The following is a 104,630-nucleotide window of genomic DNA, read 5'->3' as shown; positions in this document are numbered from 1 at the left end:
TCAACGGCACTAAAAGAATCGTTAATGGAACCATTAATGAAATGGAATCGTTTAGCGAAATTGGAACCAGAACCAAAATATAGAAGCAGAAAATGTTTGCCAAAAAATCTGTTCACTCTCTTTTTAGTTTCACTGCTAGGAGAAACAGTTGAGATGTTAAAGCTGTTTCTGTGATTTTCCTCCAAAAGGAATCTTAACTTACAGACTTTGTTGAGGTCGCATTTCCACCCTACGAAGTTTGATTGTGGTTTACACATTTTGTGCACAGATGAGGTCTGTTCTCCTGGATGGGACGGGTTGGTTTGCTGGCCTCAAGGTTCTCCAGGAACTGTCAGCAAAGTGCCATGTCCCAGCTACGTGTACGACTTCAACCACAACGGTACTTGCGAAAACTTCTTTGAACAATTTTCCCAGTTTCTTTACAACAATGTCTAATCAAATTGTTCTGTTTCTTCATTTTCACAGGATTTGCATACCGTCATTGTGACTTGAATGGATCGTGGGTATCGGTGGAGAACAGAACTTGGGTCAATTATTCAGACTGTCTCCGGTTCTTGGCTCCAGGCATTGAAAAGGGCAAAGTAAGTACAATTAAACAGGCTGGAAGCGTTTGAGGAGTCTTATTGACAAGTTTCGAAATCATTCAAGAGTTACTTTTTGATAACAATGCTCCAATGAGATGTAGCTGGGTTGGTGTCTTCAAACGCAAAGCTGTAAAGCTGCTTATATAGTTTCATATGCCACTGGTTTATCAAGTGAAAAGTCTTTGGAAATGTTTAGGATGTAGAGTTGCATTCGTTGAGATGACTCAAATGTTGTTGTGTTTCCAGAGGGACTTTTTCGAGCGGTTGCACATCATGTACACAGTCGGCTATGCGGTGTCCTTCAGCTCGCTACTGGTGGCCATTTTCATCATTGGATACTTTCGGTAATTGAACATTGGTCCCAGAAGACTTTGGTCCCATACAGCAAGTAAAAGAAACACTAATAACTCCATGTATTCATTAGGAAGTTGCACAGGAAGCAAACGTATTATACTTGTTCCATACAAGTGGCTGCTGTTGAGGGACTCATGCACGACAATTCAGACCAGGTCTTCATCTTTAAAGACCCACAGATGTTAAATTAGCTGAAGAGTTCCCCACTGAGTTTCTGCTACAACTGAACAACTTGTACTTTGCTTTTTCTAATTAAAAGGCTTTACTGAAGGATGTTACTGGGTCCACATTCATGCATAATTATTAAAATATATTTTTCAATAAACGTAGCAAAATTAAAACCACAGAAAACATTTTAATTACTTAAAATAAAATAAACATTAACTGAAAAAAAAAAAAAAAAAAAGAATTTTTTGTTTAGATAGTAGTAAATTAACTAAAGCTAAAAATGTAATCTTAATAAAGAGGAATAAAAAATTACTAAAACACCCAATTTTGGTGAAAATCAAACAAACCGTCTAGGACGAGTTTGAAAAAGTAGGTCTATGAACAATTAAAAATAGCGAAAAAACTAAACCTTATGATTTTTTTAATTTTGGTCCATTCGACTCGGCATGAGCCAAGGAATCAGAGGAAAATTTTCCTTCTGTGCCTTACGGTTCAAAAGTTCTTAGCATAAACATGAATGAAAATTGTGGTGGCGCTAGAGAGTTTGAGTTAGAGGCCCCAAACTTGCTACGGTTAATGCTGGGACTGTCCTGTCAGTGTGCCAAATTTCACAACGTTCCCACAAGTGGTTCTATGGGCTGCCATAGACTCGAGAGCGGAAGAAACGGAAGAAGAAGAAGAATAATGCCAATAGATACATTTGATAGCTTTCAGTCACGTGACCGGCTCGAAGACCTGGAGGGCAAAACATCAATAGAACTGCAGCACAAGCCTATACATTTTTCATCTGTTTCACAGCAGCAAATATTTAGATCACCTCTCAAAAGAATAAAACAAAGGTATGTGAACAAAATGCAAGTTTTGGTAATTTGCAATCCATATTAAGCACCCGCGGCAATATTTCAATCATTAAACAGTGCGACAAATGTTGTAAAAACACTTAAAGTGCCTTAATATATTTAAATCAGTAATATTAAGAGATCCAATTCAGTAATCAGTATATTAATGATGCATAATTTACATGATGAGGTCGGAATATGAATGCAATCCGCTTAATGGTTCAGTGTTTTCCTTATAATGGTTTTCAATGGGAAACCATTTAACGTGAAACTTTGCACATTGCGTTTATATTCTGGGTTCATATGCTTGCCTGTACAATATATATATAATCAATAAGGTGTTTACTGAATTTCACCTTTTAATATCTGCATTTTACTACATTACTACTTAATACAAACTGTTTAAAAATAACTGGTGGTCAGTGGAGCAGAGCTTCATTTTGCCCTCCAGGTGGGCATTCCTATGAGTGAGTGACATCATGTGAAAACTATCAATAGGTGCCTATGCATCTTCGGTGCTTGGCTCCTAACTATAAATGAAAAATAATGTAAAAATAAGAATACAAACAAAATCTAAAAATCTAATTGAAAACACACACCACACAAAAAAAACTATAATAGTAAACCAAAGATACAAAAATAACACTAATATTCCATTACACTTCACCTCCCTTTCACTTCACTTTTCACTAATATGAAGGTCAACTTGAAACTGTCTTGAAAATGTTACCATATATATATATTTTTTTTTTTTACTTTTCAGATGTCATTTTCGCATTATTTTATTGCTTAAAACCTTTTTTAGCCCCAGACTTTCAATCTTAAATATAAAAAAACAATCATAACAGTATTAATTATTAAACTGATTATATAAACAGAGTGAAATAAACATATATTTAATTTTTTTTTTTAAATTATTCATATCAGTATTTTAAAAAAAGAAAAGAAAAATTCTGGCAGATATGACACTTATTCATGCTGGTTTGAAGGGAAAACCTACAAAACTGAAAAGATTTCCGTGCGATTATCTGAAATTTTCTCTCTTTTGTCTTCCAGGCGTCTCCACTGCACTAGAAACTACATCCACATGCACCTCTTTGTGTCTTTCATGCTGCGCGCGGTCAGCATCTTCGTGAAAGACAGAGTGGTGTACGCTAACGGTGTGCTACAGGAGTATGACACCATGCTAATGGACAACATCAGCACCGTCTCCATTTCCCCGCTTGACAAGACTCAGTATGTGAGTGCAGTTAATGAGCTAGATTGTTGAATCTGGCCAGGTTTAATGAATTTTTTTTTTTTTTTTTTCAGTTGAACTAGTTTTGGCTAAAATTACTTTAACTTTAGTTAAATTAAGTTAACTCTTCTCTGCATTGAAATGGTTTGAGTGTTTTACAGGCTTTAACAATAAATCGCACTGTTTAAAATGCATTAGAGATTTCTGCAGGCTTGAAGTACTCCTGGAATGTTCTATATGAGCTTGAAGCCATAATTATGAAGTGATGTGCATTCAAGTGATTTCAATTAAAGATGCATTTCTTACTATTCACTTTGAGATAAAGGTTGGAGGCTTTCAGTACTAATACAGCAAAATGAAGAGTGCAGCAAATGTGAATTTAATACTGCATCAGTGTATTTTACAATTACCTGTTAAGCCACTAGAAATTATGGGAAATTTAGTTTTTTTTTCACCTCATAAATGCAGCTAAATGAGCACTATTTTCTGATGAACTTTGATATTTGTTTTTCATCAATAGTACACAAAAAAGCAAATTATTTGTCCAAATAATTTTAAACTTTTTTTTTTTCAAATGAACGTAAAAAAAAATCTAAAATGTGTCATTTTTCATCATGTTTTCAGCAACAGCATGTTTAAATTAAAAGTTTACTAATCTTCACAATGCGTCTTTTTTGCGCCTTTGTTATTAATGATGAAATTAAAAAAATGTTTTTTGTTATCGAGGTTAACATTTAAAGTGGGGCCATATTTACCGCTATTCTGCGAATTTTCATTGACGAAATCCAGTCATTTCAATAGGAATCCACAAGTTCTTGAATTTCACGTTAGGGCAAAAGATTTCCTAGCACAAATTTTACATCGGGTTTAAGTTGGTCAAGTGAATTCAGCATGTTGAGTAACATAATTTTCTTCATATATTGCTACATTATAAATTACATAATCACTAACATTTTTTTGCTGAAATTTTGCTAATGTTCAAATTAGCTAAAATCAAAAAACGGCGGTCACAACTCAATATACAGTGGTATGAAAACGTTTTTGCCCCAACCTGTTTTTTTAATTTTTTGCATATTTGGAACACTTGAATGATTCAGATAATCAAACAAATTAATATTACTCAAAGATAACCTGAGTAAATACAAAATGCAGTTTTGAAATAATGATTTCATTTATTAAAGGAAAAAAGCTGTCCAAACCTGCCTGGTACTATGTGGAAAAAGCAATTGCCCCTAAATCTAATAACTGGTTGTGCCACCCTTGGCAGCAAAAACTGCTATCAAGCATTTGTAATAACTGGCAGTGAGTCTTTCACATCGCTGTGGAGGAATTTTGGCCCACTCTTCTTTGCAGAATTGTTTTAATTGAGCCACGTTGGAGGGTTTTCGAGCATGAGTGGACTGTTTAAGGTCATGCCACAGCATCTCAATCGGATTTAAGTCTGGACTTTATCTTGGCCACTCCAAAACCTTCATTTTGTTTTTCTTGAGCCATTCAGAGGAGGACTTGCTGGTGTGTTTGGGATCATTGTCCTGCTCCAGAACCCAAGTGCGCCTGAGTTTGAGGTCACAAACTGATGGATGGACACTCTCCTTCAGGATTTTCTGGTAGAGTGCAGAATTCATGGTTCCATCAATTATTGCAAGTCATCCAGTCGTCCCTAGACCATCACACTACCACCACCATGTCTGACTGCTGGTATGATGTTCTTTTTATGGAATACTGTGTTGGTTTTACGCCAGATGAAACGGGACACACAAGTTCAACTCTTGTTGCATCAGACCACAGAATATTTGCCCTGAAGTCTTGGGGATAATCAAGATATTTTTTGGCAAATGTGAGATGAGCCTTTGTGTTCTTCTTGGTCAGCAGTGGCTTTTGCCTCGGAACTGTCCCATGGATGCAGTTTTTGCCCAGTGTCTTTCTTATTGTTGAGTCATGAACACTGACCTTAATTGAAGCAAGTGAGGCCTGCAGTTCTTAAGATGTTGTTCTGGGTTCTTTTATGACCTCCTGAATGAGTCATCGTTGTGCTCTTGGAGTAATTTTGGTAGGCCGGCCACTCAAGAGAAGGTTCACCACTGTTCCAAGTTTTCTCCATTTGTGGATAATGGCTCTGACCGTGGTTCTCTGAAGTCCCAGAGCCTTAGAAATGGCTTTATAACCCTTTCCAGACTGATACATGTCAACTATTTTGTTTCTCATCTGTCTTGAATTTCTTTAGATCGCGGCATGATGTGTTGCTCTTTAAGCATGCTTCACTTTGTCAGACAGCTTCTATTTAAGTGATTTCTTGATTCAACAGCTCTGGCAGTAATCAGGTTTGAGTGTGGCTTGTGAAATTTAACTCCACTAAATAACGTGGTTAATCACAGTTCTTTCATGATTTAACAGGAGGGGGCAATTCATTATTAACGTAGGGCCAGGTAGGTTTGGACAGCTTCTTCCCCTTAATAAATGAAAATATAATTTAAAAACTGCATTATGTATTTACTTGCATTATCTTTGTGTAATATTCAGATTTATTTGATGATCTGAATCTTGTAAGTGTGACAAATGTGCAAAAAACAAAACAAAAAAAAACAAAAAAAAAACGGAAGGGGACAAAAACCTTTTCTCCTGTACTATGAAAGCCCATATCCACCACTGAACAAAAAATAAAATAGGTAATTGTGAATTTTTACACTATAAATTACAAAATGTTAATATTACCTGAAAACAATTCTGCAAACTTATTGCCTCAGAAAAATTTAGTTTGCTTAATATATTCAGGTTTACTCAGAAGCCAATTTATGGCTTACACCTCACAATTCTGACCTTTTTTAAGAATTGTAAGATATAAACTCGCAATCGCAAGTTATAAAGTCAGACTTGTGAGATATAAAGAAAATTTTAAAAAAATTCTGAATTGGACATTATAGCTCTTGTGGTGGCATTCATGCACATTCATCTTGTAAATACATTCATTCCAACTATAAGGTTGCATAATAATAAACGGTTGTGCTGTGATTGGCGGAATGCTCACGGTTTGAGGATTCTAATTGGTTGAAGCCAGTATTGTTTGTACTTTCAGGTTGGCTGCAAGATCACAGTCCTGTTCTTCATTTATTTCCTGGCAACCAACTACTACTGGATCTTAGTGGAGGGCCTGTACCTTCACAGTCTCATTTTCATGGCGTTCTTCTCAGACTCCAAATATCTTTGGGGTTTCACTCTCATAGGGTGGGGTAAGTGCACATGTTAAGATCAATCAGCGCTTGGTTTTGGTTTTAAACATTGTTTATTTTACCCTGCCCAGATGTAACCTAGCCAATTTTCCAGCTTGTTATGATAATTCTCATCTGAGGCTTGTGTTACGTCTGCCTTCAAGAATCTTAGTCGAAACGTTTTGGTGTCCTGGAGTCGGCAACACTTACTTAAAACCTTATTTATTTATACTTTATGTTTGATGCATAATATTCACCAGGAAAGCCAAACAGACACCTTTGATGTGTTTGGAAACTTTTTGTTGTAATGTTGTTTGAGCAGCGGTCCACTTTGGGCATATTTTCGAAAGGTAACAAGCATATGAGTTGTTTTAATTTTTCCCCGTCGATACATGAGTAACACGCCGTGACCGCTACAAAGCCTATATTTTTCCTAATGAAATTATAGTAACCTGTTGAACCCAATATGGCAAACATTCACGAATTTGGAACAGTTTGGTTCTCTCCATAATGGAGACGCCCAACTGCAATTACCTATGGTAGCTTTATATTATTATTCATTTTTTTTTGTTCTTTGTTTGTTTATAGCTTAAGCTATAATTATAATACTGCAATTTTTCTTATCCATTAGTATGATCTGATTTGTAATTATTCCATTGTTTGATAAATTGTTCAATTTAAAGGATTTTTGGTTAAGTGAAGGGACGAACTAAAAAATACTGGTTGCCTTAAAACATTATTAGGGCTCAGCCGTTATTATTATGAATGTAATAGAATGAATGGCTGTTTACAAACCTTATTATATTACTATATAGTTTTTTTCCTGTGTCACAAAAACTTACTTTATGTTTGAAAAAATATAGATAATAGCCTAAATAAATACAATAAACATGCAGCGTCAACGAAAAATAGGTGGATTTTAATCGGTTAATATTATAATTACGTAGGAACAGACTATTAGGGCATCCAGGAGTTTTTTTATTTATTTTTTTTTCATTGCATTTGAAATGACTGTTTTGGCAGCACATTCCCGCTCAACCAGCCCCGCGCGTTGAACCGCTGGCTTTGGACGTTTAAAAAATTTTGTATATTAAGAAAATAATGGGAAAAAAATAGGGACGGATCCAAATATTTGAACTATAAGTGTTTGGCTTCACCTATTTATGTAAGCTACCAATTTATTCTGTGATAAAAAAACAAAAAAAAAAAAAAAAAACAAAAACATACTTGTCAATAAAAGTGAACATCGGCCCTGAGTAAATTTGACCATTATAGAATTGTGACTTTAAAGGTTAGGATTATGAGGTGAAAACTACCAAATGTTATGGGCTTTAACAGACTATTAAAGCTATAGAAACGTTAGCACCAGTGGTGCTCAACCTTTTTTTCCGTCTCGCGGGCCAGCACGGCATATCATTTACATATTACGTCATCAATCCAACCAACCTGATTTATAACATTTCAAAATATTATGATATTTAATCGATTACATTATCGTCCTCCCCATAAATAAAAACAAACCTGTGTCTGTATGGGGAGCTCTGACCAATTTGTGAAAATTCGGCCTCGAAAGGAGTAACAGCACAATGAATTGCGATTGTAAGTGACTTGACGCGCGGAATTGACAGAAAATGTGCATTCACAAATGATAAGCTATGTTGTTCCAAATATGGAAAGCACTTTCGAATTTAAGATAGGAGGTTCTCCAGCGGTTTTGCCACTTTCTGCAATTAAGGTGATTGCTGCGTAGTAGGGGTGGTTTCCAACATGCTTGTTTGTATGTGTCATTTGCTGCTTTTTCCACACTTCTTTTTACTCCCTAAAACAAATGTCATTCTTTGAAAAACAACATACTTTTACATATAACTTGGGCTATAGCTTATATTTCTTTAGTAATTTTTAAATGAATGTAAAAACTAAATGAAATTGTAAAACTGAAAATTATTTTGTTAATTGTGTTCAGGCTATTCGTGGCGGGCCGCCTGCGGCGCGCGGCCGCTCGAGAAACAGCTGCGTTAGATAAAAAGCATTTTTTAAACTGGCACTTAAAACATTTATTTCACCCATCTAGCTAATGTGAATACACAATGTTGTTGCATAAATTGAATGAACAGAGTTTGCTTCAGTTTGTACTCAATAAGCCGTTAGAGTCAGACAGCTTCCGCTGAGCTCTCTATGTCGGTGTAGTAACTCTTATGTAATAACAGTATTAAACTACAAGAAGGACATCTTCATAAAGGTAGACTATGGTTTTCTTTAAATGTTGCTAGTGATCAGTATGTGTGGTCCTCACTTGGAATTCGTTTGATCAGGATTTCCGTCATTTTGACCGCTGGGCGCAGTTGAAGAATGTAGCACTGTCAAAGCGGTTGCAGGCTGGGGAGCACTTAAGTTGTATACTTATAAAGCCTTCACCGCATAGCCTTCACAAATAAAATAACCTAATAAAAATAATGAAACGACATCCTGACCAGTTTGCCGCTCTATGATGTTAATAAGAGATAAATAGCTTTTTTTATAAAACTTTTTCTCTACATTATTATAATTATTATTACAGCAGTTAACTTACAGCCCAAAACACATCTCCTAGGAAGACAGTATGAGAAGGGTGGGCTCATGTGTCAGTTAAGTTAGCTTGTGGGGGTCAAAGATTTGTTCACATCCTGGCATCAGTGTAATCAACTCGCGTTGCAGAACAGGCTTTAGATGGACTTGGTGCAAACTCGTATAACGAAAGGTTTAAAAAAAACTTCAAAGTTTCTAATGCTATTGAATATAGTATCAATATGATAACTTCAGCAGGAGTATGCCTTAACTCATTGTATAACCTAAATAAATGAAATCGCAAACAATAATGAGAGCAGTCTGTGTCGACTGCAGGATTTCAACAGTTTATATGCGTTTTTCCATTGGGATACACTGCGTTTAAGACATGACAAAACAACTTTCAGTCAGACATTACACATTATTGGGGTCGTTATGTATTTTCAAATTTTAAGTTAATATCAATTTTAGGATCAATTTTCGTTTGTGTTTTGAGGGCAACTCCGTGTAAAGGCATCTCTCCATTACAGACCGTTTTCGCACAAGACGACTTAATATGCAATAGGTAATCATAGTTTGTTATGCATAACTAGAGGAGCATTTAATAGGTCTTTACTCAATGTAGCACAGGCAAATAGCCTAATAAAAATAAAAAAAAGGAGACATAAAGCGCCTGCACCAGAATCACTTGCCGACTGCAAGATGGAAAATTGCACAGTGCTGCTCTCTTGAGGAACACACGTGCGTTTAAAGACAGACATACAACCTTCACAATTACACTATTTTTTTTTGAGTGATTTTACTTAAAAGACATTTCAAGCTTTCTGAAGCAACAAATATCTGCAGAGATGTGAGACCCATCCCTTTAAAATAATTCAGTTGATTATAATGAAAAACATTCAGTTTTCTAGCAGGAACAAATCCACGGTAAAAGGCTGCATGCGCATTACAGAATTTTCGAACACTTGAATGTGAGGACGTTTATATTAATCCGTCCATTCTTTAGAATTCAATGATTTGCTAAAGCTCAGTGGCCTAAATTTGGGGAGACACGTTTACTATTTCATGCATTCTACAGAAATATATCTTTCCCACGCGCGTTAAGAGACATACAACAGTTAACGAATAACAAAAATGCTTTCGTTCGAATTGATTTCAGTGCTATAAATTAAATATAGGCCTAATATATGAGAGAACCACAATATTGACGTTAATGCATATCAGGAAAAAATTCAAAGTATCCTATTTGCACTAATAAATAGCTCCACTTTTAATGCTCTGGAGCATGAATCGTAAACCATTTCTTTTGGGGTCAAATAAGAATAATGCTGTGCACTTCAGCTCACTCGCGCCGACGCAAATCCTTGTGGCATTAAATGCAGGCTGCAATTTTTTTTTTTTTTTTAATTTATTAATAGCTCTTGTTCATTTTTTAAACATCATTTGCCAATCGTCCATTAGAATTTCAAAGATTTCGCTAAATCGTGCAGGTTTCTTTATTAGTTTCTTGTTTTCATCAGGGCCTAAATTAATGGAACGAAATTTTATACAGTGCCTCACGTTTTACTAAAGCAGAATAATAATTTATAAAACAAGCAAACAATTCTACAGACAAATAATTTGCCCCAAGAAGTTGGTCTGTCAAAATAAAAGGCAGTAAGGATTTTAAAAATATTTAAAATATAGGCAATATATGAGAAATACTATGTCGCCATAAAATAGGACCAACAATGTGATGCAAAGTAAACCACAACAATTAATGAAAAACCATGGTCAAATGCTCAAATATGGTGTGGGTCAAAAAGAGAAAATATAAGCACAGGGCTCAGGCACAGGGACATTTTCCGGCTTGAATTCGTTCTAAGAAAAACACTCATAAGAAAACTAAACCATTATTTTTAAATAACCAGAACAAAGTAACCACTGGACGTAATATGTGCTTTTGGGTTAGGATTACGCGCCATCAGGTCAAAAAGTTTGCACTTTATGGAAGAAGTACGTTTGGATGTTAATTATGCCACTTTGGTAATTAAGACACAAAAAATGTTGGTGCAACACCACTGATAACGTTACCTTATATTACTAATGAGAAGATACATATCAAAAAACACATAAATAGTATAATAATAATACTCAGTATTTAGGGAGACACATCATCTAAATGTACATGCATAATTATGTTGGGTCATGTGTTATAGTAAGTACATGTTACGTGTACTTAAAATCAAGTGTTACCAAAACTATACATATACATACATTACATACTGTATATATATGTACATATATGTAAAACTTTATATAGGCTCTATATAAGTATATTATGTCTTGAACATTATGAACATTTTATATAAATTATAAAAAATATATTTTATATTTAAAAAAAATCAAATCATATGTGTGTAATCATATTAATTTTTTTAGAATATGGCAGGTAAAATGTAATAATTATACAAAACTCATGAAATTTTATTACATAAAAAGTATAATAATAATCTATATTTTTCATTTTATGTCATTTTTCATTTTATATTTCTATATTTAAAAATATAAATATGGTCATAATATGTTTTTTTTTTTCTTTGGACAATAGCAGGTGAGGGGATTGTTTGGAAACGTTCGGTGTTGTTAGTGTCAGCACAGAAACTATAGACTTTACATTTAATTTATGGTCTGGAGGGTCAAGGAGACTTTCAGGAGGCTTTTGACTTGTCGGATCTCATCGGTTCAAAATAAAACAAACAGAAAATTGTGTTGTTCCGGTGAATTTTTGGCAAGTGTCGTACATGCTTTTGTGCTTGTATGCTCCATTACAGTTGATATATCTTGTCATTTTCTAATTTGTGCGACCGCAGGTGTTCCTGCTCTCTTTGTATCAACATGGGCTGTCGTCAGGGCAATGCTGGCGGATGTAAGGTGAGTTTCCCGTACGTGATCCAGATTCTCAGTAAGTTAAAAAAAAGAGTCACACAGTTATACACACAGAGAGATGCACAAGCTGTGCTGTATATAAAATGTAATAGAATATTTCTGTCTTCCGCCCTGAGGTGTTGGGAGTTGAGCGCTGGCGATATTAAATGGATTTACCAAGTTCCTATACTGACAGCAATTGGGGTGAGTTGGCTGGCACTTTACCAACAAACAGAAACTATTTGTTAGACACACTGAGTGTTATTGTATTACTGTATACCAATTTCTGGAATTTAGCATTTTTATGTTTTAATTTTTCATTTTAGTTTAAGTTTGACTAATTTTGTTATCTATTTTTTTATATTTCTATTTAGCATTAATTTATTTTTGGTTTTAGTCATTTTAGTACATCAGCTTTTGTTTTTCATCTAATATTTAAATTTTACTTTTTAATAGTTTTATTTAAAGGAGTGGTTGATTGTGATTTCACGTTTTAAACTTTAGTTAGTGTATAATATTGCTGTTTGAGCATAAACAATATCTGCAAAGTTACGACGCTGAAAGGTCAATGCAAACGTAGATATTGTCTTAAAATTATGGCATTAAGGCAGTTTAAAGGGATCATATGATGTTGCTAAAAAGAACATTATTTTGGTGTATTTGGTTTAATGCAATGTGTTTATGTTAAGGTTCAAAAACACATTATTTTCCACATACTGTACATTAATGCAAATCTTCCCACATCGTGATGTAGAGATGTGGGGGCGTGTTAGAACGAGCGGTTTTAGGGGTGTGTGGTTGACTCTTAACTTTTATAAAGAATATCTCTTTGGATTTGAGACTTTAGTCTTTGCAACTTTACAGATCTTCTTTATGCACCAACAGCTTGTAACACTCCAAAGAGAAAGGAAAAATTTAAATCGCATCATATGACCCCTTTAATGCCTACAAAAACAGCTCGTAGGGACTACAACAAGCTACTTCCTGGGTTAGTGACATCACAAACCCTGAAATTTACATAAACCCCGCCCCTGGGAACATGCAACAAAGGGGGGCATGTTGCACTGCTTTAGAGAAGAGGAAGAGTTGTTGCCATGCCATCAAAACTAGGGGTGCACGAAAAATCTATTCATATATGAATTGTAATTCTGTCTCTACATCTCTCTCTCTCTCTCTCTCTCTCTCTCACCTGATTCAGAACATTAGCTCGTCAACTCCATCAATTAACTGTTTTCCAATTATACACTTTATGTGTATAGACAGATATTTTTCACATAGCTACAAGAAACGTTGCCACGGTTGCCATAGCAAGCAATGTTTGCACTTCTTACTGTTATAAAATAAACAATTACTTTACAAAAATTCTACATTGCAAGCATGCATTCTGCTGTATTACAGCTTTAATCAGGATAAAACCGTATATTAAAAGCTAACATAAGCAGTGGCATTTACAAATAACAGCGTATCTAAAAGTATGAGACAACAACAAACAAAAAACATACCATTAAGAGCCGTGTGCTTGTAAAGCTTTTGCGCGATCATGTTCTGTGTTATTGTTTGTGTGTAATTCTGTTTAATATTGTTATGTGGTTTTGATTAGGCCATTGTTTACAATACAACAGGAGCACACACCACTGAGGTGAGGGTGTGACGTTTCTGAAAGCGCACTTGAGGCGGTTTAGCGAATCACAGCACACTGTTCCAGCTAACCAATCTGAGCCCATTGCGTATTTTGAGGGAGGGGCTTATTAAACATTTTATTTAATTCATGTGAAATATGCTTATCAATAATCAGCTATTTTCCTGTTTCTTACTATGAAGCTGGTTTGAAACCAACTGTATTGTATTAAGTGCTATAGAAATAAAGTTGACTTGACTTGACTTGGCTAGTCTGAAACAACACATTATGACAGGACCTTAAAAAATATTTTACTGTCATAAAATGAGCAGATTTAAACCATTTAAAAAGATTTAATTGATGGATACAGTCAAAAAGGTAAAGACTGCTGCAATGGGACAAGCCAAAACAAGTTGGTGGGCCAGAAACATTTGAGAAGTTTAAAACAAACTACTAATTATATGTTGGATAATAGTCTATCAATTCTTATTGAAAACATGGGATTGGTGCCTCATGGGCCACCAAATTGAACCATATTGGTGTAAAGTGCCAAGAAAGCAGTTGTTAGGAGACACAGCTGTCTTCCCATTAACCCCGAATTTAACCCTGTGCTCCGAATGAGATACGCACTGAAAGAGCTCGTCAAAGGCCCGTAATCGGGCATGTCAAAAGGTTGATTTAGATAGTGGCATGCTGTCGTTTGTTGACATGCTGCGACTGAATGTGATTGACCAGTTAGCGGTTACATGCATATATTTATCTGCTGGATGGGCAGATGGAGACATTATGCTGTTAATTATTGGCTTTGCCGAGCATAAGCACTTTCCACAGTAATGGAGCTCCCATTTCAAGAACGTCTGGACAGTTGCGCACCGGCTGAGCTGTAATTATGTGACAAAATGCAAATGTATTTTTGTCCTTGCTGCCTGTCAGCAAAACATATAAATTAGGACTTAACACACATGGATGAATTCACGCACAAGTGCTCATGACTAACAATTTCTATGGTGTATTGATTACGACGTCTAAATAGAGTAAAGCGCAATATAAAAAACTGTCTAAACCTGTTGAAACTTTTACAGTTCAGATGCGACAGAAGCTCATCAGGCATTGATGGAATAATTTCCAAGCGGAAAAATATAAGCAGAATGAAATTAGCATTTTTAAAATGAGTTAAACTAGGGAACTTTTTGCACTTTTTCTCACTCGCACTAGTTCATTAAAATAATCCAAAACGAGAATTTTGTAATTTCTGCTACATCTCAGTTAATGTCTAGAGCGGAAAATACATTTTAAACAATTTTGGAATAAAATTGCTTAATTGTCCTGCAAATGGTAACACACACAATTAAATATTTTCACACTTTTTTTTTTTTGGCAAATTTGACAAAATAACAGCCTTTCTGGAAAATGACACAACAATAAAAATGTTCTTTGCATAAGTAATATTTACCTGTTTGTTTTCTTTATCTACTTTTATCTTAATAATAACTGTCATAATTATTCATTGATAATTATTTCATTATTTTCAGACTGTCATAGTTTTTAAAATGTAATATGCAAAGATATTTTTATATAGTGTCTTCATTGTTTAATACATACAGTTTTTATTATGGATATATAAAAAATATATTTTACAAAAAAGATAGATATAGAAAGTGTTTGATCCTTTAGTCAAATTAATTATGAAACAACACAATTATAAATGAATCATAGTTATTTAAAATGTTATATGCAATAATATTTTTTATATTGGAGATTAAGTTGTCCAACAGGAAATTTATGTCTTAATGTTATTATTATTGTTTAATAAATACTATTTTTGATGATGATATATACTTTATCGAATGTGTTTGACACTTTAGTCAAATTACTCATGAAACAACATAATTTTAAATGAATCCCCTGTTTCCTTCTTTCTTGCAGCTAAATTTTATTCTGTTTGTGAATATCGTACGAGTTCTGGCCACAAAAATCAGAGAAACGAATGCAGGGCGATACGATACACGTAAACAGTACAGGTGAGTGCATGAAATTATTGTTACGCTGGTACATGACCTCATATGAGAATCTATACTCCACGATATTGGACTTGAGGTACTTTTTCTCAAGTGACAAATTAAACGCAAATTCAACAGTACCTGATTCCCAGAACCCCAAAGTACAGGTGTTACTATATAATATATGAAATAGCAACTGGATTCTGTTTGCCTGTGTTCTTGTGGTTGTTTTCGGCAAGGTGGAGTGTTTGGACATCATTGGTGAGATATCCAGGAGAGGACTGTAATTTTCCAGAGGGTGTTTGAAAGGCTTTCTCACATGAGGGAGAGAAATAGAGAGAGTCACAGAGAGAGAGAGTGTGTGTTCATTAACAGCATGTCTGCCTTTAAGTAAAAGTCACAGTATCACTCTGACTAATAGTCTGCGAGTGGAACCAACTGTAAGGTCAGTCTGTATACTCACTTATCAAAGCTGCCGTTGATCAAATCAAGCGAATCTCTCTTGTTTTTGTTAATAATGTTCTGGCTTGCCTCTGAAGTACAGTTTTAGTGTCTGTGGCTCCTTAATGATTCCCAAAACTATTTTATATGTTCTGAAGTGGTGCATATGCATAAAAACTCACCGACACCACACTACGGTCTTCTGGGTCATTGCTAGCTGGACGCTCGGATGTTCTGGGTGGTTACTAGGGTATCTGGTTGTTTGCCAGGATGTTCTGGGTGGATTGCTTGATTCTCAACAAGCCTTATAAATAGGAATGCACTGATAACTGTCTGGCCAATAAATGGTATCAACTGATAAAAGCAATTATTTCTTTCTGTTATATTGTGCTAATTTTGTTCTGTTCTGGCTTGTTTCCGTTATGCTGTGGAGATTTCGCTGTGTGGCAGCTTGTTTCCATTGTGTTGTGCTAATTTTGTTGTGTTGTGGCTTGTTTACGTTGCTTTGTGGTAATTTTGTTGTGTTGTGGCTTGTTTAAACGTTGCTTTGTGGTAATTTTGTTGTGTTGTGGCTAGTTTAAAAGTTGCTTTGTGGTAATTTTGTCAACCCACTGCAAATAGAAAAAACACCTGCAAATTAAGGAAACAACTTCATCAATTTTGACAACACACACTCTGCAAATGCTCACAACACAACCAAATAAAGAAACATGCTGCGAATAGAAAAAACACCGCAAATTAAGAAAACAACTTCATCCATTTTGACAACACATGCACTGCAAATGCTCACAACACAACCAAATAAAGAAACGTACTAAATAATGTTACACTGCAAAAAAGTATTTGTTAGTTTGACTCAAAAAGTAAGTTAACTGGTTGCCTTAAAATTTTGAGTTCATTGAAACTATAAAATTATTACAACGTGATTTTGTTCTAAGAATTTTGTTCTAAGAATTTAATTTTACTTAATATTACTTAAGTAAAATACTTTACTTAATTTAACATAACGTTATTTTGTATTGTATCAATTTAAGAAAAGGGATTAAATTAACTTACAAATGTAAGTTCATTCAACTTAATTAAACATTATAATATTAAATTAATTGAACTTAAATTTGTTTTATTGTATAGAATGTTATAGTCACTTACACCTTGCAAATTTTCATTTTAGGGTGAACTATCCCTTTAACACTATTTTAGTTTTATTTTAGTATTGTGAATGTACTGTGTATCATGACATACATTAAGTGCTGTGTCCTATATTGAAAACTTACGTGTTACAACCGCAGATAACCAAGATGTTTCTTCTATTACCAGGGCCACATCACTTCAGATTGATGGTGCTCAGTTTGGTCACCCACAACTGTAATACCAAGTCATGTCTTTGATAAATTCCTCTTGAGAACCTGTGTGCTTTGATGAAAACAAAGGGAAGCATTAAAATATGCCTTACAATATTAACAGTCACAGACTCCAATAAATGTGCACTTATAAAGTAAATAAATTTACTTACAATTTGTCCAAGCTCTACAATGTAACAGTCATTTCCATTATGTCTGCATAGCACTTTGATGGATACAACTGCAACAGGACTTGCTGAGGTCCATCCACAAGAATTCTGTGCTGAGCTTTAGTCAGTCCAGAATATCATAAACATGGAAAATACATAAACATTTTAAAACAACACTATAAATAAAAATAAATAAATCTTGACAGAGAAAGCCAAATGTCATTGCAAGGTTACATTTCAATTACCAAAACCATATTTTACAATCCAGAAAAGGCTTTTAAATTACATAACACAGGAAATTAGAACAAAACAACAAAAAAAGCTAATTTTACAAATTTGTGACAATCCTTATCGCAGGGCTGTTTATACAAGATATACGCCATTATTGCTATTCAAACCTTTAATTTTATAACTGATCGTATATTCACGCAGCGTTGCAAAGGGTTCCGGTAAGGCACTTCAGTAACTGAAAGAATAGTTTGTACGTTAACTTACCGGTTTGTACCGTCAGAATCTTATGTGAACCAAGGTTATGTCAGTCAAATCAAATGCACGCTCTCCAAACTAATTTGGGAGGCAGGTGCTCATTCGTTTCCCTTACAACATGCAGAAAAAAGACAGTTCGAGCAGTAATCTTGTTTTGTCCCTAATTTTAATCATTCATAAGTTCAAAGGTTTTTTTTATTTTTTATTCCCGTCATTCTAAATCCATACAGTTGTTCGTTGTGTTCCATCTCGCACTGTGTTTGAACGGTCTCTAATGCAGCACTGGGCTCAAATAAACATCCCAAACTGTATGTTCTCCAGATAAATTCAGCTCAGTACAGCATGGGAGAATATTTTGTATAATATTTATAAGGAAAATACTGTGGAACCGCGTGTATTTTGAGGCTTAAGAGTGCCGCGAAACTAACACTGGCATACATTTAACTAGAAAATACAATGCTTTGAACCATACTTGTACTCTTCTTAGACAACATACGTAATTGTACATGTTAAATCAATAAATACCAATATTTACTTACCAAATGTGTTGGTTTGAGAACATTTTCAAGCTCTGTGGAGGAGCTAGTTTTGTCAACTTGCGAACTAGTTGAGAGTGAAAATTAAAATATTAATTTAAAATTTAAAGTTGATATTTGTATTGTAAGCATTTGCAGCTCCTGCTGTCAAACTGATGAAGATGTTTTCTTGATTTGCTGGTGCTTTTTCTATTTGCAAGTGTTTTCTGAAGTTGCAGCGCATTGAGCTCTCTTGGCCACCATATGTTTCCATTGTGTTGTACTAATTTTGTTGTTTCCGTTGTATTGTGCTAATTTTGTTGTGTTGCAGCTTGTTTCCGTTGTGTTGTGGAGATTTCGCTGTGTTGCGGCTTGTTTCCGTTGTGTTGTGCTTATTTTGTTCCGTCGCAGCTTGTCTCTGTTGTGTCGTTGAGATTTTGTTGTGTTGTGCACTACTGGGCCACCATAATTATATCCTGTCAATTACAAGAGGACAAAAAAGTGCCTCAATATAAGGCTGTCAAAAATAATGGGATAATGCGTTAACAATCTAATTATTTAAAAAAGTAGCATTAACGCAGGATATATTTAACCCTACGAATCACGCATAGTTCAAGCCAGGGTTGCCAGATCTATAGTTTTCCTTCACTTAACTTATTCAATTAATTGTAGCATGACTCCCATCCAAGAATCACAAAGAGCTTTGTTGTTTGTTACTTCTGATAAGACACTTTGATGCTCTTAAATGTGATGTGACAGATCGCTGTAAAGTGGTACACAATTGAGTTTTGAGTTTGATTATTATCTGAAAAAAATATAATAATAATAGCAGTTGAATTAAATAGTTTGGGCTCTGTTGTTAATTTTAACCTCTAATATGAATGTACCAAATTAAGCATTAGTTGAAAGAGATTTTTTCTTTAAGGAAACAAAATTATCGGCATCAGCACTGGCATCAGAAGATGTCACTATGAATAATCGGCTATCGGCCAAATTTAGTATTGGTGCATCCCTATATAGAAATATGATTTGAGGTACCATGTTTATAAGAGCGACAAGTTACTTATTCCTTTATATAGATGTGGATTTTATAAACTATAACTAAAAAAATTTGACAATTTCCTACACTGACTATTTGTTTGGAAATTCAGGATGAAGACTAGAGCGATACAATTTTTTGACAGTGTAACGTTTTAGTTTCCAGTTAATTTTGTTAATAAACATTCGTAGAAGAAGTTAATGGAGTACAAATGGGATAGACTGATGTGCGGTTTAGTTTGTTATAAAGTGAAATATAGATTAGTAGATATGTATTATATTTTAATCAAGTGTGAAAGCATTAGAGCCGCTGCTGAGAGTGTTTTAAACCTACAGGGGTTTGATAACCTCCAGTGAAATTGAATCCAGGCAATGAACACCATTAAAGATGTTATGGATGAACGGATACAGTCGCATTTTACTTTTAATGAGAGTCGGACTTATGCTCTGAACTTGAAGTAATTAAGCAATTTCCATGTGATGTGAGCTTAGCGCAGGGCTCCTCTGCTTCTGTGGTGCTTTATCTGAGGATGTGAAAACAGCAAAGGCCGCCGACTCAAAACTCAGCTCATCTTTTCTTATTTTCTGGCCTGTAATGTAAGAATCAGTCTTTAGAGAGACGATGACTCTCACTCTCAGTGTCTCGCTCTCATTTCATTTTCAGTCTCAGAGCCGAATCGGAGGCTTTTTATGGCTTTTCTCACTGTCAAGTCCAAAACCACAGTAGTGTTGTGATATTTTTGGAACTACCTTGGTGTACCATGTATTTCAAAGTTCCATAGTAATACCATCAATTTACCATGGTACCAAAACCCTACTGTTTTTTAAGGTTGAAAATAATAATAGGAAAATGTGTTTTGGTTTTGGAGCCCACTGCATTGTGTTTGTGGGTGGTTGCTAGGGTGTTTGGGTGTTCTGAGTGGTTGATATGATGTTTTGGCAGGTTTTTAAGGTGTTCTGGTGGGTTAAGGTGTTGTTGTGGGTTTTTTGTTTTTCTGTTTTGGTTTTTTTTTTTTTTTTGTGGTTCGTTTTGTGTTTTTGTTGTTTTTTTTTGTGTTGTTAGTTGTTTTTGTTTTTTGGTGATTTTTAGTGTGTTCTGCCTGGTTGATAGGGTGTTCTGAGTGGTTGCAATGTTTTTTGGTGTTTTTTAGGGTTCTGAGTGGTTACTATGGTGTTTTTTTAGGGTGTTCTGGGTAGTTTATATGGTGTTCTGTTTTTTATTTTTTCTTAGGGTGTTCTGAGTGGTTACTGTGGTGTTTTGGGTGTTCTGAGTGGTTACTATGGTATTTTGGGTGTTTTGAGTTGTTACTATATGGCATTTTGGTAGTTTCTAGGGAGTTCTAGGTAGTTTATATGGGGTTCTGGTGGTGATCTGAGTGGTTACTATGGTGTTTTTTTAGGGTGTTCTGGGTAGTTTATATTTGTCTGGTGTTCTTTTTGTTATGGTGTTCTGAGTGGTTACTGTTTTTCTTAGGGTGTTCTGAGGTCATAAATCAGGTTTGGTGGTCTTTTTCCAGCTGATTTTTTCCGGAAGTGCCCCCCGCGTGCACAAGACTACAGTGTATAATTCGCTATCATGTCATTTTGTGTGGAAGTTTTCGAAATCTGTGCAGGACACGGGCAGCCTTTCAGCACTGGAAGTGCAGAGCTATATGTCTGAGGCACAGATAGCATGAAGGAACAGCCGCTGGTGCACTGGCGCACAAATAAGAGCCCCATTCCGGCTCACTGAAGTTGCGCGAGCGTTACTGTACCTGTCCGTGCCCTGCACAAGCGTGTGAAGGGATGTTTCAGCTCAACTTCTCACGTGTTGGATGGAAAACGAAACGGATTAAACTGTGACAAAACTGAAATGCTTTTTTTTTTTTTGTAAAGTAGAACGTGCCTACACGTTTGAAAAGACAGAAGTAACGTCAGTCACTTCACTTCAGTTCTGTATAGAATGATTATTTTTATTTTACCTTAAAATTACATTGACTTAATTTGATTTAAAAATCACCTGCTGTAGCACAATGAAAAAAAGTGTTTCATTCATCCAATCAAAAAATTTAGGGTAATGATTCACATCTATATATGTTTTTTTTTTTGAGCCAATAGTTATTTATTTTATATAGATGTGATCATTACCCTATTTTTTTTTTTTATTGGATGAATGAACACCGTTGCATCTTTTGTTTTATTCGCACCAACATTATTCGATTTAACATTTTGTAATAATGTATTTATAGCATACTTTTATTGTAGTCTCATGGTAAAGACCTTTTCTTTTAATTTAAAACCACATTTTAAAAAACTAAAAATACTGAATGCTGATTAGAAAAAATCTTACTGAATATGTTTTGATTGTGTTTGTTTGGACTGTAGAACTATGCAGTTGTTGCCTTTAATTTCACATGGTTACAGTTAATTTTTAATTTAAGGCCTGTTTCTGGATGTAGGTTCAACCCAATTCAAAAACAAAAGCTAAATGCTTATGTCTGTAACATCTATGTTTGTATTGAATGTAGGCTACTTACCGTGCAGTTACTGCTGTTAATTTCAGATGGTTTTGGTTATTGTTTTCAATAGCCAAAAGGCCAGGTTGGGCCTATTAAATACCAAATAAACATCTTGCACACTTTCCTTCTTTCTTGTTTGTTGCTTAAAAGATAAAAAAAATCGCCAGTTTGCTTGTAAAATCGGCCTGTTTGCTTGTAAAAAATTGGTATCGGAATCGGCCAAGAAAAATTATGATCGTGCATCCCTAGTTACTGTGGTTGGGATTTGTTGTTTTTTTGGTTTTTTTGGTGTTTTTGGTTTTTTTTGAGTTGTTACTATATGGCGTTTTGGTAGTTTTAGGTAGTTTATATGGGGTTCTGGTGGTGATCTGAGTGGTTACTATGGTGTTTTGGTGTTTTTTTGGTGTTCTGAGTGGTTACTATGGTATTTTGGTGGTTTTTAGGGTGTTCCAAGTGGTTGATTTGGTGTTTTCAGTGGTTTTAAGGGTGTTTTTTGTGGTTGATATGGTGTTCTGGTGGTTGTGTTGTTGTTGTGTTTCTGTTGGTATTTGTTTTTTTTTTTTGTGTTCTGAGTTGTTGTTGTTTTGTTTTGGTGGTTTTTTAGGGGGTTTTTGTCTGGTAGTTTTATATGGTGTCCTGGTGGTTTTGTGGTGTTTTCTGGGTAGTTTTTTTATAGTGTCCCTGGTGGTTTTGGTGTTTTCTGGGTAGTGTTTATATGGTGTCCTGGTGGTTTTGGTGTGTTCTGGGTAGTTTATATAGTGTTCTGGTGGTTTTAGGGTGTTCTGGTGGTTATTAGGGTGTTTGTTCTGAGGGGTTTATATGGTGTCTGTGTTGTGTTAAGGGTGTTTTTTAGGGTGTTCTGGTGGTTTTTATGGTGTTCTGATTGGTTACTTTGGTGTTTTGCGTGGTTTCTAGAGTGATCTGAGAGATTGCTATAGTGTTCTGAGTGGTCACTATGGTGTTCTAAATGGTTTTTCTTGGTGTTTGGGCGGGGGGGGGGGGGGTCAGTTTGAAATCATTGGTGATTGTTTGATTCTCAATAAACCTTTCAATTTGAGGTTTCATGTATATTATTTCTTTATATTGATGTGAATTGAATCATTGTGGATTTAATCAAGTGTGATAAAGTATTCAAATATTTCTAAACAGAAAATGTGTCTGTGTGTGTACAGGAAGCTGGCTAAGTCCACTTTGGTTCTGGTTCTGGTTTTCGGCGTGCACTACATCATGTTTGTGGGAATGCCGCACACGTTCACAGGTCTGGGCTGGGAGCTGCGCATGTACTGTGAACTGTTCTTCAACTCATTCCAGGTGACTTCCTGACTAATCAGCTACTGTTTCACCTCTCAATACTCACTAATGTGATGTGATAACGCTGAGTATAATGATGTGTCCCTATGCATTCCGGTAATTTGCTCTTTTGGCATGATAAATAACTGCACTTTCATATTTCGGAAGCATTTTACAGCTTATCTGTAGACGGTGGGAAACAAATAACAGCGCGCAGGGAATGAATTAAGGGAGATAACAGAAAACAATTCACAAAATAATTGAATAGATAAACTAAACTGAAATTAAAAGTTAGTGCTGAGGTCCATCAGAAGCCTTTTTCTTTGTTTTTCTTTCCTGTGATATGTTAAAATACATTTAAAATCAGATTTTCTTCTTTGATTTTTGTCTTTACTGTGAAATAAAAGTTCAAATAAAATGAAAAAGTCTTCCTTGTGAAATAAAAGGTAAATTAAATTAAATTAAATTAAAATAAATTTTAAAAATGGTGCTGATGTGTATCTATCTATCTTTCCTGTAAATTAAATTTAAATTACAAAAAATTAAAAGTTGAATGCATCTCAGACGCAGATCAGATTTTTTTTTGCTTCTCTGTCTTTCCTGTAAAATTAAAGTAATATAAATTAATTTAAATTAATTAAATAGTTGGTGGTGAGGTACAGCTAAAGAAAAGTTATTAATGAGATTCATCCATCCAAGTTTTTTTTTCTCAGTTTTTCTGTATTTTTTTTTTTATTAGTTTTTATGATATTTAATGTTAATTATTATATAAGTATATTTATATTCATACTTATATAAGTATAAATATTGCTAATATTACTATAATACTGTCCATTATTTTAATTTGTGTCCAAATTAAAATTCATTTAAAATTAATTTTTATAAAGTTAATTTTAAAATGTCGGATAGTCATAGGCTGCAGCCTAATTCATAAAAAAAAAAAAAAAAGAAAAGAAAAAAAGAATTAAATTTACACATAGGCTCTTACTGCATGTTATGGTTATTAAACATTCATTATGAAAACCATTAAAACTACACAATTTCCTTAAGTTGTATTAAGGGCTTTTTCAATCTACAGGCCAATGAAAGTTTTTGAATGAAAAATACTGACCTTGGCCATTTGTCCTCTGTTCAAGGCTACATGTTCATGAGACTCTGTTCGTGTCACAATTTACTCTGACTCACACCACAAAAAACAAAAAACAAAAAAAAAAAAAAGCCTTGAACAAAATAAGTTGTAAGAAATCAAGATTAATAGGCTAAAACTGTGACATGAAAAACTAGATATCATACAAAATGTAGGATATTCACTTGGAATGTTTAGATTACATTAAGGATGTGTGCATTTTGCCATAAAAAAAAAAAAAGATTGAAAATGTGGCTTATTGTTGAGAGTTATAGGCTAGGCCTAGTTCTAACACATATTTTGGCACTATAGTGACATTATGAAAGGCTTGAAACTTACATTTAATAATAATTCACTGATGTATTTCAGCAGGTCAAAAATACTTATTTGTTATCTGGCCTTTTTTAACACATTTATTCCCGTATAAAGAGCCCATGACATGCTGAAAATGATGTCCATAAATTAAGAAATATATCACTTTTTATCTTTCCTTTGTATTAATTTAAACCTGTTTAAGTAATAATTAAACCATTTTTAAAATAATAATAATACCGATAATAATATGGTTTCGTATACAGAGTTTGGGCATGTGGGAAAATGTAAAAAATAAAAAATAAAAGAATAAGACAAGACAATACAACTTAAGAATTTTGTCATTTAATTAGAAAACAACCCGATTCACAACATTCATTTCCAAACGCAGAAATCAGGTAGAGCCCTGCACGGGCCTCAAACCTAGGCCCTATAGCAGCCCTTGGCCGACAGCTTACTTATCAGAATGATTTCTGAAGGATCATGTGACACTGAAGACTGGAGTAATGATGCTGAAAATTCAGCTTTGATCGCAGGAATAAATTAGATTTTAATGTATATCAAAATAGAAAAACGTTATTTTACATCACAATAATATTTCACAATATTACTTTTTTTCTGTATTTTTGATCAAATAAATGCAGCCTTGATGAGCAGAAGAAACTCCTGTGAAAAACTTTAAAAAATCATTCTCGTCCCAAACTTTTAATTGGTAGTGTATATCACTGCCAAAACTTTTGGCCATGATTATATTTCCTCTTTTGTTTGCTGTTTTTTTTTTTAAATAAATATTTTAATAATAAATTAAACTGTCAAACCAGAAATGAGTTTTTAATGAGAAACCATTTTTTTTTTTTAAGTATAAGAAAGAGCAAAATTAATAATAAATAATTAATAAAGTTTGGCAAGAAACTTTCTCTTACTCATGATATTATGTGTGTTGTTGAGGTTTTCTGTACACTTGCCTTTCTCACCAGTGTTTATTGCTCTCTTTCAGGGATTTTTTGTGTCCATTATTTACTGCTTCTGCAATGGAGAGGTAAGTGTGGGTGGAACAACATTAATATTTCAAATGCTGCCACCTCAGCAAAGTTTGTATTCAAAGTGATTATTCATTTTCTCTCAACCTTTCAAAGGTTTTGTAGAAAGTCAGCGCACAACATTAATTTTGCTCATTATTGTTCTATCTCAGGTCCAGACAGAAATCCGGAAGACCTGGCTCCGCTGGACGCTTGCATTTGACTGGAAAGGTCCCTTCGTTTTGGCTAACTACCGCTATGGGACGGTCCTGAACAGCAGCGGTGCCAGCGTCCAATCCCAGCTGACCTCAGTGACCCGCAGTTCTGCTCTCCTCACCAGCAGGGTGTACCGCTGTGCCTCTCGGCCCAGCATCGGCTCGCTTGCGCATGGCTCGCAAATACACACCACCTTGCCTGGATACGTCTTCAACAACTCGGACATCGAAAGCCTACCACCTTCCATTCCAGAAGAAATCGAAGAGGAGGCCAAACACATCGACGACATCACGCTCAAAGGCGTCAACCACATCGCCGTGCGACAGGAAGCCCTCAGCATCTGTTTCGAAGAAAGCGGACAGAGCTCATCCCACACGGATTCAGATGATGTCAGATGTCGTCCTTATGACATCACCACTACAGAAATCTCCAAATGCACTGATAAAATGTCACTGAAGGATTCTTTATCAGTTAGGTACAACAGTTTGGATCAAGAGGACGAGGAAGTACTTTAAAACGCAGACTTCGTTTAATGCGAATTGCCTTTTGCAACCAATTTTACTTCTTTAAAGCAACGTATTTACGATTAAAACAGGATTTTAATGAAAAAAAAAACGATTTTATTCTTTGGGAATTGATTTGATAATAGATATTGGGCGTTATATATTGGAATGGTACGTAATTTGCTAAAATAGTGCCTAAATAGATATCTGGCTATTTGTTAGCATTATCCAAAAACAAAATAAAGGTGAAAGCGGCTTTTAAGGAATGCCGCCTCAGAAGTAGCATAAGTTTTAATTAAAGAATACTAAGGTAAAAATTAATGTTGATGTGTGTTGATTGAATTGATTAACTAGAAGATGTATTAAATGTATTGTTGGGATAAAAATGAAAATTCTGTCACTAATTACTCACCCTCGTGTTGTTCCAAACTCGTTAGACCTTCACTCATCTTCAGAACACAAATTAAGATACGTTTGATGAAATCCAAGGGCTCTCTGACCCTCCCATAGACAGCAAGGTAACCACCACATTCAAGGCACAGAAAAGTACCAAGATGGTGGAAAAAGTAGTCCATGTGACATCAGTGGTTCAACTGTAATGTTACAAAGCTACAAAAATACTTTTTTGTGCAAAGAAAACAAAAAATAACGACTTTATTCCACATTTTCGTCTCCACTGTGTCACTAGTGGACACACATTCAGGACAGTACCATGACACAAGCGTGTGGCGGCGCTGGTGCTGACCCAGATCCGGCGTGATACGATGTGCCTTACCTTGTTGATGGTTAAGGCTAGAAGGGATATGTATGGCGCTACTGGGCCCAAGTGTTAAGGCTGTACTCACCTTTCAGGCCATCCAAGATGTAGATTTTTTTTTTCTTCATCAGATTTGGAGAAACGTAGCATTACATCAATTGCTCATCAGTGGATCCTCTGCAGTGAATGGGTGCCGTCAGAATGAGAGTCCTAACAGCTGATAAAAACATCACAATAATCCACAAGTAATCCACACCCAGTCCATCAATTAATGTCTTGAGAAGCTTCATGTTTGTAAAAAACAAAAAACATCAAGACGTTTTTAAATTCAAAAATACAAGTAACATTGATCCACATTGATTTTTCCAGTGAAACTATTCCCTTAAGAAAGTAAATGGAGTCCATTTTGATTTTCATGTTGACTTAAAATAAAAGTATCACAAATAGTCAAAGATGCCATACGTGTCGTAGAATGCATGAAAAAAAATTGGGTTAGGATCAATTGGTTTCACTCATTCTAAGCCTTACGAGAAAGATTTGTGTTGACATTTGCGTTATTTTTTGCTAGAAATTAGTGCCATCGCACTGCCGTATATGACTGTTTACATCGTTAAGTTTGGTGAATTATCTGTGTACATATATCCTTCACCAAGTGTCAAGCTGTGGGGTTATTTCTGTGATCCAATGATGTTGTTCAGTGAAACCAAACAGCGGGACTCATTCATGAAACACAAGCGAAATGATTTTCTGTGTAAATATTTCGTAAAACATGTTCTTATGTAAATTTTCTTCATTCTGTTAGTTTATGTAAGTGTGGTTTTACAAAGCATTTAAACAGATTTGTTCTGCTTGTGTTTTTTGTCTATAAAATTGTTTGATGTAAATTTTCTTCATTCTGTTAGTTTATGTAAGTGTGGTTCTTGAGTTTCATGAATGCGACCCAATGTTCAGAGTGGTGCTTCGCGGTTTAGGTATTTGATTACACCTTTCGCAAGAAAAAAAATCAGTTGGCCATTGCTTGGCATGAATGTTTTGATTGTACAAATTTTACATCAAGCTATTTTTGTACTGTAATTTATGAGTAAATGTTTTTCTTAAATTGTTTTAAATGTATTGTGCATTGATGTTTCATTCAAAAGTGTAATAAACGCACTTAAACATATGTTGAATTAATTTTTATTTCAATTTATTTCTTTAATGTATATCAACCAATTATAAATGTTGCATTGCCAACTAGATATAGATATAAACCTAAACAGAGGCTTCATACAGAATGTTACATCTTCAAACTTAAAACTTCTTGAAACTTAAATCTAGCAATATGTTATATGTAAAAATGTTAAGCTGTTCATATGTTAATATCGTATGTATCGTATGTACAAAATCAACTGATATGTCAAACACAAACAGTAAAATATGCTACAACATGAATACATTTGAATAAGTATGAACACTAATGAAGTCACGCTAAAAAATTAGTTGACAGTGCACCGTTAAAGTAAAAGTCCCAGTGAATACGGCAGCTGTGTTTGAAGATCACAACAGGTTACACACACACACACATTTGTGAAATATAATGTAATTTAAATTTGAGCCATAAATGCTTTATCTGGAATATAAGCCTTAATAGACTGAAGTGTTTACCGTTGGTTTCCCCTGGACGCTCTTAATGTGTCTTGCTTCCGAGTTGAAATCGATTGCAGAGCCATTTGTGGCCCTGTAGGAGTCAGGTTATGTGTTCATACACTTACATAACCTTTCCCAGCAGGACTCCTGTTCAATCACACAGGAATATTAATTATAGGAAAAATAGCTCAAAATACAAATCCACATATGTGAAATATGCATCTATAAAAAGATGTGATAGATATTAACACATTTATTTATTAGGCAGACCAGAAAGGGCAAAGGATGTCTCTTTAATTATTTTTTTTAGTAATATCTTCTTACATTTTAAATGGATAGCCAGTTGAGACTTTTTCATAAGTTTCTTGCTTCTTGAGATTTTCCTAAAAATCTCATGTCGTCATAATGAGGTCTCAATAATTCCACAGAAGTCTGAGATTTTAATATGAAGTCAACATTTTTCAACAAGTCAGATTAGCCTATATATTGTCCTTTTGGAGATCATGTATGCATTTGAATTTCATTTAGATCAGCCAAAGGCAGCCTTTCTTGCCTAAACTGCAAAAATCAGTCCACATCCATCCAATTTTCCCTATTATAAAGCTGAATAGATGTCTTCAGACTCGTGCCAATATTGATTTGCCTTGTGTGAAAGCAACTGATGCTTTGCCCTTTTGAACATGCACACAAAGTCTTTTCATGGAAAGGAAATGGAAAATAATTAACTCTAATGATGGCCATTGTGTAAGAGCAGGTGACAAATGTCGCTTTCTCTCAAATTACGCTTGTACCTTTTTATGTCCCAGCCATCGTTAATGTTGCGAATTTCTGACGCCATTAGCAAATGCATCAGTGCAAAGTGTCCCACCTCCCCCTTCGTCTTTTAATCTTCCTTTTCCTGCACTTCCTGTGCTTATTAGCCACTACGACAAGCTTAGCGAGTGAAACCCATGTTAATGGTCTTCACGTGTACCAACCTTTCAAAACACTTCCCTTCAGCGAGGTCTCCCGGGTTAAAAAAAAAAAAAACCTCAATGTCAGATTTATTTTAGAAACCCTCTGATTGCTTGTTCTTGTGTAAGTCTTGTGTAAAAGTGACGTCAGCAAAGTTTTTTCCACACAATCTGTCAAAAGAACCTCTCTCTTTTATTTTTGGGGGGATATTTCAGGCAGACGATGGCAGAAATCACATTTTCCCCAGATCACCAGTGCAAAAAATGATGTTTTCAGTCATAGTATTCTATTGTCTTGTCTAGCATGTAATTAACGGTTTGAGGTAGAATTTGTACAGCTAAAGGAATTACCGACAAGCCATGGTTTCATATCTCATCATGGAATCCATTCAAGCGTTAACTTGCCGATGATGGCTTCATTACCGGCACTGCCGCACTTCCACCGTTCAATGTGTTTTATCTCATCTGAAGAGTTTCCTTTCTGCAGGTGTTTTTTAATCTGCGGTTTGATTTGTGGGTGCATCATTTCCCCTTGGAATATGTTGCTATTTCTTCTCAGTTATGATTCATTTAAGTATCAGCTTTGCCTCAGTGGTCAAGTATGCATGACTTTAGACAAAAATATACAGAAGTTCTAAGTGAATATGTCAATTTTTTTTTTGCCAGCAGGCGGCACAGTCATTCTTCTTCTCATGTATCTTTATATTAAAGGAATAGTTCACACAAAAATGAAAATTACCTCATGATTTAAATTCCGTTCTCTCCTAGGTGTATACTACTTTCTTCTTTCTGTCCTGGCTTTTCCAAGCTTTATAATGGTAGTGAATGGGTGTTGAGATTTTGAAGGCCAAAGAAATTGCATCCATTCGACATAAAAGTGCTCCACACAGCTACAAGTGGTTAATAAAGGCTGTCTGAAGTGCAGCATTTGTGTAAGAAAAATACCCATATTTAAAACTTTATAAACTGTAATCCCTAGCTTGTAGTGTTCATGAGAGAGTGGCGTTTCAGCAGATGACATAGGACTTAGGCGTAGTGTAAACTCCGGAGAGAAGTGACAAAATCGCAGAGGAGAGAGCAAAACAAAACATTGATCGTGAATTAGAATTACAAAACGAGGATTTGTAAAGAAATATTTTGGAGGATTTCGATATAAGCCAAGTGGAGACTTGTTTTCCTTTGCTGTAAACAAAACTTGGTTCTCGCGAGACTAGCATATTCTCACCGAAGCTTACGCTACGCTCTACGTCGTCCGCTTGAACGCCAGTCTCTCCGACAGTTAGCGGAAGCTAGAGATTACAGTTTATAAAGTTTTAAATATGGATATTTTTCTTACTCAAACACATTATTAATCCCCTGGAGTACTTTTTATGTATGTTATTTTGCTTCAAAATCTTGGCCACCATTCACTGCCATTATAAATCTTGGACGTCTGAAAGAAGAAAGTCATACACACCTAAAGATGGCTTGATGGTGAATAAATGGGATAATTTTCAGTTTTGGGTGAAATATCCCTTTAAGGAGACCTACGTTTCTAAAATCATACAAAATTGTACAAAAAGGTGTGAAAAACGGTTTACGTCAAAATCCAATATGGCGGAATATTTAGCCTACCTGGTGTAAAACAAAATGGTTTTAAAATACAGTTACACAGTCACAAAATGAATGTTAATCGTATATCCCAGTAATATTGTTGAATATTTCTGACTTCGCTTGCAGACTTTAGTAACTTGACGACTCTTAGAAAAGTTTTAACTTAGCTGAGATTCTGAAATCTGGGGATTCGTTTCACTAGGAAATTCTGAAGCACAAGCATTAAAGCTCTTAATTTGCTCTCCAGCTGCGACATCAGAGCTCATTTGTGATTTCTCTTTCTTCCAGGCTGTGAGAACCAGCTCCAAATTAGGAAATACTAACCGTCCTTATGAGCTTTCCTTTATTTTTGGTCGCCCACACTCACGGACAGTTACGTGCAAAACAACAAAAAAACCTACTATATAAAAAAACACTTCAGATAATGAGATTGCACTTGTACACGTGCATATATAACGAGTTCTCCATTTTAAAACCTTGAACACGGGGTTTCCAAGTGCTCAGTGCTCTTTCAGCAAGAGCCACGCAGAGAGAGACTGATGAATGCAATTAGATGAAGCTTTGCACGCTTAGTTTCCCTTGTTGCTGTGTTGTGATCTGGGACATCAGAGATTCTGATCTGCATCGGGGTGGTGTTGTGATGGATGGATGGATGGGATGTATGGGATTTGGAAAAGAATGTGAGGATAATTAACAGTAATGAGCTGAACAGACCCGGCGGCATGAAATTCAACATAAGTCTTCAGGGAGCGTCTCCGTTGTTTTCTGTTCTGTGATCGTGATGTTCTCTGGCCAGTGGGGACCTGTGTTAAACAAATGCAGATTCAATTAATGTAAAGGGCTGGTTGGACCCGATTTACCAGTAGCCCCTCACTGCAGTACACAAGATCCAGGGGGCGAGGTTACATCCACATCCAGCGGGTGGAGATGGGTGGGTTTAGGGACTTATAAGTTGGGAGGAGTTGGATCCAACCTCGCCCCCTGGATCTTGTGTTCTGCAGTGAGGACCATCTTTGGTTTACTGACAAATGACTCTTTTGCACAGGTTCTTTTTCATGAATCAAAAATATACAGTGCAGTCTGATTCACAACAAATGACTCGTCAGTCCTTTGAATCAACTTTATTGACTTGTTCAAAAAGACTCACAACCCAAAGCCTGATGGATCTTTCACTGGATCTGAGTGGTTTTTATCAATATTTTCAGTGATGGAATACTTTTATCAATAGATTAAACAAATACTTTATTTATAAATGTATTTATCTCACATATAAGTTTTATCATATTTTCTATGCAGTTTTATACTTAATTTTCATATTTATATTTATTTCATACTTATGTATTATCATTTAGAATTACTTGAGATAGAATTTACAGAGCATTGATTGTTAATTATTACACATTCTCTGACTGTGTTCCGCAGAATTCAGTCCATTCTTTAAAAAATAAAAGTTCTTTTTTGGCATTGATAGTTCATGAGGAACCTTTAACATCCATAAAACCTTGAAAATAAAAATGTTCACTGAAAGGTTCTTTGGTGGGGGGTTGGGAAATGGTCCTAAAAGGGTTCTTCTATGGCATCACTGTGAAAACACAGTTTTGGAGCCTTTATTTTCTAAGAGTGTGCAGGTTTGGAACAACACAAGGTGATTAAATGATGATAGAATTTCCATCTTTGGGTAAACTATTCATTTAATTTCTCATTGTATGTACCTGTATGTGTGTTTCCATCACAATGGCCTGCTGTCTGTCTTATTACAGTTTTCTCACTCCAAATGACCTTGTCTCTTCAGCCTGAAACCCTCATTAACACCATTCACACTTGTTTATCCCCCACAATGCAATTTTAGGGAACAAGATTTGGTTCGCTATTCTCCCAAGCGTCCCTCTCATTCAGGTATGATAAAAGATTGTGTAGCGTACTAGCACGTATTCAGATAGACAATACTCAATCACACCCTATTGACGTTCTCCCATGATACTCCATTTGTTATGCTGCAATGCATTGTGAGCGATTGATTTTCTCAGTCTTGTCTTTACTGGAGGAATAATTGAAATGAGAGTCGGTCTGTGTTAGAAACAACACTTGGCTAAAGAGGTGCTATCCAAGAAGAAGCTGAGAAACAAAGAAGACAGCAAACGTTTCAGAACAGAGAAAAACGAGATGAATAAAAACTACCCATAAGCCCTCAGAGTCTCTTCTAACTGGAAACAGACTGACAGCAGAAGACATCATTACTAAAGAACCTTACAAAAGAAGCTCATATTCTTTGCAGTCACAGTTCAATTCCCTTTGAACAGTGAGTGGAAATTCAAGAGGAAATAAATCGTACTGCACATTTCTTTTTTTTTTTTTTGTTCTCCTTGAAGGTTTATTTGTCAGAAAAGACCAACTGAATGAATTCTTTTAACTCTGGTCTGACAGAAAGCATCATTATCAGAAGAAAAACCTGGAAGAAGCAAAAACCTCACTGTATAGTTACGCTTTACAGTTAGAGATCAATTCTTTCAGTGCAAAAGTTGAAGAAATGCTCTGGGTTCAGGTAGACCAGAATCAGGTGCGTTTACTTGAGACTGATACTTTTCAACTAAAAATATAAAGCTTTTACACATTTTAGCTGTTCATTTATGGAACAACAGCATTTTGGGGGCCTGAAAACTTTTGAAACTGATATCTAAGTGCAAATCTTTGAAAACGATACCGTTATCATCTTGTGTAAACTACAAAAGTGCAAATTTCTGTGACCCATACTCAGAATTCGTGCCCTGCATTTAACCCATCCAAAGTGCACACACACAGCAGTGAACACACACACACCGTGAACACACACCTGGAGCAGTGGGTATAATTTATGCTGCGGTGCCCGGGGTGGGGTGCCCAGGGTGCGGTGCCTTGCTCAAGGGCACCTCAGTCGTGGTATTGCCGGCCCGAGACTCGAACCCACATCCTTAGGGTTAGGAGTCAAACTCTCTAACCATTAGGCCACGACTTAATTGAAAATGAAAAAATCTAGAATATAATGAAATTTTAAAAGTTTCAAAAAGTCTAGAAGTAGTGCGTTCAATGGGTTGTAGGTTTAACAACATACAGATTGTTCAGCTGATGAAACATTTTTCTGAAAAAAATTATGTTGACAAAAACTCAATAAAAACAAAATCTTTTTAACAGCGCTGATTTACAAAAATATAGAGCAGTTAATGCCTAATATAACATGTAGAATATTTAATACATGAAACAGTGTGTATTTTACTGTCTGTTTGCCATGTTACCTCATTCTGTGGAAATTTATAGAAAATAGTACAGAGCAGCATGCATGGTTTATGTTTGAATTGTATTTTACCACAGAACGCAATGTGGATTCGTCTCTCGTAATTCAAATGGCGTAGTGTTCAACTTTTACTGCACTCAGAATACTCATTTAACTTTCCCTTAAAGGAACTTTACAGAAACATTTTTATATTCCCATGATGGTTTGAGGATCTGAAAAGTCCAGAGATTTAGCCTTGCGATTTTGTTTTATAATGCAAATGTGAAACGTAGATTTTGGGGACAAATCCCTTGGGTTGGTTCAAGTTTAATAGTTTATTTTGGATGTCTGAAAGCTGTTTCAGTTGATGGAACCCTTTGAAGATTAAACGTCAAAATCTGTCCATCAGTAATGAAAAGAATGAGGAATAGGCTACATGCAGAGAAATGATATTAAAAGCAAAATATATACTGAAGTGATAGTGCAGAGAGCCGAATACAAATCTCTTTTTGTTGTAGGCCTAGGAGCCTTGACCTTGAATTGCTTTCTTTTGTCACAGTGACTGTGTGACTGGCACAATAACAAGAGCCAAATCACTAGCTTTCCAGGCTCAAATCCATTCAGAAAGTGCTGCAAACCTTTTATCATCATGAATATAATGGTTTATGATCAATTAAGAACACTTAAGCCATTTCTTCTGTTTACTAATTGCATTTGGGTGTGGGATTGTTGGGTCTGCCTGTGAATGAGGTTAATACTATTATAATAATTAAATTAGTATGTGTAGAAATTATTACGTGTTCCTAAAAATAAGGATGTTTGTGGATAAAAGGGCTGTTTGAAGTGACTTGAAGTGTACACTTAGTGTTTTCTAGTAAATAGCGCCATCGTGTGGTTGAAATGGTATAACATAAACAAAGACTGGATGGAATAAAATACAAAAAAATCTTATGGAAACGTTAAGAGTAATATGGTAAAGTAGTGTGCTATTTATAGCAAAGCCAAATTTTCTAGTAGGCCTATTAAGTATTATAAAGCTATGTGTAAACACTTTCTAAGAAAAATCCAAAACCAAGATAACTGCAATATGGGAAAATTCACCTTTATAATTGCTAAATCATTATGTTGATTCTAATAAAAGGGACCGCATTACACTGTGCATTTCTCACATATATCACTTCCTGTTTGTTGCTGCCATATGCCTCTAGTTTGAGCTCCGTCACGTTATTTCTTTATCGTCTATTTTTTATTATTGAAATCTAATTTATATACCATAATTTTCGTTTCTATAACATATAATATATATACTCTATTGTATTCTACAACAAAAACAATCAGAGCGCCTTGTTATCACTAGTTTTATTTTGATTTCCCAGTCCGCTAGTAGCTTATAGCCCATTAGCATCGCCAGCGTGGTTGTCGCTAAACCCGCGTGCATTGCTTATACTCTATTCACACACATTACAATTGCTTTACTCACTGTTACTTGCTTTAATGGCGGATGTATGTCTACCTTTGAGTGCAGGTGACGACACATTCGAGCTGCATTCGGTGGGTCCTGCAGCAGAGGCAGGCCCAGCTGAGAGAGCGGAGAGCCGCGCTGGAAACCTCCCAGGCTGACTCTCACAAGTCCAGGGTAAGTATGCATTGTGCTACTAACAGTCCCACCACCTCTACAACGTGTGTTTCTCTGCACAGTCCCGGTGCACCCAGGACGCGATCTGCCCAGATGTCCTTCACTCCGGCGTCGGGACACCATGGACCCTGGGTGCATCCGCAGTGGAGGACGCGAGCCAGGCCCCGGACGACGACCTCTCCCCTCCGGTCTTCGAGATCTCCACACGGAACCGCTTCTCTCCCCTCCGCGAGACGGAACGCGACGCTGTGATCATTGGAGACTCCATCATCCGGCACATCCATGCTATGTTAGCCGAAGGTAAAGTGCACACTCACTGTTTCCCTGGTGCTCGTGTTCTCGATGTTTCTGCGCAAATACCCACGATCCTGAAGGCCGACGAGAGCCCTGGAGCGGTCGTGCTTCACGCTGGGGTTAACGACACCACGCTGCCACAGACGGAGACACTGAAGAGTGACTTCAGGAGCCTGATCGAGACGGTGCACAGCACATCACCCGTGGCGACAATCATCGTGTCAGGACCGCTTCCCACGTATCGACGAGGACACGAAAGGTTCAGTAGACTTTTTGCTCTAAATGAATGGTTATTGTCATGGTGTAAAGAACAGAAACTGCTCTTTGTTAATTATTGGAATCTTTTCTGGGAGCGTCCTAGGCTTTTTGCGCTGATGGCCTGCACCCCAGCAGAGTCGGAGCGGATCTCCTCTTGGACAACATCTCCAGGACTCTACGCTCCATATGACTAGTAAGCCAATTCTCAAATAACTGATATAATGGCTTTTGTTCTACCCGCTTAAATGTTAGAAGTACTTGCGCTGTCCAATCTATTAAGACTGTTTCTGTTCCCAAAATAGTGAGGTCAAAATATTAATTTAATGTAGGATCTAGAAAAAATCTTATTGTGATTAAACCAGAAAAACATAAAATAAATGAACAAAAACAATTTCTAAAGTTTGGGCTCATAAACATTAGATCACTCACACCCAGAGCAGTTATTGTAAATGAAATGATCACAGATATTAGTTCTGATGTACTCTGCTTGACTGAAACCTGGCTAAATCCAAATGATTATATTGGTCTAAATGAGTCTACTCCATCAAACTACTGTTATAAACATGAGCCCCGTCAGACTGGTCGTGGGGAAGGTGTTGCAACAATATATACAGTAGTGATATTCTCAATGTTACCTAGAAAACAGGATACAGGTTTAAATCATTCGAAATACTTCTGCTTAATGTTACACTGTCAGATATGCAAAAGAAATCTATCGTATCTCTTGCTCTGGCTACTGTGTATAGACCACCAGGGCCATATACAGAATTCCTAAAAGAATTTGGAGATTTCCTCTCAGACCTGTTGGTTAACGCTGATAAAGCGCTAATTTTCGGAGATTTTAACATTCACGTTGATAATACAAATGATGCATTAGGGCTTGCGTTTACTGACTTATTAAACCAGGCCTACTCATCGTTTTAATCATACGCTAAATTTAATTATATCGCATGGAATCGATCTTACTGAAATAGATATCATACCTCAAAGTGATGATGTTATTGAACATTTCCTTGTATCGTGCATTCTGCGTATTGATGATAATAACACCAAATATGAGTTCAGGCCAGGACAGCACACAAAAAAGTTTATTTATTTTACGAATTCCATTCAAAAAGTGAAACTTGTATAATATTCATTCATTACACACAGACTGATATTTAAAATGTTTATTTCTTTTCATTTTGATGATTATAACTGACAACTAAGGAAAATCCCAAATTCAGTATAATTAGAATATTGTGAAAAGGTTCAATACTGAAGACACCACAATCATGAGGAAGACTGCTGACTTGACAGTTGTCCAAAAGACGACCATTGACACCTTGCACAAGGAGGGCAAGACACAAAAGGTCATTGCAAAAGAGGCTGGCTGTTCACAGAGCTCTGTGTCCAAGCACATTAATAGAGAGGCGAAGGGAAGGAAAATATCTGGTAGAAAAAAGCGTACAAGCAATAGGTATAACCGCACCCTGGAGAGGATTGTGAAACAAAACCCATTCAAAAATGTGGGGGAGATTCACAAAGAGTGGACTGCAGCTGGAGTCAGTGCTTCAAGAACCACTACGCATAGACGTATGCAAGACATGGGTTTCAGCTGTCGCATTCCTTGTGTCAAGCCACTCCTGAACAACAGACACCGTCAGAAGCGTCTTTGTCTGGACTGCTGCTGAGTGGTCCAAAGTTATGTTCTCTGATGAAAGGAAATTTTGCATTTCCTTTGGAAATCAGGGTCCCAGAGTCTGGAGGAAGAGAGGAGAGGCACACAATCCACATTGCTTGAGGGTCCAGTGTAAAGTTTCCACAGTCAGTGATGGTTTGCGGTGCCATGTCATCTGCTGGTGTCGGTCCACTGTGTTTTCTGAGGTCCAAGGTCAACGCAGCCGTATACCAGGAAGTTTTAGAGCACTTCATGCTTCCTGCTGCTGACCAACTTAGATGAATTCATGACCTCTAGACTGGTCTATTGTAATGCACTGCTAGGTGGTTGTCCTGCATCCTCAATAAACAAGCTACATATAGTCCAAAATGCAGCGGCTAGACTCCTTACCAGGTCAAGAAAATATGATCATATTACCCCAATTTTACAGTCTCTGCACTGGCGACCTATTAAGTTCCATATCAGTTACAAAATATTATTACTTACTTATAAGGCCCTTAATGGTTTAGCTCCTGCGTACCTAACTAGTCTTCTACCACGCTACAATCCATCACGCTCCCTAAGGTCACAAAATGCTGGACTTTTGATAGTACCAAGGATAGCAAAGTCCACTAAAGGAGGTAGAGCTTTTTCGCATTTGGCTCCCAAACTCTGGAATAGCCTTCCTGATAATGTTCGGGGTTCAGACACACTTTCTCTGTTTAAATCTGATTAAAAACACAGCTCTTTGGCCAAGCATTCAAATAATGCATCTCATAATTTTGGACTGCAGTTATATCTGATCAAATGCGCACTATTATTCTTTAGCTTGGGTTAAACTAATTAATTATACTTGGTTGGAACAGCAGCTACGCTAATTATGTCTCTATTTGTTTCTCTGTTTTGCGTAACTAGGATTTACTCAAGCTCCAGTCTGGATCCAGAACACCTGAGAAGAGATGATGCCAACTCCTCAGAGGACCTTAGATGATGCTAACCCAGAGACAACATACAGAACTACCACATTTTGCTATAAGTTTGATTGCATAATTGCTGTTAATATAGTGTTAATCGTCTGTTTGTTTAAGTCTTTTTATTGATTTTTCTGAACACATTTCTGCCGTATGCACATAAACTGACAGTCACCACTGATAAGCTACTCCTAAATATTGTAGAAACTTAATTTTCTGTAAAGTTGCTTTGCAATGATTTGTATCGTAAAAAGCGATATACAAATAAACTTGAATTGAATTTAATTCAAATAAAAATAACGAGTGCACAATTGATTTATTTGATTTTTATTATAATATGTTTATATTCTATTTTACAAATTCTTACAATATTCCTGATGCAAAAATCCTTTCTTTTTTAGAGTCATTTTTGGCCTTAATTGGTCTTAATGATCTTCAAACAAACATAATCACAGAATACATGTTATTTTTTATAATAAATTACTTCAAAAAACAATAGCAAAAACAAAAAAGTCAGTATAACTGAACCACAGAATTTGCAGCAAGTTTCAAACAAAACTAAAAATGTAATGAGAACAACCATTTTTTTGAAACAAAACAGATTCCAAGTTAAAATAACACAGAAAAACAAGAGCAGTATACAATCACAAAACACCTAAACGGGCTTCTAGGATGATGTCCTTTAATATGCTAACACTAAAGGACTTGAAACATCAAAAGCAAAATTGGCATATAGAATAACATATGATACATTCAAAACATCAATGAGAACTTTGAAACGAGCGAAAACACATTCAAAGTAAAGTGACGATGCATTCAAGACAAGCAGAAAAAAAACATAAGATCATCGCTTGATCTAATGACTAAAATGTAACAATGTAATGTTTCTGTGCAATTACTGATTGACTCAGTTTATGGCAACGTAACTGAGATCAGGCATCGAATGAACAAAACTTTCATCGTAATAGTCTTGATCTACAATCCTGATTAATAGCATTATATATTGTCATCAGTGTGTTGATGTAAGAATAGCAACTTTATTTTTTTTAAAGTTTTATAGATACAATCAACACATCACACATTGGAGGCGTGGTTTAACATTGGGATAAACAAATCCAGGTTACCATAGTTACCCATGCATTTCTAAGTGGAAAATAAAAGACTATTCACCAAATTTTTAAGTCAAGTGTGAAGGCCACCATTTTTAACTTGAGAGATTTATAGATATAGATATTCTGAGTTAACTCAGATATAAACTCAGAATTGTGAGATATAAACTTAGAATTGAGAAATATAAACTCAGAATTACAAGATTTAAACTTGTGAGACATAAACTCAAAATTGCGAGACACAAACTCAGAATTATGAGATATAAACTCAGAATTGTGAGATATAAACTTAGAATAGTGAGACATAAACTCAGAATTGTGAGAATTAAAATATAGAATTCAGAATTGTGAGATTTGAATTTTGAGTAGTGAGACTTAGAATTGTGATTGTGAGTCAAAATTGCGAGACTTAAACTCAGAATTGCAAGACAAACTCAGAATTGCAAGAGATATAAACTCAAAATTGCGAGAAATAAACTCAGAATTGCAAGAGTTATAAACTCAGAATTGAGAAATATAAACTTAGAATTGCGAGAAATAAACTCAGAATTGCGAGACATAAACTCAGAATACAAAAGATAGAATTTCGGGATTGCATGAAATAATAATTGAAATTGCGAGACAAACTCAGAATTGCAAGAGATATAAACTTAGAATTGCGAAACATAAACTCAGAATTGCGAGACATAAATTCAGAATTGCAAGACAAACTCAAAATTGCGAGACAAACTCAGAATTGTGAGACATAAACTCAGAATGGCAAGAGATATAAACTTAGAATTGCGAAACATAAACTCAGAATTGTGAGACATAAAATAACTCAACATAAATTGCGAGATATAAAACTCAGAATTGCAAGAGATAAACATAAACTCAGAATTGCTAGACAACCTCAATTAAACTTAGAATTGCGATATACTAGAATTGTTGGAGGTGTTATATTATTATTGCAAGACAAACTCAAAATTGCGAGACATAAACTCAGAACTCAGAATTGTCAGAATTGCGAGACAGAATTGCAACAACAACTCAAAACAAACTCAAAATTGCGAGACATAAACTCAGAATTGCGAGACATAAACTCAGAATTGCGAAACGAAACTCAGAATTGTGAGACCTAAAAAACTCAGAATTGCGAGACATAAATTGCGTACAAGAATTGACAATAAACTCAGACGTAAACTAACTCAGAATTGCAAGACAAACTCAAAATTGCGAGACAAACTCAGAATTGCGACACATAAACTCAGAATTGCGAGACATAAACTCAGAATTGCAAGACATGAACTCGAGACGAGCACATAATTCAGAATTGCAAGACTCAAAATTGCGAGACATAAACTCAGAATTGCGTGACACTCAAACTCAGAATTGCGAGACATAAACTAAGAATTGCGAGACATAAATTTAGAGAATATTAACTTAGAATTCAGATTGCGACATATAACTAGATTGCGAAGTCAGAATTGCGAGACAAACTCAAAATTGCGAGACTTAAACTAAGAATTGCAAGAGATATAAACTCAGAATTTAGAAATATTAACTTAGAATTGCAAGACATAAACTCAGAATTGCGAGACATAAGAGATGAATTGCGAGACATAAACTCAGAATTGCGAGACATAAACTCAGAATTGCGAGACATGAACTCAGAATTCCGAGACATAAACTCAGAATTGCAAGACAAACTCAAAATTGTGAGACAAACTCAAAATTGCGAGACATACTCAGAATTGCAAGAGATATAAACTTAGAATTGCGAGACATAAACTCAGAATTGTGAGACATAAAATCAAAATTGCTAGATATAAACTCAGAATTGCGAGATATAAACTCAGAATTGCAAGCTCAAATTGCGAGATAAACTAAATTGCTCAGAGTAACATAAACTCAGAATTGCGAGACAAACTCAGAATTGCAAGACAAACTCAAAATTGCGAGACATAAACTCAGAATTGCGAGACATAAACTCAGAATTGCGTGACATAAACTCAGAATTGCAAGACAAACTCAAAATTGCGAGACAAATTCAGAATTGCGAGACAAACTCAGAATTGTGGGACATAAATCAGAATTGTGGGACAAACTCAGAATTGCGAGACAAACTCAGAATTGCGAGACATAAACTCAGAATTGCGAGACGAGATAAACTCAAAATTGCGAGATTGCGAGAAAACTCAAAAAGATTGCGAGACACTCAGAAAACTCAGAATTGCAAGACAAACTCAAAATTGCGAGACATAAATTCAGAATTGCAAGACAAACTCAGAATTGCGAGACTTAAACTTAGAATTGGGATTGATAGAGTTATAATTTCAGGATTTATAAATTTTGAATTTAGAAATATTAACTTAGAATTGCAAGACATAAACTCAGAATTGCGAGACATAAACTCAGAATTGCGAGACATAAACTCAGAATTGCAAGACAAACTCAAAATTGCGAGACAAACTCAGAATTGCAAGAGATATAAACTTAGAATTGCAAGAGATATAACTCAGAATTGCAAGAGATATAAACTTAGAATTGCGAAACATAAACTCAGAATTGTGAGACATAAAATCAAAATTGCTAGATATAAACTCAGAATTGCGAGACATAAACTCAGAATTGCGAGACATAAAATCAAAATTGCTAGATATAAACTCAGAATTGCGAGATATAAACTCAGAATTGCGAGACATAAAATCAAAATTGCTAAATATAAACTCAGAATTGCGAGATATAAACTCAGAATTGCGAGACATAAACACAGAATTGCGAGACATAAAATCAAAATTGCTAAATATAAACTCAGAATTGCGAGATATAAACTCAGAATTGCGAGACATAAAATCAAAATTGCTAGATATAAACTCAGAATTGCGAGATATAAACTCAGAATTGCGAGACATAAACACAGAATTGCGAGACATGCGAGACATAAACACAGAATTGCGAGACATAAAATTGCGAGATATAAACTCAGAATTGCGAGACATAAACACAGAATTGCGAGACATAAAATCAAAATTGCTAAATATAAACTCAGAATTGCGAGATATAAACTCAGAATTGCGAGAGAGAATGACAAACTCAGAATTGCGAGACATAAACTCAGACACAAACTCAAAATTGCGAGACATAAACTCAGAATTGCGTGACATAAACTCAGAATTGCGAGACATAAACTCAGAATTTCGAGACATAAACTCAGAATTGCGAGACTGCGAGACCATAAACTCAGAATTGCGAGACATAAACACAGAATTGCGAGACATAAAATCAAAATTGCTAAATATAAACTCAGAATTGCGAGACATAAACTCAGAATTGCAAGACATAAACTCAGAATTGCAAGACAAACTCAGAATTGCAAGAGATATAAACTTAGAATTGTGAGACATAAACTCAGAATTGTGAGACAAACTCAAAATTGCGAGACTTAAACTCAGAATTGCAAGACATATAAACTCTAGATTGGTAGAATTTTAATTGATAAACTCAGAATTGTGAGACATAAAATCAAAATTGCTAGATATAAACTCAGAATTGCAAGACAAACTCAAAATTGCAAGAGATATAAACTCAGAATTGCGAGACATAAACTCAGAATTGCGAGACATAAACTCAGAATTGAGAAATATAAACTTAGAATTGCGAGAAATAAACTCAGAATTGCGAGACATAAACTCAGAATTACGAGATATGAACTCAGAATTGCGAGATATAAACTCAGAATTGCGAGATAATAGAACTCATATAATTGAGAGATATAAACTCATAATTGAGAGATATAAACTCAGAATTGCGAGATATAAACTCAAAATTGCGAGACATAAACTCAGAATTGCAAGAGATATAAACTCAGAATTGAGAAATATAAACTCAGAATTGCGAGATATAAACTCACAATTGCGAGATATAAACTCACAATTGCGAGATATAAACTCACAATTGCGAGATATAAACTCAGAATTGAGATATAAACTCAGAATTGAGATATAAACTCAGAAGAGATATTGAATTGTGAAATATAAACTCAGAATTGTGAGATATAAACTCAGAATTATGAGATATAAACTCAGAATTGAGATATAAACTCAAAATTGTGAGATATAACTCAGAATTATGAGATATAAACTCAGAGTTGTGAGATATAAACTCAGAATTGTGAGATATAAATTCAGAATTGGGATTTTTAGATTCAGAATTGCGAGATATAAACTCAAAATTGCGAGACATAAACTCAGAATTGAGAGATATAAACTCAGAATTACAAGATTTAAACTTATGAGACAAACTAAGAATTGCCAGAAATAAATTGTGAGATATAAACTTAGAATTGAAAAATCTAAAATAGGAATTGCGATATATAAACTTAGAATTGAGATACGTTTACTTGCAGGACGTAAACTCAGAATTGCGAGACGTAAATGCAAAGTTAATGAATGATGAATGTTTATTGGTTAACAGTATGTTACATTACCATATGTAGTAAAACTGTATATTTAACAAGCACTTTTTTGGTAAACAGTTGTTGAAGCAAAAATTTATAAAACATTATATGTAAAAACTTTTATATACTTTGTGCTATTAATTACGTGTTTTACATGTTTAGCGTTATTTTTGTGTCGTTTGTAACCTTAATGCCTTTTTTCTATTGTTAATTTTCTTCATAAAAGCAATTGCTTAACTATGGTAACCAGTATTTCCCCCGCCTCCTGAGCGTATGCCAGATGTGCAACTTGAATCCCATCTGTTCCCTTGTTTTTTCAAAGCCATTATGCTGTATTAACAATCACTTAACAATATAGAATTCAGCACAATAAATATAGAAACACAATACAAAACAAGGCCTCAGAAAGTGTGTCTCTGAATTGTTCTCTGAGAGATAACGTGAGTGAACAGCGCTAGAATCCTGTCATTTCATCAGGTATCACCTGCTAAGAAAATCCCATGTAAAATAGCTAATATTCCACATTTTGGGGAATTTCGCCATTATTTATGGAATATTCAAGCTGTGTTTATTAGTTCCTGGATATTATCAAAGCTGTGTGAGTGTGTGTTTTAACAGTCCGAGTCATGGAGTCATCATCGCGGCATTGACGCAGCATTGAGATAGAGGGTGTGCGGTCACAGTAAGACGCAGTGCAGCCTCTGCGAACCCGAAGGTCTGTCCGCCCGCCATTTGGCTTTCCTCTTCTTCTTCAGGCCCCGTTCTGGGATCTGCTGACTGTAAACCGAGATGAACTTCAAAGCTATTGAGACGAATGGGAATGCTAACACATAGTAGCTAGCGGAACCGTTAAAATTGGACTCACCGTATCACTCTGACGAGCTCGTGAAACGCTTTGTCTACATTCATGGGCGGATCCTTTGCACTTGTTTCAATATACGTGATCTGTGATGAACACATAAAGATTCAGCAATTAGTAAATGTAGATGTTATTTAAAAATATATATTATTCATATTACTACTATAAATAATAATTAGTATTATTTATTTTATTAAAATAAAGAAAAATTAGTAAATACCTGATTAGAAAAATAAATGAAAAATTGAGTATGAGATCAAAATTGATTCTATTTCTTCACAATGGGTAAATCAATAATAATAATAATAATAATAATAATAATTACAACAACAACAATGTAAAATTATAAAATAAAAAGTCTACATGAAATCAAATTGGATTATTTTTTAATGAACATTGCTGGTCTTATTATGAACTGTTTATTGTTTGTATTATTGTAAAAAATATTTGCTATTTTTTTAAAAACATTAAATAAAAGTTTAAATAACAAATGGATAATAATAATAATAATAATAATAATATAAAAATGCTAAAATAAAATGTAATAATAATAACATATAAAACATTAACAATGTATGTAAAACAGTAACAAATCAATTGATCAATAATAACAATAATAATAATAAAGCAATAAAAACAATGATGTAATAATATATACAAAAACATAATAATCTAGAAAATGAAAACGGCAACATTAAATCAAAACTGACATAATAACATTGCTGGTCTTACTGTAAACTATTTATTGGTTTGCATTTTTGTAAAAAATATTTAATTTTTCAAAATATTAAATAAAAGTTTAGATAGCAAATGGATCAATAACAACAACAACAATAATACAAAATTAAAAATATAATAATAATGATAATGATAATGATAATAATAATAAAAATGATAATGTAAAAACAAAAATGAAAAAGCCAATTGACAAAAACATTGCTGGTCTTATTGTAAACTACTTATTGGTTTGCACTATTGTAAAAACTTTTTTTAAAATAATAAACAAAAGAGTACATAACAACAACAACAATAACAATAATAATAATAATAATAATAATAATAATATTATTAAACATTAAAATAATAATTAAAAACATAAAAATAACCAGTCTGAAAAAATTAACAAAAAAAGTCTAGAAGAAATCAAAATGTACTCTTTTTTGATAAACACTGCTAGACTTATTGTGACTTATTCATTAGTTTGCATTATTATGAAAAAAATAAGGAAAAATGTTAAAAATTATTAAATAAATGGATTGATCTATAATAATTATATATTTAAAGTTAAAATAAAAATTTATAATTATTCATAATAAATATAATAAACCTAATAACAATCTAAAAATATAATATAAACATAATTTTACAACAATTTAAAAGTATTTAGAAAAACGAATGGAAAAGTCAACATGAAATAAAAATGTCATATTCTTTCACAGGTTAAATGTGTTAAATGACTTACGCTGTGTTTGGAAGCCATCTCTCGTCCCTGCTCACTGGTGATCTTGCGTAAATGCACCAGATCGACTTTATTAGCCACCAGAACCATGGGAAACGACTCCCTGCAACACACACACAATAAAAACACTCAATAAATCACACTGAAAACTCAAACGTGTGTTTATGCATGTTCATACCGGTCCTTCACTCTCAGAATCAGCTGGTGGAAGCGATCCACGTGTTCAAAGCTGGCTTTATCAGTGACTGAAAACACGATGAGAAAGCCGTCTCCTGTCCTCATGTACTGTTCTCTCATCGCACTGAACTCCTCCTGCCCCGCCGTGTCCAGAACTACACACACACAGCACCACAATATACTATTTACTGGTTTACATTACAGTAAAAAAAATTCTAATTTAAAAAAATATATATTAATAAAAGATTAAATACTGGATAAAATAAGCACAAACACAAATATACACAGCAAACCCTGAAAGTTTTTTATTTACTTAATTTATTTACTTAAATTTCTATTTACTTATTTTATTGGCTATTTTATTTTTAAACAAAAACTTTCACTCTTTGTTATGTTGATAATATTTGAAAGAAGTAAAGTATTTTACATTAATATATAATAAATATATATATAAGGGGGGAACGATATTATCGGACAGATATCGGAATTGGCTGATAATGACTTTAAATGTAAATATCGGTATTGGCCGGATATGTAAAATTTTGCCGATATGTCTTGCCTATAAGAGGAATACGTTTAACTCACATGTGCTCAGGGTGTGCTTGCGATTAGATCACTTCAGCAGTGTGGCTCATTCGTAAAGCAAAGTTTTGCCTTAATGGTGATTAGATTCACTATAATGGTGATTTAGATCGCATTTAAACTTAGAATGCAGTACAGAATGACTTGTTTGGTATCTGATAGAGTAAACAGTAAAGGCAGCCTCCCCCGGGTCCTAATGTCCTTCGGTACTTCTAAAAAAATGAAAGTAAAACACACAAATAACAATTACACCGTGTTTCTGATTAAATAAAGCAGTAATTGATGTCATAAAATCATGAGTATGTTTTGATTTAAAGGTCAGAAGCTATAGTTTACATGAATAAAAAATAATCACAAACATGACACTTGTAAATTAAATAATTCTATATATACTGATTTATTCATTAATGTGTAATATGTTATATTTTTTAAACAAATTATGATCTCTAAAAGATTTTTAGAATTTTTACAACTCTTTTGTTTTAGACCATCTACAAAAGTTAAATCTTAAAATGTTAAGGTTATTACTGCATCTTTCTGAAAAAAAAAAATGCAGCGATTGATATATAGTTTATTTATAGTTTTTTTCAAAGCTTCAATGTACTGTCATTATAAAAGAACTTCATTATTGTTTATTTAATTTTAACAAATAAGTTCTTGTTAAAAACTAACCAAAATTAAAAATAATTTGCTTATAATTTCCACACAGGAGACTTGGTGTTTTTTCCAAACAAAAGGAAATATATCGGTATCTGCATCGGCTATCAGCTAAGATGAGTTGAAAAATATCGGCATATCAGATATCGGCGAAAAAAATCCAATATTGTGCATCGGCAAATTCATAAATTCAAAATGTATATTTTAATATATTATATTAAAAGTTAAAAGTAAAACAAATGTGTAAATATGCATTAAATTTAATTAAGTTTATTTATTTAGGATCTCTATGTATTGCACATTATAGTATATTAAAATATTTTTATTTTATTTTAATATATTATACTAAAAGTTAAAAGTAAAATATTTTACAAATTTATAAATATATTAAATTAAGCTTTAAAAATAATTTCTTAATTTATGACTTTTTGTATTGTACATTGAACTATTTATTCATAATATAATCAGAGTTGTTATTTTTAACTAAAACAAAAATTAATTGACATAAAATGCAAAAATGTTTATAAAATATAAATAAAAACCTCAAAATCTAAAAAATAAGGAATGTTGCCTTATCAACTAACTGAAATAAATCACTGAACTGATAAAAATGACAAAAGCGCATAACAAACTAAAATAAAAACTATAAATATATAAATTTAAAAAAAAAATTCAAAATATTAATAAATACTATAATAGTATATAAATAATAATATCACTAATAGTATAAAAATAATATCAAAATAACACATAATATGCTTGTGGTATATAATACAATATTTGAGATATTTTTGTCTTTCATTTATTTTTCCTTGCACTTTTTATGGCTTTAATATTTGTCTTAAAAATGTCTTAAATATTTAGTTGTGTTTATTTATTTAATTGCTACTAATGTTTGTGCTCACAGAAATCTTTATTGTCAGAAATGACGACTATATGATTCTCTGTTGCGTATTTAAATAGAGTGAAGGCCCTCACCGTCCAGAATGGCCCACTGTCCGTCGATCTCGGTGTGTTTGAGGTACGAGTCCTCGATGGTGGGGTCGTAGTCCGGGACGAAGATCTTCTGGAAGAACTGTATGGTGAGCGCGCTCTTCCCCACACCGCCGTCTCCCACCACCACCAGCTTATACGTGGGCAGGTTGTCCCCGGGAACCACGCTGGTCGCCATGGAGACAGCTACACCTGCAATACAGAGGAAATGCTGCGTGATGAGAGACGCTGCTGTCAATTTGATAGAAACACGTACAAATGCACAGTGTGTGTGTGTTTGTGCTGAAACAGAGAATTAAACAAACATGTTACAGTTAATCAGCGGAAAGGATTCCATTTGAAAAAGTACATTTGAGCTTTATGGAGATTCTTTGTTATCAGAACACACAATGTTAATTTTTTATTTAAAAAATTATTATCATTAATAATAATTCTTATATAAATTATGGTTATTATGATTATTATTATTATTGTTGTTATTAAAATATTGAGTTTAAAGATAAAAAATAATATTTATTATTTTTACTATTACTATAATTGTTGTTGTTGTTAAAATATTATTTACAATAACTATTTTTTGGTTTGAAAAAATAAAAAAAAAAATAATAATAAAATGATGTATTAGTAATGATGATGATAATAACAAAATAAATATTAAAGTAATAAACAATGATGTAAAAGAAACATAATAATAATGTAAAAATATGAATATATAAACCTCAACATAATATTGAATTATATATTATATTATTTTATATTAGTAGTAGTATATAAATTTAAATTGTTATGATTATTGTTATTATTAAAATATTAATATTAAAAATAATTTATTGGCTTGCATTTTTGTAAAATCAATTGCTCAACAATGATAACAAAATAAATATTCAAATAATAAAAAATGATGTAAAAGAAAAAGAAAAAGAATGTAAAACTATACAACATCAAAATATATTACAAAATAATATTAAATTATATATTATTATTAATAGTAGTAGTAGTATTAACAGTAATAATAATTATTATTAGTAGTAGTAATAGTAATATTAGTAGTAGTATATGAATAAGGATTGTTATGATAATTATTGCTATTATTACAATATTAACATTAAAAATAACTATTTGTTGGCTTGCATTTTTGTACAAATCAAAATTAATAACAAATGGATGGATCAATAATGATAACAATAATGATGATGGTAATTAATACTAAAACAATAAAATGTATGTAAAATAAAAAATAAGAATAATGTATTAGTAATGCAAAAATGTAAACGCATATTGTAAAATAATATTAAATCATATATTATTTTTATATAATATATATTATTTTATATATAATACATTTTTAAGTAACAATAATAATTGTTAATAATAGCAATAATTGTTATTGTTTTCAAAATGAATTATGATTGCTGTGGTCACTGTTATTATTAAAATATGATTAATAATGACTTTTTATTGGTTCGCGTTTAAAAAAAAATGAATGGATCAATCAACGATTACCATGATAATAAAAGTAATAATAATAATAATAATTACTATAAATGACTTTTACTTTTATGTAAAATAAAAACTAAGAATAATGTAACAATAAGGTAAAAATATAAATAAATATATAAAAAATAATGTCAAATAATACAATGATATTATATAAACAATATTACAATTTATATGTTTAATAAATAATAATATAGGGTTGGAAAAACAATATTAACCAATAATATCTTTACATGTTTTCATTTTCCCAATACAATCCAATCCCGTTAAATATAATCATATTATTTCCTTCTGAGTATTCTGGTTCATACAGAATAATATCACAGGAAAACACTGAGTCAGTGAGTTGAACCCAAAAACAGAAAAAGTATGATTCATGAACGAATCATTAATGTTTTGTACACTGATTCACTGAAAAAAAAAAAAAAAAATTCAGACACAAAAGAACCAGAACATTCTTCAAAACATCTCTGTTTGTGTTTCGCAAAAGAAACAAAGTGAGTTTAGAACAACACGAGGGTGAATAAAAGCTGACAGAACTTTCATTTTTGACTGAGCTGCTCCTTTAAGAAGAAAAAAAAAACAGACTTTTAGTGTCTGAAATGTCACAAACGGACTCTACATTGGCATAAAGAAGCAGTGTGTAAAGCGAGGCTTGTCCCAGACATCCAACTAGAACATCACACACAGCAAATACGGTCTAGACCAGACACTTGGATTGCCACGCTGTGATTCTGCAGTGTGATCTCAGCTCCAAACTGCCAACAACAAGAAACACGCCGACAGATTGAGCTAAAACTGGATGAATAAAATTACGTCAAACACTTCCAAAATACAGAGCCCGACAAACACGAGCTCTTCTGTTAGGATTCAACACCCTGAAGTGCTGGATGTCAGATTGTCAGTATTACACATCTCCTTCCTGTCAGCCACAATACAGGGAGGTTCATGATTTCCTTTCTGAAATCATCAGGAATATGTCTCCACTTCTTAAGCATTGCAAAAACACCTGGATCTAAATCAGACCATTTATGATTCATTTTATAGGAAATTCTAGATAATATGTACAGTTAAAGTACGTGATTTCTTACATGACTTGCTGAATTTGAGATTACTGGAGAATGTTTACAAGAAAAATACAATTTCACGTTAAAATTTTAATTTAATTCAATGTGTTACTTGCCATTTCTTGGTAATTTCTGGTTTAAAAGTGTTTCTACACCAGTTTTTTTTACGGTATACTGCAGTCTAAACGTGCGACAAATTGTCTACTTGTGTTGCGAAAAATAGTGGATGAACGATACTATTGCCGATATAAATATTACATCTATGTCTGGAAACAGGATGTACATTGCAAGTTTTAAATAAAACTACTTAAACATTTTGTTTATTTCATTGTATTACTTGTCGTTTCTTTGCAATTGTTTGTGAAATTTATTAGCAGTTATTAGAGTAAAAATTATTTCTACACCAATTTTGTTTTTCAGTGTCTATTTCAGTATAAAAACGTACAAAAAAACACAACTATTCGTGTTGCAAATAAATATTAAAATTTTATGTCAGCAGTTAAGAAGTATATAAAATTGCTCAATTATATTTTTTACAAATATACAGTACTGTGCAAAAGTCTTCCCAAAGAATGGTGTTCTGCCAGTTATTTCTATCTTTTGCTGTAGTGTGTCAGTAGAAAATATCGGTTTACATTTCCAAACATTAATTTTGCCATTAATTTTAATAATAAACTAGTGAGATTTTTGACTGCACAGATAACAGCCGGTGCTCCACACAGAGATCTGATCTCGCCATCATCGAATCTGTCTGTGATTACATGAAGAAACAGATGAAACTGAGACAAACTAAATCCAGAAGAACTGTGGTCGTATCTCCAAGACGCTTGAAGAAACCTTCCTGCAAGCTACCTTAAAAACAATGTGCAAGTGCACCAGGACAAAAGCTGTTTTAAATGCAAAGGTTGGTCACACCAAATATTGATTTGATTCAGTTAATAGAAGTTAATTGACAAATAAAATCCATTTATGACAATATTTTTTTAAAGCATCCTTACTTTACATTATAAGTGCCTAAAACTTCTCACAGTACTATAGCTTTGGAGGCAGGTTTCTTAAAATGACTTGAAGACGTTGCTACAGTTCTTCTGGATTTAGTTTGTCTCAGTTTCATCTGTTTCTTCATGTAATCACAGACAGATTCGATGATAGCGAGATCAGATCTCCATGAGAAACACCGACTATTATCTGTGCATTCAAAAATCTCACTAGATTATTAATGAATGTTTGGAAATGTAAACCGATATTTTCTACTGACACACTACAGTATAAGATATAAATAACTGTCTCAAAACACTTTTTTGGGGTGAAAATACTAATGTGCCTAAGACTTTTGCACAGTACTGTATAATTAAATATTCAATTCAAAGATAAACATAAAATTAATTTACTTAATTGTATATAGTTTGTTGAACATTTTTATTAAACTTAAAAATATTAATAGTAAATCATTTTCACAACAATTGCTCACTAAGATTAGCTGAAAAACAAACCGTGAGCATTTGAATATTTGAGTAAATTTTCACAATAGCTGTTCACGTATATTAACTGAAAATAAAATATGAGCATTAATTCAATCATTTTTACATAGGCTTTACATAGGATATTTTTTTCAATAATTAATTATTTACTTAAAAGATAAACTTGTGTGATTTACTTGTGTGCATGTATATGTATAGATACAGATAGATTTTTATTGATTTTAAAAATATTTGAATAAATAATTTTCACAACAATTGCACACTTAAAACTGAATGAAAACAAAACATAAGTATTTGAATATCGCATAATGGACGCTAAGCGTAAAACGGGCAGTTATCGCTAAATTTGATTAATTAAAATAAATCGGTCGATTAATCGGCTTTCTACTAGTAAAAACAACCATGACACATACTGTAGCTACTTTCCATCAAACAACAGTACAGTTTCTTTTCTACTATAATTTGAATGTATATAGGCTATTTGCTTATGATATGCAAAAATAGCTATATTATCAAGGCTTCAGCAGGCGCATATCAATACACCCACCTTGATCATTCTGTACGAGCTGCCTAAAGCATTACTCATTAAGCTTTATCTGGCGCGTGCATATCTATGTTCTGCATTACATGGAGATGCATTGCAAAGAACGCATCTTCCTGGCAAAAAGGAAACAGTGTCTTTTGCATTTTGAGATTTGAGTGATTTGGGTGTGCTTGATACTGCAATTCACCAAAAAGATCACTTATGTTCATGCATAATGCATAAACGCACGATTCAACTGGCTAAACATGCATATCTCCATAAAAACAACCAGTTATCATAATAAACGCACGTTTAATATATAGAAAGCGCAATAATTTTATTCCTTTGTGCTGTGGAGAGATGTAATCAGCATGCATTTAACTGTCATACAAGATTTAATGATATGCATTCAAAACTACCTTATCACAAGACGACAGCATATGCCAGTAGCCCGTTCCGTTTCCACAGATGTTGCTGCCGACATTACCGAGTAAATACAGACGCGGAAACGTTTGTCTATTTGTTATACAACTTGATGCAGTGTCTTTTTATCGGGCCGCGCTAAGAGCCGTTTTCAGTTCCTCACACCTCGAGAGCGTTCACTGTTAGTTTACACTGATTTACAGCGCTGGCAGGGGGAAACCGGCCAGCTCTGAGACAAAATGCTCACTTATTTTAAATACTTGGCGATATATATATGTGAAGTTGATTATTTTAAAGTAAGGTATTCAGTAAAAATGAATAAATAGAATTTTAGTAAGAAATATTACGAATAAATGTGGGAAACAGATAGTTGGACACCCCTCTTCCTCTCGGGTTTGGTAGGTTCCACTGTCAGAGCTCAGTTTGGAAATACTCGCACGAGTCAGACAGTCCATATGTGCTACTGTTAATATTACTTTATACATTTGTTTTAATCACTTTATTAGACAGATAAATGAAAACTGTAGCAATAATTCCGACTAAATAATTAAACAACTATATAAAGTTGGTAGGCCTCTTTAAATAAGGCAATGGAACCGATTTAAAAAAGGCTACATTGTACTTTATTGGACAAACGGTAGCAAATTATATAATATTTAGTACACATAAAATGCACATTAACTACCCGTCAGATGTCACTAAAAGAAGTTGCCTGACGCCTTTCTCTTAAGGTAAAATAAATAAATAAATAAGAAAGTAGGGAGCGGCCCGCGCTTTTTAGTCAGTCAGAAACGCTCTGTCAATCATTTTAAACGTTCAGGTTTGTTGATATGATTTTTTGATGATGAGGAACTTTAGATGGACGGTACAGTACCAGCTGAGGTATGCTAACGTACATGATCAAAAAAAACTATGGTTTATGTGAGAAACGATAACAGTTATAATACTATATTTTGAGGATTCAACAACAAATTTCAAATCTGGCATGAGCTTTAAATGCATCCATTTCAAACTGTCGAGCTGATGGTGGGGTTCGACTTAAAATTAATATGCATATTTCACAGCCCACGCTCCTTCAGCCAAAGATAAAGAAAAAAAAATGGTTTCCGGCTCATTTGTACACAAATGACTACAGGAGAATATGCTGGAAACAGATCTGTGGCGGTGATGTATTCTAGAACCGCTCTGTGACTTCATAACGGTTGCCTAGTAACAGACAGGCTTTCTCTCGAACCCCATCCAACGTTCGGATCGTCATCTGGAGGCGCTTCCCGCGCTCAGTGGAGCCGTGTGAGCTTCTGGATTCGCGCAGTCTAGAGCTGCTGGCGTCTGTAAAGTGTTAATGTGATGTGACTGTGGCAGTCTAGCAGAGGTGCAGATCCAGGTCACACCTTGGAAATGAGACATATATAGATCCTCTCCAGTAGATGGAGCTACAAACGCTTGGGCCAGAGGCTGGCGGTGTTAATAATGCAGTGATTAGGTTGTAAAATATGTGGGATATCTATGATATTCCATCACACACTTTAAACAATTATTAACAAATAAAATTACGAATTTAACCTGTTTTAAAGTAAATTTACACAAATGACTTCCAATAATTAATCAATCATTCAATCAAACAATCAATCAATGATTTACAAATGACTTCCAATAATTAATCAATCATTCAATCTCTATCTATCTATCTATCTATCTATATCTGTTTCATCTGTCTGTCTGTCTGTCTGTGTGTGTATTTTATGTCTGTATTGTTAATATTCATTATTATGTAGTGTGAAATAGTGTCTATCTATCTATCTATCTATCTATCTATCTATCTATTTATCTATCTGTCTATCTGTCTGTCTGTCTGTCTGTCTATCTATCTAATGTAAAAAAGTAAATATGCAATATAAAATAGTGTGAAATAATATCTATCTATCTGTCTATCTATCTATCTATCTATCTATCTATCTATCTATCTATCTATCTATCTATCTATCTATGTGTCTATGTGTCTGTCTGTCTGTCTGTCTATAAAATAGTGTGAAATAATATCTATCTATCTATCTATCTATCTATCTATCTATCTATCTATCTATCTATCTATCTATCTATCTATCTATGTCTGAGTGAGAACTGAACCTATGTATCTGTGCATTTGAGGCCACGCCCCCGCGTTTCGGGCACGCCCCCACGGCAGACCTATGAGAATGTAGGCGGGGCGTGAGCGGTTGCGCCATGTTAACGCTGCACGTTGCAACCGCAGCAGCCAGTAGCAGCAATACAGAGACATATGCGGGATTACAGCGCTAAACCCGGCCAGCAGCCACAGAGAAGATCGCAATTGCGTCTGATGCTTTTCTTTAATGCACCGCACCCAAGAAGAAGTCAGGACTGCGTTCCCGTTTCGGAATTATTATTTTATTACTGTGCCAGAGGCCCCTTGAATTGAATGTAATGTAAACGTTACAGCAATGTGGTTATTTTCCTGCAGATGAGCTGCCGTTTTGTCCTCTCCCCCTCCTATTCTCCTTTCATCATAATTCAAAATCATCTTCAATTCACTGGACTCTCCTAGACCTGTATATGAAGGTAAACATGCATTATGGTTGTATTTCTGTATTGGTGTCACCATTTATGCATGCCCTGTCTTCCTTTTTTATCCCATTGTATAGCAACCAAACCAACCAATGCAAGCTTCCAGATCCCTGAAATGATGCACAGGCAGAGGCATAAAGCGTGCATTCACCTTGCACCCTGATTTTAGGTACAGGTTTGCTTCGGATGCCATGCAAATGCCTTTATGTAACTTCCAGGGTTTAATTTCTGCTGCATGTCAAGATAATCCATCCATATGATGGCCAAAATGCATGCAGTGTCTGTGATTTGTGCAGCCGGGCAACATGGATTGCATGCATAGTGTGTTTCGTTCTGTTCTGATACCTGGCAACCCTCTCAATGGCCTCTTTTCAAGATCCTTCAGCTGTCATGTGAGATATATTTGAGCTTTTGTGTTTATTTAAGGTTTATGTCACATCTGTACATCTCAGCTGCTCCCCATTGTGTCTTCTTTTCTCTGCCAGATCATTACATAACCTCAGCTCTCATCCTTTGCATGCAAATAATCTGCTTACATACAGTTGGATCCACAGAGGACCTTATATTGGGGCAATGTATTACCATAAGGTTTGTTCTAATTGTTTTCTGGGCACTACGCATCTCCCCTGGTTGAGTCGGTGACATCATCTCCTGTTCTGTACCCCTGGTGTGTGAGTGTGTGTGTAAGTGCGCATTCTTCAACAGACTGTAATGCCAGATCTGGATGTGTGGTGTTCTTCTGATGATGCACAAAGCCCTTTTTCATGAGAAAATTGATGTGTCGTGCAACCGTGTGTTCAGTTGAATGGTTTTTATTGCAGTAGGGTTGGATGTGTCTATAAAGCTGGCATTGGTTCAGGTGGAATAGGTAACTTGGATGGATGATGTGTCGAATGAATGAATGAATGAATGACAGCCTGTTGGGCTGTTAGCATCTTTGTCTTCTCATCTTCTAGCTCAGTGGTTCTCTACTGGCTTTGCTTCAGGAATGTGATCTTGCGTTTGTATGATTACAAGAAAAAATTCAAGTATGCATACAATTATAAAAAAAATACTTGTTGTTTTATAGATAAGCATGCCATTTTTCTTGTAAAATGTGATTTGTGATGTCCAACAGTGTCTTGTAAGGTACAATTTTGGCCTGCCACTTGATGTTCAATGCTCGTCAGATATTTACAAGCAAAGTTTTAAGTGTGCATAAAATTGTAAAAAAATAAATAAATAAATACTTGTAATTAAAAAAATGTACACAGTTTTACTTGTAAAATGTTACTTGTAAGGTCCAACAGTACCTTCTAAGGTACTATTTTGGGCTGGCACCTGATGCAACATCCGCATTGGATATTTACAAGCATAATTTTAAATATGAATGCAATTGTAACAAAAAATAATAGTAAAAATTTTAAGAATGCATGCAATTTTACTTGTAAAATTTTACTAATCAGGTCCAAAAGTATCTTGTAAGGTCTGTTTTAGACCGCCACTTGACATTCAATGCAAGATTTTCTTTGGATGTTTAAAAGCAACAGTTTCAGTATGCATAAAATGTAAAATAAAAATTACTTGTAAGAGTTTAAGAACGCATGTAATTTTACTTGTAAAATGTTATTCGTAAGGCCCAGCGGTATCTTGTAAAGAACTATTTTGGGCTGCCAACTGACATTATTTGTAAGATCTGTGTTTGACATTTACAAGCATGCATGCAATGCATGCAAGTACACATGCATTTGTAAAAAAAACAAAAAAAAATGACTTGTAATTTTTTAAAGAATACATGCAGTTTTATTTGTAAAGTTCAACAGTGCCTTCAAAGGTGCTGGTTTGAACTGCCACTCGATGTTCAATGCAAGAGCCCCATTAGAATGTTTACAAGCTACATTTTACATATACATGCAACTGTAAAAAAAAATTACTTTTTTTACTTTTTTACATTTTTAAGAATGTATGCAATTTTATTTGTAAAATTTTACTTGTGAGGTCCAACAGTGCCTTTAAAAGGTGCTGTTTTGGGCTCCTTGATGTCTAATGCAAGATATGTGTCTTAAAGCAAAACTGGTTGAGAACCACTGAACGTACTTGTAAAATTTTACTCCTAAAGTCCATTTGTAAAATGTCATTAAAATTGAGCATTGAAATGTGTTGAAAATATAGTGAACTGCATATGTCCAATAAATCACAACATTTAACTGAATTAAGTATTGACAAATTTGTAAGTGCATAAATGACAACAGAAGTGATTTACCAGACTTACATGTGGAACAAATAGTGGGATAAATCTTGTTTTAGTATTGGCCAAATTACCAAGTAAATTAGCGGGAAAATGTCATAAAGTTTGATTGAACACATGCAGTTGACATGAATAACAGAATATTTTGGAATTTATTTGTTATAGTACATATTTATAGTATAATATATACTGTACAGTATATATACTGACTTTCAGCATTTGTATTTTTGATTGATGTTCACAGAACTTAATCAGAACACTAGTTGAAAACCTCTGTAGCTCATTATGCATTATATGATATGATGGCTTCATCTTAGAGAGAAGGATGGAAATATTGGTTTAGGGGGCTGACCATGAGAGTGTTTTTGGGGTGGGGGATAAACTCATTTTGTAACCCCACTGTCTGAGATCTTCTGAGGTGTTGGTGGTCTGAACCCCACTCAGCGGAAAATTGTAAGTGCTTCAGTGTTTGTGGTATTCAATGACATCCGGGGAAACTTCTACTGAAGAGAAATGTTCCACCACACACATTCTCTCACACACACACATCACATCACAGTTTAGCAAGTTATACAAAGAGATTATCCTTTCTGCATTGACACGCAGGACAAATAAGGCTGTGCTGATGTAAGTATCAGATGGTTATGGTTATTTTTAGGAATGTGTTTTTGTGATCTTACGATTGAAAATCTTTGATTTTTTTTTAACTTCAGATCTTTTCATTCTTCATTGTCACGATAACAGTGACCGTAGTTGAAGAGATCCTAAACAGTGATGCTTTTGTCTCAAAAGACTTGCTTTGTAAAGGTACGCTGGTGTAAATTTAGTCAAACTGATGTCAAAAGTTTAAGTGTGCTGAAACGCATTTGTTATTGATGACACGTTTCCATGTAGATTGTGTCGTAGATTAATGGTTGTAATCAGTTGGGTGGGGGAGTTTGACTAAGCGAATGTGACTGTCCAGAAAGGTTGCGTGTTTGTTCCTACAGGGCATGAACTCTGACCCCCTGTTGTTTACCCAGCTGCCTTTAAGTGTTATGGGAGCTTGTTTCGTACAGCATGAACATGTGTAAAGAAACTTAGGTGTGTCCATTTTTAGAAACCACTAAAAAAATGTAAAAATAAACCATGCCGGCAACTGTGAATGATAAATGATGTGAATGCCATTTCAAAGGGGAAGAGAAAGCTTGGCGAATCCTAAAGAAAAAGACTTGTTTTATCTTATTTGTTTGTAAAAACCATAAAAGGATAGTTCACCCCCAAAAAAGACAATCATTTACTCACCCTCATGTCGTTCCAAACCTGTATGACTTTGATCTTCTTTGATCTTCACAAAAGAAGATATTTTGAAAAATGTTCTGGTGTTTTGTTTTCTGTCTTTACAATGGGGTCCAATGTTTTAAAAAAAAATCTTGTTTTTTGTTCCAGGTTTAAACAAGGGTGAGTACCCTAAGTACAACTAGTGAATGTTAAACCGCGGTAACACTTGATTTTGAGCATGCGAAATTCGTTCGGATGGTGCTGCGAAAAGGGGCGGGAGCAGGATATGACATCACCCATCAAAATATACTCACTAGTCATAATTATTTTCTATTTAAGTGATTACAATCAGTCACAATCAAATCTCATGTTATAAAAAAATCACATAAAATTACACATTTCACTGTTAAAACGTACCATCCGCTCCTGTTTTCCTTGCCACCACAAACCAAGCCGCTTCTCTTTTTATGTGATTTTTGTAATCTTTTAAAGTTGTGTTGTATAAAACAGGATGATGCGACGCTGCTAAAATTAGAGATCCATCCATTTCTGTACTGAGAGGTCACTTTGTGACATTTTGATCTTCTATTGGTTTGACACATTCACGTGACGCGAATTCACGGGTCAGAGTTCAGCAAACTTTGCTACGCAGCGAAATATCTTCGCATAGGCTTGTGTTTCCGGTCTGATGCGTATGAATGGAAGTCAATGGAACGAAAAGTCTAGTGTGACCGTGGCTTTAGTCACCCTCTTCCCTGACCTTAGCACTAGTAAACGTGCTGAGAATGTGTTAAGCCAGTTTTCCCGGAAAGAGACTTTGTATACAACATCACATAAGCTCATAACCTGCTCCCCGTCAGCTGTGGACAAACATGGTCCTTTCCTCCCAGATTGTGGTTACAACACACAGAAAAGCAATGGGAATGAACAAGTCTATCAAATAACAAGAAACAAAGACTCTAGATTGGGTGGTGTTGAGTCTGAGACCCTACAGTGAGTTAAAACTCTAGAACAAACTCCTTAACGTAAGAGTTTTTTGATCTAGGTCTAGGAGACTCGCTGTAAGCTCTTTGATTCTACACTACCCAATCTAGAGTTTTTGGCTCTAGATATTCTGCCCTAAAGAGTCCAGAGTGGGCTGTCTAAAGCTAATTATTCTACAATGGGGGGTCTAAAGTCTGAGATCTTATAGTGGGCCATCCAATACACTACTTTGGTTTTTCTCTTGACTCTAGAGTGAACTGCATAAAGCAAAAGAGTTTCCATTATCTTATGTAAATTTAAGTGTCCATTTTTAGTTCAGTTTAGTTCAGTTTTTTTGTTTTTGTCTTTTGACCATAATATCCCTTAGATTTAGTTGATATTTTGACATGTAAACTTTATTAATTTTAGTCAGTTTTTAGTGATGCTCCAAAATTGATTTTGTTTTAACAAAACTCAGAAATCTAGATTTATGTTTTCATTCCGGCTGAAAACCAAAACTGAAAACCAAATTTGGGTTATCCGGTAACTGAACTTTTTATGTTCTTGATCTAGGTTTGGTACACAAAATAGATGCTGACAATTTGGGTTATCCGGTAACTGAACTTTTTATGTTCTTGATTAATATAATATAATATAATACAATATATAATAATAATATAATATAAATATTGTATTTATTTATCTGTCTATCTATATCTATCTATCTATCTATCTATCTATCTATCTATTTGTATTTATTTATCTTTTAGGTTTATGTTGGATCAAATAAGTAAAAAAATAAATAATAAAAATTTAGTTGTGATGTGAAGGAAGTTTAAAATTAAACCAAACATTTAAAATTAATTTAGACATAAACCATTTAATAGCAATATTGTTCATTTTTATGCTCTTTTACGTCATTAATTCATTATTTATTCAATGTTTTGAGTGCATTGTTACAAAAAGTGCACATTCATAACATGACTTGCATATTCTGACTAGCATGTAACTTAGCTTAAGTCCATTTGTGCGTTTGCAATATTATGTGCAGAAGAAAATTGTAATATTGCATTTGTTGTGTATTTATCTGATTAACTATATGTGTATAAAATGTGTTTGGAGTTAATAAACCCAGCTTCAGTTTACAACTGTTCATTATTAGCGTAAATATGGCAAGCATTGATAATATTTTGTGGTATTTTCTTGTCTTTTATACTTTTTTCTTGTCTTTTATTTGTTGACAGCGTTTATTATCATCTTAAAGTGCATTTTTGTTATATCACTGATGATATCAATATCAGTCAGAAATTAAATTAGGTGTGGGAGATTGTGGTTGTAAAATGCTACGTCTCTTTTTGCTAGAAGTTCAAAGGAAGATTCACAGCGTTCTGCTTTGCAGAAATTCTTCCGTCTTCGTGTCTGATTGAAATTGCTCGATCTTTTCTAATATAAATAGGTTTTCAACAAGGTATCTTTTGAAGGACTCTTCAGTAGACAGATTGTCTTGAGGAATCTGGCCGAACATGACCTTGTTTGCTTTGAGAAGAGCGTTTAGTATCACTAAAACCTTGAATGAAAGAGTTCAATATTAGAGGATGAATGTCAGCAGTTTTAGAAGCTGAATTAGGTTAGTTCACAGAGAGAGAGAGAGAAAAAAAGAAAAAGTTAATATATTAAGCAGTTTCCTTTCGTGAGTTGTGAATCCGAATTATCTTGACACCAACCCTGAACTCTATTTCCTTTACGAGTTTCTTCAATTGAAAGACTATTTTCTAAGTGCCTTGATTTGATTTTTGCTTTCCTGTCTCTACTAGTAGAACCTGAAAGCTAAAATCTGTAAAACATTTTCCCTGCTCGCTTTATAGCTGGTTAAAGGAACTTTTAGGTGGACTGGAGATGAATGTTTGTGAATGATGTTTGCCGTAGGATCACATGGGCTAGTGTGTACTTAATAACGTTTACCGTGGTCAGGTGAGCCGTGTTGGTGACCTTTAGCCTCTGTGTGTTTCTTAGACGGAGTGGGGACCGTAATGACCGCACGCTTCCGGTTGCCTGCTGGCAGATCTTACGATTGTGGGAGCGGGTTTGTGTAGTCCTTAGAGAGACAGCACGCGCAGGTGGTGTGTAACGTTTTACTGCTGGACAACACAGTACAGCCCTTCAGAGCCAACGTGAGTACACACTCCTTCATTCATGTATGTGTAATGTTTGTGAAGGAATAGTTCATCCAAAAATGATAAGTTTGTTTATACAACAGTTGCTCAGCATTGCAGTGAATGGGTGCCGTCAGAAAGAATGAGAGCCCAAACATCTGATAAAAACACCACCCTAGTCCATCGAAAAGCTGCCTGTTTGTAAGAAACAAATCAATCATCATCAACAATTTTAACATCAAATCATTGTTTCTGGCAAAAATATGAGTCCTCTCTATCCATAATATCGCTTTGGATTACTTGTGGATTATTGTGATGTTTTTATCAGCTGTTTGGACTCTCATTCTGACAGCACCCATTCACTGCAGAGGATCTATTAGTGAGCAAGTGATGTTATGCTACATTTCTCCAAATCTGTTCAGATGAAGAAACAAACTCAGCTACATCTTGGATGGGCTGAAGATTAATACATTTTTTATTTTTGGTGAGCTGTTTCTTTAATTAAGATAATCCACCCTCAGCACTAGTTATTTTCCTAAAGAAAATTTCTAAATTGTGTATTTTTGTTTAGTATTAAACTCCAATGCTGCTTGCGCTACATTCTTGGAAATCATGATCATGAGTAAGTGTGTTTTTTCTTTTGTAAGTGATCAGAGCTTAGATTTTCATCTTGTGGATAACAAAACAGGCAAAAAATCCTGTAAACTTACACTGAAGGTCACAGGGTGGATTTTTTTGGACTTCGGCCAATAACAAACCATCTGTCCATCTAACAACCACTCAGAAGTCTTCCAACAAGATGCTGAAAACCAATCAGAATGCCTTAGCGGCTGCATAGCAACGCCCTGGCAACCACTCAGAACACTCTGGGATCTTGGCAGCAGGCCAACACCACTCACAGTCACTTCAGAAAGTGCAAACAATTGCTTTAATTCAACAGAACTTCAGTTGTTGTTTTTATTTTGTGCTTTTGGCAGAAAACCAAGCTCTAAATTCAGTCGCAATTCAAAGTAATTTGATTTTGTAAGTCTTGAGTGAATAAAGATTCTAATATCTCAACAGTATTCTTCTGTTTTAAGGATCTCTTTGGATGTTGAGAAGAGCTAAAGTTTCTTTCTCTGGAGTCCTACAGAAACTTTTTTTAAGGGTTCAGAAGGACTTTAAGGAATGCTTTAAAATTCTTGAAAACCTTTGGAAATAGATCTAAATGGTTTAAATGTTCTTCATAAACCTCTTGAAGAACTTATAGTAAAAGAACTTATGAAGAAAATTTTTAAATCTTTGACAACTTAAAATAATTTTACACAAAATCTAAATGGTGCACATTAAATGGTTTAAATGTTCTTCATAAAACGCTAGCAGCAATCATAAATCGCAAAAGTCAAATAATTTTACACAAAATCTAAATGGTGCACATTTTCTCCCTCAGACAAGTAGTTTAATATTATGCTGAATTTCTCAGCTGCTCTTTTCCAACTAACCAAAATGTTGGCTGTCAAGCTCCAAAAATGTCCAAAGAGCAACAAGTTGTCTGTAAAATTTGTGAACTACATTTTAAAGAGATCATGTGACGTTGCAAAAAAGAACCTTATTTTGTGTATTTGGTGTAATGCAATGTTTACGCGTTTTAAGGTTCAAAAACACATAGTTTTCCACAGACTGTACATTAGTGTTGCTCCACTCTGCCCCGCCTTTCTGAAACGTGTCTATTTTTACAAAGCTCATCGTTCTGAAAAGCGAGGTGTGCTCTGATTGGTCAGCTATCCAGTGCGTTGTGATTGGCTGAATACCTCAAGTGTGTGACAGAAATGTTACGCCCCTCAACATATTTGGAAACACTCAGTGTCTCAGATGACATGGTGACGGCGGTAACAATACTACAGAGAGAATAAAAGTTTCTTTGCGTAAACATTTGGGCGGTGTTATGCAAATCTTCCAACACAGTGACGTAGATTTATGGTGGAGTGTTTTATTGAGGCATTAGGAAGACGTGGACGAGTCTTAACTTTTATTAAGAATATCTCTATGGGTTTGAGACTTTAGACTTTGCAACTTTATGGATCTTGCATATGAATGAACAGCTTGTATCACTCCAAAGACAAAGGAAAACTTGAATTCGCATCATATTGTGAGAGCTTTATGTTGTTTGAAACAGTTTAAGTTTTTAGATGTTTTTGATATTTAAGTTGTTTTTCATACTGAACATTCAGCAAATTAACTTAATTTGTGTTCCACAGAAGAAAGCAAATCTTACAGATTTCGAATGACTGGTGAAAATTAGTGGTTAAACGGATCGTAGTTGATCTGTGATCTGTACGGACCAAGCCCCACAGCTCGAATTAGTGGTTAAACGGATCGTAGTTGATCTGTGATCTGTACGAGAGTATACGTTTATCATTTGTTCGTATTTACACAAGCAAAACAAATTTTAACCAATTCCAGAAAGAATAGGTGAAAAGGAAACTCGATTCGTTACATGACGCTCTTCTCTACGTGTACAGCCGCACACACATGAAGCACGCACACACATTTCAGACAGCGCGAACACCAAACTAAATTCTCTTCTGAATCCTCTGAAGACACATACACATAAAATTATGATAAAATACCCATCTCGACAATCATGCAGGTAAACGCAGTCAGTTCTATCTCAATTTAATGAAAACAGCTGAGAACGAAATCGGATGTGATGTGTATCATTATATCGGATCCGTGCATCAGGTCTTAAAGGGACAGCGGCCTATAAATACTGCAGCTGTCAATAATGATCATCAAACAGCAAAACAGCTGTGATAAAAATATATATTTAATTTATACAGTGAACACTCTTCAGTGTTATTTTCCCTAATTATTACATTTCTGTATTTGAATGCTACCCAACCTTATTTTATTCGTAACACATTCTGTTATACATAACATATATGTATTTATCTATACTTGTAATTTGTGTATTTGTTCTTATTTTTACTGGCTGTTCTAGTCTCTTTAATCATGTTTAAACTTTCTTAGTTAATCTAGTAGTATTTGCTGTGGTATCTAAGAAGTACTTCGCCTTAAGTAATAAATGGAAAGCAAGTTAAATTGAAATATTTTTATTTTCTTGCTGATCCGAAAAATGATCCGATCCATGGGTCAAAACCCGTAATGTGATCCGAACCGTGAGATTTGTGATCCGTCGAACCACTAGTAAAAATGCTGACAAGACTTTTATTTCTGACTGAACTGTTCTTTCTAAAACAGTGAGCACACGTGTTATATTTGGGTGGATAATGATCTTCCGGAGGTTGCGAGTTCAATCCTAGGTTGAGGTGACCCAGAAACCGCAAAGTAACTGATGTCTGACTTTTGCTGTATCAGCGTTTCACTCCTCAGTTGCAGCGCTGCCGTTAAGTGTGCAATAAATTGGTTTGGATGAAAAATGTCTGCTAAATGGCAGGTCGGTAAGAATCACCACAGGAGACCAGCCGTCTGTGAGGTACAATAGAGGCTGACTGGAGTGATAGGATGTGGCGGCTGGGGTTGGTTTTACGCATGCAGCTCACAGTGGCTGTTTCGGGCAGATGCTTCACATTCCTGTGTTGGACAGAAGCGTGTCCTGAGGCCATGGCTGTCATGATCATGTATTCTACACAGATCGTCTGGGTTGAATGGTTAAGCTAGCTTGGAAACGTTTGTCTATTAAAACGGCCTCAAATTCAGAGGTTTTTATATAAGTTTTTATTTGATAATACAGTAAGTTAGATTTACAGTATTTCGCACACAAAAACATTCAAAAATTGTGGAAATACTATATCTCTGTCTGAATTCTATTAAAAAACAAGTTATTGGTACTTAAACAAATGGTGTTGTCATGACTGAAAAAAATGTAAAGCATTGAAGTCATTAATGTCATCAAAAAAGATTTTAATTAATGACTTGCATAATTTTCGAGCAAAAGTGTATTTTCTTTTCTTTTGGTTTTATTTGTTCTGGTTTGGTTTTTGTTTGGTTTTTGTTTTGCTTTGGGTTTTGTTTGGTTTGTTCTGATTTGTTTTTGTTTTAGTTATGGTTTTTTTGTTTTGGTTTTGTTTTTTTTTTGTTTTTTTTTTGTTTTTTTGTTTTTTTTTTTTTTGTTTTTTTTTTTTTTGTTTTTTTTTTTTTGTGTTTTTTGTTTGTTTTTTTTTGTTTTTTTTTGTTTTTTGGTTTTGTTTTTCGATTTGGTTTTGTTCTGATTTGTTTTTGTTATGGTTAATCTTTGTTTGTTCAGATTTAGTTTTTATGGTGGTTTAGTTTGTTCTGGTTTAGTTTTTTTTTTTAGTTTTTTTTTTTTTTTTTTTTTAGTTTAAGTTTGATTTGTTTGATTTGTTTTATTCTTTTTTTCTGGTTTGGGTTTTGTATTGGTTTATTTTGGTTTGATTTGTTCTGGTTTGTTTTGGTTTTTGCTTTGGTTTGTTCTGGTTTTTATTTTAGGTTTAGTTTCTGTTTTTTTGTTTTGTGCTTTTCCTTAGCTTAAGCTTTGTATTTTGTCTTTTGAGTTTTTTTTATGTTTTAACATGTTTTCTCGTGTTTTTATTTTGTGTGCTTTCTTTTGTTTTTAACAGTCCAGAACTGATATCAAAACGTTCTGTCTCTTGTAGAAGCAAGATCAGGGGCGGATCTTGTTGGACGTAGTGTATAAACACTTGGAGCTAACAGAGCGAGACTATTTTGGTCTTCAACTAGCAGACGACTCTTCTGACAGCCAGGTAGATGCTCACCTGGCACTCAGTTGTCGCCGTCGGCAACAGATCACCCATAAACCCTTGTTCATTAAAGCAGCACAACATGTCAATCTGAAAAATGTGTATTTTCTGCATAACAGCAATAAGAAAGATGCAAAAATATTATCCCATGAACCTTGTTTATTATTTATAGTGAGCAGTTTGGCAGTTATTTTGGTTTCTACACACACAGTGTCAGTACAAACAGGAAAGATAATTCTAAGGTCACATATTGAAATGCTGATTTCTGTTTCTGCTCATAGTAAAACGAGGTGAATGTTTAATTCATTGCATTCGATGGTGTTCGGTTTTGATTCGACGAGCAGATTTGGTGACTTCCACATTGCTGAGCTGATATTTTTAGCAGTTTGTGTGTTCATCCTGAAAATGTTGAGTAAAAAGTGTCCTCAATTTTGGTTATGATCATGTGTTTCAGAGGTGGCTGGACCCAAACAAACTTATTAGAAAACAGCTCAAAAGTAGGTCATGTTTTAAAAAAATTTTAAATTTGAAGGTGTTTTTATTTATTTTTTTTACGTGTCAGAATAAAATGTTCTGATTGTAATTATTTTTCATTTTTAGGGCCATCTCCACATAATCTGAGGTTTAGAGTGAAGTTTTTTGTATGTGACCCTAGTAAACTACAAGAAGAGTACACAAGGTATAGTTTTATATGATGTGCTGGATCGATCACTTACAAATTGTAGTCTGTTACTGATTACAAATTACATAATAAAAATTATAGTCACTAATGTAATGTAGATTACTCATTTTAGGTCATGTATTCTGACTGCTTTTGGTTTACTTCTAGTACTTTTGACCTAACTTGTTTATACCTTTAAATAACAAATAAGCTAAGAGAGAAAAATGAACCGACATGAGAGAACATGCAAATGTATTGTTAAATTACTGAAATACTAATTAACTTTAAATGTGAGTAAATATTTAAGGTCAGAGGGGTTTGACTAGCAAAAAAGTTTGGGAATCCCTGTGTCACATAAACAATTATTTATCAATTTGAAAAGAGCAATGACATTGTCAAAGTCTTCAAGGTTGTAAATATTTTGTTTGTTTATTCTATTTTTTATAATTTACAGCCATTGTGGGAATGCTTTAAAATCATATAATCCATAAAAAGTAACTGTAATCTAATAATGAGTATTTAAAAACATAATATAATTACAAGTACTACGTTTTTGGACTCTGATTATGTAATTCAGATTACATGTAATCAGTTACCACCAAGCTTTGCACATATGACAAGTAAAATTCTAAGTATATTATATCATATGATTACATAACTTGTATCTGTGTAAATAGTAAATAATTACACATTTTCTGTCTGGATGCTTATTACGGATCTAACAATAATTTTGTTTGTGCTATTTATTTGTTGCAGGTATTTGTACTTTTTGCAACTGAAGCAGGATATTCTGAGTGGCAGGTAAGCTTATACTATTTATTTATTAAAACTATTTATTTTTCCTCCAAAAGCAAATCTCGTATAACACTTGACTTTCTGTTTCTCTGCTAGACTTCCTTGCCCACAAAATACTGCAGTTCTACTGGCTTCTTACGCTGTTCAGGGTAAGTATTACAGCTTATTTATGCACTAACAATTAGTGGTCCTATGGGTTTTTCAATGCCAGTGTCTATAAAGCATGGTATTAGCAAATAAACATGAGGAATCTTAAGCGTTTTTATTTTAAATGTTAATGCTGTAATGCATTATCCTAAGTACGTACTTGCCATCCGTGATGGTTTACACATCAGTTTGAATGAAGCAGATTGTGAGGAACTGATTTTAAACTCTCTGACCTGTGCCTTTGTTTGGATGGTGATATAACCATCCACACAGGATGAACAAAAGCTCTACACTTTGCCAAATAGTCCATGATCTGCCTTTTGTCTCTTTCCTGTCCCTGTCTGACCCATTTCCAGTAAAAAGGCTGAAAAATGTGTCCAGTTCAGATTTATTACATAATTAACAGTCTGTTGTGGTAACCGGTCATGTTACACTCACCACAGCTCGTGTGTTTTACTAGTAGCTTCACATTTGATTATTATGGAATGGCAAATATTTTTGGGAAAAAGTTTCCTGTTTTTGTTAGATGGCAAATATTTTATTATTCTGTTTTTGCTATTGTATCATTTTGTATTCATTCTTGGCTTTAAATTTTGTATTTTTATTTTGCGTTATTGTTTTGTTGTGCATACTCATTTCTGCCTAGTTTTCATTTTGATTACCTATTTAGTGCTGAATTAAAAATTACTAAAATAATACAAATAATTTAATAACACTGTTAAATTTAATTTCTAAATGAATATCTGTCGTATTCTTTAGTTCTTCAAGTTTTAGTGTGTATACATTATAATTTAAAAAATTATAAATGTACTTACTGTACAATTTTTTTGTAGAAAATTGTACAAAATTATTTAAGTTTTAGTGTGTATACATTATAATTTAAAAAATTATATGTTAAGATAATGTTTACTTGCAACATTTTTTTGATTCTAATTTGTTTTCAGTGTTTTTATTGTTTTTAAATGAATGCTTTATAATATTGAGATTAAACATTAAAAATAAAAAGTCAAGTCGATTTATCTCTACATCGTAATTTGAAGCGTTTAACAATTTTGTGCAGTTTTCTCAAAAGAAAAAACTAAAAGCTGCAAGTACATTTATTTAATTTTTTGAGAAAATTGTGTAAAATTGTTTAATGCTTTAAATTATAATGTTAAGATAAATGAACTTGTGATAAAAAATTTTAGTGTGTGTTTTTTTTTTTTTTTTTTTAATAGAGATAAAACACTAAATTAAGTTGAATGTCAATTTATTTCAATATTATGGTTTGAAGCATTAAACAATTTTGTGCAAATTCTCTCAGATGAAAAAGAATAAAGTTGCAGGAACATTTAAGATTTTTTTTCCCCAGAAAATTAAGAAAAAAAAAATAACTTGTGTAATACTTCAAATTATGATGTTAAGATAAATGAACATGCGACTTTATTTTTAGTATTTTTTTAAGTTTTGTAATTTTTTTTTTACAAAATTGTAAAACATAATTAATGTTATATTAATATATTAATTATTAGTATTTATTGTTAATTTTATTAGGTTTATGCAGCAACATTAAATATTTTGATATATAAATTATCAACTTGTCAGTATCATCAAAATTTTTATATTGTGGGGAAAAAAGCTTGGAAATAACTATTTTAAGAAAGTTAGCGGTTTTCAGTTTGATTTCTGTTGAGTTTCCAGTAGACCGAATGAGTCAGTCTGCTCACTTAGATCATGAGGAAACTGGAAGTCTGACTCTTTGAAAGGTGAAGGACACATTGTGCCCCATGTCTCACACTGACGTACATGCACACATGGTTTCTTGGCCTGTTTTGTTCTCAGCTGAGCTGGGGGACTACAGTCACTCCGAACATTTGCCTGGGTACCTCTCCGAGTATAGCTTCATTCCCAACCCACCGCAGGACTTTGAGAAAGAGGTCGCCAAACTTCACCAAGAGCACAAGTAAGAGACGGCAGACATGTCCATGAAATCCTCCAGTGTGTTAAAGATTCTTGTATTTAACTGAGTGTCAACGGAGACTGAGGAACAAAGGGTCACAGCTGAGCACACACACACACACACATACACACACACACACACACATGGACAGATTTGTGGAACAAGGCGGTTCATTGTTTGTGGATCTGTGAGATTGAGTCTCTCTCTCTTATGCAGTGGACTCACACCAGCTCAGTCCGAGTTTAACTACTTGAATGCTGCACGGACGCTGGAGCTGTATGGCGTGGAATTGCACTATGCTCGGGTGAGTGTCTGGCCCGTCTTACCCTGCTGTCTTCCCCTCCTGTTTCATATATACTAGTCAACATTTGAAGTGGATCAAAACCTTTAATCAGAGTTGTCATAAAACCTAAAACCAAAATGCTTTCTTGTCTTAGGACAACTTTGATGAACTTTTGTGATCCACTTCAAATGTTGACTACTGTATATTTCTTAGGATAACTTTGGTGTTGTTTTTTTCTGTTTTCGCTTAAAACTAGGGATGCACCCCTGTTTTCTTTCATGTTTTGCTTTATTTAGATTTTTCATGTGATATTTGTTTTGTTTGTCATTTTTCAGTGTTTTTTAATGTTGATTTTTGTTGTTGTTTTTTTGTGTGTGTTTTTAGTGTTTTACTTGTTTTTGTTTGGTTTGTTTTTAATGTTTTGTTTTTTGTTTTGTTTGGTTTTTAGTGTTTTGATGCTTTGATTTTGTTTGTTTTTAGTGTTTGTTTTGTTTTTTATATTGTTTTTTTGTGATATAGGGTAAATAAATCAGTGTAGTTCTTCTTCAGCAATTAAAGAAAGACACTTAAGCAAAACATGGTCTGGTCAAAGTGAATGAATAATTTTTGGTTCCAAATTTTAATACATTTTACTGGTAGTCCACTGTATGAAGAATTATTGGGTATAATGTGTCACAGTTCACTTTATTTTGCTATCCTCACTTAAATAAAAGCACTATAGTGTCCTGCACCCACTAGTAAAAACAATATCAAAAATTATATCTGGTGTCTGAATAATTTTTGGTTTGACTGTATATCAAAATGCTACTGTCTAGTTATTTTTTTCTAGCTGGAAAAAAGCTTAAATTTTTAAATTGCTAGTAAGTTTTAGAATTAATTAAAAAGAAATTGGAAAAAATAAATGGGAAAGTTTGAAGTAGAAAGCAGTAGTAGTAATTTCGTACATCGCTAGTGTGTTGTTCTAGATATTTTGTTCAGTCAATTTACTGTTTTGTCATCTGTTGTTTCTTTTAACTGTTCAATCCATCTAGCGTTATTGGTCGATATTGAAATGGTCACCAGTTTTTGATGTTGCCATGGAAACTGCATCCTTATGGTTTCCAACTCTTGATGATTTCAGGACCACTGTAACACAGAGATTTACGTCGGAGTTTTGTCTGCCGGCATCTCCGTCTATAAGGACAGGGTACGAGTCAACCACTTTCCATGGTGAGTGTCATTTTAGCTGTGAATTTCTCCTTAGATGTGATCTAAATAAACAACTGAAAGCTTGTGGATACAAATTTGATTAATCTTTTATGTCCCCTTCCCTCTCTCTTTTTTTTGTGTGTTTCAGGTTGAAAATTGTAAAAATATCTTTTAAATCTAAACAGTTTTTTATACAACTAAGAAAAGAACTGGTATGTACAAAATTATGCATTTGTTTAGATTTGTGTTTCATTTAATCTCACTTTACTTGATTATTGTGTCGAATTATGTTCATTATTACCTGCTGTTTACTAGAACTGAAGACTACAATTCAATTAATATTTAACTTTTTTAATTTGAAATAATTTCTCTTGCTGTAGTATCAAAATAAAAAAAAAAAAGCAAAATTGTCATTGGTACGAACAACTGAAACTGTTACATGCTAAAATGGATCATTTGCTAAAATCTACTTTGAGCTCTACTTTGAGTTTTCTTCCGTCTGATCTCAGTTTTTTTTTGTCCCCATAATGTGTTTCTCAGACTGATTACAGAGAGTCTTTATTGGGTTTCAACATGATGAACTACAGAGCTTGTAAGAACTTATGGAAGGCCTGCGTGGAGCATCACACGTTCTTCAGACTGGAGCGGCCCGTTCCTCCAGAGAGAAACCTCTTCCTGCAGTACTTCACCCTCGGATCCAAGTTTCGCTACTGGTGAGAACGTTAGAAGAGTTTAAACTCGTGTGTTGTTTTTTTGGTGTGTAGTGGATATATGAGCAGGCCATGGCATTTTGAACCTCCCGTTTATGGACTGGATGTTCCACCTGATCATTTCATGCAAGAAAACCAATAACAAATTATTTTCTTAATCCTTTCTCCTTGTTTTGTGACTTGCATGTATGGGAACTTGCAAATCAGCTCATTTGAACTGAATAAATTCAGTGGGCTGGTTCAAAACACTGGTTTAGCAATTCATTATCAGTCATTAATGTTTCTCTTTTTTTTAATCATAAATGTTGAAATTTTGGGCATTGAAAAAATAAAAGTATGCTCAATGTTGGTTTATTTTGTTAACTTGGTACATACATATAGATAATTTAACCCTTGTGTTGTCTTCTGGTCATTTAAATTTGCTTCTTTCCGGAAATGTTAGTTATCACATAAGACTAAAACTAGCTTTACTTGCACAGAGTATAACAACTGTTAGTTGCGGCGCTGTGTTGGGCATTCGAGGGCCGTGCCCCCCCTAGCGGGGTCATTGAGCCCCTCCTACAGGCCCATGGCGTGGCCCAAAAAAAATAGCCCGTTTATCCTTTTCGTTTATTTTAATATTACGATGCTCAAACTGTAACTTAAATTAATTCAAATCAAAAAGAATGGGGAAAATGCATAATTTTGGTTGTGCATGGCACGTTAATAGGCTTCGTCATGGTGAATGCTTATTGGTCGCGCGTAAACTTGTTACATTGATTTGCAGCATGCGCGCCAAAATCCATTTCCCAGTTGAAGAACAGTTTGTCCGTCTAGATTATAGAAAATGTTAGCAGACTAATTTTAAAAATTTCTACAAAAAAAAAAAAAGATTTTTAGACGCTCCGCAGCCTCGTCAATCAGTTAGACTTAGATATCGGCCCCGACCACTCACCAGTACCCAGGTCTATGAGAGCCGAGCTGGCGCTTTTTCTGCCAATGCTAGCCTCCGGACAACCGCCAAAAGATTTAATACGCAAGACATTTGTGTGATGATTGTCCAATTCGTTTTCTGAAGAAAAAAGCCTTAGTTTTTCAGAAACATCATACGAAAAAACTTTTGTCTAATGGGGACATTTTTTTTGCCGGTTTTTCAAAGCTTCAAACGGATTCAGGTTTATTTTTGTCGTTCTGTAATTTGTTAATTATTTAAGTATAAAAAATGTAATTGTATTCTTGTAGGCCTATTTTATATTTTTATTTAGCCTATATTTTATTATTATTTTCTTTCCTGTTCTGTTGTTTAGGCTATCTGTTCTGGGCCGGGGTTTCCCGATAACTGATTGTAGCCTAGCCTATCTTAGCTCTTAAGATCGCTCTCTACGTGCAAGGTTATTAAACATTAGCCGCAAAAATTCCTCGCGCAGCGTTTCCCAAAAATGTAGGCTACTAAAACTCGAACGCGAGAATAGGCTACTACGTGCTACTTGAGTCGCTGTCCATATTTCGCAAAGTGCTGACTAGGCTATACTAACCTTATATGGCATCGGAAAACGTTTTTTTAACTAACAATCGTCACTTGGTTATAGTTAGTAATCACAGCCAGGAAAAAATAAAAATAAAAAATTATATAATGACATTTCTTGTAATAATAAAAAACTCCCATATCCACGGGAAGAAGGAGGTGGGAACGGTGGCGAACATTTATAATAAAACTTTTAATAACCAAATCAAGAAAAACAGCGCGACAGCCCCTCACGGGCGACCGGCCCTCGCACAAACAAAAAACCAAACACAAAATAAAGCCCAGGAGGCCTGGTCCTTCTCTCCGTCCTCACTGTAGTCCGCACTCCTCTTTTGTATCATCCCAATCGCCTCCGTGGGAAATAGAGGTACCGGTGAGGGAGAAGGTTTCGCTTCCATTTCCAAATCACTCCACCGGCTTGCTCCGTTCCACGGCTCTCAGGACCCGCCCCACTAGTACACTTCTATATAGATAGATTCTTGGAGCTAACATGCTAGGTAGAATGTCATTTATATATAGATCATTGGAGCTAAGGACTCCTTGTGCCGTATCCGGTCGGCAAAACACGCAAATTTACAAGCCCTGGTCTTCTGTGCCGCCTTTAGATAAAAACCCAAGTCTAAATCGATTCAGTGGTCATTCTATATATGATCTTTCAGATTTAGGTCTGGATTTCCCATTACTTATTTGGGATGTTGCCAATGCGTCTAAATAACTAGTATCAAGATGAACATTGCCCCCGGCCGCCGATGATCCAATGCCCTCCATGACCTGCTCTGACGCCGACTCTGATAAAAACTAGCTTTACTTGCACAGAGTATAACAACCTACCAAAAAGTTTCATAAAAACTAGCTTTGGGGGTTTGTTACAGTTTTTGTTTTACTTGTTGTGTTATGACCAGCATAAATGAAATTGTTTAAAAAATTGTTTTGTTATTTTTCTTGTTGTTTGTTGGGGTTGTTTTGTTCCCACTCAAAACTGATTGATCATAGTCCTCACTGATCTGAGCTCATGGACTTCAGTTTTTGAGTGAACATCGCTGAAGTTATACACACATTATGCTTTTTTTTCACTCAAAAACATGCATAAGCATGGGGTTGATCTTAGAATTGGTTAAAGTTTGGAATTGGTGGAGATATTTGTTTATATTTTTGATTTGTATATTTTTTTTAGGTAAAGGATTTTATTTGGTAGTGGATTTTGTGTGGTATTTTAGTTAGTGTTGTTTGTTAGTTTAGGTAAAGGATTTTCGGTGCAAGTCAAGTAAGTAAAGTATGTTAAGTAAAGTTGCTTAGTAGTACAATATGTTAAGTAAAATGAGTATGTTAAGTAAAGTTAGTATTTTTAGTAAGTAAGTTGGTTAGTAGTATGATAAGTTAAGTAAGTAAAGTATGTTAAGTAAAGTTATGTTTTTAGTAAGTAAAGTTAGTAGTTTTTAGTAAGTAAAATTATGTTTAGTAAAGTAGTATTTTTAGTAAGTAAGTTGGTTATTAAGATGATAAGATTAAGTAAGTCAAAGAGTATGTTTAGTAAGTTAGAATGTTTAGTAGTAAAGTTTAGGTAGTATATAGTTAAGTAGTAAAAATGAGTATGTTTAAGTTAAGTTAGTTTTATTTTTAGTAAGTAAAGTTGGTTAGTAGTATGATATGTTAAGTAAGTAAAATGAGTATGTTTAAGTAAAGTTAGTATTTTAGTAAGTAACAGTTTGGGGTTTGGTTTGTAGTAGTATGATATGGTAAGTAAGTAAAATGAGTATGTTAAGTAAAAAGTTAGTATTTTTAGTATGTTAAGTAAAGTTGCTTAGTAGTACAATATGTTAAGTAAAATGAGTATGTTTAGTATTTTTGTTAGTTTTTTATAGTATGTTAAGTTATGTTTTGTTAAGTTAGTTTTGTATTTTTTCTAAAGTTAGTATTAACACATTTCTTGAAACTATGCCTCATATTCTCAAAACAATAAACACAAATCCATAACGTCTCACCCAATTACCCAAACAACCTATTTTCAGGCCAAAATGAAGCTCTACACTCAAAACCATTAACTCTCGCTGAAAAAACAAACTTTGCCCTCAGACATCACACACAAGCCCTCAAAAACACACACCACAAATAGTCTTACACACTGGTGAGATAAATTCAAAACAATAATACAAAAACCAAAAACAAAAACCAGCAATAAGTTGTTGCTTGTGGTTCTCGCCCTCAAGGAACATTTCACATGATGAACACATTTTCTATTCCTTAATGTACTGTACAGTACAATACAATACACCAAACAACAACAAAAAAATATTCTGCCCCAGCATCACATCTTTGGTCTGGGACAGACATCACAGGCTATACTGGCCCTACCCAGGCAGCGGGGATAAAATCCTCTTGCATGACTGATCCACCCCTGTCACATATCAACTGTAATGTCTATTCAGGCTTCTTCCATTCCATTGTTTCTGTGTCCTACACAAATAGAAGTACTGATTTTACAAAAGTACTTTTTACAAAATGGAAGCAGACAGAAACTCTGTCTGTATGTAAGGCAGTTTGATGCATGTGTTGTAACAGAGTACAGCTCTCAAAAGTTACATAGAGTACACTGAGGTACACCTACATGTTTTCCTCCCTGAATGTTCTTATGATCAAGGCGACGGTGAAGCAGCTTAAGTTTGGCTGAACTCATTGCCCAGCCTCCCTCCTAGTCATACCATGGACAAGGACATGGTCAACTAGTGGCACAAATTTCATCTGAGACTCCTTGTCTCCTTGCCTGTCATCCTTGTCCTCCTCCTCTTTCTCTTCCTTCACCTCTTCCTCCACTCCTTACTGCTCTTGCTCATCCTCTTCCTTCTCTACCTCCTCTCTGGTGTCCTCTACCTTTTCAATCACGTCTCTCTGGATCCATTGTTCCAAAACTGAATGAACTGAATGGGGCTCTTTTATCCATCTATTGAAGGTTCTGATCGGTGTGTGATAAATTTTGACTCTTAGTGTTTCCACGTGGGTATCTGTGTGCTAATTGAGCTCAAGTTATGCTGACTTGAGTGAAGAATATTGAATGCTAGTGCTTTCTAAATGACCACATGGTGTAAGCACTGAAACATGTAGGGATTTGTGTGTAGAGTTTTGCAGTAAGAGTGCACCAAATCTGACTCATGTGTTAAAGCAGGGAAAAGTGTTTATAGTTCAGCAAAATGGGTGTGCTTTCTGAAAAATGGCCTTATGGTCTTGAAATCTTAGCTCAAAAGCCTGCTTATAGTATTTTAGCAATCAAGAAAAACTGTAAGTAATTTTGCTTGTATAGAATGTTTGGAAGCTGCAAATGCATACATATCAAAATATCATACTGAATTTAGTCAAAAAGCTGAAAATTGTACATTTCAGCTATTTCACCTGCCACTATCATCAATTTATTGGTTGGGATTCTCTTGGGATTCTTGCACAGATGGAGTTTTGAGAGCTGACAGTGACACTATGTTCTGGATTTTTTTGCAGTGGGAGGACAGAGGCGCAGTCTGTACAGTACGGAAAGGAAAGAGGCAACAAGAACAGAGTTTTTGCAAGGTAACACATTTTTTAATAACCAATGAGCGGGGGAACTCTGTGCAAGCAATATGCGTTATGTAACAATTTGGAAGTAAAAAGTTATCCGGTAGTAATACTTAACCATTGTGTTTATTTGTTCACAGCAGTGCTATTTTAGTATCTTTGAGAATTTTTATTAGTATTTTTAATTCGTTTTTATTTTGCGTTTAAAATTAAATTAGTTTCATTTACTTTTTTTTAATGTCTACACAGTTTTCAATATGTAAGATTTTACTTTTTAGTATTTCGTTTTTTAGTATATCAAGTTAAAATAAATTTAAAAGTAGAAATGTTTCCTGGACAACTGGATGATTTTTATATTTGTTTTTTTATGAGTTTTTTATATTTTATTTTGTTTCTGTTAATGGTTTGTTTGAACAAAAGTATACAGGTGCTGGTCATATAATTAGAATATATTATATATAAGTTTATTTATTTAACTTTTTTTTTTAGAATGGTTTAATTTTTTTTTTATATTCATTCATTACACACAGACTGATATATTTCAAATGTTTATTTCTTTTAATTTTGATGATTATAACTGACAACTAGGGAAAATCCCAAATTCAGTATCTCAGAAAATTTTAATATTGTGAAGGTTCAATATTGAAGACACCTGGTGCCACACTCTAATCAGTTAATTAACTCAAAACACCTTCAAAGGCCTTTAAATAGTCTCTCAGTCTAGTTCTGTAGGCTACACAATCATGGGGAAGACTGCTGACTTGACAGTTGTCCAAAAGACGACTATTGACACCTTGCACAAGGAGGGCAAGACATAAAAGGTCATTGCAAAAGAGGCTGGCTGTTCACAGAGCTCTGTTTCCAAGCACATTAATAGAGAGGCGAAGGGAAGGAAAAGATGTGGTAGAAAAAAGTGTACAAGCAATAGGGATAACCGCACCCTGGATGGTGAAACAAAACCCATTCAAAAATGTGGGGGAGATTCACAAACAGTGGACTGCAGCTGGAGTCAGTGCTTCAAGAACCACTACGCACAGACGTATGCAAGACATGGGTTTCAGCTGTCGCATTCCTTGTGTCAAGCCACTCTTGAACAACAGACAACGTCAGAAGCGTCTCGCCTGGGCTAAAGACACTGGACTGTACTGCTTCTGAGTGGTCCAAAGTTATGTTCTCTGATGAAAGTAAATTTTGCATTTCCTTTGGAAATCAGGGTCCCAGAGTCTGGAGGAAGAGAGGAGAGGCACACAATCCACGTTGCTTGAGGTCCGGTGTAAAGTTTCCACAGTCAGTGATGGTTTGCGGTGCCATGTCATCTGCTGGTGTTGGTCCACTGTGTTTCTGAAGTCCAAGGTCAACACAGCCATATACCAGGAAGTTTTAGAGCACTTCATGCTTCCTGCTGCTAACCAACTTTATGGAGATCCAGATTTTATTTTCCAACAGGACTTGGGACCTGCACACGGTGCCAAAGCTACCAGTACCTGGTTTAAGGACCATGGTATCCCTGTTCTTAATTGGCCAGCAAACTCGCCTGACCTTAACCCCATAGAAAATCTATGGGGTATTGGGAAGAGTAAGATGCGATATGCCAGACCAACAATGCAGAAGAGCTGAAGGCCACTATCAGAGCAACCTGGGCTCTCATAACATCCTGAGCAGTGCCACAGACTGATCGACTCCATGCCACGCCGCATTGCTGCAGTAATTCAGAAAAAAGAAGCCCCAACTAAGTATTGAGTGCTGTACATTCTCATACTTTTCATTTTCATACTTTTCAGTTGGCCAAGATTTCTAAAAATCCTTTCTTTGTATTGGTCTTAAGTAATATTCAAATTTTCTGAGATACTGAATTTGGGGATTTTCCTTAGTTGTCAGTTATAAACATCAAAATTAAAAGAAATAATGAACAGTCGTAATGAATGAATATAATATACAAGTTTCACTTTTTGAATGGAATTAGTGAAATAAATCAACTTTTTGATGATATTCTAATTATATGACCAGCACCTGTATTTCTATGATTTTGGTTCTGATTAACTATAATAACCCTGGTTCACCACACTATAGACAGTGACGTGGATATTTTTCATGGTTATATCTGCTGTATTTAGCAGAATGTGCCGATGTATATGTGTATGTGTTTGGGTGTGTTGCATTATGGAAAGGCTCCCACCTATCTCAATCCCTGTGGTGTTAGGTGTCAGTATGTGTGTGTGTGTGTGTGTCATTGTGTGGTCATATGTTCTCAGAACGACACCCAAACACAGGAAGTGTAAGCAGGGCTGTGTAGCGCACGGCTGTGAAGGGTGTGCATATGTCGTGCACATGTTTGTGAAAACACACTCAGACGTTTGCTTCGAAGATGCTGAGGCTGAAAGTTAAACTACGGTTTATGGTTCATCATACTTCTAGGAGGTACTTCTTTTTGACTACGCCGACCTTTTCTCTGTGAAGGGTGCGATAATTGTGTAAAGTTTAACACGTTGCTTTTGAGGCTTATTTCAAAGTAGATGTTTGTGGTTTTTAAGGGCAACATGTGTACGAACATCGCAACCGGAAAGAGTAAACTAGTGTTAGTGTATTGCTTGCTACTTTTTTCTGATATTTTCATTGGAAAAATATGTTACTTTTTACATTTTACGTGTTTAACATTTGTACTTTTTCATGGTGGTTTATGTAAATTCTAAAAAATATCACCGAATGAGTTGAAATGGAAATGTTTTTCATAGTATTTCTAAAATGTACGAAATCCAGTAAGTTGTTTCATTACTTTTTATTTATGTTTCAGGGCACTTTGTAAGAAAATGTTCAGTATTTTTGGACATAGCATGTGTACAAACGTAGCAGGAAAACATGTTGGTTTGTTTCACGATATAAATCAAAAATCATTGAATAATGTGCCGTGTTGGTTTATGTAAATGTTAAAAAATATATAAAAAATTCAGTTACAATTGATGTTTTTCTAAATATTTGTATGAAATTCATTAAGATTATTTTATTTACTTTTGAGGAATATTTCAGGACAGTTTATTCAAAATTTTCAGAAGTAGCGACCATCATAATTTTTTTTTTTTTTTAAACTAGTGTTTGTGTAGTGCAACTACAATAATCTAGTATGGTTTTTTAATGAGTGGCTTAGTGTAACAGACAAGAGCAATTTCTTTATGAACTAGTGGGATGCTTTTTTACGAACCCGTGTTTAAAAAACTGTTTGATATTTATGGTTTTTAAGAGAATACAGTACGTAACAATGTTTGTAAGCTAGTATTGGTGTAATGCTAACTATATTTGATGTGTTTTTTGAGGGGAGGTGGGGGGGCATTGTAATGTGTAAAGTGTTTCATGTAAATGCTAAGAAATATTGCAGAATGAGTTGAAATGCTAGTATTTACAGTGTACGAAATCCAGTAAGGTGTCTTTCTTTATCTTTATGAAATGTTTCAGGGCACCCTGTTAGAAGATGTTCAAGGTTTTTAGACATAGTAGCAGAAAAGCTTGTTAGTTTGTTGTTTTGACGATCTAAAAAAAAAAAAAAAAAAAACATTGTGTAAAATGTTGGTTAAGGTAAATTCTAAAAAAATATATATATAAAAATAACGGAGACTGGGTTAAAATTGGTACCTTTTTCCTAAATATTTGTATGAAATTCATTAAGATTCCTTTCTTCAATTTTCAGGAATGTTTCTTGGCAATTTATTAAAAGTTTTTAGAAGTACAGTAGCAACAGCAAACAGCCTAAATGGAAAGATATGTTGTGCAACAACAATAATCTAGTGAGTAAAGAGTAGCTTAGCGTAACAGAAAAGAGAATAACATTCAGATATGAAAAAAACAGGTTTGATATTTTATTTATAGTTGTTAGACACAGCATGTGTATGAACATCGTAACAGGAAAGAGTGTTTGTTTGTAAACTAGTGTTGTTGTAATGCTAACTTTGTTTTCGTTGTTTTCCTATAAAATATCGCAAAATTGAGGAAAATCAAGTTTGAAATTGAAATGTTTGTTACAAGGCACTTTGCTATAAAACGTTTAAGGTTTTCAGTAGTAATAAACGTAACAGCAAATGCATTGTTTGTTTGTAAACTAGTGTTTGCTCATCACAGACTTGCTTTTGAAATGTGTAAAATGAACCTTGTGAAAGAGTGATGGTTTGTAAACTATATGTAAAGGTCACTTTCTCCGACATTTTTGCTGTCAAATAAATTGTAATAAAGTTTATGAAGATTACCAATTGTAATTCTAATTGTTACGTAACGTCAAATGTGCAATGTTGGTTTAAGTAAATGCCACAGCAGTATTGATTAAAATTTTTTACAAATGCGAAAATTGGTATCAAATTTTACATTAGAAATTAGGGGTGCACGATAAATATCGGCCGATAATTAATGCGCATCTCGTCTGTAAAGCCGTTTCTCTAATCAGCGGTAAATTCCATCAGGTGCATGATTTTACATAGAGCAGCTGTTACTACACGCACCTGATGGAATTTACCACTGATTAGAGAAACTGCTTTACTGACGAGATGCGCATTAATTATCGGCCGATATTTATCATGCACCCCTATTAGAAATTGAATTGTACATTGTTTCTTGTGGTTCTGTTTGATGGATCTGTTGTGAATCGAATGTGTTTCCAGGTCGCCAAGCAAGCCTCTGGTCAGGAGACTGATGAGTGGTTTGGACTGGGAGACCGTGAGCAGGAATTCCCTCTCGGACGACCGGCTGGAGACTCAGAGTCTGCCGAACCGCTCTCCACCAGACTCGCCCGATCAGTGAGTTTACACACACTCACAAATTAACCCACATAAAGCAAGTTCATCCAGTCTGTGGGTTAACGCGCCATTTATGTTTTTAATTTCTTTCTTTGCTCAGCAGTAACTCAGTGTTCGCCACAGACGGGGCGCGGGTCAGGCCTTCCTCCATTGGCCACCTAGTTGATCACGTGATCGATGACTCGCCATGCCAGACATTCACCAATCACAAGTCTGCATCCTCCACACAGGCCAACAGCATCAGCCTGGACTCGACACCGTGAGTTTCGAACTTTCTGTCAATATACGTGAAACTGTGCTCATTATCACAAACTTTTATTCTATTCAATAACTCGGGAGAGAAACAATCAAAATTCAGTATGCGAATATGACAATGTAGCATTTTTTAATACTGAACATTCTTACAGTAAAATTTGTAACTTTTAAACCATTTAGATTGTCAATTATTTTTTATCTTTTTTTTAAATGATAATTTTAAATTGATTAATTAAAGCTAATTTTATCTCCAGTATTTCTTGTACAGTGTGGCAAATTGATTGTTGTAAAACAAAAAAAAGTACATTTACACTATAAATTTCGTCTAAAAAGGTTCAAAATATATATGTATACATTTATAGATTTTATTGCTTTGTATTTGTAGCCCTAACATTTTGTTAATCATTTGTAAAAAAAAAAAAAAAAAAAAAAAAAAAAAGAAAAGCTGTTTAATTTAGTTTAATTCACAAGTTTATAAATTGTGTTTAAGAATGTGTTTCTTGTACAATGTGAAAATTTTTTTGTTGTTGTAAATCAAAAAAAATTAAATATGATGTATTTATATTTTGTGCATTTTGTGTTTAAAATGTTTATTATATTGTAGGTGTAAAAACAGTCAATATTTACATTAATTTTCAGTGGTTTAGTAGTTCCAGCCCTAACTTTTTAATTATTTGTTTCAGCCTATTGTGAAATTAAGCCACATGAATGTACCCCCAGTGCAGCTACTAAGCAAAATGTTATGATGCTGAAACATCCACATGGTATTTATGTTTGCCTGTGTGTTTCCTGTAAAAAATTCTACTTGGTATAATCCTGTCATGTGCAGTTGGATAATTTTATTATTTGTATTCTAGATTCTGATCTACCCAGTGATGCGTTTTCAGCACACAAGGGCTGGACTGACACTTTGAGTCATCAAAGTTTCCGCTGTGAAACGTCGTTCTTATTTTAGCACCACACAGTAGATGCGCACACTCACTGGCAACCTGAGGTTTAATATTGTGAGACCACACACCTCTGACGAAATGACACGTTCGTGGTTCAACACTCTTTTCACACACATTTCAGTTTGAGAAACGGCGAGCATTTGAACTAGGGGAAATTGCTTTCAGCTTTGTGGTGGGCACAGTTCAGTGTGTTACGGTGGCACAACTGATTGAATTTATGCTGATAAACCCAGCACCATTTTCCATTGGAATAATCTGCGACCACGCATTTCCTTTCTCAGATCATGCCATCTCATTTCTCAATCTCAGAATTTCCAGATCTAGGCTGTCCAGTTCACTTTCGATTCATCATGTGCATCGATTGCTCTTTGATGTGGAGTTCTCATGTTCTACATAAAGATTAGAGTTTTAAAGAGTCTTGCTTCTTATCTCTTTTTTGACCTGATTATGAAAAGAAATGGCTGTGCTTGTAAGGTGAAATGTGGTGGTAGACGACTCATAGTTCAGTTCAAAATTCAGTAGATGTAAGCATGAATAGCTTGAACAAAATTCAGTATGCAAATAATTGGAAGAAAGTAAGGTCCAATTAAAATTCATTATTCAAATATGACAATGATATCAGTGCTAGATTTTGTTTAGTTTTGTTAAGTGTACACTGTACATTTTGTGTGCAATGCATTTAAAATGTAAATGCTACAATGTAAGAGTAATAGTTTTCGTAGTAATTTTTATTGTTTTGTTTTTTTTGTAGTCCTTCACATAAAGTGTTTATTTTTGTTATTTAATTTATTTTTTTTTTAATTTTTTTTTTTTAGTTTGTGATTTTATGTGGTTTAGTTTGCACAAACTATCATATTAGTAAGTTAATAGTTTAGTGAATGAATGTTTCAGTGAATCAATAGTGACATTTATTGACAGTTTGCATTATTTAATTTTATGTATTTGCAATATCTAGATATTGGAGCCCTGTAGTATAGTTAATCATTTGTATAAGCATGTTTGGGCAAATTGTCGCTTTAAAATTAATTTGTATGTTTATAGTTTATGCATAAGATTGTTTCAGTTTCAGTAGTGACACTTATGTTTGCACACACGTTTGTGTAACCATTACATTTAATCTATAGTAATATTTATTGGTGATTTTTCTGTTACTTTTTATTTATTTAATCACCTAGTTGTTGCAGTCCTGTAGTTTAGTTAATCATTCATAAAACATGTTTGCACAAACTACCGCATTTAATTTAATGTGTAAGTTTATAGTAACAAATAAGACTGTTACAATTAATCCACAGTAAAATTTATTGGCAGTTTGCATTATTATTATTATTTATTTATTTGCAATACAATATAGTTATTGACATCCTGTAGTTTGGTTAATTATTCTTGAAAACGCTTGCACAAACTGTCGCATTAATTCGTAAATTTATAGTTTGTGTTAGAATGTTTCAGTTTATCATTAGTGACATTTATTGTCAATTTTCAGTATTATTATTCATTTATTTGATCACCTAGTTATTGCAGTCGTGTAGTTTAGTTCATCATTCGCAAAAACATGTTTGCGCAAACTATCACATTTAAATTAATGTGTAAATTTATAGTTTGTGTAAGATTTTACAGTGAAACTATAATAGTAAAATTTAATGCCAGTTTTTATTTATTTGATCACCTAATAAATTATTGCAGTCATGTAGTTTAGTTAATCGTAAATGTTTACACAAACTATTGCATTTAAATTAATGAGTAAATTTGTAGTTTACGCATAATTATTTTTTTTTTATTTACAAATAGACAATAGTAAAATTTATTGGCAGTTTTTATTATTATGATTTTTTTGTTCACATAATTTTTGCAGTCCTATAGTTTAGTTAATAATTCATAAAACCATTCTTACGTATTGATTTGCTTATGTTTTATTAGGCTCATTGTTTGTGGGAAAAAAAAAAGTTGAAGATATAAATGCTACAGTATAAGACCCAGCTAACTGATTAATTACAGACTATTTTCATTATTAGATTTTAGGGATGTAACGATTAACCACGAGCCGGTTGAAAATCGATTCCAATATGTCACGATTCAAATTGTTAGAGATGCTAAACAAATCGCGATTCAATTAGGGGTAGGAGTTTATATCATGTATGTCTGAGAGAAACTAGTCTCGCACTGCCAGACCTTCAGCCGTCAGTCTGGAATCCATGGCAGCTTTCATTGAGGCTGAGACTATAGGGGAACTTACTGTCTTTAGAAAAGTTTAGATGGTATTTTTTCATCTTGCCTCTGTATAATGCATATTAAAGTTCATAAGTGCAGTGCTGCTTTGTTTACAGCGGAAACCAAGGAAACGCTTTAAGCGCCACCTGCTGGCAGAGAGTGAATATGCATCCTGTTCAGCTCGTCTGCTGTTTCTGTTTCATGCAGATATTTTTTTTGAATAGTTTCACAAAACTGAAGTCAAACCATTCTGTTTTTGCTTCAAATTTCGAAATTATACTATCTAATTTAGATTAAAAACTGCTTGTTGCATGTATGTATTAATTTTGTTTGTTTAATGTTTAAAGCCTTATTTGTTTATATGAAGAGATTTCTTTTATTTGTGTTACTTATTTCATTTGGGGCTTGTTTAAACATTTCAATTAAGTTTTGTTATTTACATTTACATTATATTTAAATATTGTTATTTAGCAGACGCTTTTATCCAAAGCGACTTACAAATGAGGACAATAGAAGCAATCAAAACCAACAAAAGAGCAATAATATGCTAGTGCTATATTAGAATATTATTATAGTGTTATATTTCAATATCACAAAGAAATGTGCAGCATTTTTTCCTAGCAATAATAAAAGGACACATTAAATTTATATTTTTTTATTATTATAGTGGTATATTTAAATTTAGAAAATTTTTGTATAGTATAATGAGTTGATTTAATCGTGACATCCCTATTAGATTTCATTAATTTAATCTATTAGTTGTCTAACTTGAAAAAAAAAAATACAGTATATCTTTAAAAACAATGTTTGAGTGTTGAGTAAGTCTAAATTTGTATGTTAAGCAGATCAGGCAAACTGTACACTAACCTTCATTCATTTCAACTGTTTAATGCAAACAATTTTACGCTATTCAGCATTTTCGACTCGGCACATTCAACTGTTACAACCCACAGTTAAACAACACAAAAGACGAATCGGATATCTCTCCCTTCAGCCTGACAGTCCAAACAATCTTGGTCTTCATTCTAACAGCATATTTTTTTTTTGCCTCGTTTGTTTTTATTATGTAAATGTCCTGGAGGCCGGGGCCTTGAGCGCTGTCTGTAGACTGCAGAGCAGAGGGGCTTTCATGCTTGAAATCTGAGCATTCATAATGAGACCCTGTGTGTGTGTGTGTCCGCAGACATGGCTTCTCTCTGAGCAACAGTCCCGGGTCTTAATACTCTTCGCCTGCTATGCAAATACGCCAAGCTTTGATGAATTGTTGGAAATCTTTGATAAATACCCAGCAGATATACAGCACTGCTCATGCCTCCTGCTACATACAGAACATAAATCATCGTTGTTGCCTAGGCTACACCATTTTATAAAAAGTCTGAAAATGGGGGAATCAGGGGCAATCAGATCATCTTACACATGATCCTTGGATGGTTTACAGTTCAGTTTATGCCTTACAGACAAGGTTCCCACAGTTATGGGAAAAAAAAGTTAGATCAGGGAATTTAAATAAAAAATTAAAAAATATTTTTTTATATAGTTTAAAAACTTAATTTTTAGGCTTGGAAAAAATTGTCTAGTTACACTTGTCTCTAAAATATTCAATCTGCTAGAAATTGCTGTTTATAAGGGCAAAAATCCTAGTCTAGAAATCATGCACAACTGGAAAAGTTATGAAAATTTCATAAGTGAAAAGATATGTGAGAGGTCAGAGTTTGTCATATCTATAATTTTGCCATAAAAAAATAAAATTAAGGAAATAAATTAAAAAATAATAATTATAATAATAATAATAATCAGAAGAATTTCTCTTATTTATCAGCCAGTATTGGATATTTAATTTTGGATGTTTGTTTATTCGTATATAGTGCTAAAAATTGTAAAACAAAACAAAAGTGTGAATATACAGTATGCATTTTAAGCACAAAAAAAGCTTATAATAAAAATGTTACAGTATAAGAGTAAAAAATTACTTGCTATTGACGTTAACTTTTATTTTTGTTTTACTGTTCAATTCATTCCAGATTTTATTGCTTAGTTTTTGCTGCACTAGGATTTATTTTTTTAATTAATTCGTAAAAACTTGTTTGGAGAAACTATTACAATAAATTTAATGCTTAAGTTTATAGCTTAGGAAGTTTAAGTTTTATCACATAGTTATTAAATTTAATGGATAGTACCAGATTTAACATTTTGAGAGCATTTTCTTATAGTAGAGAACTCAGCTTATTAATTGTAACTATTCAACTTTCATGTCAAATTGAGTAGTTATCAATAATTCATACTGTACATTAATAATATTGTAATACCTAACACTAATCTATTGATTTAAGTTTTTAGTATTTTATTTCAATTCGTTTAGCTTGAGAATATGTAAATGATACATATGCAAATACATTATACATTTTTAATTACAATTTTTAATTTTAAAATGTTTCCTTTTTGCATTTGTAAACAGGATTTTTAATAGGCTATTCTTTCTTTCATCTAAATTTAAAAACCGATTGGACAGGTTTTAATAAGTGCATCCTTGAAAATTTGTATTATTAAAAGTATAAAATCTGCATAACTATTTATCTGTAAGTTCCACAGTCTGTTTCTACATTAATTGGAGGAGGTGTGATATTTGTCTCTCTAAAAATGCAGTAGATGGCGCAAAACACTTACACAAATACTCCTTCAAACAAATCATACATAGACTCTTACAGGAGTGTTTTCCAGACTTTATATATTCATTAACATTTAATTTATGTTATGTATTTATTTGATGTATCTTGCGGCTAACAGCTCTGACCTCTAAGCTACACCGCCCACAAATGCAATACGTTGTGTATTCATGAATTCATTTTTGCATGAATGTTTTTCCAGGTCTCCTGATGTGACGACAGACGAGCAGCCGCCGGCTCTGCCCCCAAAACAGTCCAGAAGAGACCCTCTGACCCACAACGGCAGATCGCAGTCTCAGCACGAGCTGGACGAGCACCTCAGCGAGCTATACAACGTACCTGCGCCTTCAGGAAAGAGCATGGTGAGGAAAACACTTTCTTACACGCATAAATGCTACTTGTGTTTGTTCATTTCTTATTCATCGTTTGATTTGTTTGTGTTTTTTTCCACAGAATGGAGCCGTGCCTCATGATAATCTTGTTCTGATTAAAATGAGGCCGGGATGAAAACGGAACGATTTGGATTTAACGTTAAGGTGCGTTTTTGATTATCCAACTACAGTTGCACTTTTTGGAAGCTGAAATCGAATATCATAAATCATAAAAAATGATCTTCTTCGTGTTGATTCAGTATCTAGAATTGTTAGATGTAGCAGATGACATAAAATGCGATTGTCTGCTATTTAACGCTAGCTTTTAATGATATTTTAAAATTGTTGTATTTGTTCATTTTACAAATAAAATTCATGAGTTGATTTAATCGTGACATCCCTATTAGATTTCATTAATTTAATCTATTAGTGTCTAAGCTTGAAAAAAAATACAGTATATTCTTTAAAAACCAATGTTTGAGTGTTGACGTTAAGTCACGAATTTGGTATGTTAAAGCAGATCTCTGCAAACTGTACACTAACTGCTTCATATTCTTTCCACTGTTTTTATATGCAAACCATGTTAATAACTCTATGCACGCATTTTCCGACTACGGTCAGCTATTCAAATGCTCACAAGCCCAGCACACTCGTGAACCGGAACTAACCACGAAAGACGAAATCGGTATATCTCACTCCCACCTTTCAGCCCTGCCAGTCCAAACAATCCTGGTCTTCATTCTAAGGCAAGTTGGCATATTTTTTTTTTTCTGCCAATAGTTTGTTTTTATTATGTAAGTAATGTCGCTGGAGGCCGGGGCCCTGAGCATGTCTGTAGAGCTGCAGAGCAGCAGGGGCTTTCATGCTTGAAATCTGAGCATTCATACATGAGACCCTAGTGTGTGTGTGTGTGTGTGTGTGTCCGCAGACATGGCTTCTCTCTGAGCAACAGTCCCGGGTTCTTAATACTCTTCGCCTTGGCTATGCTAGCAAATACGCCAAGCTTTGATGAATTGTTGGAAATCTTTGATAAATACCCAGCAGATATACAGCACTGCTCATGCCTCCTGCTACATACAGAACATAAATCATCGTTGTTTGCCTAGGCTACACCAGTTTTATAAAAAAGTCTGAAAATGGGGGACATCAGAGGGCAATCAGATCATCTTACCCATGATCCTTGGATGGTTTACAGTTCAGTTTATATTGCCTTACAGACAAGGTTCCCACAGTTATGGGAAAAAAAAGTTAGATCAGGGAATTTAAATAAAAAATTAAAAAATATTTTTTTATATAGTTTAAAAACTTAATTTTTATGGCTTGGAAAAAATTGTCTACCTTTTACACTTGTCTCTAAAATATTTAATCTGCTAGAAATTGCTGTTTATAAGGGCAAAAATCCTAGTCTAGAAATCATGGCACAACTGGAAAAGTTATGAAAATTTCATAAGTGAAAAGATATGTGAGAGGTCAGAGTTTTGTCATATCTATAATTTTGCCGTAAAAATAAAATTAAGAAATAAATTAAAAAATAATTATAATAATAATAATAATAATCAGAAGAATTTCTCTTATTTATGAAGGAGCCAGTATGGATATTTAATTTTGGATGTTTGTTTATTCGAAAAATATAGTGCTAAAAATTGTAAAACAAACAAAAGTGTGAATATACAGTATGCATTTTAAAAAAAGCTTATAATAAAAATGTTACAGTGTGTAAGAGTAAAAAAAATTACTTGCTATTGACGTTAACTTTTATTTTTGTTTTAACTGTTCAATTCATTACAGATTTTATTGCTTAGTTTTTTGCTGCACTAGGATTTACTTTTTTTTGAATTAATTCATAAAAACTTGTTTTTGTGAAACTATTACATTAAATGTAATGCTTAAGTTTATAGCTTAGGAAGTTTAAGTCATTTATCACATAGTTATTATTAAATTTAATGGGTAGTACCAGATTTAACATTTTAAGAGAATTTTCTTATAGTAGAGAAACTCAGCTTATTAATTGTAACTATTCAACTTTCAAGTCAAATGAGTAGTTATCAATAATTCATACTGTACATTAATAATATTGTAATACCTAACACTAATCTATTGATTTAAGTTTTTTAAGTATTTTATTTCATTTCGTTTAGCTTGAGAATATGTAAAATGATAACATATGCATATACATAATATACATTTTTAATTTACAATTTTTTAATTTTAAAATGTTTCCTTTTTGCATTTGTAAACAGGATTTATAATAGGCAATTCTTTCATCTAAATTAAAAAACCGATTGGACAGGTTTTAATAAGTGCATCCTTGAAAATTTGTATTATTAAAAGAATAAAATCTGCATACTATTTATCTGTAATGTTTCCACAGTCTGTTTCTATATTTAATTGGAGGAGGTGTGATATTTGTTTCTCTCTAAAATGCAGTAGATGGCGCAAAACACTTACACAAATACTCCATCATACAAATCCTAACATAGACTCTTACAGGAGTGTTTTTCCCCCAGACTTTTATATATTCATTAACATTTAATTTATGTTATGTATTTATTTGATGTATCTTGCGGCTAACACCAGCTCTGACCTCTCAAAGCTACACAACCCACAAATGCAATACGTTGTGTATTCATGAATTTATTTTTTGTATGAATGTTTTACCAGGTCTCCTGATTGTGACGACAGACGAGCAGACCGCCGGCTCTGCCCCCAAAACAGTCCAGAAGAGACCCTCTGACCCACAACGGCAGATCGCAGTCTCTCAACCTTCAGCACGAGCTGGACGAGCACCTCAGCGAGCTATACAACGTACCTGCGAAGCCTTCAGGAAAGAGCATGGTGAGGAAAAAACCATTTCTTACAACGCATAAATGCTACTTGTGTTTGTTCATTTCTTATTCATCGTTTGATTTGTTTGTGTTTTTTTCCACAGAATGGAGCCGTGCCTCATGATAATCTTGTTCTGATTAAAATGAGGCCGGATGAAAACGGACGATTTGGATTTAATGTTAAGGTGCGTTTTTGATTATCCAACTACAGTTGCACTTTTTGGAAGCTGAAATCGAATATCATAAATCATAAAAAATGATCTTCTTCGTGTTGATTCAGTATCTAGAATTGTTTAGATGTAGCAAATGACATAAAATGCGATTGTCTGCTATTTAACGCTAGCTTTTAATGATATATTAAAATTGTTGTATTTGTCATTTTACAAATAAAATTTAAATGACAAATGTGTAATCATAATCAAATATCAACATGTTTATAATTATGTTTAACATAATATATAATAATTAAAATTGCACAAAAATAAATAATAACAATATTTCATTGTTTATATAAAATTACATATTTAAAATGACAGAAACCTTACTGTATATTTATTAAATAAAATTAAAGTAATAAAAAAATACTTTCAGTTTTAGATTATTTTATTAAATTATAATTAAAATGTACATAATTATAATAATAACCACAGTAATTATTATTTTTATATATTATTCAATTAATAATTTATATATTATTTAAAAAAGAACATAAAAATATATAAATCTCTCTTTCTCTCTCTCTCTCTTTATTCAATTATTTATTTTTTTTTTATATATATATATATATATAAAATTCTGTAATTGTTTATACAGCATATGTTAATTTTTTAATTATGTAATGTATACAGTACTAAGAAGGACCACAATAATAATTATTTTTGTAAAATATGTATAAATACTATTTATATAATTATAATAATAAATAATAAATATATATATATCTGTGTGTGTGTGTGTGCATAATTTCTTTTCTTTCTTTTTTTTCCTACTAAAATGTGTTTATTTATTTTTAAGCATGTATTAATATACGTTATTATATGTTAATAAATCTCTTCTTCATCCACAGGGTGGCGCTGATCAGAGGATGCCCATCATAGTGTCCCGTGTGGCTCCAGGAACTCCGGTAAGTTCATGCATCTGTCAGAGATCAGATGATGTGTGTTTTTATGTCAGGTGACATGAGTCTCGTTAAAGTCACGAGGCGCTTCAGTAAACTGCAGCTCAGCCCGATGGTTGATTCTTGATTTCATTCCCTCAGACAGGAATAATGAAGTCTGAAAGATTTGAAATTCAGGTTGTTATTTAGACAGACTGAATTAAATGCTGATTTTGGACTTCTCGTTGTGATCTATATGGCCCTCACCTATCACCTGTGACCTTTGACCTCTGTCAGGCTGATATGTGTATGCCGCGCCTCAACGAGGGCGACCAGGTGGTGCTGATTAACGGTCGTGATATCTCAGAGCACACTCACGATGATGTGGTTATGCTAATTAAGGCCAGCTGTGAGGACCAATCAGGAGAGCTCATCCTGCTCGTCAGGCCCAATGGTACGATCCGTCCGGACGAGCCTTCAAATTTGAAACTTAAGTAGTTTCAATTATATGTGAAATCTAAAATGCACTAACTTTCTTTCCTTCATTTTCCTTCAGCCATCTATGACGTGGACGAGGAGCAGGAGAAGCTGGATCTGGAGCCAGATTTCCAGTATATTCCGGAGATGTCCGGTCTGGAGCTGAGCCACTCAGAGGCCGATAGTTTGAGATCCTGCATACAGCTGCTGAGAGATGGGCTGTCCAGCGGTACTGTGGCTGCACAGTTTGATGTAAGTTAGACAACATATTTATGTATGTGTGTGTGTGTATATTTGTGTGTGTGTGTGTGTATCACATATCATTTTCATTTTCATTTCTGATTGTGTTGCTATCTACATCTAGAAATCTTACATAGCACTGGGTTGTCGGCTGCATTACATTTTAGTTGCATAATTTCCTGTTGCTCGTTTCAGACTGTCTCAATTACTTCCTGTTTGCTGAGCTTGCTGTTTTATTGTCATGAACTAATCGCAAGCTTAATTTAGCCTGTTTATTAACTATCATAATGAAAATAATCACTATGAAAATGAAACTGCTGATATTGCACAGTAACACACAGTAAAAAGTCATATTATTTTTGTTTAAAACTTAGGCAGAAATTGTATTTTGTTCGCTTAAACATTTCCTTTTTTTTACAGCAACTGTACAGGAAACGTCCTGGGATGTTCATGTCTTGCGCCAGATTGCCACAAAACGTCTCCAAAAACCGCTATCGGGACATTTCTCCATGTGAGTACACACAGCGTGCGTTTGCTTTGGACTTCATGATTAGCTGGATGCTCATACCTGTTTATTTTGTGACACAGATGACACCACTCGAGTTGTGTTGAAGGGGACTGACGATTATATCAATGCAAATTTCATCAATGTGAGCATTCATCATTGATTATGGTTATTTAAAAGTTATTTTGTCAATGTTTTGTGCTTAGTAAATTGTCATCTATTTATATTTGTGTGTTTTCAGATGGAAATCCCAGGTAAAGGTGAAGTAAAGCGGTATATTGCCTGTCAAGGGCCTCTTCCTGGGACCTGCTCTGACTTCTGGCAGATGGTGTGGGAACAGAGCGCCACCCTAGTGGTCATGCTCACGACACAAGTTGAACGTGGCAGGGTATGAAGATATTTATGTTTGTGTTCTGGAAGATGGTTTGGGGTGGGAGGGTATGAATATTTTTATTTAAATGAATATATATTAAACTGTGTTAGTACTTTAATAAAATTGAGAAATTCTGTAAACTACAAATAGTAAAAAAAAAAAAAAAATGTGTTATGTATATTATATTTTTATTTATTTTCAAGTGGTCAACATCAGCAATTAGTGATTTTAAAATTTTTAAATTTAATAATTCAGTTAATGATAAATTAACTACTTTGCTGGCCTTATGTGGTTAGATTTTATTGCTACATATGTATGTATGTGTGTGTATACGTATGTGTGTGTATATATATATATATATATTATATATATATATATATATAGATATATATATATATATAGTGCTGTCAAATCGATTAATTGCAATTAATCACATTAAAAAAAAAACATTTGTTTTTACATAATATGTGTATGAACTGTGTGTGTATAATATATATATATATATATATACACACAGGTAAATGAATATATATTTAAGAAATATTTATGTGCATATGTTCAGATAAAGTATGATTTTAACTGTATCCACTGTGTGTGTGTGTGTGTGTGTGTGTGTGTGTGTGTGTGTGTGTGTGTATATATATATATATTATGTGTGTATATATATAATATATATATATAGATATATATAAAATTAATAAAATAATAGAAATATAAAACGTGTTATATAGATATATATATAGATATATCAATCGCGATTAATCACATTCAAAATAAAGTGCATAAAATTAATTAAATAAAATTCAAAAAATTCATAGAAAAAGAAATTTAATTGCAAAATGTCATGAATTAATTAAATAAGTTACAAATAAATTACTTCCCTGGTCATACGTATGTGTCAGATTCATTGCTTTGTTATTCTTATGTTTTTTTTAATGCCTTTAATAATCTCATCTAACTGTATTATTTTTTTCTATAATCAAATTGTAAAAATTTATCAACTGCTTTTCCTTTCTGTTAATATAACTATGACCTTGAGGGCAGGGCCTAAATATTAACCAATTAACTTTTGGCTTAGTGTGTTCCAAAGTCAAACAATCCAATCAAATCCTGACAGATAAATCAAGTCCCGCCCTACATTACTTGTCTTTTAATATGTTCACTTATATTACATCACTTTCTGGAAGTTAAATGATATGAAAATGCCTTTTTGTAACTTTTAACTTTACTTTTGTCCTCCACGTGGTTGTGTTCTGAATTCTATCAGTGATTTTGCCAAGATATGATATATCTTGACATTTTCTGTTTCAGGTGAAATGTCATCAATACTGGCCAAACGTTTCGGCAAGTGGCACCTATGGAGGCTTTCAGGTTACATGTGTGTCAGAGGAAGGGAACTCTGCATACCTGCTCAGAGATTTGACGCTTACACACTTGGAGGTGACGTATCTCTTAAAATGTTTATTATTTTTAGTGTAAATAGATTTCTGTGCTAATATTAGTCTGGAATCTTGTTCAGAGTAAAGAAGAAAGGCTGATTTGTCAGATGCAGTACTTGGCATGGCCTGATCACGGTGTTCCGGACGATTCATCAGACTTCTTGAACTTTGTCAGTCAAGTACGCAGCAAAAGAGCGGACGCACCAGAACCTGTAGTGGTTCATTGCAGGTCATGCCTAAAAAATGTCCTGACAGTATCCACAATCAACATCTCATAAGCTAGAAAAAACACCATAATGGTGAACAAAATGTTTATTAACTCCACCCCTTTTTCTTCCAGTGCTGGGATTGGTCGCACCGGGGTGCTTATCACCATGGAGACAGCGATGTGTTTGATAGAAAATGGTCAGTCGGTGTATCCTTTGGACATTGTCAGAACCATGAGAGACCAGCGTGCCATGATGATCCAGACTCCTGTGAGTAGACTACTACACATTGTAGCTCCTTCTGGCCAAGAACCGCCCACTTAGATGGGAAGAGACTGTTTGATTGACAGGTAATGTTACGTTTAGTATGTAGATGTGCATTTAAATGCAAAAGCTTTTTCCAAAAACAATTTATAGCAGTGGATTAATACAGACAGACTGTCTAAAAACTGTATCAAACTAGTTAATTTAGTTGCGTTGAATTGATCCGCTTCCGTTAACGTCACGTTCAGATGCACATTAATGGCAAATGCTTTTTCCCCAAAGCAATTTATAGTTGTATCATGTGCTACGGGAACAATTTAGTTGAATTACTATTAAGTAACTCAAACAAAGTTCATATATATCTAAGATTCCTTGCTACAAATTTTGCAAACTAATCGAATGATTAATTCTTCCCTCGTGTATCGATATTTTTCCCATAAAACAATTTTGAGTTCTAAACAATTTAGTTAACTTGCTATTAAGTATCAAAATATCTAAGATTCGACGCTACAAACTAAGCAAATTTTGGTTAATCCAACGACTAGTTCTTTCATGTTGGAAAACAGACTTTCAAAGATTGCGTAAAAGCAAATGTTATTGCGTTTGTTTGTAAATGCAGTTTTGTTTATTCATTAAACATCTGAGTCACTTCACATTCATTTTGTTTGTTTTCAGAGCCAGTACCGTTTTGTCTGTGAAGCGATTCTGAAAGTTTACGATGAGGAGATCGTAAAGCCGTGCAAGACTGAGCCTCCGGTCGAAAAGGAAGAATGAACACCGTCCTTCAACGTTTCTGAGGTTCTTCTGTGATTTACAACTACTGCCAGTGAGATCTGCGCTCAGCTCGCTATCGCCCCCTGCTGGAAGGCAGCGGACATGACCGCCTGCAAACTAGAATACAGACGAAAAAGCACTATTGCACTTTACTGCGACAAACAATGACTTTAGGGGATTTTTTTTTTTGTTTTAAAAAAATAAACAAAGTACCAGGTTACTGATGAGTTGGGTACTGTTTATAATTTTACTTATTTGGGTTAGAGAAAGGAATTTGCTTTTGCTTTTGTGCCAAAAGCTGAAATGAGCCACAGTCCATGTCAGAATTAACTCTTGCAACTAACGACAGCACGTTTTATGTTTTATTTATTTGTTTTGGGGGTTTTTAACAGTGAACTTGAAAGCAACAGGTGCTCTGTCCATTCTCTTCCCTTTTCCCGACTGTAATTTTTATGTTTGAAACATAAGTTAAAATTGTTAACATACTTTTTTTTTTTAAATTGTCGAACAAAAAAAAAACTTTTAAGGATACACATTTAATTAGTTTTTCCCTGCCGCTTTAAAGATAGTCTTTCCTGAAGTACTTAGACTTTCGTAAAGTACTTTCGTTACTTAATAAAGTTTCCATGGTATTGTTACAGTTCTCTCTAAATTTAGCGAAATTAGCAGTCCACCAGCTGCGTTGAAAATGAGCCATGGTAAAGATGTTTCTTGCTGCCAAATTTCACAGCTGTTTGCCTCTAAAACTGATTGGTGTGTCGCTTTGGCTAATCGCTACTTATTGCAAGGCTACGTGTAGTACGTAACGGCTGGCGTTTGTATCGTTAAATATGCATCAGGCAGCTGTTCTTCTTTCAGATCCATGTTTGCCAGATCTTTGAAACATTTTATTTAGAAAATAAAGCGGTGAATTTCACATTAGCTTTGTTGGCGGAAACTGGATTACTCAATTGATAGGTATTGACGCAAATGAAATGTTTAATGTACGGTTTAGTCTAGCGTTCTCTCTGGTTAGCATAACATATCACATCACATATTCACAATTACCAATCTTCTTCCATGTTTACGATCAAATTTACAAAACTTGTACTGTAAGAAACCAATTACCTACAGATTTTAATTGTTCATCTTGTATGAATATTTTTGTGTTTTTCGTTGAGAAAAAGTATCTCCACCACTCTCTGAAGATACCGGTTTAAATTCAGCTTATGATTTGTTATGCTTATCCATATCTCCTCTTCTTTAACTAGTTACCTGTTAGAAATTACCTGCGATATACTCAAAAGGTGGTCATTTAGTTCTTGCTATGACTGTAGAGATGATGGCATTTACAGAACTCATTGGCAAAATTTAATTTAACGATCAATAAATTTAAATTTAAACATTTTTAGTTTTTAGTTATCATTTTCTACATTCTGAAGAGAAAAGATACGTACAAATTATGGAGCAAAATGTTTTTAATGTGACACTCCGGACCATCGTAATTGTTTGCGAATGTTTTTATGATCATTTCCCCCATACAATGATTTTCGGTGCCATTGCACAAATGTTTTTGGCATTAAGGACCAATCACGCCCACCGTTTTGAATGTGAGCCGATTTTGCTTCAGTGTACGTCGTTATAGCGCCGCAGCTAGAAATTTACTACCGACGTTGCGTCGGAAGTGGTGGTATTTTTGTATTTAACTAAAAAAACGAATGAAAAAAGGACAGCACTTTGCAACTGACTGTGGTAGTCAGCTGTGCTACTGTAGAATTTATACTGTAATTGTGTGATGGGGAAAAATGTGCGGTTTAATTATTTATGTTGAACATTTTGTCAAATACGGACACCTGTGGGGTGGGTGGGGGGCTCTTAACTACATAGTGTCATATGTGAAATACTTGTAAATACAATGTTATATATTAAAAGTGTTCTGAAAAGATAATGGTGGTTATTTTTGTTTTAGTATGTTTTTAAAATGTCAGAAAAGTACACAGGAAATTGTATGTCATGTTTGTACATCTCCCAGTTGTGTTTGTGTGTTTGTATGTTTGTGAGAGAGCGAGTACGTGTTTTGTATAGACTGTTTTGTTTCTTACTGACGTACCTTTTGAAATTGTGCTTAATTAAGCTGACTCGTCTTTTGGGGCTTGTGACACACGTCAAATCAAATATAATACAGCTCGAACTTCTATTTTCAGTGTTGTTTTTGATAAATATCGACCTGCTACTCATACAGGAATGAAATAACAAACACATTTAATTTCGCAGCTTGTCTTTTTATTTTTTTCTTGGAATTTCACATGAGATGTTGAACAGGGATCAATTAATCAGCCGTACTGAGACTGAAAATTCATGCCGGCTTCGTGGATCTCGTTGCTGTCATTTTTACTTCTTCACGACCTCAACGTCAACATCCTCTGTTCGAGAAACGACCTTTCCATCAACCACCTCTTCGATTACTGTGCGAACACGCTTGGTAACCACAGGTTCGGCTGGAGAGGGAAAAAAAAGTTAAAAGCTACACAAATGCATCTAATTATCAACGTTTTAATTGTATTTAAATTTAAATTGATTCATGTAGTATAATTTTTTTAATATGTATAATAGATCCCCCCCCAAAAAAAGGACACCCATTAAAAACACTTACGCTTGGGAGGAGGAGGAGTTGCAATCTCTACAAATTTGACTGTCTGTGTACTGTAAGAAAAAAAGAAAAATAAATATCGTACAACTTTGTGATCTTTATAAAGACAACGTTCGTTTGTTTATTTGTAAAAACTTACTGCATGCCCTCTCCATCCAGAAGTCTCCTGTACTCAGCAATCTCTAACTCTAGTCTGGTCTTGATGTCCAGGAGCAGTTTGTATTCGGTGCCCTGTCTTTCGATGTCGATGCGCACCTGAGAAAGCTCCGCCTCAAGACCGTTAATGACGGCCTGCAATTGGCTGAGCTGGATGCTGTACCGTGACTCCGTCTCTCCCAGTGTGCCTTCCAGTGCAGCTTTCTGTCAAATCATAAAGCATAGAAGAACGGTGAGGGTGCGTAATAAATTACGTAAGTGGCTCCCTCTAGAGGCAGCTATTGCAAAATGTATTTTTTAAACATTATTGATCAATGCTAGTAGAAATTAGAGCATAGAATATAAAAACAGGGGTGTGGCAGTGAATGTTGGATAAAAAAAATTCTCCCCCCAAGTGGTTGTGGAAATGTTAGTATGAATTGCAAAGAGAAAGAAAGACTTTTACCAAGCTGAGCTGTGACTGTAGTTCGATCTCCAGGCTCTGAAGCGTCCTCCTAAGCTCGCTGATTTCACTGCGGGACAGTGTGATGTCTTCTTGTCTGGTGGTTACCTGCTTGTTCAGATCGTCAAACTGTGGGGACAGAGATTTGAGGTCAGTGTCTGGATGATTGTGTATGTTTTAGCCATCGAGAATAAGAACAAACACTTACTTTGACCTTGTACCAGGACTCCATATCTTTGCGGTTCTTCTCGATGACGCCTTCATATTGGTGTCGGATCTCCTCCATGATGCGGGCCATGTCTTGCTGAGGTGCAGCGTCAACCTCTACGTTTACGCTGCTGGAGGACATTTGAGCGCGAAGAGCTGCAAGTTCCTACAGAGCAATGATATAGCTGTTAGCTTATGCACCTTTTCCTACACTGCACATTTTCAGAAGAATGGTTTGTTCTGAAAAGTGGCAATTGATATTGTAGGAGATGGACGTGCTTGATCTTTGACTAGCGCAATTTCGCAAAATAGTTGCAAATTGCTCCCTCTAGATGCAGCTAGCAGGAAATATGTTTTTTAACATTCATAATAAAAACTAGTAGGAATTTGAGTGGAGAGTAATAATTAGGGGTCTGGCTATGCAGTTTCAATCAAATAAAGCTCCCCCTAGTGGTAGAAATTTTACATGAGCTTTCACGCAAAATTTCCAATTGCACGGGTGTGGTAAATGTGACCGCACCTTGAAGCTTTGATCTCCAATGCTTCAGGTAACATTTAATTACAGGACTAGTGTTTCTAATAGTGCCTAATTTTTAAAACTACGCTTGATTGGAGAAGATAATCGGTTTGGTGGATTAGTTGGTAATCATCTTGCTTCACTGCACCGGGTTTGCCCTGCCTAGAGGGCCATAAAACGTTTTTGATCTCACCTCTGCATGGTTCTTCTTCAGGTAGATAAGCTCTTCCTTCAGACCTTCAATCTGCATCTCAAGGTCTGAGCGAGTCATGGTGAGTTCGTCCAGAACCTTTCTCAGACCGGCGATATCAGCCTCCACGGACTGACGAATGGCCAATTCATTCTCGTACCTGAAGCCACCAAGAATAACAATGGTTAGGTTGGGAATCTAGAAAAACACAAGTGTTGTGTGACAAAATGTGGAGTGTGACATTAACAAGCTCATAAAATGAGGGGAAACCCTTGCTGGGAATGAAAGATTGGTTTACCAGTCTAGACTGGTTTAAGCTGGGTTTTTTTTTTACTTAATTACTAGAATGGAGCGTGATATTAAAGTTATATTAACTTCATGAAAAGAGGTTTTAAATGATGGAATTAGAAGGTGGAGGTTTTTGTTGTACTAACTTGACTCTGAAGTCCTCGGCTGCCAGTTTGGCGTTGTCAATCTGAAGGATGATTCTGGCATTGTCCAGGGTGGCGACAGCGATCTAAAGATAAACAGATAAAGAACTGAAACTCCCTGACCTTTACATTCTTGTATATATTTCCATATATATTTTTATGTATCCATAATATAGTTTGTATACATGTTCTAAAACATGTGCATATAGATTATTACTTTCTATTTCTTAGATTTATTTAGTTGTAGTTACCTTATTACATAAATTTGCTTTATGTCAGTTGCCAAGATAACATTTCTAGTTTAGATATATAAAATATTTTATATAAATATATATAAAACAACACCGGTGACATTATTATCCAATATAGACATGCAGACTACAGGGATTGATCATCTTTCATTTTTATGTTTTAGTTTTATTAATTTACTGTATTACGTCAATAAAATATTACGGTTATAGTACTATGGTCATGAGTAGTGTAGTTTACTTTTCATTGAAATATATTCCTTTTTCACGTTTCAAATAATATAAATTTTATAGGTATGTAATGTAAAATTACTCACTTTTTTGCGCAGGTCTTCGATTGTGACGTAATAGTGGCTGTAGTCTCTGGAAACGGGGGTTCTCTTCTCGTACCACTCCCGGATCTGGAACTCCAGTTGCGCGTTGGCTTTCTCCAGGGAGCGCACCTTCTCCAGGTAGCTCGCCAGACGGTCGTTGAGGTTCTGCATGGTGGTCTTCTCGTTGAAAGACACACCGAAGCCATTGTCACCGCCGCCGAGCGCGCTGGCCAGGTCGAAACCGCTCTTGCTATTTTGTGCGTAAGAGACGCGCACGCTGGAGCCCCCTGCACCTGCGTAGACACTTGGCGCATGACCGACGGCGATGCGCTTGGAGTATCCACCGCTGAGCGAGAGCGAGGTGAAGGGACGAGAGCTGGAGCCGGACAAGCTCTTGCGTGAAAAAGAGCATAACCTGAGTCATGGTTTCCGTTCCTGTTGCCTTTGCGCTTTGCTGGACACCTCTGACAGCTGCTTAATGGTTTTGGAGAGCCAATGATCTTTTTATACAGTTTGACCTTGGGGGTGTGGTTATTTTAGCTTATTTATTGCAATGATTATCGGAAAAGCATCGAACAGGTGTGTCCAGGGTGCGTCTGTAAAATAGCCCAGGACGAAGCCCTGGGGCACGCCTAACCTGATCGTCAAGATTTTATGAATAAACATTAATTCTAGGTTAATTCCCCAGAATTTAAGGTTTGATGGGTCAGGATAGACATAACAAAAGAGTACCACTTTATAACGTTTGCTA

The 104,630-nt window shown here is 34.4% G+C and overlaps 4 protein-coding genes across 6 annotated transcripts in view; 2 read left to right on the top strand and 2 right to left on the bottom strand.

Moving 5' to 3' along the window:
• The window catches only part of LOC109047553 (parathyroid hormone 2 receptor-like), a 27,498-nt gene extending 766 nt beyond the window's left edge, over positions 1–26,732 (top strand). Inside the window, exons 2-12 of the mRNA XM_042749536.1 lie at positions 189–379; positions 466–581; positions 831–928; positions 3,002–3,185; positions 6,256–6,409; positions 11,785–11,845; positions 11,977–12,043; positions 15,384–15,478; positions 23,118–23,256; positions 25,671–25,712; positions 25,866–26,732. Of these exons, the coding sequence (XP_042605470.1) occupies positions 189–379; positions 466–581; positions 831–928; positions 3,002–3,185; positions 6,256–6,409; positions 11,785–11,845; positions 11,977–12,043; positions 15,384–15,478; positions 23,118–23,256; positions 25,671–25,712; positions 25,866–26,423 (1,705 nt within the window). The 3' untranslated portion in view covers positions 26,424–26,732. The remainder of the gene's footprint in view (positions 1–188; positions 380–465; positions 582–830; positions 929–3,001; positions 3,186–6,255; positions 6,410–11,784; positions 11,846–11,976; positions 12,044–15,383; positions 15,479–23,117; positions 23,257–25,670; positions 25,713–25,865) is intronic.
• A 17,939-nt stretch (positions 26,733–44,671) lies between these two features.
• On the bottom strand, positions 44,672–54,893 carry LOC109087650 (ras-related protein M-Ras-like). Of its 2 annotated transcripts, none has more exons than XM_042749491.1 (6): positions 49,645–49,783; positions 48,013–48,221; positions 47,429–47,582; positions 47,254–47,353; positions 45,798–45,877; positions 44,672–45,709 (listed from the first exon to the last, which is right to left on the bottom strand). In XM_042749491.1, exons 3-6 carry the CDS (start codon positions 47,545–47,547, stop codon positions 45,610–45,612), a joined length of 399 nt encoding a protein of 132 aa, XP_042605425.1. In that variant the 5' UTR covers positions 47,548–47,582; positions 48,013–48,221; positions 49,645–49,783; the 3' UTR covers positions 44,672–45,609. The 2 variants fall into 2 exon arrangements, with proteins under 2 accessions (XP_042605425.1, XP_042605424.1); XM_042749490.1 differs by lacking the exon at positions 48,013–48,221 and adding an exon at positions 54,647–54,893 and having other exon boundaries at positions 44,674–45,709; positions 49,645–49,851.
• A 1,972-nt stretch (positions 54,894–56,865) lies between these two features.
• Positions 56,866–102,342, top strand: LOC109047300 (tyrosine-protein phosphatase non-receptor type 4-like). Of its 2 annotated transcripts, XM_042749890.1 has the most exons (27): positions 56,866–57,227; positions 63,697–63,854; positions 68,453–68,560; positions 69,012–69,054; positions 69,158–69,236; positions 69,975–70,019; positions 70,110–70,162; positions 71,982–72,102; positions 72,316–72,403; positions 73,503–73,591; positions 73,719–73,782; positions 74,111–74,283; positions 79,271–79,339; positions 83,965–84,099; positions 84,200–84,358; positions 90,378–90,537; positions 93,476–93,556; positions 94,438–94,494; positions 94,765–94,921; positions 95,024–95,196; positions 95,605–95,695; positions 95,773–95,834; positions 95,931–96,077; positions 97,374–97,502; positions 97,582–97,730; positions 97,842–97,977; positions 98,647–102,342. In XM_042749890.1, exons 12-27 carry the CDS (start codon positions 74,144–74,146, stop codon positions 98,743–98,745), a joined length of 1,944 nt encoding a protein of 647 aa, XP_042605824.1. In that variant the 5' UTR covers positions 56,866–57,227; positions 63,697–63,854; positions 68,453–68,560; positions 69,012–69,054; positions 69,158–69,236; positions 69,975–70,019; positions 70,110–70,162; positions 71,982–72,102; positions 72,316–72,403; positions 73,503–73,591; positions 73,719–73,782; positions 74,111–74,143; the 3' UTR covers positions 98,746–102,342. The 2 variants fall into 2 exon arrangements, with proteins under 2 accessions (XP_042605824.1, XP_042605825.1); XM_042749891.1 differs by lacking the exons at positions 56,866–57,227; positions 63,697–63,854; positions 68,453–68,560; ... (8 more) ...; positions 74,111–74,283; positions 79,271–79,339 and adding an exon at positions 81,585–81,742.
• Positions 100,991–104,372, bottom strand: LOC109047303 (keratin, type I cytoskeletal 17-like). Its single transcript, XM_019065005.2, has 8 exons — positions 103,883–104,372; positions 103,321–103,403; positions 102,890–103,046; positions 102,181–102,345; positions 101,976–102,101; positions 101,514–101,734; positions 101,378–101,427; positions 100,991–101,222 (listed from the first exon to the last, which is right to left on the bottom strand). The coding sequence occupies exons 1-8, from the start codon at positions 104,048–104,050 to the stop codon at positions 101,116–101,118; spliced, it is 1,077 nt and encodes a 358-aa protein (XP_018920550.2). The 5' UTR covers positions 104,051–104,372; the 3' UTR covers positions 100,991–101,115.
• Between the last annotated feature and the right edge of the window lie 258 nt (positions 104,373–104,630).

This window comes from Cyprinus carpio, chromosome B22, assembly GCF_018340385.1.
Source record: "Cyprinus carpio isolate SPL01 chromosome B22, ASM1834038v1, whole genome shotgun sequence".
NCBI lineage: Eukaryota > Metazoa > Chordata > Actinopteri > Cypriniformes > Cyprinidae > Cyprinus > Cyprinus carpio.
Note: the sequence above shows the minus strand (reverse complement) of the source record. Positions and strands in the feature narration are given on the sequence as shown.

Coding starts and splice junctions, on each gene's coding strand:
- LOC109047303 (XM_019065005.2), bottom strand. CDS start 104,050: ATGCAGAACCTCAACGACCGTCTGGCGAGCTACCTGGAGAAGGTGCGC. Junction 101,735..101,975: donor TACAGTCACAGCTCAGCTTG/GTAAAAGTCTTT, acceptor ATGATTTGACAG/AAAGCTGCACTGGAAGGCAC. Junction 101,428..101,513: donor CTGGATGGAGAGGGCATGCA/GTAAGTTTTTAC, acceptor TTTTTCTTACAG/TACACAGACAGTCAAATTTG.
- LOC109047300 (XM_042749890.1), top strand. CDS start 74,144: ATGATGAACTACAGAGCTTGTAAGAACTTATGGAAGGCCTGCGTGGAG. Junction 95,197..95,604: donor CTGTGGCTGCACAGTTTGAT/GTAAGTTAGACA, acceptor TTTTTTTTACAG/CAACTGTACAGGAAACGTCC. Junction 96,078..97,373: donor CACAAGTTGAACGTGGCAGG/GTATGAAGATAT, acceptor TTTCTGTTTCAG/GTGAAATGTCATCAATACTG.
- LOC109087650 (XM_042749490.1), bottom strand. CDS start 49,837: ATGGCGACCAGCGTGGTTCCCGGGGACAACCTGCCCACGTATAAGCTG. Junction 47,354..47,428: donor ATTCTGAGAGTGAAGGACCG/GTATGAACATGC, acceptor TGTGTGTTGCAG/GGAGTCGTTTCCCATGGTTC. Junction 45,878..47,253: donor AGATGGCTTCCAAACACAGC/GTAAGTCATTTA, acceptor TGTTCATCACAG/ATCACGTATATTGAAACAAG.